Below are 126345 nucleotides of genomic sequence, written 5' to 3' on the forward strand. Positions count from 1 at the left end.
TGTACGTAATGTACTAAATAATACTCAATATTTGTTTTCGTTACCCAATGTTTGTGGTATGTATTGTACTTGCCTCATAGTGGATTTGTTGAAGCAATAATTTTTGGTATACTTCAGTGTCTTTTAGAAAAACTTTCTTGCAAATTTCAGGGCTCGATTTAGTGCTTTTAGCTATGGCACGAAACATTGCTATTTATAGACACCTCTTGTAAACAAGGATCAGCTTTGTGGCCAAGTTGCTATGGTTATATGGGTACTTTGTCACAGAAATATGTTCATCTGCACTGAAACCTCTGACTTTATGAGCACTGAAACCTGATGTTTTAACACACTACATCATTTTAAGTGATAGCTGACAGATTTGTCGCACATGGCTAAGCCTTCTGTCAACTTTAATAATCGAAACCGTGAATAAAAACAATCATGGATACTAGCAAAAGTAAACAATAGGCAAGCATTAAAGCATTATTTTTCTGAAGAAATCAAGTGAAGTAGCTGACAAAAGTGGTAAACAAAACTGATGGCCGGGTGATAAAAATACAGATGATAAATTGAAACATAAATTCGAGACAAACGCAAATCCAGCCACATGCAATGGTAAAGAAATTAAGACTTGCAAATTTAAAGAGGAATGGCAGAAAAACAGGGATTGGATACACTATGATGAGATTGAAAATAGCAAAAAAACATGTCAAAAGTATGATAAAACCGGAAGAAGTAATTCTTTAAGAAGTGGTTGCAAGTCTTGTGATAGAAATCCATCAAATTAGTGAGGCTCACCTCAAATCTGAAGCCCATGAACTAGCACAACTGTGCAAAAATACATCAGTTTTGCCATTGGAAAAGACAGTTCTTAAACATGTTAAAATGCAGGATAATCAAGTTGACACCATGAAGATTTTATTCATGGACAGCATACTGGATCGCAAAAGAAAAAAAACAAAAACATTTACATATTTCCCAAAAATGCTTGAACTTATTGAAATAATTGAATAGCATATTTCTTTCATTACGTATTGCAATAAGATTAGTGCAGATGGAATTTGGCTGGATCAACTAGGTTTTTGTCCCCCGTCGAGCGTTTAGCGCAAAGCGAGGGATATAGTATTAGGCTCCGTCCGTCCATCCGTCCGTACGAATTGGAATATCTTAAGAACCGTTCAATAGATTCTTTTCATATTTGGTAACTAGGTTCATCACACTATAAGAAAGGCCTAAGTCAAGTTTGGTGATCTTGACCTTCATTTCAGGTCACAAGGGGACTTTAACGTTTTACCTGCATGTAAAGCTATCTCAAGAACCGTTCACTGGATTTTCTTCATATTCAATACCAACCTTTATCCAGGGAAGGCGCAGGGCCCAGTCGATTTTGGTGACCTTCACATAATGTTCAAGGTCATGGCGACACTTTGAAGATTTCAGCATATCAACCTGCATGTTAAGCTATCTCAAGAACTGTTACCTGGATTTTCTTCATATTTAACACCAAGCTTTATCTAGGGAAGGCGCAGGGCCCAGTCGATTTTGGTGACCTTCACTTAATTTTCAAGGTCACAGACGCTTTGAAGATTTCAGCATGTTAAATTACATGTTAAGATAGCAAGATATCGCAAAAAATATTCACTGGATTTTCTTCATATTTGACACCAAGCTTCATTTGACACCGAGCCCAGTCAATTTTGGTGACCTTCACATAATTTTTAGGGTCACTGGGACACTTTGAAGATTTCAGCATGTTAACCTGTATTTTAAGAACGGTTCACTTGATTTTCTTCATAGACTTTCAAGACCTCCCTTGAATGTTTTTCAATAAGCAATTTCTTTAGTACTAGTTTGCATATTTCATACACTATGACATTCATGTCAAGGTCAAAGTCAGTGTTGAAAATATGTGTGTGTTTGAACAACTAAAGAGCAAGATATCAAGGGAGGTTGACTGGTCATGTTTTTGTTGACATTTAACTTCATCTTAAACTTGCATTACTTTATAAGTTTGATATGATAATTTGCAGCGGCAGGGGATTATGTCACCTTAGTGACAATGCTTGTTTATCTTAAGGTGCACCCGGTGCATGTAGGTGAACATCTCTAAATTGAGCCCTGAATTTTATTATCTACTTTGTGACTTTTTTCAATATATTATACGTAGATGATAGCTATAACTTATTTTTATCAATGGATAAAAAATTGGAACATTTAGCGTAGTACATCTTATTTTTAACATTTGCACAAGTGTTAGAAGATGTAAGTCAGCATTACAAATGTACTAGTTTCTATTATTTGTATTATATATTGTAATTTCACATAAACAGGTTAGTAAACAAGGCGTAAAAATGAAAAGTTCTATTAAGCTACAAAATTTTCAATTTTTTCTGCAATGTATCTTGAGTTTGTACTCTATCCTTCTTTCTCTCCACAGTTGATCGGATGATATGGTTTCCCCAGCCCCTTTGCCTTGTCCTGCCCCTTGTTTAGGAGGTGTAGGGGACTGTTATTATATATACCCTTAGGGTTTTTAGTATTACAGACTTATGGGTGGTTCATATTTAACACGCTCAACCAAACGCTGAAGATGACTAACTTGCTAGACTGTTTGAGGGATAATTCTGCCAACTGGGTGTACCACTTTAAACTGCTTACCTGTATACTCACTCAGTCAGCCATATATTTATTTCAATGTGGCATCCTAGGTGTTTCAAAGAATATCTTTCATAATACCACTCAGAGAATATTTATCGGCCCCTCGTTATATCCACCTCTACACATTGTATGTACACTTCTAAAGTTCCACTCTCCACTTCAGGAGTAGGCCATTCACATCATATTTCCATTCTGTCTGTACATATCATATTTAAATGTCTTTTATTATGACTATAAGGAAAACGAATCGTGTGTTTACGCTGCGTCTTCAGTTTAGATTTCCTATAGCTCCTGGCACTTATAATTCTGAATTGTAACCTCCAGTAGACTTTATACTCTAGGCGTTTATAACTTATCTGTCCCTACCTCCAGAATCATATATTTGCACCAATAACATTCAATGAATAAACGTTTTCATCTACATTATATTCTTTCCTCACAATCCATTCTCAAACCTCCCATTCCCATCTAAAGCATCCCATTTCAAATTCCCTGCCTACTTGTCACACCTGCCTGCCCCCCAGACCCTTTGCCCCAGCACTGTCCCTTCTGTGTCCCTCACCATCGCTGGTCAGTACATCGTGGACGACACCGACTCTGTTGACTCTGTTGAAGTTGATCTCGGTGATGAGATCATCCAGCCAACCCACTCCTTCCTGAAGGCCTTGCTATCCAGAGTGGCCAGCTTCTTCAGAAGAATCGAGTGTGTTTAAGGAGAAGGATGATTAGGCAGTGAAGTCGGAACTTCTATATCAAACAAAACATTTATGAAGCACATTAAGGACCCTTGAGGTATTTGTTGTGATATTTTGAAATACAAGAAATTGACCTTTATTTGTTTTCGTGTTTTCGTTATGTAAATAAAAACTTCATTCCAAAATCGTGTTGCGTTTTGATTTGTTCATATAGTTTTGTGTTTATCTGGACAAACAAACTGGTGATCAAACATGGAGTTCCTGAGCAACTGCTACACCTGTTGAGGCATGGACTCCTGAAGGTCCGGGTTAGAATGAATCTTCAGTAACCCATTCTTGTAAGAGGCGACTAACGGGATCCCCTGGTGGTCAGGCTCGCTGGTTTCGTTGATACGTCATCTGTTCCCAATTGCGCAGATCGATGCTCATGCTGTGGAATACTGGATTGTCTGGTCCAGACTCGATTATTTACGGGATGGCCTAAAAGTCGGGCCGGGCCGGGCCAAGGCGGGCCACATCTATTATTGGCTAATAAACCCATTAACAAAAACCATGCGTACAATTAATCAATGCTACATCCACTCATGATAATAATGATCAATCGGAAGCCACAAACGCGTACCATAATATCTTTATTACGAGTAAATCGGCTAAAACCCAGGAAGACGAGAAGCCTGTGAACTGGCTGACCGAGGTTACGTATAAAAGTGGAATCGTTAAACGAAACGGGATTTAATACGTATAAATACTTCAGCCAATTCCGATACACATTTCCGTCGGCCCGAAAATGATTTCACATCTATATCCAATCACATACCACTCCATAAATTCACTATTCATCGTATTTAAAGCCTGCCCACATTTAAATGATACGATCTCTTCCCAACACTCTCAACATTATCTCGGCCACAATTTTCCGCCCGGCTTGGCTCGAGCCGTCAAAAGCAGCTTAAACGTAACACACGTATCTTGAAATGTGTTTAATTCCATAGACTGGTATGATATCTACCTAAATATCGCTTTGTAATGTTATAAAATGCAACATGTAAAGAAAACTGCTCCGTTAAAGTGAAGCCCTTGTCTCACATTTTTCAACATAGCCTCAATCAAAAGTGTTTGGTCTCTGTTCAGCCAGACTTGGCCCGTGCTGTCAAAAACAACTTAAACCGCACACATGTATCCTGATTTGTGTTTATATCCATAGATTAGTATTATATCTACCTACATATCACTTCACGGAGTCTAGAAGCGTAGCATTTGAAGCAAGCACCTTGCTCAAAGTGAAGCCCTATTTTCTATACATTCTCAACAAAGACACAGTATCACAAGCTTTCGGTCCGGCTTGGCCCGGGCGCTCAAACGCACCTTAAACCTCACAGGTGTATCTTGAAATGTATTTAAATCCATAGATTGGTATTATATCTACCTAATTATCACTTTGTAACGTTATCAAATGCTACATGTAAAGATAACTGGTTCGTTAAAGTTAGCCCTTTTCTCTCTCCATTCTCAACAAAGCCTCAATCAAACGTGTTTAGTCTCTGTCCAGCCCGACTTTGCCCGTGATGTCAAAAACACCTTAAACCTCACACATGTATCTTAAAATGTGTTTATATCCATAGATTAGTGTTATATCTACCTACATATCACTTCACAGAGTCTCAAAGCGTAGTATTTGAAATAGAAACGTTGCTGAAAGTGAAGCTCTCTTTTCTACATATTCTCAACAAACAGTATCACAAGCGTTCAGTACGCCTTGGCCCGGGCTGTCAAAAACAACTTAAACCCCACACATGTATTCTGATTTGTATTTAATTCCATAGATTAGTATTATATCTACCTACATTTCACTTCACAGAGTCTCAAAGAATTCATATAAAAGATATTGTCACATGAAATAAAATTAATTTCAGGAAAACGGAAACCTAATTAAAAGAATATGGAACCTGAAGATTATTTACGTTTTGTTTGGTAAACTTACGGAAAACTTACATTTATAAGAGATTTGATGGTACAGTTAAAAGCTATTTACGCAGTGTAAATCAAATATAGTTTGCAACAACCACAAAAGTAGCGGATGATTTGGCCTATTTTCAGTGTACCATGGTTTCCCTTTTGGTTTTTGTGTGAACCATATCTTATCGATTTTATTCGTTTGATTAGTTTGTCATAGATACCTGTGGTGAGACAGACTTTGATCACGTTTTTGCAAACATCCGTTACCATAGCTATTTCACAGCAAGTCATATGTCTGCAAATTTGGTAGTTGCGAATGAGATTACATTCAGTCATTGAGGACAGCAGTGTTTATCCACAGTTATCTAGAATATCTATGATAAACATTAGCCACGTATATTGTGAATGTAGAGAGAAAAGGGCTTCACTAGTTATCTTTACATGTAGCATTTTGTAACATCACACATTGATATTTAGGTAGATATAATACTAATCTATGGAATTAACACAAATCAGGACATATGTGTGGGGTTTAATTTGTTTTTGAGAGCCCGGGCCAAACCGGACCGAAAGCATGACTGATACTGTGTGGCTGTTGAGAATGTATAGAAAAATATGGCTTCACTTTAAGCAACGTGTTTGCTTTAAATACAGCGCTTTGAGACGTACTAAGGTAGATAAAACTCTATTCTAGAGATATAGACAGAAATCAGGCTACATGTGTGAGGTTTAAGGTGTTTTGATAGCACGGGCCAAGACGGGCTGAACAGAGACTAAACACTTTTGATTGAGACTATATTGTGAATGGAGAGAGGAAAGGGCTTCACTTTAATGAACCAGTTATTTTTACATGTGGCATTTTGTAACATCATACATTGATATTTAGGTAGATATAATATTAATCTATGGATATAAACGCATTTCAAGATACACGTGTGAGGTTTTGTTTCTTTTTGAGAGCCCGGGCCAAGTCGGGCTGAACAGAGACTAAACACTTTTGATTGAGACTATATTGTGAATGGAGAGAGAAAAGGGCTTCACTTTAACGGAGCAGTTATCTTTACATGTGGCATTTTGTAACATCAAATATTGATATTTAGGTAGATATAATACTAATCTATGGAATTAAACACAAATCAGAATACATGTGTGATGTTTTAGTTGTTTTTGAGAGCCCGGGCCAAGGCGTACCGAACGCTTGTGATACTGTTTGTTGAGAATATGTAGAAAAGAGAGCTTCACTTTCAGCAACGTTTTTATTTCAAATACTACGCTTTGAGACTATAAAGACGTACTTAGGTAGATATAACTCTATTTTAGAGATATAAACAGAAACCAGGATACATGTGTGAGGTTTAAGGTGTTTTTGACAGCCCGGTCCAAGTCGGGCTCAAGAAAGACTAAACACTTTTGATTGAGACTATATTGTGAATGGAGAGAGGAAAGGGTTTCACTTTAACGAACCAGTTATCTTTACATGTGGCATGTTGTAACATCACACGGCGATATTTAGGTAGATATAACACTAATCTATGGATATAAACGCATTTCAAGATACATGTGTGAGGTTTAGGGTTTTTTTGACAGCACGGGCCAAGTCGGGCTGAACAGAGACTAAACACTTTTGATTGAGACTATATTGTGAATGGAGAGAGAAAAGGGCTTCACTTTAACGGAGCAGTTATCTTTACATGTGGCATTTTGTAACATCAAATATTGATATTTAGGTAGATATAATACTAATCTATGGAATTAAACACAAATCCAGGATACATGTGTGGGTTTTAAGTTGTTTTGAGAGCCGGGCCAAGTCGGGCTGAAATTTTGGCGGACCGAACGCTTGTGATACTGTTTGTTGAGAATATGTAGAAAATAGAGCTTCACTTTCAGCAACGGTTTTGCTTCAAATACTACGCTTTGAGACTCTGTGAAGTGATATTTAGGTAGATATATTACTAATCTGTGGATATAAACACATTTCAAGATACACGTGTGAGGTTTAAGTTGTTTTTGACAGCCCGGTCCAAGTCGGGCTCAAGAAAGACTAAACACTTTTGATTGAGACTATATTGTGAATGGAGAGAGAAAAGGGCTTCACTTTAACGGAGCAGTTATCTTTACATGTGGCATTTGTAACATCACACATTGATATTTAGGTAGATATAATACTAATCTATGGATTTAAACACAAATCAGAATACATGTGTGGGGTTTAAGTTGTTTTTGAGAGCCCGGGCCAAGGCGTACTGAACGCTTGTGATACTGTTTGTTGAGAATATGTAGAAAATAGAGCTTCACTTTCAGCAACGGTTTTGCTTCAAATACTACGCTTTGAGACTCTGTGAAGTGATATTTAGGTAGATATATTACTAATCTGTGGATATAAACACATTTCAAGATACACGTGTGAGGTTTAAGTTGTTTTTGACAGCACGGGCCGAGTCGGGCCGAACAGAGACTAAACACTTTTGATTGCGGATTTTGTTTTCCGAGGACATTATTTTCCTAGATCGTTGGGAATGGAGAGAGAAAGGGACTTCACTTTTACTTTACTTTATGAAGTGGTATTTAGGTAGATATAATACTATTTTGTGTTTCATGTGTATTAGTAAATATAAGCATATGCATACGCGCTGGCTATCGGATTTGGGCTGGTATTGCTTACAATGAAAACACATAAGAATTTTTGTGTTTGTGAATGCATACTTTGTTTGATCCTTTATAACATGTTACAAAAGTTTGTGATTTCAAATATTTCTTTTACTATACATAATCATGTCATATTTGCCGGTTGACATTCGCCGATATCCACGTCTCTTTAACATAAACATCCTGTGCTGATTCAGCCTGAGACAATAAAGGTTAATTAGGGAACCCCAATTTCTTAATTAAGGAAAGAAAAGCAGTCAAAACACTGTCACTTCCTGCCCAGGACCTCAGGATGTCACACGCTAAGAGAAGTAAGCAGCCTTCCCTCATAGACATATCAAGGAAAACACATAACAACAAGACGGTGTCTTTTCTACGGGAATCTCGGTATGTAGACTTTGTTGTTGTGTTGGTCTTTTCCCCATTAACTATACATTTTCAATCAAACTATGCATTTGTGAAGGCGGGAAGTGTATCGACCCAAATGTGTAGGTTTCGTTTTAATATTCTGCAATCCATTTTTAGTATTACCGGTGGCCCGGCCCGGCCCGGCCCGGCCCGACTTTTCTTGGCCCGACTTTTAGGCCATCCCATTATTTACAGACCGCCGCCATATAGCTGGAATATTGCTGAGTGCGGCGTATAAACTAAAATCACTCACTCACTGTTGAGGCATGCAGGTGCACCATGTAAACAGGTGTTGGATCAGGTTCAACCAGCCTTACTCTGGCGTTCCATCAGGATTCCAAACGTATCATCCACCCAGTGTTATCTGAGTAGATTACATGACCATTCTACTCGTGATGATCCCGGTTACAATTTGTGTTCAGTAACCCATACTTGTAAGAGGCACCAACGGGACCAGTGATCAAGCTCGCTGACTTGGTTGACAGGTGTCATCGTATCCCATTGTGTAGATCGATGATCATGCTGTCTTGAACAAATCGCCGCCATATTGCTGGAATATTGCTTTGTGCGGCGTTAAACAACAGACAAAGCATGACGATGTAATTGAGAAAGCAAACTCGGTATATCCATTGATAATCTCATGTCAGTAAAACGTAAACCCCATGCTTAAATATTTTATAATTTATGTATTTCCGTTTTAAAAATTGTTACGGTTGTAAAGGTTTTGTTTGTGTTACTTTTTTCTGACAACATACTCAATACCTCCAGCCTTTTTCAACAAATGACCAGCGACAAGCTTTAGTTTCAGTGCGGATTTAGAGTCCGACATAAACTGCCGTGGTAAAGAAGAAAACCCATTCATTTAAGAGCTGCACTACACTACAAGCATTATCTAAACGTTACTAGGGGCGGTGGGGTAGCCTGATGGTTAAAGCGTTCGCTCGTCACGCCGAAGACCCGGGTTCGATTCCCCACATGGGTACAATGTGTGAAGCTCATTTCTGGTGTCCCCCGCCCTGATATTGCTGGAATATTGTTACAAGCGGCGTAACACCAAACTCACTCACTAAACGTTACTAGTCTGTAAACAGTCATCCACAACACAACTTCCATAACCATATCCATAAACATTGTAGAACAACTTTTTTCGGCCAAGTATCGTGTAAATAGCGTTTGTAATGTTTTGGTTAGATCAAAGGTTCAAGGACAAAGTTTTGTTCGCCTGGTTACGCTGGGGATGACCAAACATCATACGGTCAGTGACATGGGTAATGATATAAAAGGTTATCTTCAAGTCCCGGTGCTGAATCTGTAGTACCACCTAATTCTTTATATCAAACCTCGGGAACAAAAACTGAGCACAGGTTGGCGTCACATCACCCTGTGGTGAGTTCCGTCCTTCAGGTGTGGCAGGAATGTATGCTCGTAGGTTCGAATGCGAGATTCCCCATGGTTACGTTTATAGGTTTGTTGGCACCATACTTGAGATGATGTGTTCCACTCAAGTGGTAAACGAGCAGTACCGGTAGAAGTTCGGGCTTTACTCCAACATAAAGCTGACACACAGCGGTACATGGTCTTCTGAAATATTAGGTGGGGCTAAACCAAATTCACCCCATCACTCCTAATGGGCAAAACCCGTGAAGATCTGGGTTGAAATTGGTATTCAGCAACCCATGCTAGTCGTAAGAGGCAACTGACGTGTTTGGGCCTTTAGGCTAGCTGACTTGGTTGACGCATGTCATCGTATTCTAAAAGCCTAGATCGATGCTCATACTGTTGATTACTGGATTGTCTGGTCCCGATTGGATTATTTACAGACCGACGCCTTATAGCTGTAATATTGCTGTGTGTGACGTTAAACAACCAACCAACCTAATGCATGGACAATGGCGGCCTACGGTAGATTCTTACAGTTTCCAAAATGAAACACTGGTTTCAAAAATCAACCAAACTGAAAACCGTATAATCATGTCCACCTTGAAAATCGACACAGTCATAACATACTTCCTAAAACAAAAGGAGGATCATGATATATACATTTCATGACTGTCTACATATCATGATAAGGGTAAATCTTGGAATCGTGGCTTAGAATATTGGATCGTTATGCAGGCAATCGACATGAATCCGAACCATTGCTTGTGATGCGTCACACTTGGCGACTGCGCACACATGACAGGTATAGAGGAAGTGTACCAGTGACTCAATTGCCAATTGTTTTGGGATTACAACTTACCTCTGATGTGTAACTGGTGAACGAACGCTCATGTTCTTGTTACATATTCTGAAAAAAACTGACTGAGTATGGTTTTACGCCGCTTTTAGCAATATCACGATGGGGGGACACCAGAATGGGCTGCACACATTGTATCCATGTGGAGAATCGAACCGGGTCATCGGCGTGACGAGCGAACGCTTTAACGACTTGGCTACCAAACACCCCTGTTCTGAAACAACGTCGATGCAACGTTAAATATTAACTCATTCATACATGGCCTCCCGAAGCTTCTCTCCATTACAAATTACAATGACATAAAAGTTTTTCCTTTGCAACATGGACATAATCGGGAGGGAAGTTTATCGAAATCACAAAGATAAACACACATTCCTGTCAGACATAATATGATGAATGAAAGAAGAAATTATGGAAACTGGAAATACGCAAAAATCAATGTACTTTTAATGTCCCTCGGGTGTCACACCATTTCTGATCTTTTGATGACTTAACTTAGTATTTCATCTCCTGCCGTTACTTTAGCTTTTATAATAACCTGTTGATACATAAAATTATATCTAAAAAAATGAACTTGTGCCTTACCGAAGATCAAGTAGACATTTAACAACTCTTTAATACCTTTGCCAAAGACGTCTGTGCCTTTATACATCGTGCCGATAGCAAAGAGAGCTGCACCAATGGTTGCTGTGAGGTGATTGCATTTCTTTACAGGGGAAGTAACTCTCATTGCCATTTATCAGTACAAACGATTCTGTAAAACTTTATGAAAATGGAGGGATATTCTCAAAAGTGTCAGGTCGAGAAAGGTATACGTATGTCAACTTTATTGGTGATCACATGTAATATACACGTTTTTACTTTGACAAGAAAATACAAGTGGTTTGTTTATGTTAACACGAGGGATTAACTACCTGAGCTAATACTGATCACAGCGAACTCTCTGTGGCACTTGCCCAGGACAGTCTCTCTGTATGTGATCCTCAAACTAAAGATTCTCTTTTATCAAATTCCTCTTTTGTATTCCCCACATATTTATTCGAAACATATAATCCACCGACCAACTATTTCCCCAGTCACGTTTTACGCAAATGGACATTTTTCTCATTCAAGATACAAACTGAGCTCAGTCTCTACAGCACTAAACTTGAAAACGCTAAAGTAAAGAGGAAGGGAACCAGTTCACGTCTTTTTTTTTGTAATCTCGCGCAACTGTTACTTCACGAGACTCTGTGTCGTCCTTGACGACGCTTGTCACTTTGATGTCAAATCGACGCCATTGTTGTTGCTACATTATTTCGCTGTTTTGAAAGCCTTATTTGATTACTCTTTTCTGCATTTCCTGAACCTGACACCATGAATGCGAGCGCTCATGTTGAAGGTACTATTCAAACTACTTTTCAGTTGTTTCAGTGCTGTAATATACGCCGAGGTAAAATGAGTCTGAGAGACTGGCGTATATAGGCCTACATAGATACCCGTCAAGTTTTCCATTTGGGCAACTGTGTCTACATCCCAAAGGTAGTAGTTGTAGTAGTAAACATCAGTTAGTACCTGTACAGGCAACTGCCTCAACAGTGACGATATATCACACTAGCATATTCTTCATAGGAATTGAAATTTCGGATTTTGTGTTGAGATAAATGGATCCAAAAATAGAAAAAAAAATAACAACATAAGGTAGGAGGTCGTACAATCACTTACGAAAATGGTTTAGGGTATCGTGTATAGACTGCCTTCGAGCTATGACGTTTCGGAGGCGCACATGTTCTTTGTTTGCCCATTCTCTTGATGACAGCTCCTTCACAACCTCTCCACAAAATTTGACGTTCAGTTTCAAACATCTCTGTCATCAGTTATTGCAAAAATCACAACAGTTCATAGCAGAGGGACTGGCAAATTATATTCGGCCTAATAATCTACACTACATGGACTCAACTGGGATTGTTTGTTTCGCAACACTAGCTGAAGTATGTTTCAATGCATGGATCCAGTCTAAAAATAATAATTTTACAATGAAATTATGACAAATGATATTGGTTTGTCTGATTGGATCTTTCAACTGTCCTATAAACACATCTGATGGACACACCCAGTTTTATACAGACAATTGTACCTGTTTTGGCGAATCATCTGGAACATCTTATGAACTAGAACGTAGCATACCAACAAAATAAAATCTGGACCATTTTACATAGTTACGCAATTTTCACTTCATTCTGTACATGTACTCATATCCTTCCTTCTCTCCACAGTTGATCGGATGATGTGGTTCCCCCTGCCTCTGTCCCCCTTGCCTTGTCCTGCCCCTTGTCCAGTAGGTGCAGGGGACTGTTGTTATATGTACCCTTAGTGTTTAGTAATGCATACTGGGTTTTTAGTATTATGGACTGATGATAAACACTGATACACCAGTGGAGGTGGACATCCTCAACCAAACACTAAAGCTTACATAGTTCCCAAACTAAAGGAAAACTAATGCATATTATCATGTAATCTAGACTTTGAGGGATAAGGTGTGTACCAGTATTGTTTACCTGTACACTCAGTCAGGGGAGTCATATATTTCTATGTATTTAAAAGAATTCCCTTCATAACTCATACTTCTTTCCAAACCAGCAAAGGGCCATTCACATCATATCACACATATCTAATTCTGAATTGTAACCTCCTCACTTCAGACCTACATACATTCTCTGTCCCTACGACCAGAATCATATATTTGCTTCAATAGCATTCAATGAGTTAAGAACGTTTACTTCTAGTCTACATATTATTCTTTCCTCACATTACATTCTCTCACAAACTTCCCTATCTATAGCACCCCACTTCAAAGTCCCTGACCATCCCTGCCCACTTGTCACACCTGCCCGTCCCCCCAGACCCTTCGCCCCAGCACTGTCCCTTCTGTGTCCCTCACCATCGCTGGTCAGTACATCGTGGATGACACCGACTTTGTTGAAGTCGATCTCGGTGATGAGGAGATCATCCAGCAAACCCACTCCTTCCTGAAGGCCTTGCTATCCAGAGTGGCCAGCTTCTTCAGAAGAATCAAGAGTGTGTTTAAGAAGAAGGATGATTAGGCAGTGAACTCGGAACTTATACATACAAAACATTCATGAATCATATTTAGGACTCTTGAGGCATTTGTTGTGATATTTGGAAATACAAAAAAATGACCTTTATTTGTTTTCGTGTTTTCTTTACGTAAATAAAATGCAATATTTATTCCAAAATCATGTTGCGTTTTTATTTGTTCGTGTTTTATGGCGTTATTCTGGACTAACGAACTTGTGATCTAACATGGAGTTTCTGAGCAGCTGCTACACCGGTGTGAGACACGCAGGTGCACCATGTAAACAGGTGTTGGATCGGGTTTAACGAACCTTACTCTGGAATGTCATTAGGATTCCAAAAATATCATCCATATTCTGGGTAGTTTTCGTGAACATTCCTCATAGAAGACTTTATTAGGATAATAGACATATAAAACTCACCGTGATATTGCTGGGATATTGATAAAGCGGCGAAAACCATACTCACTAGTCAGCGTGTGAATTGTAACCCCACATTGAACAGTATTTCTGTGGCGGGAAAACTCTGAATTGATACAGGTCTTACCCATCAATCTTCCAAAGGTTATAATGCTAAAGACCGAGAGTTTGTGAATCCGGGATTGAATTTTCCGATCATAGGTTTCTGGCATTCCTAAGAGACGCAGCTCTTCATAGGGTATAGACAACTCAGACCACTCAAACTTCACGTGGGATTCTTTATATGATATATCCTGACTACCAAGAATGCTTCGTCTTGTTCACATGTATCATATGATATATATCTGTCCACACTTTTTAATAGACGACAAGACCGCCTCCGTGGTGTAGTGGTTAGAGCGTCCGCCCGGAGAGCGGAAGGTCGCGGGTTCGATCCCCGACCGGGTCATACCAAAAGACGTTAAAATATGGTACCTGTTGGTCCCTGCCTGGCGCTCGGCATTAATGGGTACAACAAGGACTGGTCGGCTCAGTGTAATGTGTCTGAGTGGGGTATTCATGCTTCACTGCGGTATGGTATCTCAGTGGGCTAGCACTATAAAACCAGCTTCAGTCTGGGCTAGTACAAGCAGCCGCACATACACTTACACACACGCATGCACGTCGTCATATGAGCGAAATATTCTCAAGCACGACGTAAAACCCAATTTCACCTCACCTCACCGTAAGAGGCAACTGACGTGATCGGGTCTGCAGGCTAGCTGACTTGGTTGACGCGTGTCATCGTATTCTAAAAGCCTAGATCGATGCTCATGCTGTTGATTACTGGATTGTCTGGTCCCGATTGGATTATTTACAGACCGACGCCTTATAGCTGTAATATTGCTGTGTGTGACGTTAAACAACCAACCAACCTAATGCATGGACAATGGCGGCCTACGGTAGATTCTGACAGTTTCCAAAATGAAACACTGATTTAAAAAATCAACCAAACTGAAAACCGTATATCCATGTCCACCTTGAAAATCATCGACACAGTCATAACATAGTCCCTAAAACAAAAGGAGGATCATGAAATATACATTTCATGACTGTCTACATATCATGATAAGGGTAAATCTTGGAATCGTGGCTTAGAATATTGGATCGTTATGCAGGCAATCGACATGAATCCGAACCATTGCTTGTGATGCGTCACAACACTTGGCGACTGCGCACCCATGACAGGGTTAGAGGAAGTGTACCAGTGACTCAATTGCCAATTGTTTTGGGATTACAACTTACCTCTGATGTGTAACTGGTGAACTAACTCTCATGTTCTTGTTACATATTCTGAAAATCTGACTGAGTGTGGTTTTACGCCGCTTTTAGCAACATTCCAGCAATATCACGGTGGGGGACACCAGAAATGGGCCGCACACATTGTATCCATGTGGAGAATCGAACCGGGTCATCGGCGTGACGAGCGAACGCTTTAACGACTAGGCTACCACACACCCCTATTCTGAAACAACGTCGATGCAACGTTAAATATTAACTCATTCATACATGGCCTCCCGAAGCTTATCTCCATTACAAATTACAATGACATAAAAGTTCTTCCTTTGCAACATAGAGACCGCCTCCGTGGTGTAGTGGTTAGAGCCTCCGCCCGGAGTGCGGAAGGTCGCGGGTTCGATCCCCGACCGTGTCATACCAAAAGACGTTAAAATATGGTACTTGTTGGTCCCTGCCTGGCGCTCGGCATTAATGGGTACAACAAGGACTGGTCGGCTCGGAGTTAGTATAATGTGTCTGAGTGGGGTATTCATGCTTCACTGCGGCATGGTATCTCAGTGGGCTAGTACTATAAAACCAGCTTCAGTCTGGGCTAGTACAAGCAGCCGCACCTACACATACACACGCATGCACGTCGTCATATGAGCGAAATATTCTCAAGCACGACGTTAATCCCAATTCCACCACCACCACCTTTGCAACATAGACAAAATCGGGAGGGAAGTTTATCGAAATCAGAAAGATAAACACACATTCCTGTCAGACATAATATGATGAATGAAAGAAGAAATTATGGAAACTGGAAATACACAAAAATTAATGTACTTTTAATGTCCCTCGGGTGTCACACCATTTCTGATATTTTGATGACTTAACTTAGTATGTCCGACTTAATTCATCTCCTGCCGTCACTTTAGCTTTTATATAATAACCTGTTGATACATAAAATAATATCTAAAAAAATGAACTTGTGCCTTACCGAAGATCAAGTAGACATTTAACAACTCTTTAATACCTTTACCAAAGACGTCTTTGCCTTTATACATTGTGCCGATAGCAAAGAGAACTCCTTTAATGGTTGATGTGAGGTGATTGCATTTCTTTACAGGGGAAGTAACTCTCATTGCCATTTATCAGTACAGACGATTCTGTAGAACTTTATGAAAATGGAGGGATGTTCTCAAAAGTGTTAGGTCGAGAAAGGTATACGAATGTCAACTTTCTGGTCATCACATGTAATATACACATTTTTTTTACTTTGACAAGAAATACAAATGTTGGTGTTTTTTATGTTAACACGAGGGAGATTAACTAACTGAGCTAATACTGATCACAGCGAACTCTCTGTGGCACTGGCCCAGGACAGTCTCTCTGTATGTGATCCTCAAACTAAAGAGTCTCTTTTATCAAATTCTTCTTTTGTATTCCCCACATATTTATTCGAAACATATAATCCACCGACCAACTATTTCCCCAGTCACGCTTTACGCAAATGGACATTTTTCTCATTCAAGATACAAACTGAGCTCAGTCTCTACAGCACTAAACTTGAAAACGCTAAAGTAAAGAAGAAGGGAACCAGTTCACGTCTTTTTATCTTTTTTTTTGTAATCTCGCGCAACTGTTACTTCACGAGACTCTGTGTCGTCCTTGACGACGCTTGTCACTTTGATGTCAAATCGACGCCATTGTTGTTGCTACATTATTTCGCTGTTTTGAAAGCCTTATTTGATTACTCTTTTCTGCATTTCCTGAACCTGACACCATGAATGCGAGCGCTCATGTTGAAGGTACTATTCAAACTACTTTTCAGTTGTTTCAGTGCTGTAATATACGCCGAGGTAAAATGAGTCTGAGAGACTGGCGTATAGGCCTACATAGATACCCGTCAAGTTTTCCATTTGGGCAACTGTGTCTACATCCCAAAGGTAGTACTCAGTAGTAGTTGTAGTAGTAAACATCAGTTAGTACCTGTACAGGCAACTGCCTCAACAGTGACGATATATCACACTAGCATATTCTTCATAGGAATTGAAATTTCGGATTTTGTGTTGAGATAAATGGATCCAAAAATAGAAAAAAAATAACAACATAAGGTAGGAGGTCGTACAATCACTTACGAAAATGGTTTAGGGTATCGTGTATAGACTGCCTTCGAGCTATGACGTTTCGGAGGCGCACATGTTCTTTGTTTGCCCATTCTCTTGATGACAGCTCCTTCACAACCTCTCCACAAAATTTGACGTTCAGTTTCAAACATCTCTGTCATCAGTTATTGCAAATATTACAACAGTTCATAGCAGAGGGACTGGCAAATTATATTCGGCCTAACAATCTAGACTACATGGACTCAACAGTGATTGTTTGTTCCGCAACACTAGCTGAAGTATGTTTCAATGCATGGATCCAGTCTAAAAAAATCATTTTACAATGATAGAGACGCAGTTTACAAAGATTCGTTTATGTACGAGGTTAAATCGAAAAGGTCATAGATATTAGTTTGTCTGATTGGATGTTTCAACTGTCCTATAAACACATCTGATGGACACACCCAGTTTTATACAGACAATTGTACCTGTTTTGGCGAATCGTCTTGAACATCGCTGGACCAATGTTTCTACTAGAAGGTAGCATGCCAACAAAATAAATTCTGGACCATTTTACATAGTTACGCAATTTTCACTTCATTCTGTACATGAACTCATATCCTTCCTTCTCTCCACAGTTGATCGGATGATGTGGTTCCCCCTGCCTCTGTCCCCCTTGCCTTGTCCTGCCCCTTGTCCAGTAGGTGCAGGGGACTGTTGTTATATGTACCCTTAGTGTTTAGTAATGCATACTGGGTGTTTAGTATTATGGACTGATGATAAACACTGATACACCAGTGGAGGTGGACATCCTCAACCAAACACTAAAGCTTACAAGCAAAGGGCCATTCAGCCATTCACATCATATCACACATATCTAATTCTGAATTATAACCTCACTTCAGACCTACATACATTCTCTGTCCCTACTACCAGAATCATATATTTGCTTCAGTAGCATTCAATGAGTTAAGAACGTTTACTTCTAGTCTACATATTATTCTTTCCTCACATTCCATTCTCTCACAAACCTCCCTATCTATAGCACCCCACTTCAAAGTCCCTGACCATCCCTGCCCACTTGTCACACCTGCCCGTCCCCCAGACCCTTCGCCCCAGCACTGTCCCTTCTGTGTCCCTCACCATCGCTGGTCAGTACATCGTGGATGACACCGACTTTGTTGAAGTCGATCTCGGTGATGAGGAGATCATCCAGCAAACCCACTCCTTCCTGAAGGCCTTGCTATCCAGAGTGGCCAGCTTCTTCAGAAGAATCAAGAGTGTGTTTAAGAAGAAGGATGATTAGGCAGTGAACTCGGAACTTATACATACAAAACATTCATGAATCATATTTAGGACTCTTTGAGGCATTTGTTGTGATATTTGGAAATACAAAAAAATGACCTTTATTTGTTTTCGTGTTTTCTTTACGTAAATAAAATGCGATATTTATTCCAAAATCGTGTTGCGTTTTTATTTGTTCGTGTTTTATAGCAATATTCTGGACTAACGAACTGGTGATCTAACATGGAGTTTCTGAGCAGCTGCTACACCGGTGTGAGACACGCAGGTGCACCATGTAAACAGGTGTTGGATCGGGCTCAACGAACCTTACTCTGGAATGCCATAAGGATTCCAAACATATCATCCATATTCTGTATAGTTTTCGTGAACATTCCTCATAGAAGACTTAATTAGGATAATAGACATATAAAACTCACCGTGATATTGCTGGGATATTGATAAAGCGGCGAAACCCATACTCACTAGTCAGCGTGTGAATTGTAAACCCAACGTTGAACAGTATTTCTGTGGCGGGAAAACTCTGAATTGATACAGATCTTACACATCAATCTTCGAAACGTTATGGTGCTAAAAGACCGAGAGTTTGTGAATCCGGGATTGAATTTTCCGATCATAGGTTTCTGGCATTCCTAAGAGACGCAGCTCTTCATAGGGTATAGACGACTCAGACCACACAAACTTCACGTGGGGTTAATTATGTGATATATCCTGACTACCAAGAATGCTTCGTCTTGTTCACATGTATCATATGATATATATCTGTCCACACTTTTTAATAGACGACAAACGAAAAGCTTATGATTTTAGTCTGATATAAAACAACACCCACTCGCATCACTGCTGATGCCCGAAGGTGACTTACGGTAACAGGGTTTGCAAACTGAGTCATCAAAGTAAGGCTATTCAAAATGACAACCTCATAATCATATGTACCTTGGAAATCTTTGACGAAGTCAGTATATACAATCATACGCACAAACAACTACGTCTGTGAGCCCTAACCTAATTGACCGCCTCCGTGGTGTAGTGGTTAGAGCGTCCGCCCGGAGAGCGGAAAGTCGCGGGTTCGATCCCCGACTGCGTCATACCAAAAGACGTTAAAATATGGTACTTGTTGGTCCCTGCCTGGCGCTCGGCATTAATGGGTACAACAAGGACTGGACGGCTCGGAGTCAGTATAATGTGTCTGAGTGGGGTATTCATGCTTCACTGCGGCATGGTATCACAGTGGGCTAGCACTATAAAACCAGCTTCAGTCTGGGCTAGTACAAGCAGCCGCACATACACATACACACGCATGCACGTCGTCATATGAGCGAAATATTCTCAAGCACGACGTTAAACCCAATTCCACCACCACAACCTAACCTAATTATGAAGTCACCTCTTGTTGTTTAACGCCACATTCAGCAAATATTTTAGCTATGTTTTCTGCAAAATATCATATCCGGAGCAGAATATTCAGTGATAGACAGCATGAACATCGCAAGTGTCGAGGTAGGAAGACACGTACACAAAGTCAGCAAGCCTGACAATCGCCATTTACAACAAACATAAGTTGCTGCTGACCTGTATTCAAACCCGGAGTCCCAACGGGTCAGAGTGTTATTGCACAGTGGAGTCCATATGCAGTGGTACTTGACGTAAAAGAAAACGTATAAATAAATAATAAATACATTAATAACAGAAAATGTTCATAAAATCACAAACAGTGAATGATACTGCTGATCATGATGAGCGTAAATCTTGGATTAGAAAACATTACCCCCGGTTCCAGGCAGGTAAAGGGCATACCTCCAGGCAGTTGGTTGTTCGCGATTGTACCTCCAGAACGATTTTGAAAGGCACCAATAACTTCATTTCTGTTTAGGGTTTCCTACCTACATCTGACACACAGTTTGAAAACCAGTTTCATTTCCCTTGCTGTTGAGCTACCATCTTATACATGGCCGCCGTGCAGCGTAAAATGTCTCTAACAACTTAAAATAACATAGAAGCGTTTCGATCTGTAATATGACACATACATTCATTACGAGGGAATGTTTTTAAAATCAGAAACATTAACACACATTCCCATCTGAAATATCAGCTGTGAAAGTCGAAATAATGGATATGGGAAACAGGAAATGTATTATCATGTCTCGAGCCATTTTTACTTCGGATATCCTGAAGGGTTTTTTCTGATTCGATTTCACTCTCACCTTATTATATGGGTATTTATATTGCGCTATAGTCCATCCCACGTGCATGCTCAAAGCGTTTCTTTGTTTTTCCCTCGATCATTGGATGTCAATCTCAGCGGCACATCATATTATCAACTCCCTGGGGATCATACAACTCTTGCTGCCACTAGGCGCACCGAGTTAATGTGACTTTCCCATCCTTTCGAGGTACCCATTCACAGCCGGGTGGACTGGGACACATAGTCACAGTACTTTGTCCAAGTTTACTGCACGTTGCTGTACACGAAACAAGGTGTTTGCACGTATTCATGTGGCTACCATCTGGTAATTTACCAATGGATTCGTGGGTTATTTTACGTGCACAGGGTTGTGTACTGTACACTAGGGGTTGTGACAACACTGAAAGAGTCTGCACATAATGTTGACTCCAAGGTTTTTTACACCCGGTCACAGATGGGCTCGATCCCGGCACCTCCAAGCTCGCTGGATCACTAGCCTGGCGCTTTAGACAGCTCGCCCACCGTTGCCCCCGATTTACATTTAATTTCCAGAATTTGCCAAATCTGTTTTCTCTTGGAATATTGTAATATCATGTGAAGAACATCTAAATCTGGATGATGAAACGAGGAATTTTATTATTATCGTGGAGGTATTGCTCTGTATTTAAGACATATTTAAAAGTACTGTTAAAAGTGGAATTGGGGGGACTGTATTAAAGATGAATTCCAGGTCTGAATGTAAATATCTTTTAATCTTTGAGATAAAGCATTATAAAATGACTTTGGGCAGGTAATGTTTTGTGACAGAAATACATCACTAAAACCTGTGACCACAATGATTTTGTAAATTTCTAACATTCGTTACCCAATTTGATTGTCCGTTTGTGTCAAACAAACACATCATGTTATAATATTTCTTGGGAAATCTTGACACAGGCATATACAAGAGCTTTACCCAGTATTTGATAACTCTGATTATTCTTCCAATTCTATTATACATTTACAGTAACCTGCTGATACATATTACCTTAACAACTCGGGCATAACCAAAATCAAGTTGTGATTAACTTACGAGCGTGGAACAGAGAGAGCTCCTCGAACTGGCTATCACTGTGAGGAGCTTGCTTTACTTTACAGGGGAAGTAACTCTCATCGTCATTTTCCGATGCAGACGATTATAATGGACTCAAAAACGAACATACCATACGTCTGTGACGCAAGTCATCGGGCGTGATAGAGATTAGATTGTTGTTAGTTGTATTCTGTAGATTATCACCTGCAAATTAAAATACTATTGTAATGTATGTTCATTTTACGAGAGAAATTATGGCCCTTTTTACCCATTTACTCAGAAGCGATATTTGACCTCAGGAGGATGTAAACAACTTGGCAACTTCTCTTTATCGTCCTCGTCTGCGAATTTGTTATTGTGCTTGTATAAAGTCGTCTGCCATCTACTTTAGACTCATAATGTTACATGGGTTTCTGTGATATGTTAAGAGTAGTAGCCCAAGTAAATGTTTAACTGATGAGTTCGTCCTGCTTTGATTTTCAGGTTTTGATGACGCAGACACTCAAGATAGATGAAGTCGAACAGTTAATACCATAACTGATGAAGATGCCTCGCTACCTTGGCATAAACTATTGGCAGAGTGTAAGGAAATGTGTTTAGTCATGTAGAAAAAACTGAAACCTCCAGCATAAAATTGTTTATATATCCTCGAGTCATCTGTTTTCATCAACATCAATGAAGGCTACGTTGCATTGTTTGAAACTATATGTTATTGCATGAAAAAAGCATTTGCATTAACAATTACATTATTATCTTGGCATCAATGGAATACATGATTATTTTGATCAATGTATCAGGAGTAAAATTTGTGTGTAATTTGACATAAACATGCATATACAAAAGCCAATATATGGACTTAATTTATTATTAAAGTTCACAATGCAGGTATTGCTTGTATAAAAATAACAGTATTTGGTACCTCTTTGCTCAAGCTGTCACTCTATGGTTTGCCTGACCTAACCTAGACAATTCTGCCAGTGTGATATGGCTGGAATATTACTGAATGTTGTGTAGAACAATATTTCTTCACTCACCTTTTATATACTTTATGTAATTAACTATTTATCTAGTTTTATGTAACCTCATTTACAGACCCTCAAGCAGATGTTAAATCAAACATTGATGTTTTTTTAATACTTGAGTGTTCCCTAATTGAATTAAGTTCAAAGTCAACTTTATTTCAGGGAAAATAGGTTTGCCTAACTTCTTACAACACTTTTATCGAGACTTCATCACACTTCATCACTTACAGATGATAGAACAAAGACGAGAATTCTATTCTCGTGCACTGCTGCTAGTTCCACACCATCTGCATCAAGAGGATTCTGCCAAAGGATTCAAATCAGATCAGCAAGTATTAAATGAAGATCAATGGAAGATCTGCAGGGATACTGGTAACAATGAAATCTGTACATCTTTAAGCATTAGAAACTACAAGAACGAATGTATTGTAACATTTAGTGATTTAATGATGTATGTATATATTACAATATATTGAATAAGGATTCAACCATAAACAAATTTTAAGTTTTTAAGTAAGTTTTTTTCTGAAAACATCTGAATAAATAAGTGTATCTTTGTACTTGTGTCTCTCTGAAAAACATATTTGCTAACTATTTTCTTGAACTGCTATACAGGCCCTTTTGAAGACATCATTGTTACAGAAAGACTTGATATACTTAGACAGCTTAAAGAAGTCAATGGGAGTATTTCAGAAGCTGATGGAATGATTCCAGAAATGTATGACAGGTAAGTGAAGAAAAGAACTTTATGTTTTTTATTGTTACTGCCACCACCTGGGATTTGTCAGATACGATTTTGTAGAAATCATTTCTTGTTACATAAAATCAGATGTTCATAGTGGCCAGTGGGGTAGCTTAGTGATTTAAACATCTGCTTGTCATGCCAAAGAACCAGGTTCTAACCCTGCCCGTGATATAGCTGGTATATTGCTAAAAGTGGTGTAAAACCAGATGTACCTACTGCAGTTTTTTTATAATAGACCTTTCAGATTGTAGATTGAGATAGAATGTGTTTCAACTATGGAACAAATATATTCTTTACAATTACATTGTGTATCTGCCAGGAGAACAGAGATCCATTTGACTGATGACCATGTGGCTGAGATTGTCCCCAGCTCCAACCCTGAATCAATAGACAGCTTCCTCTCAGATGAACTTTTTTGAACCCTTTGACACATTTGATGATACAAAGGAAGCCTTTGAGAAGGAAGATTTATCTGAATATGGAGATGAAAAAGAGAAAGGTAAGTCATTAGTGATTTAACACGTTTACAGCCTATCATGAGTATACTCGTAGTATCAATTCTGGCCGAATTTGCTACTACGAGTTATCTCGTAGTGGCAAAATGGTATTTTGAAACAAGTTCCACATGTTGGCAAAATAGGCACAAGAAACAAACATTTGCTTCTTGTGCCTGTTTTGCCAACATGTGAAACCTGTTTCAAAATATCGGGCCCGACATTGATACTACGAGTATACTCGGGTGGCAGTCAACATGTTAGTAATCATTGAACATATTCACAGAAACATGGAAATGCCAGAGTATTCTCCAGTTTGAAGAATGCTTTGAAAAGATTGTGACTGGACTAATTCTGATATTTGTATGTTTATTTGCCTTTGTATGTGGATTATCACAAGCTTAATTACAAACCATAAGAAAGAATTACTAGATGCAGGCTTTGTATTGGACAAGTGACTGAAGATACAGTTTATGTACATATTCGATACTCAGTTATTAGTTGTATTAAATAGAATAGATCACAACATGGATGTTTGATAATAAGGAGTCAGTTAGTCTGAGAACAGTATTAGACATCTATTTATATTGTCACTAGTCTGAAAAATGATGAGAAAATGGAAGTCCACAAGGAAATCTCACTGATCCCAGCTGAATTTTACTTGTCTGAGACTGGCAGACTTCTGTTATTCCCAAACTGAGATATAATGGCCTCAAGAGATGTTCAGAAATATTTGCATGTATGAAGCCATGTTAAGGTCATGACATGTTGTGTTCAAATTTCTGATAAATTTGAAGATGTCCTGTCATTTCAGACAAACTTGAGGATGTACTTTTGTCAGATGGACTTAAGGACGCATGCAGCAATTTTCCCAAGCTGTCTACTCTCATCCATTGTCTACAGTCAAGATCAGTGAAAGATCCACTGGCTGATGAAGATGGCACAACATATTCTGAAGTTCTTATTTTTAAGTAAGTTACCACTCAAAACAAACAGAAGAAGATTTAGCTATAAATCTCTTGATACTTTTATTATAATTCAGCAAGGTGTGGACGTTTAACATATACATTGTACTTGGTCAAAGCATTTTTCAGTTCACTCACAATACAGTGTTTCAACAGATAAAAATAGATAGAATTATAAGTATCTTCATTTTGTATTTGGTTTATAGCTATTGGCTGCACTAAATTAACCATCAAATAAAAAAATGATAAGATTATGGTTAGACCTGTTTCCTGATGAAGAGACTCTTCATGATGAAACCATAATGCCCCAACCTTTAGATATCAGTACATTAGCACTTCTTCAGGGTTGCAGCAATGTCAGCTCATGCAGCAGGTTGATCTAAAACATCTCTATCCCAATGTGAATTCTCTAGTTCATTGTTTAGTGATAAAGGTATCATTGATATGATGTGAAAACAAGGCCTCCTCTGATTGTTTGTTGAATTAAATGTTCCACAAAGTATAAGTTTCTTCCCTAGAATGCAATAATACCACTGCTTTGTTTGGCTATTTATTTTGTTTGTTGTTTAACCTGACAATATTTCAGCCATATTGTCTGTAAATATTGGAGTTTTGACCAGACAATCCAGACATCATGAGCATCAGTTCTGCACAAATGGGATATGACATGCATCATCCAAGACAGTCAGCCTGACCACCCAATCCTGTTAGTTGCCTCTTATGACAAGCAAAGGTTGCTGAAGCCCAATTCTAACACGGATCTTCACAGGTGGTAATACTGCTGCAGCAGCATGCTCTTAAGAATACTCTTGCTTCCTGCAGGGAGGATAGTGTGAGTGTCAGATGTTCCTCTGCTTCTTAAAACTTTCTTGATATACTTGCATATTCATCTATTCAGAGAACATTTCAAGATGGAAGGAGAGGAGGCTAGTGTTCGACAGTCAACTGAGGAAATAACCACCCACCTGGAAGCATTTGAAAAATGCACATTTTCTGATCATAAAGTAAGAATGCGTAGTGTAGAGTGTAAAAGAATGATTTATTTATATACAATTCTGATAGATTAATGTAGTTAAGGACCACTAGTCTGTGCCCTGTTTATGATAGACAAGGATTTAACACGAATTTTGAACAAAGTGCCCTTGGCAGAAAAATGTTCTTTCAAAGTTAGATTTTTTATTATCCTTATTTTTGTATAGTCAGGGGTATTTAAGTACTTCATTAAAGGCAAATATGTGAACTAAACAATACCGCCTCTGAATGTATTTTCTTCCACATATCAGTGAAATACAATACAGGTGGTACATAACATAGTAGTTTTATGATCATTCATTCAATTTGGAAGATTTTACTTCTGACGTTTGCTTCAGAGATGGGCCAAATCCCAGCCTCTGAGCAGGTCCAGGAAAATCATGGAATAACTCATGTCAGGAATGGCCATGTATCTACAAAGGGCATAATTCTTTAGCAATGACTTACTATTCTGTAAATTTGTTGATCCTGATGAATATACTTAGAACAGTATCATCAATACTAACAGTTTCATTGAATTACATGTATACAAACAATATAATGTTTCAACATATTTTCATCGCTGTGGTAGTGTATTCAGTTTCAAAGAGAGTGGCTATATCAGTATATGGACCTAAGATTTTGCACTAAGCAAAAATAAATCCATTCAGAAAGTACTACAGTTTATACTGATTTAAATAGTCTTGAGGACCAATCATTTGATATTGTTTGCTGAACATCCTTGATATCAGAAAAGTGTATGTTGTGAAGTTGTTTTTAATTGTTAAGATCCTCGTTTCATCCAAATAAGTTATGTTTTAAGCAGTGACTGAAAATGTATTCCCACTGACCAACATCCTAGCTGTTCTACTCCATGAATATTGTGTGGTCCCTTGATGTTACCAGGCAGGGGAACTGGAAGATGTGATACTGCCTCCCTGCAAAAAGGGAGAGGAAGACAGAGTGAACGGCATGCTTGACATTCACTCTCATGTGAAGGCATGTGTTAGCAGTGAAGCTGAGGAACAGCGTGAAGACAAGCATGGTAACTATCAGTACATAAATATCACTCCATATATGTGGTAAAGGTTTGGTGCTGAGGTTAGTAGGCTGTGTAGACTGTACGCACTATTACTAAGTTTATATTAACACTTTTAAGTCAGTGTTGGATATGACACAAGATACTTGGCTCTGGCTATTTTCAGTCCTGCCAAGTTTGTTTCATGTGGAGACCATATATTGGAATATGCTGTGTTGCAGGTCTATGAAAATCCAATTTGAAGTTTATGATATATTCGTTCAGTTGTTGACCTAATTTAGAGAGACAATGTTTCAAAAACATTGCACATATATACAGCGTGAACTGGACTGGCCCTGACCCTGGACACCAAAGCCCACCAAAGCAAAAAAAGGGTCCAGTAATATGTTCATGTTCTCCACCCACATCATTTGCACATACACAATAAAATGGACATGCACACATGATTGGGCCTTTTGGTCACTTTCACTTATAATCCCAAAATTTTATTTTTACAGATGATTGGCATTTAGTTCCTGATTCATTTATTTCTGCTGCTGGAGTTGAGGAACCTGAAATTACAGGCATTTCTTCCCCAAGTGGTGTAGACTTTCTCACTCTCAATGATCCAGGTGAGATGTGCAAAACAAATTGTACTAAGGTCACATAGTGACAAAATATCCCAAATGTAGCAGGGTAGAGAGGGAAAGAAACCTTTCCAAATTTCCCACTAGACCACAGGACCACTGTGTGGACAATAATTACTGGTCCTGTCTGTACTTCACCGGTCCAAAATAACATTTGTAGATTTGGGGAAAAAATTCACTGCCCACCAGGACCACTGCAAACTTATCATTTAGTGGTCTTGACGAATTTTTACTAGCCTGGGACCACAAGACCAGCATAAATTTCGCACACTGGGCAGAGTTGCATCCCTTTGTTATGGCAACATTCACTGATCACGGGTTTGAATCCCAGATTTACCCTGATAATGATACTTGTTTTGTCAGGCTTGCAGGTTTCACAAAGAGTTAAAGGTCTAAGATCTGCATCATTTGGGGTGTTTGTCCAAATTGTTAAGCTTGTATGACATGGTACCATGACAAAAAACTCACCTAAATGTTACTCTTTATGTAGCTGAAGGTGAGGGGAAATACCCCACTCAGACACTTTATACTGACTCCGAGCCGACCAGTCCTTGTTGTACCCATTAATGTCAAGCGCCAGGCAGGGACCAACAAGTACCATATTTTAACATCTTTTGGTATGACATGGCCAGGGCCCGAACCCGCGACCTTCCACTCTCCGGGCGGACGCTCTAACCACTACACCATGGAGACGGTCTATGTAGTTGAAGATACCATAAAGTATTATGTATTCCCATTTCAGTATCTTTGCCATGTGGTACCAAAATGATTGTCTCACAGAAAAGGAAATGAAAACATTTACATACTATTATATCTCTGCATTCCTACTTTTAAAAGATTTCACTTTTCAGTAATAGTTTGAGTAATTTATCTTTGTCTGCTGTTTTAAGGAGTTTGATAAAGTTAAAACATATATATCATCAACATATCTCTGAATAAGCTGTTGAAAGTAAGGATGGCAAGCTGGAGAGGAAAGCCCTGCTGGAATCCCCCATACTTCCATGCAAGTCACCAGAGATACATGCCTGGAACCTTGCAAACCAACTCCAGGAACTCAAGCCGGCATCACCTGGCATCAACACAACTCAGTTTGTATACCAATCATACAGAGCAAGGGAGACAATCCTAGTATACTTTTTCCGGTCCTCCTTGGTTTGTCTTTTTCTAGTCATTATTTTGTATTGTTTTCACTGCATTTTTAAATAATGCATTAATGAATATGGTAACGTGAATGTTTGACAGTAGGAGTGACATAAAAAGTTCCTTGTTACAACCCTTATTATATATCATAAGTCAAATAACACTTAGCCTCAAGGACTTTGCTTAATTTCTCAACACTATTATTATATTTGAGATGGGACCTTTAATATGATTGTTAACATAATACTTACACTGCTTTTGTGAATTCAATTCTGTTTACTCTAGAGCATTCCTGCGTCAGTTTGAAAAAGAAGCCATCCTAACTAAGGTGTGGGAACATGAAAAATTCTTTGATGAAGTCCTAGCCTTGCGACTCCCTGGTATGTATTAAATTCTCAAACTTATGGTTAAAGTGTTGATAGATTAGGGCAGATTTATACAGGAGAGTAGGAAAGTCAGTATCAGAAACTTTTTGTTTTGCGGTTAACATTGAGTGAGTGAGTGAGTTTAGTTTTACGCCACTTTTAGCAATATTCCAGCAATATCACAGTTATTGAGGTTATGGAGGTATTGGTTTTAGGGTGTATCATTTTTTTACGATTACAAAAAATATATTCTGAAACACTGCGAAAACACATATTTTGTTATTTGTAATGATCTGGTAAAATTACTGCAAAATCAAATTGAGTTGTTCTGGGTATTTGGGCATGACATAATCAAAACACAACAGTATTGTCAAACTCATTCTTTCAAATTTTCATTGTGTGGTCTGTATAAGTTTCCAAAAAGGTCCAGGTTTATTTAATATTCAGAAACTTCGACTTCAAACAAGTCTTCACTGATCTATTTTCAGAACCTGTTGTAGCAGAGGAACATTTCCCTGATCATACTTCTATCCCAGACCTTGTGAGGAAGCTTCAGCTTGTGGAGGAGTCTGGCCTGGGCAGTGTGGAGCTGCAGCTGCGATGGGATCCGTGGTTGTCCTGCAGGGCTCTCATGACCAGGGTGATTCAGGTGGAACAGGCAGACTTCGGGGGTGGCACTAAAGCAACATCAGTGCTTAATGTGGATGAAGTATTTGTCAAGTCCACCCTAAATGAATTGTATGGTAAATAGTTGTAAAATATATTCTTTCTGAAAAATAACAATGTTATGTTTTTGTGTTCTATATTTTTGAAAATTTCTTGATTTGAGTCATCAGAATTATACCTTGTCAGAATGCTAAAAATATTATATGCTCTTTGCAGAGGTGTGTTAACACACTTTCTCAATACATGTATTTTATCAGTGTTGTTTAGTGTTTTATCCATGACAAGCTTGACAGTTTTTAAATTCTCCTTATTTGTAGTTCTATCTTTGAGACACCAGCACTAAATTAGTCAAATTACAAGTTACGCAGTTTAGCAGGTTTTATTGAGTTAGCTGAGATAATTATATGTGTTATGCATAAATTTCTACATATCACAGTTTATTCAACCCAGCCAAAACATTTCCTGTCACCTTTTAACAAAGATTCATTTTTCTCATATGTTCAAATGTATTAGTGGAAAAGGAGAACCAGCCCCTGACCACCAGCCTGAGTCATAATGTCCACAGTGAAAGGTCATTTTAGGTGGTATTCCTATATTTTATACCTTTTTCAGGCTATGTCTGTTTCAGGTTGAGTTCCATCACTGTGTATCTATAGTACTAAAAAAAAGTACTAATGTATTCGTATGTTAACATGTTTGTTATCAGCAAAATGTTTGTTGTGTTATTGCTAGTAGATGTAGACAATGATGCTGACATACAGACTGTGACTCTCCAAGAAGACACAGGAACAACACATACCCATCACAAAGGTGAGTAAACCTACAAGCATGATAGTTCAGAATTTATTTCTTGAATAGATTCTTCTGAAACATAATAGAAAATACAGAAAACTCCCAAGACAGAATTTTCTAATGGCATTATGGCCATATTCAAACTATTTTTGAACAATTTCATAAAGGGCTTTGTTAGTATTTATGAACATTCTATGTAAAGTTTGGAGATTCATTACAGAGGTTACAACATGTAGGGTACACAAGATGTTGCAGAGAAGGACAACTCTCATGGAGAAAGTGTTTATTAATCCAGTTTTTTTTACCAAGGAATTACATCTGTCCAAAGACATTTTTGTTCAACCAATGACTTGAAAAATATTAACCGGTTTAATTTCAAATCTGGCGACCACCTACTTGTCTAAAGAAGATGTGCAGTGCAAGTTTTAAATACAATATTTTCTTCTTTTTTTTCAAGAATTACAGCAAGTTTCAGATTTGAACTCAGAAACGTTTGTTCAACCAATAACTCGGTTCAAAAACATTGGTCAAAATGTTGTCAAAATTTGGGGACAACCTCATTATCTGAAGGAGAAGTGCGGTGCCAAGTTTGGTCACAATTTTATAATATTTGAAGGAGTTAATTCAATTTACAAATATTGAACTTAAAAAACCCTAAGGGAACTTTTGTTCAATCAATAACTTGAACACATTTGAAAAAATAGTTTTCAAATTTGGGGATTACCCATATATGTAGGAGAGGAGCAATGCAAAGTTGTATTTTGATATTTTTGAATTATTGATAATTATTACAAATTATATCTCTTGAAGTTGGGAGCTGTTGGGGGTTTTAGTGAGCCTTGCTCACATTTTTGGCTTGTTAGTTCATAAAAGAAGTCCCTATCATTATTAAATGTTGCAGAGGGCAAATCTAACATAGACAAGATGGAGGCACCATTAAACACCAGAGCAGATGGAATAAGTCTCAGCAAAGGCAACACACCAACAATAATTGACAAGATTTCAAGATCAGCAATAACAAATGATGGCAGTTTCACTGAGTTTAGTCCACTTGATGAATTTTTGATGATGAGAACTTCAACAATTACAAAACACTTTGGTAAATTTGATGTCACTTACTATTCCACTCTGTTTATTTCTGTATGTATGGTGTTTGTTTTTGTTTTTTGGTGTCACTGAAACAATATTCTAGGTATTGATAGCAGTGTGTAAATAATGAATTCTTGAACAGACAATACAGTGACTGACGTCATGAGCATCAATATTCATAACTGGGATACAGTAACATGCATCAGCCGTATCAGTGATTGCTTTTTAACCTGAATCTACAAGGGGGTCGTGTCAGTCAATTGTGTTGTAAGTACATATTCTGGAGTTTGTTGTGCTTTTAATCAGCGAAAAAAGATGTTCCCATAAACTGGATGATTATAGCAATAACAGTTTTTTTAATGACATAAATGATGAAGTTTAAACAAAGGATGTCGGTTTGTTTCCATTCTAGACAACATGCAGACTAACAAAGCTTCAGTCTCCAAACAGTCAGGTGAACTCGACAAGGAAATAAGACAGAGGGTTGAAACAGTGCCTCAAATGGCTCTTTGCAAAACAGTTGATGTTCAGTTGTCAGGTTTGAGTTTTTACTTTAGTTTGTATGGGTTGTTTTGATAAATTAGGACAGGCAAAGTGGTTTTGTTTTTTTCCTCTGTCCACAATATTTCTTTATTGTATTACAAATGAGTGTTATGAGATCTTGAGCAAACAAACCAAGGGACCATAGTGTGACTTGAATTCATGCTTCACATTGTCACTATCAGGGCTTTTGTAATCCTAGCTCTTTCACTAGTTGAAGTCTGTGTCACCATAGCACAGAGCACTGTAACGGAAGCAAGTATTCCCATGTGATCACCTCTCCAACACTACTGTTGCATCATGAGCCATGGTACATCAGGCAACTAAATGAATAGCACTACTGGCAAACAAGGATAAGTTGGACCAGCGCAGAGAACACATTTACGAGAAGTAGGCGGTGCACAGCAATGAGCAAACCCATTTGGTTTGTGAAAGGTAGAGCAGATGTACGACTCTAGTGCACGTGCATTGCATGACAATGAAATTGATTCCGTGAGTAGCTGCACACGCCTTGCTCATAAGACTCTTACGTCAGTGTAGCAAGTCGCACCACACTTGATCGCGGACAACCTGGGGCCCATTCACTAACAATGGCAAGCGCCAATGGGCAGCATTCATACGTGTTAATACGGGTCAATTGTCAGGTCTGTACTCAACTTATCCTTGTTTGCCAGTAAGGTGATCGTAACACCCATACCTGAACATAGTCTTACAACAGCCTTAGTGCTTCAACCTCTTTTTTATCACTTTATTTCTTTTTGATGGGTACATAATTGTTGCATTTGTGGTACATATAAATATACAAAGTATGGACATGGGAGGTAGATACCTCTATGTTGAAGAAGGACCTAGTCTCTTGTGTTATGAGAATACAAACACCAGGAACCAACAACATCCTGATATGTGAATCCTAGCTAATACAGTTTCATCCACCAGCAGTTGGTTCACTGCCCGTCTATTTTGTCTACCTGATCGGTGTATGTTTCAGGACCACACATGCAGGTGTTTCATGCTTTACATTCCTTTGCTCGCCCATATATGGATGTGTTGAAGCAGGCAGGCGAGATTCCCCACCATGCCTCCTTGTTCAGTCTCAAGCTAGAATTGACTCGCTTCCTGGTGAAGGAGAAGGAGAAGGAACAGCAAGATAGACAAACAGGTATTTAGAAATAAACCATGAGGGAGAGTTTTTTTATTATCAAATAAAACACTGCAGGAATATTATAAGCTATGAGGGGTGGCAACACTGCAGGTAGACCCTGATCTTATTTGAGATAGCGTCATTATTTACAGATGATGACCTCACACTCATTGCAATAAAGAAGTTGACTATCCATAGAAGTTCTAAAATGCCTCTCAAAGAAGTTAGATGATGACCTGTGTAAAACAAATCTGGCATGTAAGATTGTTATCTCCTGAAATTTCTCAAATGTAATTCATGAAGTATTTCAGAAAACAAGAGACACATAAAACCAACAGGTATCTCAATATAACATTCACATGGAAGACAAAGATATATAAATGTTATGTTCACATGAAACAAACCAGTACAACATCTGGACACTATCAGGCATCATGCAAGTCTTTATAACCTTCCTGCCAAGAAAGACCTCTTCATACTACAATTAGCACAGTACTGTAAGCCTTATTTAATCTCTACCTTTATGTAGCATGTGGAACAAGTATCAATGAAGACCAGATTAAGACATGGATTTAACTTCTATTTCTTTCAGACAATGTTTTGTACAGTTGCAAGTATTTTTACCTCAAAATTGATAAATCAATGTTTACACTGAATAGTTGTGTCCATAATTAATCCTGTTCCGATTACAACGAAGACTTGGACAACTGTTTTTCATTGTGTGCGACCAAATCCTTACCACTGAAACTTGACACTTACATTGAACTGTTTAGAGGTAAGATGAATGGAAGGAGGTTCTGTGAAGGCAGGTCCCTCGCCTATTTTCAGACAGTGGTGATGTGTACAAGTCTGCTGTGGTTGTCTATGCTGTAGTTGGAGCTGTAGACCTCCTGATTCACTGCTGCCTTGAGTCTGCCATAAGCCACCTCAGTGCTGTACATGAGAAGTACCACCCAACTCTTGGAGGTAGAGTTCAGACAAGATGAAGTCAACATGCTTGTGTTGTATACTCTATGACGTGGTCATGTTTTTAAAATCTTGAAACTTAACTGTGTAAACGTAAGTTTGAGAAATCATAATATATGACTTAGTCTGAATCATGCTGGAACAGAATATCTTTTTCTTGACTTTGGACTACAGTTGAACCCCGTTTTTCTGCAAATTTTGGTTACACTTGGAAATCGTCCGGATAGCGATGCGTCCGGTTAACTGGATCAAACAGGCAAAACTTATTGACGATGCATATTGACGAAATGTTATATACAGTACAATTACAATGTAGTTAATCCTAATCCTAATTAACATGTTTTTGTTACTGATGAGATGTTGTCACAAGTGACATGCGTCCCTAGTGTTTTGATGGGTAATTAATCAATTCACATCAAACACCTGTCGGGAGCGAATAACAGTGAATAGACTTAGTCATGCGGTAAACATACACATCCACATGCACACAGATCTTTCCATCCGGATAACAGAATCATTTATCAATGGAAATCTATGGGAATGGTTTTAATAATTCTCCGTCCAGGTCAAAAAGCATGGGGTCCAATGAAGCGAGTACAATTACTGAAGGTAAGTTTCGTTTCACCTAAAAATCGTCTGGAAGACGGGGTTTCCGGATAGACGGGGTCTGAGTAAACGGGGTTCGACTGTAGTTGCAAACTCACAGACGAGTGTATTCAGAATAAAATGAGCATACAGGGTCATCGTGTAAAGTACCATCATTTTAAGCAAATACATGTCTTATGATTCAGCTAAACAAAACAGTTGAATTAGAACTAAGTTGTTCTAATTCAACTCAGGACATTCAAACACTTAGTTATTGAATCCTTATACATATTTTGATATATATGAATACATTACACATTTTATGGATATAGATGTTTATTTCATTTTGTCATTGTTCCTCTATATCAAAGTAACAATTCTCTGAGTTGCAGGCTCTTTGGAGAGTATCAGGAAGGAGTTATTTCAGTTCAAGGTTTCATTTGACCAAAACAATGTACTTCATCCCAAAGTGGGCATTCTCTGTAAGAACATTGAGGAGACTGTGAAGAGTTCCCCAGGAAATGGTAAAGGAAACAAGGTGAGGTGGTATCAATGATGTTACCAGTGTTTTGTATAAAATGCCCTTGGGAGCATTTCACAGTGGTGGGGCCAGAAACTCACATTTTGGGGCGTGGGGTGTGTGTCCCATTGTCCTATGTCATCAGTGACACTGAATCAGAATCTTCATGAGGGATAAATTAGTATTGATTCGAAATTGGGTTTCTCAGCAAAGACTGTATGTACATGCACTAATATGTAAATGTTGGCCAATGGGTGGCAGGATTCACCAAAATTCTTTTCTTGAAATATTGTTGAAAATCCTAATGGTGAAGAAAAAGTTTGTGCATGTGTGTATGTGTGTTAGTTGGGGCAAGTAGACGGGTTGGCTGGGGAGGAGGTCTTCACCTGAGGGCCAGTTATGTCTTGAATTACGGTGATAATTCTGCAGTTGTAGACATGTTATGTCTCCAATTTGCAGGTGCTTGTTGTTACAAAGCGTAATCTTCCCAGCCTCATGTGTTACCTAGAGAAGGCGCTTTCTGTGTGTGCAGATATTTGCCCTTGCTTCACAAAGACATTAGAGGAAGACACATTCTTACAGTAAGTAAAATGTAGATACTGTATGACATAAAATGATAATGTACCAATGAATCTAATAGACTATTTCAAACAGTACAATACGCTCAGCTAATTGATGCAAAAGTACTTTCAAACAGCTTTGGTACAGACTCATGAGCCATTACACTGCATCAACTTTTGCAAAGTTGGTGAAAGAATATAAAGCAAGCTTATGGTTAATATTCACCTATTTCATGAAACAAAATTCATACTCATAACTATATGTAATGATGTTGTAAAGTATTTACTTCTTTTCTCCCAAAACCTGAATTACAAATTATAACATATATGAAGATCCAGGGGAGAATTGGTCTTCAGTAATCCATGCTTGTCTTATGAGCCGACTAATGGGACGGGTGGGCAGACTTGCTGACTTGGTTGATGCATGTCATTGTATCCCAGTTGCATAGATCAATTTTCACAATGCCAGTCACTGGATGTCTGGTCCAAACTCAGTGATTTAAAGACCTCTGTAATGTAGGTGGAATACTACTGAGTGTGGCTTTCAACAACCTTCAAATAGTATACATTTTAAACAAGTATTTTATCCCTTCCTATTATACATGAGTGACTTCATATTTTTGTCATACACATATATATTGCTGTTTCAGAGCGGAAAATCATAACTGTGTCATCTTAAATGAATCTGTTTTAAACAAGCATACCAAATGGGACATGTTTGGTCTTGTGATTGAGTTCGAGACAGAAAGTAACTCATCAGCATGTAGGAATTGTCAGGACATTGGTGTCAGCTACCTTGGCTTAAAGGGGGATATGCAGGACATGAAGACTGAAGGTGAGCTGGTGGTCCAGGGTTTGATTTTACACTAATGTGCACATTGACCGATCTTTTCACTGGAGACCACTCCTTGTTAATTTTTGTTGCAGCTGAGTCACTATTTCACTATTGAATTTGATTCTACACTAATGCAGACAGACAGTAACTGATCTTCTCACTTGGCATTATTCGTTCTTCAGCTCTGTTGTGTCCAGTCACCATTTCTCTATTGGGCTTTGATTCTACACTACAGAAAATGAGTGATCTCACTGGGAACTGTTCGGTCTTTAGCCTTGTTGCCAACTTATCATCATTTTAGCCATCAAAACAACAATAAGTAGTTAAAGAAATTGAATACATTTACCAGCATTTACATTAGCCACCTAAACAACAATCATGGAGCATAAGATATATACAGTATTTTCCATTGTTTACTTTTGAAAGGATGTTGTTCTGAAAAGTCTTTTCTTACTGTTTGAACTTTGTAGTTTATTTAAGATCATGTTTCTCTTTGCCTTTTAGAGACGCAGGAAGTACATTCCTTGCAAATGAAGAAATCTGATATCAAAGTGACAGTGATTGGCTCTGTGAACCTTACAAGTCAGAAGAATTTACTTCAGCTTTTAGAATCAAGGTTCAGTGATTGTATATGTATGAGCATTTTTCTAAATTATAGGCGTGATACTGAAAACAAGTAGTATGTTGATTACCTCTTGACCCTTGTTTTTAGAAAACTACTATTCAATATGCTGAGTGTTGTAACTAGTATTAAGCAGGAAGCAAGACAATTGCAAACCCAAGTCAACAGAGTCAAGACAGTTATCACCAGGATTAACACAAGTAACAGACAACATATACTGTTTGACAGAATGAGCTCACATCAACTTTACTATAATGGTATTATAATTAACGAAAAGTATTGTCAGTTATAGCAGAAATATTATGGCCACTTGGACCCCCCTTAATTTCTAACGCTTCTGTTCCACTGCAGACACAACATTGCTGTCATAGAGAGAGAAAACTCGGACAGTGACAGTAGACCCTGTGTGGATGTGATCGTGGATGAGAGACACTGTGTTGTGCTATACTCCCTGATGGACTTCACTGATGAGTGGCAGGTGGAGAAACTGTCCAGGAAGCTGGTAGTTCTCGGCCTACAGTTTACATACTGCTGGGTCATCTTCTACTCCACAGATTCAAAATCAAAAGGGTAACTCTGTCCTCTTTGTACATACATGTGGCAGATCCAACCTCCAGGGTTGGATAGGTTGGTGATATTGAATGCAGAGTTTCTTTAACAGTGCCTCCACATTAGAAAGCAACAAATGAAAAGTGAACTCTAACTGCCCTCATCTCTGTAAAAGATCCAAAGAAACATTTTTATTGGAAATTAGTTCTCTCTTTCTCTTCTTGTTCTGAATGGAAAACAAACTTTTGTTCATCAAATACAATCAAAGGTAAACTATATAAATTAAGAGAGTTGTTCTCGCCCAGAAGACACCTGTAACATGGGGAAAATTTACTCATTTTCAGCTTTGTGTCACAAACGTCTAATGAGGGGATTCCTCTGGCTTTACTGGGTTTTAAACAGGCATCCTGCATGATAAGCAAATTCAAGAAGCATGGGCAACTCCATGACCTTTTTTAATCTGCATGAATTTGTAGTGGAATTTATGCACATTCATGGACCAAACAATCCTTTTGCCTCCAGAAGTGCTATGAATACGCATGAATTTCACTGAAAATACCTGTGGTTTGACTCTAATTTTGTGCTTGTTGTTTCACAGCTACCTGCTGCCAAATGCTGTTGTTGCAAATATCTGTAAGCTTGAGGCAGCGCTGGCAAATCTGAATAGCAACACTGACAGGTTTCAAATCATATACAAAGTAAGCCTTTCAATTTTGTGAAGTCAGCTTTTATCAGTATTACTTGTTAATATCATAAATAAAAAACCAAATACGTGTGCTCGTGGATCAATTCCCATATGAAGCTGACATGCTGTGATATAACTTGAATACTGTTCAATGAGGAGTAAAACCCAGCTCACTCACTCACTTCTAACGGCCTAGTTATTTATCCATCGTCCAGTTATAAGATGAGACTAGTTACAGAGCGTATTATTTAGCTGTCTATGTATAGCATCTAAAGCTGATACATAAAGGAGGTATTGTCAGAGTGGTCTTGGATTTCTCACAGGTACTGATAGCCTACAACCTGATACAGCTGGCAGCTGCAGTGAGATTATGCTGTGACAAGTGTGTTGAGATGTCCACAGTGTGGACTAAACAACAGTGGACAAGGCCCTGGATCTCAGGGGATGCATCAAGGGTCAGTATATACAGTCATCTCTTGTAAGGTACCACAAAAACATTCTGTATTTTGTGTATCACGTTTTATGTTTATACTTTTGTGCAAAACGTACTGAACATACCTGACTTGCTTATTGCTTGTCTTCTTCTTGCGAACATAGTGGAACACGTGTATCTCCCAATTGAAGTTCCCTTCAATTAAAAATCACTAATTAGCACTCACCACGAGTTACCTCCCTTATACAAGCGGAACGCAGAGCGAGCCACCTCAACCCATGTGCCTCACTCTCTCCTTCTTAAGCCCAGTGAGCTGGGCGTGAGAGCACCTGTGTCTCCGACACACTATATCCTTTATTTATATTTAGTTTAGTACCTCTTATATTCATTTATAGAGGTGTAACTAGTATCCTTATTCAACTTGCATTGATTATTAGTCGTGTTTCTGCTGTTTTATTCACGGTTAGCGTGTTTGTTCAACAGTTTCGTTAATGAGAATCTGCACAGGTTGTAAACTCGTTATTCGCTACCGATCCACATTTAAAATGCCCTAGTTGCATTACTCCATGTTCTATTGTTTCTCGTTGTAAATTATGTATTAATTTACCAATTTCTGCCTTTGATAAATATTTATGTTCCGTTTTGAGGCGGAAGGCAGATAAATCTAGGAAACAATCTTCAGTCATGGCTAATAGATCGAGTCAGATATATCCTGGGTTACCTTGAGGGGGATAAGCGTGGGGCGCAGTCCGCTATATCCTAGAAGCGACCTGCATCCCAGGGCGTTCCTTCATCACAGTCTAAGACTAGAAGAGCTTCCACGTCGTCTCAGCGTGCGCTCCGAACCCCAGGTCTACAGCCGTCAAAGGGAAATCCACGAAGGCTACTAAAAACTTTGCTTCTGATATTCAGAATTATGTTTATATGATGATGACATTCCGATTATCATTCCAGATGTACGTCATAAGAAGTGACTAGTATCGGCTACCGTCACTTCAGCGCAGATCAACATGCAACCAGAGATGCCTACGCTGACGCCGGAGATTATAACTGAGGGTCCCGTCACTATCACAGAGAGGACACCCTCAGCGCCAGCGCAGACCATCTCAGGCGACCTGGTCAACCAAATCATGAGACTGATGGAGGACCGTTACGGTTTACAGAGGCCCCAGAGCCACGGGCCCCAGAGCCCAACCCATAATAAGTCATACAGGGCCCCAGAGCCCGCCTTGGCTTCGCGTAGGGCCCCAGAGCCCACAAACGCGCCTCCGCGAAGGGCAACCCAGCCCGTAGCGAACACTTCGCTAAGGAAGTCCCAGGCCGCCTCCGCGAAGGAGCTAGAGCCTCACTAGTTGCGAGGGACATCGCGGAGAAGGAGCACGCTTCGCCGAGCCCACACCCTGTAGAACACAGAGGTCGTTCGCGAAGCAAGCGCTCATATATTGAGGGACATCGCGGAGAAGGAGCGCTTCGCCGAGCCCACACCCTGTAGAACACAGAGGTCGTTCGCGAAGCAAGCGCTCATATATTGATCGGACTCTAGACGCCGGCTAAGGAAGTCCCAGGCGCCTCAGCGAAGAGCTAGAGCCTCACCAGTTGCGAGGGACATCGCGGAGAAGGGCGCGCCGCCGAGCCCACACCCTGTAGAACACAGAGGTGGATTCGCGAAGCAAGCTCATATATTGATCGGACTCTGACTTCGATACTTTCGCCAAAGGTCGCGAAGGCTAAGTGGCTCAAGTCTACTTCACCCAGAAGATCTAGAAGGGATGCCGAGATCTTAGCGAAGTCCCGGCGTTCAGCCGAGGAAGTCTCCTCAAGGTCTCCATATACTAGCCACTTTCGTCATATATAGCCACTTTCGTCAGTCCGTTCAAGACACATCGCATGAGTTGTCTATCAACTGTATGCCATATGCGTCTACAAGCCTCTGCGAAGACAATTGCACAGGCTATTTACAACACAGAGCGTCGGCTGTATTATTTTATCAACAGATGAAGAGCCTAATTAAGGATCTTCAAGCCGACTACCTACATCAAAGGGCATCAGCGGCGTTTAGTAGACCTTCACAGGAATCAACATTTCATTATAGATTGCTAGGTATGCAATCCCGGACTACGATCACGATTATCTACATGCGTGACCATTACGCAGATCTGCAGACAATTCAATAGCGAAATTGAACAGCAGCCTTGTTACAGCGAGTAAAACTCATAATCGTCAACAATTTCCTGAGAAGAAATATGTACAACAAGTTCAGCTTTAACAGTCTACAAGCTGACAACTTGCAAGTTTTATTGAACCTTATATAAGGAAGTCTGAATTATCTTCAAGACTGAAGTTACTTTCACGACAGCCTGGAAAATAACCTACCCAGCATTAATATTACAGGCGAGGTATTTGGCGGAGGTTTCGTGGCGTTTACCATTAACCCTCGAAACCGTGGTCACTTTCGGGTAACCGGGAAGCTCACGGGGAAGACCGGCGATTGTTCTAATATCAGCGTCGGCACTATATTATACAAGGTTCCTTTTCCTGCTACACGGTGACATCACAAGCGGGTACTCTACAGAATCAAAATGCCTTGTTCTGATTGGACCGAGATGGACAACGCCCTCGCGCAGAGGTCGATCATAGTTCACAGTTCAAGACATAGGTTGCAAGTGACAACAATATATCAGTGAGCGAGCAAGCCTCCTTACAGTCCAGCTAATCTGAACCTTCATGATTGGGCTGCCTTCTTGAGTTAGAGACCTCCCCTGTCAAGTAAGGGCGAGGGCACACGGCAGTCAGGGCGTTTTTTACATAAAGTTCAGCGATGGCAGTCACCCTTGGTTGTGCACCTACATCGTCAAAAGGACCCATGGCGAATTTACCTCGACGGACGGGATACAAGTGGATCCAAATCCATAGCGTCTCAGACTACAGTTGAATTCATCATCAAGCTACTAACACAACTAGATGGTTAGTAAACCTACTTAAGTTGGACCTAGAACCTTCGCAAGATCTGCTAATTCTAGGTTTTGATTTATAGCGGTAGCAGAATCGTATAATTGTACCCGGAGGACCATGGATCAAGATCAACAGTCATTTCCACAAGCCTTACTATCTCGCTACCACTACGACAGTGGCAGAGCCTGTTGGGGTTTCGCACTTCAGCTCAAGACATGACAGGCAGAGGCAGACTACAATTACATCCGTTACAAGTCATCATCAATTCGCATCTAGGCGAATCTCTACCGTTCAATTTACGGTTCAGGTCAAACCTCATCTACTATGGTGGACCAAGAGATCGAATGTTTGAATAAGTCTCGTTAATAGAGCTGGAATCGATAACACTTCTCTCGTAGATGTGTCACTACAAGGTTTGGGGAGCCCATCTTGCCAACAGGGCGGCATCAGGGCTATGAGCAATCAAGAGAGCAAATTACACATAAATCTGCTAGAGATGCAAGCAGTAATAAACGCCTTAATGCACTGGAGCAACTTACTACAGTATACCCAGTGGATGATTCACACAGTCAATTCGACAGTGGCGTTTTATGTGAACAAACTAAGCTCAACCAGGTCCCGAACCTATCGACTCTATGTTTTCAATTGTTCGATTTAATCGACAATCTCAACATACATGTCAGAGCATATCACATTCCAGGAGCAAAGAATGTGATAGCAGGCGCTCTCTCTCGGCCACACATACCATCGCCGACAGAATGAATGCTCCATACAGAGATATTCACTCAAATTATCAAGGAAATAGGAACTACACTAATAGACCTATTTGCCACTTTCGATTCAACAAACAACTGACAACATTAAGTATCGCCAGTTCCAGACCCACTAGCATTGGCAACAGAGGCACTAAGCATATCGTGGGAAGGACTCAGCGTGCGGCTTTTCCGCCACCAGCGTTAATCTCACAAGTTTACTCAAAATCAGTCAAGCGCCAGAGCCTCCATCTGAATTTGGTGGTGGCCTACTGACCAGCGAGCGTGGTTTCCAACTCTTATTCAAGAAATCGGACAACCAATACTACATCTTACAGAGTGCTTTCGAATCTGTTAATACATCCGCACACCAAACAAAGCATACGGAAAGCCAGAAATATTCCAACTTCGCGTATGGATTGTATCAAGGCGTGTCTGAATAACAAGTTATTCAGCCAGGCGACAAAAGCAGTCTAGCTTGCCCTGCGTAACTCAACTTGCAACTTATCACGATGACAAATGGCACAGTTTTGTCAATTATGCTGCAAAGGAAGGATTTACAGCTAGATATGCTACTCATCCTCAAGTGGCTGACTACTTATGTTATCTACGTCAGACTAAGATTTTAAAAGGCTCAACTTGTCCACCTATCTTGCAGCAATAGCTCTGTCATAACTGAGAGCGGCGTCAAGTTAACCTAAACCCAGTTACTTTCGCCTTGCTCTGAGCTTTCGATTGGAGGATTAAAGCGGAAGTTTCACGCTCCAACTTGGGATCTGAATATAGTGCTCCAACACCTCACAAGTGAGGTTTATGAACAACGCTTTGATGATATACTTGGACCCCATGATACGATGAATCTATCACGATGGCCAGTAAGAGCACTGAAAATATATCTCCACCGAGCCAAACAGGAGGGAAAAATTCAAGAGATTTATTTCCTCTATCAACAAGCTACGCATGAACTGAAGTCTCGCGTACTACTATCTCCTTTTGGATCAGAACTGTCATACTACGTGCCTACAAGACTGCAGGACTCGACCCTCCAAGAGCTTCTAATCCTCATGATATTAGAGCGCTAACATCTACACTTGCTCTACGACAAGTGCTATTGAAATACCATAATGGAGGGTTAATTCTGGAGATCCGATATGGTGTTTGCCAACCACTATCTGAGAGATATCACCACCGAGGACGTCTCAGGTATCCACCAATTCGGTCCCATGGTCCTCGCACAACAGTTGACAGTTCCTCGGAGAAGATAAGTCAATCTTACAGATTTCTACTTATCTTATAACAGTACTAAATAGCTACATGCTATATATATTTTGCTTAAGTTCTTTTATTATCTTAAGCTCAGTACTATGGTTATTATATCATACAATATATAAGCTAACAACTCTACGGAGTTTGTTATTATATATTTAGCTTAAGTTAATCATATCTTAAGCTCAGTACTATGGTTACATTATAAATGTATTAGCTAACAAACTCTACAGAGTTTGTGCTATTATATATGTAGCTTAAGTTAATTATATCTTAAGCACAGTACTATACTCATATCATAAAAATATATTAGCTAACAAACTCTACAGAGTTTTTGCTATTATATATTTAGCTTAAGAGTTTTGCATTATGGTTTATTATATATGCTAACAAAGTTTATTCATATCTTAAGCTCATAGTACTATGTTTATATCATATAAGTATATTAGCTAACAAACTCTAAAGAGTTTTTGCTATTATATATTTAGCTTAAGTTTCATCATATCTTAAGCATTATGGTTACATTATAAAATGTAATAGCTAACAGACTCTACGGAGTTTTTGGCTATTTAGGTAGCTTAAGTTAATTATATCTTAAGCACAGTACTATACTCATATCATAAAATATATTAGCTAACAAACTCTCGAAGTTTTGCTATTATATATATAGCTTAAGTTTTATTCATATCTTAAGCTTAGTACTATGTTTACTTCATAAAAGTATATTAGCTAATAAACTCTAAGGAGTTTTTGCTATTATATATTTAGCTTAAGTTTAATCATATCTTAAGCTCAGTACTATGTTATATCATAAAAGTATTTTAGCTAACAAACTCTAAGGAGTTTATGCTATCATATTATCAAGCTTAAGTCTATTAGTCTTAAGCATTGTATTAATGTTATATATACTTTTATCATAATAAGTAAATTGTAATAACCTTTATATGGCAGCTGAAAAGTTAGCAGCAGGAATTCATCAGTTCAGTGCCTTTATGCAGTTCCCATAGGGTTATTACAATCATCACAGTTCAAATCACTAATTATTAAAATCCAAAGTATTATATATTCCCACCTCCTTTTCCGTCGGATTCTACAAGCAATAAGCATGAGTCAGGATAAGGAAAAATATGTAATTTTTAGAGTAAAATTGATATTTTATACTTATCCTGACTCATGAGCTCTCCCTCCCATCCTCCCCACATAACACTTTGGATTTCCCTGGAAATTCAAGTGTTGGGCTCAGTATATGAGGAGAGAGTGAGGCACATGGGTTGAGGTGGCGCCCTCGTTCCCGAGCTTGTGTAAGGGAGGTAACTAGTGGTGAGTGCTAATTAGTGATTTTTTAATTGAAGGGAACTTCAATTGGGAGATACACGTGTTCCACTATGTTCGCAAAAAGAAGAAGACAAGCAATAAGCATGAGTCAGGATAAGTATAAAATATCAATTTTACTCTAAAAATTACATTTTTGTTTTGTTTCTGGGTACATATTTTGAGTTTGAATCATTCTGTGAACTGTGTGATTTAAAAGATGAATAACAGAATTTGAGTGCCTTGAGCATTAACTAGTTGTGTGGATATCTGTGCTATATAAATATCCTATAATGAAAAAAAGAAATAATAATTTGAGGTAGTGTTGCCAATCACAAAACATTAAGTTGAAATTGTACTTTCTCATTTTTCTGTTTAGTCAGTTGTATTAAATGTGTAGTTTGTATGTTCATGTGAGTAGACTTAAAGTCCTTGCCTCTAGACACATCCATCCTTTTGTGACAATTCATTACAATGTCCACAAAAACTTGTACATTGTTTCAGGAAGAGAAGTTTCTTACCAGCCTGCAATGTTTGAACTCTTTCAGGTATGTTGGTTTTTCTGTTGTATCTTTAACATAATTAAAAGATTAATATTTAAATAAATATTGAAGTTTCATAGTATGTTATACCAGTGGTATTTATCTATGCAAACAATATTTCTGGTCTTGATTTATCTCAGAGAATTCCTCAAATACAGATCCATTAATGAATTAGTCTGTGTTTCAGTGCCCAGCTGTTGTTGTCCAGGACAAGCCTGGTCTCCCTCCTCTCATGCACACTGCCTCAACTCAGGCAGATAGCTCCTGAACTCCCAGAAAAAGTGCATCTGGTATGGAATAGCTTACATGATGTGTTCAATGGTAAATGAGAATATTTAAACAGTGTGTGTCATTAACTTGCTAGAAATACAAAGAGAAAGCTATATTCTTCTGAAGAGTCTGATAATGTGTTCAAAACGTAACACAACATAATAAGTATGTTAAAAATCTTTTTTTGAAAACCTGAATTTAGGGTTGGAAATGGCTGTCCGAGTGAGTGTCATGCTAACTGAAATAACGAATAGTGGAACCAATACTTCCTGTGAAGTTCTAAATCATCATGATGTTAAACACAAAAAACCTGTAGACAATACCTGTATCATTGCGGCCAGTTTAATATTTTGTAATGGAACATTTTCCAGATGTTTTACAAAATGATCAACTGTGACACTGGATTACACTTGAGATCAGATGACACAGTAAAACTGGATTTGCAACTGATAGCACAGCCAACCTCGGCCCCATATAGGCAAACTGACAATAGCTGCCCTGATTCCATGGCACCTGACCATCTCCATCAGGGTTCAAGAAATGGTTACCAAAGCTTGAAAGAGATTCAGATCCCAAGGTTCTCTGAGGATTTCCTACCAAAGCAGCTGAAATCCAAGGGTTGTTCCACACAATCTGTACCCATATTTCAACAAAATGGTATCTCAGGGGACCCAGATTTCAGTCTGGTAGATGAATACCCAACCCAGTCATTTCTCAGCCAAGATACAAATGAGACCCCTGGAAATTCACAGGGCTACACTAAACCAAATGAATATGTTCTGGCCAAGATTGAAGGTATGACTGAAAATGAAGCAAGGCAGTTTGAAGAAACTGTAACTCCTGATTTTGATCTATTAGGAGATGCGGACGTACAGAGATTAACAGCTAGATCTTCCAAAGAGCTTAATGTTATCAATCAACCAAACCAGCCCGATGTCTTCAGGCCAATGAAGATGCGGTCATCGGCTGACATGTATGTAAATGGAGACCAAGTTGTCCTGTCTGGCTGTACCAGAACAGTAGCAAACAAAAAGCCAAGTTTTAGTTCAGTCTTACGTGAGAAAATGAATTCAAAGAATAGATTCTTGCAGGAGTTCTGTCAGAGTAATCCATTTGATGAAGTTTATCAAAATCAACAACGTCCATCCACCACACTGATCTCTGAGAGCCATGAAAGTGATTACTTTCCAGAAAAATCCATTAGGGAAAGCTATCTCGGTCCGAGTTATGTTGATGATTCTCCCCAGGATATACCTAAAATACATGGGTTACCAAGAACTGATGCAGGAGTAAATCACACCTATGTTGATCTTGGAAGGTCCATGCTGCCAAGGTGTCATGAACGCCGCCCTCCTCTACATGCATCTAATGATGGCCGATGGCCTGACTTGACAAACAGGTCATCATCAATGAAAAAATCCCTCCTTGGCCGACCAGCTTTCAGTGAAAACTTTCAGAGTTCTCTGCTAAAGCCTCCTGTACAGAGAGTCAGCATTGGACTAGCTCAGCCATTGAGGAGAGATACTCAACAGGAACAAGTACAGAGAGGTAAGTACATGTAGAAATATCCTCAACTGTAAGCTTGGATTCATCAACAAACATAGAAGTAAGGGCTGCTTTTAAAAACTATTTATATCTTCTAAATGTGTTGACACACACTTTAAGCTTGCTCAGTCCTCTCTTTTAGATGTGACCTTTGTCGAGAGTTACAAAATGTACTTATGCAAGTATCAACCAAACTGTTGGTAGTTGCATTTTGCAAGTCCTAAGACTTCATAATTGTTATAGGTAGCTAATTCAAAGACAAATATGACAGTAAATGTCTTTGTTGTTAATTTATTGGTTTGAGTATTAAAACCATGTAATGCAACATAAGCAGTTTTGAAGACACCCAAAATTAATTGTTTAAAATCAATGCTGATTTAGGGTGCTGATTGATTATAAGGTTATATCATGTTTGATATAATGTCTTAATGTTACAATGTGTTAATAGTTTTATGCTGCAATGAGTAATATCCCATCTCTTACCATTGTGGCATGTTAAAAATGAGGGACAGGCAAACCAGACAGAAAGAATGAGCCAATGAAATCTTGGTACAATCCTCAGCAAAGTCACATGTCTTGACCACGCTATATAATTTAGTCACCTGTTACAAACAGCCAAAGGGTGCTCAGGTTCTGATCTAACCTGGGTCACCAGTCATGTTGCATTGCCAATCAAGAGTGTAGGGACCTTTGTTCCAAGGTCCACAAGAGGTTAATGTTCTAGTGGAGATGTCTTCATATTCTGGGCACTGTTCAGCAGCACAAGCTACTACAAGATGGATGAACTATGACTCTCCTCCAATGGACATGGAACCAGATTCTCCATATCATGGGGCCACCACTCACAAGGAACAACCTTACACTTACAGACATCAGGTACTGCAGTTCATTTCAGTGGAGAAATCAGTATAGGTATTTAGATATGTGGCCTTAAACTGAAATCATTATGTTAATAACCTATTCCTAGTAGAGCAGATAAAGCATGCCTGTAGTTATAATGTTAGACCTGGCAGGTTGTGGATCTTTGTTTATTTCGGCACAAATCCCTGCTTTGCAAGGCAGGCTATTTCTTAATGGCTCCAGTGGTATGCTGGTAATATCATGCAACTGACCCAAGATTGCTCTTTCCATATTGCACCCTTGTGGGTCTTGAACCAAGGACCATTGTATAAAAGTCTTATGTAAGTTTTATTTGACTGAAACCGTACTGTTATTCCAGAAGCATCAACAGTCATCCAGAATGTTCCAAGCAGACAAAGAGCAAGGTATTAGATTCCATAACAAGAAATAACACTTTACACTGAAATGCCTTCATCATCTTTCATGCAAGTCGGATTGACCAAACCCACAGTTAAATCATGTGTATGTATGGTTGTGTAAAACACACCATTGTAACCTTATCCAAACTACCCTTGTGGCTTGATGTTTAATGCCAGACTCAGCAATATTCCAGGCACTAATTGAATCTAGACTAGACAATCTAATGATCAAGAGTGTGAGCAACAATCCACTCTGTCAGCTGCAAGGATGTTCTGTCAAACAAATCACCAAGCCTGACTACCAAATTCCTTTGGTAACCTCTTACAAGCAGCATAGTTTGCCTACAGAAATCTTTTGGGACCTATTCTAAATCAGTGTCCCTATGAGAAAACCATGTGGAGATTCTGGGATGGGAATTCCTCAGCAACATATAGATGTCACAAGAGCCAACTATTAATTATATTTAAGTTAAATGTGTTATCTCTGTGAAGTGTTCTTCATGCTGCCGACCACTGGTTCAACACACACTAAATTATTTACAGGCCGTTGTGATAGCTGGAATATAGTTTACACCTAAAACAACATTCATGCCCTCCACCATCGCTGTTTATCTTCTTAACTTAAAGGGTACAGCTTGTCTGAAATTTTTTCTTGTAATGTTAAATAACATATTACATGTTACAAGCTGTGAAAAAAAGACTGACAAGAATTATGTGTATTTCAGGTGAAGATGTCAACTGTCTCTTTGAAGACTTTCCAAACAAGAGAAAAAAGCTAACCTACAAACCCCTGCCTGGTCGAAGTCGGGGACAAACTGTGCTGGCATTCAGATGATGTGTTGTAGGAACGGAATGATTATTGAAAGTTTGGAATTGTTCCTAAATAGTTTTGGCCTTGCAAATTACATCTTATGAATACAAAAGATGCAAGTGACTAATGGTCTTGGTGTATATCCAACATTCAAAACCATATTGGCATAATGTTCTTGTGTTTATATCATTTATGAGTGGCAGTTTTGTGGTCAATCAGCTGGTGCAGACTGAACATGGGACTTTACCATGTGGTCAGTTAGATGTTTCAGGTTTGACTTGATAGTCTTTGTTGCATTCTTGCATACTGTGAGAAATAAAGTGATTCTCTACAATCTAAAGCAGACCAGAAGTGAATGATTCTTCAATGTATTATCAGTGCTCAGCACTTGTCCACTTTGCCTATGCTTGATGGGCTCAATATGTCCCAAAGATAGACTTGAGCTGATGTTCATAAAAACACACAACATCCCTTTCAATTGGGATATCAGAACACCACCATGTGTAAGATCTGACAAAACACTATGGTATGTTGACAATGTATGACATGTTTGTCTCTGTTCTTATACCTTGATGGCATGGACCTTTTCTCATAAAAAATATTTGAGCTGGTTTTTGCCAACTGTTGTGTAAATTAGTGTTCCGTTGTTGAAGCGAGTGAGTGAGTTTAGTTTTACGCCGCACTCAGCAATATTCCAGCTATATGGTGGCGGTCTGTAAATAATCGAGTCTGCACCAGACAATCCAGTGATCAACAGCATGAGCATCGACCTGCGCAAATGGGAACCGATGGCATGTGTCAACCAAGCCAGTGAGCCTGACAACCCGGTCCATTAGTCGCCTCTTATGACAAGCATGGGTTACTGAAGGTTCATTCTACCCCGGACCTTCAAGAGTTTCCATCGTTAAAGAATTGCTTGTTAATGGACATACAGTCGAGCACCATTGTGTCGAACTCTGATAACGGTTGTCTCGATATAACATCTCGGTCCCAGCAAAATCCTTCATAATTTATCATTACTCAAGCTCTTTTAACTCAATACGGATGTCTCGATATCTCAGATTTCTTGATATAATTTCATGGTTCCAACAAGCAAAACAAGTGTTTGCCACTGATATGGCAATGTCCCCACCGCTAAAGAATGGAATATTTATAACATATTTACTACTTTTTAATTTTTGGTCACATACAAGATGCCTGAAATGACTGGTGTCTGCATAATCACCCAATGTAGGCTGAAGACATTGGGTGCAATATTTGTATGAGATATCACGTTTGAAAAGTGGTTCAAGTTTCATGGTGACCTTGAAGATAAGGTCAAGGTTTATCCCCATGAGTAATCCCCAGATGTAGGCTCTCAACAAATTTGAAGACATTGGGTACAACAGTGCATGAGATATCACATTAACAACAGTTTGAAAGGTGTTGTGGTGACCTTGAAGACAAGGTCAAGGTCACCCAAATCGCCTGGTGTCTGGGTAATCCCCCAGTGTCGGCTGTAACCAAATTTGAAGACATTGGGTACAACAGTTCATGAGATATCACTTTAACAAGAGTTTGAAAAGTGGTCAAAGTGTCGTTGTGACCTTGAAGATAATGTCAAGGTCACCCAAATTGACTGGTGTCTGGGTAATCCCTCAATGTAGGCTGTCAGCAAATTTGAAGACATTGGGTACAACAGTTCATGAGATATCACGTTAACAAGAATCGGGACGTACGGACGCCACTTAATACATAGTCATGGGCAGATTTTCATGGGCAAGTATCCCTCTGAACTTAGGTTGTTTCCACACGTTTACACGCCATGCGGCATGAATCAAAGGGAGTGTAAACTAACTAGGGCTAATTGAGTTGAAGGTGTCACTTGTTTGTTATTTAATTAGGATTAATTATGAAGGAATTAATTAGGAAGTACTCACTGTTACGACTATACACTGCTGATAACGGATTATAGTTTCGAATCAAAACATACAGAGAAGCGTTTTGTTTTCTTTCATAGTGGTATGTGATAATATGCCCTGGCCGGATGTCTCAAAGTTTGGATAACTCGATATTTTTTTCTTGGTCCCATGGATATCGAGACAACGGTGCTCGACTGTATATCATTTCAAAAGAACAATAAACATCAGCAACAGAGGTGATATTTTTAAAGACATTTATTTACAGTCTGTACATGTAAGGACACATCAGTCCATCCCCACCAAGTGGTAATGAGTCACTGACATTCATTCAACCAGTTGGTTTGTGAATGTCCAACAATGTCTTTTGTTTGGGAAACGTCACGAGTGATCAACTGCACCATATGATAGTGTCCTCACAAGAAGAACTTCCTCCTGCTCGTGTCCATTTCATGGCGCTGAAAAAATAAAGTGATAAAAGGTACAAGACATTACTTTGTGGGATATGCACCATCTAAACTGTTACAATACAGACATTATTCATGCCCTTAGAATGTAATATATATTAAAAGTACATTTGAATTGACCTTGCCATGTTTAGAGCTGTTCATATTTTTGTGCTCGTTTAAATATTTTTACTGTGAACTTAGTCGTCAACAAAAAAGAGCTTAATATTTTGTATTCAAAAGAACAAGTACCTTATGTATCCATTCGTATTCCCCATATTTGGAGTCAAATGTTCCTTTCTGAAGTGATCTCAGCTTTAGAGTGAATCTTGGACCTAATTCACGAAGTCCAACTTTCTTTGAATTTCTGAATTCATATCTGAAAGTATAAGAACATCATTATAGCATGCATGGAAAAAAGTCTCAAAGCCACTTTTCTACACATATTTAAACTGTGATACGGTGATCATCCTAAAAAGTAAATACACTGGACCAGACAAACTGCTGACTATTTGTGTGAACACATACCTTGTACACCACTGTCAGTGCCCTATAACAAAATCAAACAAGTCAAAGTTGTTTGCTTTTTTTGATGATAAATCATAATGATTTAAGATTACATTTCTGTTCAACATTTGTTTGTAGTTAACACCACACTCAGCATGCACAGCAACATTTCAGCTGTCTGTAAATAATCAGGACCAACTATCTATCCAACTGGGATATGGTGACATGCATAAAAGACCACTCAATCCCATTATTAGGGACAAACATGGGTTGCCGAAGACCAATTCAATCTGGATCTTCATGGGGTTTAGGTTCAATGAAGAAAGAACAGTCTGATATGAATAGCAAAATGCAATTTCATTCTAAGAATAATACTTTGTAATAGTGGGGATGGGAACAAAAACATATGGTATGGTGGACTAACACATGAACAAAAAGTGGTAACAATCAAAGTTCTCCATCTCTCTAGGACTTCCTCCCTCATCCAATGTGATATAGCTGAAACACTATTCAAAGAAAGACTGCCAAATTGTCAGTAGTTCGATCCTCTGACCACATCATACCTAAGGAGAGTACTTGTTACCCTGCCTTGCATTTGCATTTAGAGGACAAAACAAGGACCGGTTGGCTTAAAGTCAGTGTGTATAATTTGCATGAGTCATGTATCCTTGTTAAAACTGTGGCACTGTAACCTAGTGGGTGGCTCTATAAAACTGGCATAAACTCTGACTGATGTAAGCAGCCATAGAAGCATGCGCATTAACATCTATAGATTGGCAACAATCTTGAAAGGGTTGTTAACGCCCATTTCATCCCACCTTACCAGTTCAAACTAACTTAAAGATCACATATACTCTATATACTCACATATACAAATACATAAATCACTAACTGGCATCGTTATAAATGAAACCCAGTCATTAAAACTACTCACTTCGGTCTTTAATTAACTTAAATCGACCTTTTTGACAACAGTGCACAATTTTCACCCGCGAACAAAATTTCAACCAATCAGAGCGGGGCGTCTCTGTGACGTCATATGAGGAATAGATATGAGGGCCGATGCAGAATTCATCTACATTTCAGGGGGTAAATTATCTTGTTTACAGGTTTGTATAAACCAGAAATCGTGACAACTGTTGTGGAAAATGAAAGCTATATGTTCTCACAATCTACTGTCATTTAATTTTGTCTCCTGCTTTGCCTAGTTTCCGAGTTACAACTTGTTTTCATAGACGATTCTGTCAAAATCGCTTGGTGTCGTTACGCCTTATTTGTATACCGGTAATGACTGATCCAAATTGATTCCATTTCTGTGGGGTTTTTACCTCGATATTTAATCATGTCATGTAAAAATCTGTTTGTATTCTCAAAACAGTGTCGGCCCATAAGTTTTCACATGCAATACAGCAATTAATACTCCCTTGTTGTAACCCGTGTTAGGTGGTATAAACCTACACATGTTATTTGTTATCATTCACTTGATGGTCAATTAATGAATTTATAACAGGTATAATTAGTGGTAACACACCTAGATTACCCGACAAAGGTTCCCGTTTGGCATTTCTTGTGTCTGGAGTAAATATTCAACATTATAAACATCGATCAAAGGATTAACCGATAACACGCTGATTGATTAATTACTTTAATTTTACACAGCGGATTTGTCAAAAGGTAGTGTTTATGTATGTAGATTTACTAATCTATACTGAATACACTCTGTCGTGTCGGTGTCTGCGTAAAAACAACGTCCTTCTTTCAAAGGATTAACCGGCAATACATTGAGCTAACTAAATTACTGTTTTTAAAGAAAGGCGGACATTATGCAATTAGTTGCCAGGTGTGCTATCTTGGGTGACCAATGAGACTATACACCAATGTGAAATACCTGAAAAGATTTATCACTTTTTCGTATATTAAACTGTTAAAAGACACATCACTTGGAACAGCTGCAGATGAATGGCATATCACTCGTTTTTGTGGATATTGATGGATACATTCCTCGAACAAGGTAATAGCATGACATTGTTCCTATAACTTTAATCTGTTTTAATTTTAATATTTGCAGTTTGTTTTTATTCATTTGTGCATTCAACAGAATCATTGTTTTCGCTGTGAAGAGTAATGAGACAGACAACATACACAGGGTGTGTGTGCGAATTATGAATAAAACTATAAAATGTCTGATATTACAATTCTGTTATGAATTCACTATAAGTAATGCTTTTTATTTAGTTTCAAAATGCATACAAGTTTAACTAATTAGGATTATAAGACCAAATATAAACGATACATTGATACATCTACATACTGGTGAGTGGATGTATTGTGAATGTAGCAAGTAATTTATCGATCAGTATTGTGATTCTACCTGCAGAAGTCCTTGACTTGATGTAAGGTGTTCACAACCAGGTGTGTCTGTCCTCGTTGAACTTTTATGTAAAATCATACGACTGCCGATCCCTCGTCCTTAACTTGACAGGGGAGGTTACTGTGAAGAAGGCAGTCTAATCATGAATGTTCAGGTTTAACTGGACTGTAATGAGGCTTGCTCGTTCACTGATATATAGTTGTCACTTTGTGACGTAAAGTCTTGAACTGTGAATTGAGATCGACCTCTGTGTGAGGTCGTTGTCCCATAACAGTCCAATCAGAACAAGGCATTTTGATTCACATATAATACCCGCTTGCTGTGATGGCTACGCAGTGTATGGAAAAACCCACCTTGAATAAATTCTTGTCGTCGTTGATATTGGCAAGCATAAACGTCGGTTCTTTCACCAATAGCTTCCGGGAGTTATCCGAAAGTGACCACGTGTTTCGAGGTTAATGGTAATCGCGCAGAAAGCCTCCGGGCGCGAAATATCTCGCTCTGTAATTTTTATGCTGGGTAAGGTTATTTTCCTGGATTTGTCGTGAGAAAGTAATTTCAGTTTTGATAATTCCGACTTCCTTATATATAAGGGTATAAACAACTTGCAAGTTGTGAGCTACAGAGCTGCATACATGAATATCGTCATAATTGTAGAATTAACGTTGGGCTTGTTGTACATATTTCTTCTCAGAAACTTTGACGATTAAGAGTTGCTACTCGCTGTAACAAGGCTGCTGTTCAATTTCGATATTGGGAGACAAATGTCTGCAGGTCGCGCGTAATGGTCACGCATGTAGATAATCGTATCGTCGTCCGGGATTGTATATTGCAATTTTATACGGAATGGTTGATTTCTGTGAGAATCTATGAGATGCCTAGACACATCACTTGGAACAGCTGCAGATGAATGGCATATCACTCGTTTTTTGTGGATATTGATGATACATTCCTCGAACAAGGTAATAGCATGACATTGTTCCTATAACTTTAATCTGTTTTAATTTTAATATTTGCAGTTTGTTTTATTCATTTGTCGTAGCATTCAACAGAATCATTGTTTTACCGCAGATATGAAGGCTGTGAAGAGTAATGAGACAGACAACATACACTAGGGTGTGTGTGTGTACGGCTCGGGGAATTATGATTCACATATAAAACTATAAAATGTCTAGATATTACAATTCTGTTATGAATTCACTATAAGTATCAGCAGATCGTCTGCTTTTTATTTAGTTTCAAAATGCATACAAGTTTAAACTAATTAGGATTATAAGACCAAATATAAAGACGTGCATTGACTAGTATCTACATACTGGTGAGTGGATGTTAACCGTGAATGTAGCAAGTAATTTATCGATCAGGACCTCGCTTCCGTGGAGGAAATCGTTATGTGATAAGTTGTGTCATGCAAAATCCCTTTGGTTATGATTCAAATACATATTTAACTACTGAGTAGAAAGTAGTTTTGATTTTCTAACTTGATGAAAACAAACCATAATCTCATTAATTCTAACAGACTTTAGCCCGTCACTTTTACGATTTTTAAAAATGGCGCCAAGACTGTCGCCAACATCGCCAGTCTGAGGATAAATGCTATTTAGGTTTGTTTTCACACGAGTTACAAAATCAAAACTACTTTCTACTGGTAGTAAAATATGTATTTGATTGATGGCCAATAGGATTTTGCATGACATAGCTTATAACATAACAATTGCTCTCGTGGCAGCGAGGTGGGTGTCAATATAATACTACTTACAATATTATTGTTACTTCGACCACAACCTCACTTCTGAGGAAGAAATCGTTATGTTACAAGTTGTGTCATGGAAAATCTTTATGGTCATCAATCATATACATATTTTACTACAACTAGTAAAGTAGTTTTGATTCTTTAACTTCCGTGAAGCGATCTGAACACAAGTAAGATATCGTTTCAGGCTTCCACAACTAAAGCCAAGACTCACAAACATAACCCATTTAGCAACTAACTGCGGGGTCCTGTGGAAACCTGTGCATGGTGACACCATCGCCCGACCCCTAGGAGCAATTGACGACAAAGCAACGATTCGGCATGTCGTCATTGATGTCGAGAAATCATCAAAATGATGAGCGTGCTACACACTTTCTATACAACTAACTGAAAATCGTTCCTCATATGACGTCACTGCAGTGCTCTGGCGACAGAGTTACGTAACCTGTCTGTGGTTTCGTTGGCGGCGAGAGTGAAGCAGGCGACTTTTTGGCAACTTTTAATCACTCGGTATTAATTAACCACAAGTTTTTTAAGAATGAATTTGGTGTTCGCATAAGTCTAACCACAAATCTTTCATATGTAATAGTTAAAAGAGTAAAAAAAAACCCAAAGTTTATTTGTTCTTTAAGGAGTCTATCAATCCGATATGCTTACTGTATAAAGTTAGTGGAAGCAATAAATACATGCATGTAAGCTTCATTAGGGCTTCAGTACATTTAGCCATGTTATTCCAACCAACCCTGCAACTCTCGGTGAACTCAGCCACAGCATACATTCAGTATGTAAAATGACTTTACAGGAATATAAGCATCTAGGCACAAGCATGTAGGTCATCGCAAAACGTGCAGTATCTTGAATATCATCACCTGTGATGCCTGAAGAATATGAAGTCTCTCTGGTTGTGGAAGGTGGCCACACGCCGCCCTTGGAACTCTGGGTCATGTGGGAAGAGGGAGGCCAGGAGACGACCCACAGTGTGGCCTAGTCGTGTGTTGAAGTTGTTTAGCATCACCTCTGGGTGGTGGTCAGTCACACGGCCTAATTTCTACAAATACCATCAGTAAAAATCAGTAGACTATAAAGTGTAAATGAAGCAATTTAAAACGAAGTTCATAAAGTTGTACAAATTTCTTTGAAAAAATATTCAATAATTCACATGTGGATCACAAAATTCTTATGTTCTAGTAGCCAGTGAAAGTTTTCTCTGAACAACTTTCTCATTATTCTGGACATATTAACAACACCAGGAGAAGTCTAACAAATATTGGTAAATATCATCTCAATGAATGCTAATACTGACGACATGAAACAGGGTAGATACCTTTACTTGCTAATATTTAAACCATGTTGCCATGGAAACAAGTATTAACATCTCTGAATTTGTTTTCTGATTCCTTTGACAAAGAAATTGAAAATTGGGACAAATGGGTCTGAAGACCCTTTTGTGAAAACATAAGGCTTCTGATGGCTAAACATGTTGGTTTCAGGAACATTGATGTCTCCTCAATAAGACTGACCTTGATATCTGTTGTCAGTCTAACACTAGACATCTTGAAATGTGCTGTGGGTCCATCCGGTAGATGAGAGATTACTAAACCATCCCACACAGTCAAGGTAAAATATCAAATACCACTATCAACACGCAATAACATTACTGTAACACCAGGTTACTCTCAGCATGAATTATGGTGGGGGAGTTATTGTCCAAGCAGGTATGAAAATGCGATGCTCGGTTACATATCTATTTTTCTGTGACATTACCATTGATCAAACAGATCAAATTGTTTCAAATGGTAGATAGGTCATCAAGGCAAAAATTACAAATAACCCTTATATTGTTGCTGATGTAACCCTTGAGCACTGGTTTCCACTGAAGTTGTAGTGTTACATTTTTAACAGATATGACATTGCTATAATGGACATCAATCCAAGCACTATTTTCAATTTGTGAAACGAAGCCTTCCATTCCTCACCAAAGAGATAACTGATTATTCTATTGTTCAATTTTCACTTAAAAATGAAAAGCTCATTCATAATCATGATAATGATTTATCCTGACAAAGAGTTCTTTTCAACACGTCCACTGATCAAGGATACTGGGTTCCTTTCTGTCTTCATTAATGACCAGAATATCTGTGAAATCTTTGGCAAGTGCTTGAGGGATTACTTTCTTCAGATCTAGTGCCCGTCGTTTGTAAATCTCAATGTTCGGAATAACTTTCTTCAACTCTTTGCACAGCTTTCTTGTTCTCTGGAAACAAATATTGTACATATTTAGAATACAACACAAAAAATGCAATATTCAGTTTGATCTGTGTCAGTGTAAACAAGCAATTAGGCCTTCTGGTTTTAACCATTTGTTAACTGACACAGGCCATGAACATGTTGAAAGCAATATATGATGACATCTTTGAGAAATTTCACATACAATTCTACAACCAGCATGTTCTGAATCAGTGATTGAAAATATTTCTTAACTTACAGTGGTGGGTCTGTCAGTTGTTGTGAGGAGAATCTTGGGTGTTGTCTTTCTATTGAAGTATGAGGACATCTCATCTTGAGACTCATCTTTCATAACCTACAACAGGATTACAATGATCAAGGAATCTTTTATGTTCTCTTGACCTTTCAGAACTCAGCTGTCTCTTGATAGTTAAGTACATGTACAAAAGCAAAATACCAGACCATATTCTTTCAAAACTAAATAATTATAAGGTTGGTAATATAATACAAGATCAAAGGATGGTGTTGCATACAGTCATAAACACAAATAACCAATTACATTGTTTAACTATAAATACTTAACAATGAAATAATCAGATCATGATCATATTAAAATTAATAATATTAATAAATATTTGAAGCAATTGACGGCTTAAACATGATACGGTAAAATGATGTTTAACTGGAAACTTGGCATTGAGAATATAAAAACCAACCTCTTCATCCTGGGTGTTGACCATTGTCTCGTCAAATACACGCATACTCTCGATTGTCTTTGGCACCTTTTTGGGAGGAGCCTAGACAAATATTAAGGAGACTAAATGAATACATCATCCACAATATCTAACCTGGTTCAAACGAGAATTTAGCAATTTTATGACTACATTTGTGAAAAATGTTAATAAACATGATATGGAACTCTTATTCCAATAAAATTTAAACACCTTTTGAGGATGACAACAAAGCATGGGAATGACACCGTGTAGAAAAAGAAGTAAAATGTAAAAAAAAAATGGTTGCAGTCTCATTTGGAAATTGGATCCTGTTATGTTATAAATCACAATAAAATAGTTAATTGATGTTGTCATATTGTTAAACTCACCTCTTCACCCATTGCTTCAGCCTCTTGTTTCTCTCGCTTCTTCTCTTTCAGCTTTTCCTGGAAATCATGAAATGCTGATTTACAAATTTGAGTGGTATATTTATTAACAGTTCATTCGATTCCCCTTATCGAGATTAAATGTCTCGGAAAAAATCCCATCGATTCTGCTACTTTTTTTTAAACTCGAAACCTGATTCAACTATAGCTACTTCACGTTCATACGCCTCGTTTTAGGCATATGTTATTAATAATTTGAAAATAAAATATACATTTATTAATTTGGTTCCATTAATTTAATTGGCTGGCACGATCTGAAATCTTACCAATGTCTCGGCATGACATGGATTTTTGGGTTGGGATCTGTTACGCCAATCAATTCTTGAGAGAAAAAAAACCCATTCCAGTCTCCAGGGCCCACTTGCACAGAACGATCTTAGAGCTACAATTATTGTAAATCCTTAAGATCGCGATCTTAGGCTTCGGGTACAATCGCCATCCACTTGCACAAAGCAATTGTAGGCTAAGATAATTGTAAGTTAGAATCAGAGCTAAGATCATTGTAGTCTGTGACAAAATGGCGTTCAAGTTAGTGTCTGTTTCACGCAGATAATCAGCTTTACTTTTGGAGACTGCTTTTATATTGTATAAAACTGTGTGGTTCAACTCAACACTTCAACAACACGGAGAATGCACAACCGATTTAACGTCAGAAACATCGTTATTTGCCGTAGTGAACCACATACCTATCGAGACAATATCATAAAGTACTGTTCCCGCCTGGTTCAGTTTTTTCATGCAAGATGGGATTGATTTCCCTTGAAATACCAGATCTATCGTTTTATGCAAATGAAACGAAAATTCTTACTACATACTTTACGTTTCTCAGCTTTCATTTTACGATATAACTCAGATCGTATCTGTTTGTTCTTAACACGTGAGATGTTGGGTCGAGGAATCGTCTGTATTTCTTGTTTTTCATCTTTACTTTCTTCAGCTCGAGTCACGTTTTTCCTTCTCGACGCCATCTTTGAAAACCAAACATATAAAGTGTGGACTAGGATGGTTTCCGGTGTTCCTTAAACGAAAAACGAGTTACGATGTGTGATGAAAGTTAGACTAACCATATTATCCTCGAAATTTAATTTACGCATATTAAAAACACCACAAAAAACAAACTCAACATATCCATAGTTTGACAACAAGGCCATTCGTCATCCATTCGTGTCATTTCGGGGCAAATCGAGCGGAACTGGGCGAGTGTTGACTAAAACAGTTTGAAACACCCGTAAAATATAACTTTTCACCACCAGTGGCCCGGCAGGTTTCTGTATTACAATGATAATCGAGAATAATGAATCGATGTGCAAGTCTCACATCCTTTCTTAAAAAAATCCCCCAAATCTGGATAAAACGCGAGAAACTGTAAACTCGCCGACATGAGGTTGATGTATATGTCGTATTACACAAAGCATTATCCACTCCGACGACGGGGTAGCCTAGTGGTTAAAGCGTTCGCTCGTCACGTCGAAGGTCCAGGTTCGATTCCCCACATGGGCACACCGTGTGAAGCCCATTTATGGTGTGCCCCACCGTGAAATCGCTGGAATGTTGCTAAAAGCGGCGTAATATCATACTCACTCCACTGCGACAACATGGTTGAAACACGATTATAATTAACACCTTCGAGGTCAATCGTTAATGTTATGAAATTTTCTGAAAATGAAATACATGCTTATTCATTTGCAAAGCGGTAAACATTCCGTAGAAGACAGATATAATACATGTGATTTCCTCCAAGTCTGTATTCTTTTCCGTGAGAATGTTCCCGATAGTCATTCTCATGATGTTCATAAACAACACTTTAACAATGGGTTAATGATAGACGTCTTCAGATAATGGGACGTTCGTACACAATGCTAGTGCATGCATCCATCGTTGTAATACACATTCTGACAAACATGCTCTTATATTGATAAAAATACACCTATATAAACTCTAACACCGAAACGAACGCTCGCTTCAGCGACTCTAAGCCCTGATAGTCTTTCAAATATGGTTTCAAAGCTTAATGTTTTCAGTAATGATCAAAGCATTTGACACATAATTTCTGCATTTGTCGTCTGCTGTGAGAATATTGCTATCCAGGTCATAACGTATATAACTGTAAACACTTCGATGAGTTGCTTTGTCACATTTTCTCAAGGACGTATATATACTGATGGAAAGAAGTATGGGAACACATAGCATTGCAGAACAATATTCCAGTTATATCACGGGTGTCTGCTTGATGTGGGAGGAAAGCCCGAAGTGATGCAAGGTTTGGACGTTTTCCACTTCGGCGAAGCCAACGAGAACGCGTATACATGCTGCTGTCAGTCTCAGACACGTAAAACGTAATCGGGGTAAATCTGGATTTCGAACTCACGATCATTGGCTTCTGGCACATCCATGGGAGGCAACTATGAACACATTTTTTCTCGCTTTAAACGAGCTGGGGACCCATGCAAGTATATCGAGAAAGAGTGTGATAATGTTGTTTAGAACCAATACAAGTGGTGTAATATCTTGCGTGTTCCTGATAATACGTGTGTGCGTGCGTGCGTGCGTGCGTGTGTGTGTGTGTGTGTGAAGAAAGGTATGAAGTTCAGAGCAGTGGACAGTGGTACATATGCAAAGTAATTCACCAAATAATGACACAACACGAACTAATTTCCCTCCTATGCTTTTCAACGTTATCTTCAGGTAGAGAATATACTGTTTGCAGGAATATTTGTCCTGAGCACTATGTGTATAAAGAATCTGATTAATATGTATAATTTGAATGTTAGTAATGTTCAATGTATTTATTATCTTCTTTCAAATATCCTATTGACAAAAACTCCAACCCCGAAAAGAAAATAGGCTATTTTTGGTTACCATTACCTCCTTACATTTTCTTGTGTTGGATACGAATAATAATAATAATTCTGTTCTCGTAATTTGGGGCCATATTTTATTTTCAAATTGGGGAGGGTTCGAAGCTGAGAACATGCCCCCAATTCAAAGCCCCCAACACGCACATTTGCTCGGAGTATCGAGGGTTGAGCCGAAAGTCAGGACGGTATTTCTAAAATATAACGGAAGAGGAATTATGTTCCGTGACACGCCTTATCGTTGGAAGGCTTATGGAATGTTTTGCTTTGTCCCAGTCGTCTAAGGTATTGTATGAATGCCCGGGTCGCGTCAGCTGCAAACACAGTATTTGTACTACGACGTCGATTAACCGATGGCCATCGCAAAAACCCTGTTCTCCAAATATAAAACACAATACAAATTGAAAGAATTATTTCACTTGAAATATGAAGGAAGTTCGTCTAATGTTTAACATTGTTGAATTTGCAAACACTTCCCGTCAGCGCTTCACTTTACAAACATGCAACACGGACCAAATTCACGAAATATATGTCCGTGACATTTTAAAAGAAATGTCCGTAATGCTACAAATGTTTAAAACGTCGTCAGTTTAATGTCGGCGCGTGTGTGGATATTGGTATTATTTTTACAACCCAACAGGTGAGGTGAGGTGAAATTGGGTTTTACGTCGTGCTTGAGAATATTTCGCTCATATAACGACGTGCATGCATGTGTATGTATGTGCGGCTGCTTCTACTAGCCCAGACTTAAGCTGGTTTTATAGTGCTAGCTCACTAAGATACCATGCCGCTGTGAAGCATGAATACCCCACTCAGACACATTATATTGACTCCGAGCCGACCAGTCCTTGTTGTACCCATTAATGCCGAGCGCCAGGCAGGGACCAACAAGTACCATATATTTTAACGTCTTTTTGGTATGACGCGGTCGGGGATCGAACCCGCGACCTTCCGCTCTCCGGGAGGACGATCTAACCTCTACACCACGGAGGCGGTCCTGGACCCAACAGAGTGAATGATTGAGTTTAGTAGTTTTACGCCGCTTTTAGCAATATTCCAGCAATATTACGACAGGAGACACCAGAAATGGGCCACTGTGTCCATGTGGGGAATCAAACCCGGGCCTTTGGCGTGATGAGGAAACGCTTTAACCACTAGGCTACCCCACTGGCCCTGACCCAATAGAAGTAAAAGACCACCCGATTCTTTAATCCGAAAGTTAATCTGTCATGCTATGTCAGATTAATTGTAGCAATATGAAAGAATCGAGAATTCGTTTGCTTCTTTCAAGTAGTTTACACATATATTATGTTACAAACATACCATGCAACCATTTGTCATTTACAGATTACAAATGATTCCTGTCAACACGAACAACACTTTTAAACATTGGATATTGCAGATGTGTATGTTTGAAACACGTGTAATCATAGCTGTGCACGTGACTTTAAAACTTATAATGTGTATAAATAGAAATCAACTACACCCAAACAAAAACTTAAGTGCGTCAGACACCTATCATTATGTACTTGTGGAAAGAAAGGAAAAATATTTTTCAAATGGTAATCTTTGCAAGTGTATGAAACGTATTGGCTTTCAATAGGAACACAGACATCGCCCGAAGCTTACAATTGCTGAGGCGGAACTAACTACAACTGCCTGAAACATGTCACGCCTGAACTGGCCGATATCAATTTGTGTGTCTTGGTCCAAGCACGAGAGAGTGTGAGGCTGAAGAGGCTCACGAGGGGTGGGGTAAGGTACCAACACGTGTGATAAACTGCATTTTATCTTGACGTCGTAAGAAACTTATATTTGTTGCCAGGCTTGGACTTGACTTACCTTCTTACAAAATTTAAATGAACTCTAAATATATAACTGACTATTTTCACATAGGATCCAGCTTGCAATATGTGAGTATCGTTTTATGCCGCTGTTTTAGCAATATTCACGGACAACGCCAAACCAAATGGGCTTAACATACCGGGCAAACGTTTTAATTTAAGATACTAGGTTAGACCAACGCCAAATATCAGCCATAATAAACTCAAGTTTCTCCACCCGTGAAGAACCGGGTTAGAACTGACCTTCAGCAACCGCGTGTCGTAAGAGGCGACTACCGGGATCGGGTGGTCAGACTCACTGACTTGGTTGACACATGTCATCGTATCCCAATTGCGTAGATCGATGCTCATGCTGTTTATCACTGGATTGTCTGGTCCAGACTCGATTATCTACAGCCCGCCTTCATATAGCTGGAATATATTGCTGAGTGCGAGGTAAAACTAAACCCACTCACCCAGTTTCTCCAGTAAAATATGCAGGCCTAGGATTATCAACGCATTGTCCGTTAACTCAATGGAATAACAATGTAAACATATTTATACGGATATTTGATTATGTTAAGCATATCATTGGTGGAGATAAGTCACAATAACTGGCGATTGTGATGATTTAAACTCTTTCAAAGTTCGAGCTGCTCCAGCGGAGGAGTCAATGCGGTCATTAACACTATGACGTACGTATACGAATTGCACATAGTGTTTCATGAGGCTGTCCGTCAACCACTTTTGGTACTTTGGTACTCGTTATTCGGGTTGGTAAGGGACTGGGTAGGGGGGAGAGGGTAGTCTGTCTCACAGTCCCTGAACCACATTATTTTCCCTACTGCCTAGCCCTCTCTGCAGTGTTAAAGCCCTAAATGAAGCAAGTCTAGATTTCCTCAGGTTCTGAATCTCTGGTCTTTCTAGGGCTCCTTTTTCTAGGGCTAATGTTAAAGCCCTAAATGAAGCAAGTCTAGATTTCCTCAGGTTCTGAATCTCTGGTCTTTCTAGGGCTCCTTTTCAATATAAATGGGCTTGTTTGTTACTATCAAAATTATATAAGCATTAGTTTTGGGAAGGGGGTGTTATTTGTGATGAAATTGTACCTTGCTTTTAATTCTGTTCGTTTGGTTTTAAACATATTTCATTGACATAAATGGACAATGGTTTTGGGCAGAAGTTGTAATTCTGCACAAAGATTGAACGCTTTAACCCCAACGCCCCAGCAATCACGCCAATCCGGACATTCAGTGAATGATCGTGAGTTGGGGTAAGAGCTGGTTTCAGTAGAAAGTTATGGTATATCATTGGTGTGTTTGTATGTGAGAGGAAATCCCGATGTAACGCGGGCGGAGTCTTTTCCAATTTGATGAAACCTAAGAACTCGGGTAGGCCTATATTGTAGCGAAGGCTCTCATCATCAAAAACAGCTATGTTAGAGAGGAAAGAGTTCCTTACGTACCCCCCGCCTATTTTATAAGGTACTTTTCATTACTTGTGTACCTCTGTATTTTTTTTAAAAAAATAGGTGAGGGGCACGCAAGGAACTCTTACCATTAGAGAGATCTGCACTGAGCCTTTGACGATCGTCAGGATATACGGCATTGGAAAACAACTGATCAGAGATAGCCTAGGGGTTCGAAGCGGATCCTGGCACCAAGGAAGATACGCACTGTACGGCCCACTAAACCACAGGTCCACCCATGGCGCTCCCCTCATTCAACTTCTTTATCAACACAATCAGAATTCAGCACAATTATAGACCTGTCGTATTGGGGCGTCCATGTAGACCCCCACAACCCATGTTTTTGTGACCTGAGATGTGATTATGTGTGACCCGTAAGGGTTGACAAGATGTCGTCTGCTGTGACCTCCAGACGACAGGTGACAAGTGCCCTCTCGGACTCCTCATTACCTGGACAATTCGCCGGCTTCGCTCCAAACAAAACACAGGTATGTCGACTTCATACGTTTGTCAAACTAACAACCCTTCTAATATTACCGACATTACACTAGGGAGAAGTTACAATTCCTGCAACGTCCAAGACAGGTGTGATATGGCCCAGCGTTATAGGTTTTTCGTGGGGTGGGTGGAAGGGAGTTGGGTGGGGTGGTTATGACTTTTGGAAAATTTGATTTGATTTATTTGATCAATGATATTAGCAGTAACCATGAAAGAGGACATCATGTAGAATGTTTTTGAGCTTAGTGACTTCAAAGATTAATGATATCTCTGGTAAATGTACCTATCTAAGATAGTATCTTATGAACAGAAACATCATTAATGATGACATTTTGAATATAGCTTGGACTATATGTAACACATGTATATATCTAGTATAACCCTATGTGTTGTTGCCAAATCCACTCATTCATTCAGTGTTTATTATCAAATATTTTGTGTAAGTTAGTAATGCTAATTTTCATTTGACGTAGAGAAGTTTCCATAAACACAGAAATACCAAATTATTATGGAAGTGAAATATGAGCTGGAGCATTATGAACAGACAATGCATTCTACAAAGTGGGAAGTGGAATCCTGATTGGCCTGGGTGGCTCAGTGGGTAAGGTAACTGATGCCTCACTATGAGAGTTTGGGTTCAAATCCTAGACTCCACCCAAAAAAGATCAGAATTTGAACTGTAATAAGAAAGTGTAATCCTAAGTATAAAATATGACATAAAAGCAGTAAGTTCTATAAGTTTTGATAACTTATTGATTTTCCCATGTCATGCATTCTTTTGTCCCCACATACCCTTACAGCACTATCACGTGAATAGTCTCAGTTTAGTTGTCATTCCTACCTGCCTGATTAGTCATTCCCTTTGAACATTCAGTGATTCACTGTGTTGGAGTAATTGCTCTGGTTACAGGTATTCATGAGTCAATATAATCCGACAGCAATGCCTCTTGCAACAATGGCTACAGTAGACCTCAACAAGAAATCACATTCATAATTACCTTCTCAAGAATTACTTATTACTATTATATGATAGAATCTATGAGTGGTTTGTCTGACTCTAGCAAGTGTTTTGTTTCTCAGGTAATTGTGATTTTATTATTTATGGGTATTATTACCAAAGAGGTAATAAAACTAAGCTTGTATTCCGTGTTTCTTTATGGGTGCAAATATCTTTAAACTTGTTCTTTAATATTTTAAGACCAATTTTATTTCTTGTTTTATGGATTTTTGTCAGGAGGCAGGAGGGAAAATGTTGTTTTTTTTAAATCACCAGTCAAAGCAAAAACCCAAAAGAGATTCCATGTTAACTCTTTTGGTTTGTTCATATCAACTAAAAATAAGTGAGTTAGTGACTTCAAGAGTATTTTGCTTATATCACATTAACATAAGGATTTTATTTTTTGAGCAGGGAAATTAATTTATATGTTTGTTCTTATTCTTGAAAAAATAAAAGAAGAAATAAAATTGGTCTGGCCTTACTGAAGATTGAATACTTTCTTTACCAGTCAAGAGAAGAACACATGTCTTTTTCAAATGGCTGAAGTGAATCTGTCATTGCTGGGTACTGCAACACACACACACACACACACACACACACACACACACACACACACACACACACACACACACACACACACACACAGACACACACACACACAGGAACACACACACACTTGTGAGAGACATATTCAGAGAGAGAGAGAGACACTATGACATACAGAGTCAAATGACACACACAGACACACACACACAGACACACACACACTTTTTGATGGGTTAGGGTTTAGGTCAAGGGTTAGGTTTAGGCTTAGGGTTAGGTTTAAGATTAAGCTTTCTATAAAAAATCCCATCTATTCTTAGGCATAGAATGATAAGTAAAGGGGGTTACCAGTGGAAATCTTTCCAAGTATTTAGAGGCTAATTCTTTTTCTCCAGAGAAATAATGAGATTTTTGGCTTTTCCCCTTGTTCCAAACAGTCATTGACATATTACAATGTAACAATTTCAGTTCTTCTTTTTTGTAAAATCTGCACATTTAATAGTGGTCTGTAGTTGACCTCAGGTCATCCTTGATCCTTTCCTATATTACCCAAAGTCTGAAAGACAAGAAATAATATGAGATGAAACAGTTGTAGCATGAATCAATTTATGGATTCAAATGCATGGAGTGTAAAGCAACAATCAGAATCTAACAGAAATAGTACATATTTCTTCTCTTTATATTTGCTCAACTTCGTCTTTGAATAAGGTTTCATCAAATGCATTTTATTTTTTGAGACTCAAGCCTATAAAGAGAACACAGTTTTATCTGTTGAGAAAAATAGTTTATACACAAACATGTCACTGTAAGATTTGTGAAACATCCTGCCCTTTAAATAGGTTTACATTCAAACTGAACTGCCCCAAACAACTTGATGCAAAACAGAATATAAACATATGAGGCACACAGTGTTCTATTTCAACCTTCACAAACTTGTGGGTTAGCAAAACATATGTGAACCAAAATAAAAGCTATGCCTCAAGAGGTAACATCGGTCAGGTAAACAACATTAGGATCATTTACACTTTAAGGTTAATATATTTTTCATGAAAACATCACATCACATTAAATGAAAGACAGTTTCTATTCAGAGGCCCTTGATCTGTGTTCAAGCCAAGTTGGTAATATGTTCGGTTTTTATACAAACACCATGGTTAAGATGACTGAAAGAGGTTTCAAATTGCCCTTAACATATATAAAATTGGCACGAGGATTAGCTATTGAACAGGAATCCATGAGACTGAGCATTACATTTTACTATGCAGGATGCCCTTTAATAAGGACAGTTTGACTGCTATTCGAAAGTATCTGTTCCTTTGACAAGTTAATATGATAGTATTACCATAATAAAAGATAATGTTACCTTAACCATCTTTCAAAAGACATGCCAGGTATGTGAAACAGATCAAAAAGGACACATTGGATATATTAAGAATAATAACATGAGATTTCACCAGATGGTCCTGTCTCAACAAAAGGATGAGACATTTTATGGGCTGTGGCCTTATTTGCTACATGAGGCTGCAAAATAAGCTATTATTCAAATTTGGGCTAAACCCTTTAATTTTCTCTCCATTTGTTCTGTACAATAACCACGGGCAATTATGATATTTAGCTATTTCCTATACCTTCGAGGTGCACTGTAGTGTGAAAGTTCTTCTGACAACTGGTTGTTCATATTTCCAAAGGATTATGTTATTAAGGTTTGTGAAGAAACCCATATGCTTGAGGATGATGCTTTTCATATTGTGTTCCTGAGTGGTTGACTTAAGTGGTTCTTAAGTTGTTTTTCTGTCACTCAAGTCACTATGTAGAAAATTCAAGTTTGAAGGTCGAAATCAGAAACCCCTTGTGCATACAAAGTAGACACAATTTTGTAAAACAACTTCTTTATTTTTGTGTAATAGCAATGTTTCTTGATCCTTGTGCCATTGTCAATATATCAGTGTACTCTACTACATTTCAGTTTGTTGATCAACGGCACACTGAACAATATTCTAGCTCTATGACTGTGGCAGTCTGTACAGAACAGAAAAGAATTCTAGTCTCGTAAATCATACAGAATGTTATAGAGAGCATACAATCGTTTATGATACAAAAACATACAAGTGGAAGTATTGGTTTAGAAATGACTAAGAACAGTTTTAGCAAACAGTGATAGTTTCAATAAGATTGGGGTATAATCTGATTTTAATTAGTGAGACAAATTTGTCCATATGTGGATTTTTGCAAAAATAAGAGGGAAGTATCTTCTTACGTTCATCATTAAGATGTGTACATGATAAAATAGCATTCAATTCGTCACAAATAACATTATTTTTACGAATTGTACATGTTCTGTTATATAGATTAATATTAACCCATTGTCTGTAAATATTCGAGTCTGGACCAAACAGTCCTGAAACTGACATCATTAACATCGATCTACATATTTAAGACAGTCCAGTGATCAATAGCCTAAACATTGATCTACGCAATTGGGATTCGATGCCATGTGTCAACCAAATCAGCGAGCCTGACCATCCTAACCAGTAAATCTCATCATACGACAAGCATGGGTTGCAGAAGACCAATTCTAACCCAGACCTGTACGAGTTATGTACATTATTAAAAAAAAAGTGTTATCAATAGTGATAAACCTCTATATTGCTTGTAATATATAATATCAAAAATTCAAGAATGAATAATGAAAATGTATGTTTGCAAGAAGTATTTTATACAAGGTGCAAAATTTGGTTTATGAATACATTTTGGTATTCCTAGTAATATTTTGGCAATGATACGCTAAAAGTCATGAAGGGACATTAAAGTACAGTCGAGCACCGTTCTCTCGATATTCATGGGACCAAGAAAAAATATCGAGTTATCCGAACTTTGAGACATCCGACCAGGGCATATCATCATATATCACAATGAAAGAAAACAAAACAAAAGTTAGGTTTTATGTATATGCATTTGTATATACATTTTTGATCACAGGGATCGCAATCACACACGATACAACTCAAGTTACAGTGACCATCTTGAATGATACAAAAGTTGGATTTATTCAACAATCGAAACAACTCAACAATCACATGCTAGTCACTTGATTACACAAAACCCTCATTGGATTCTCAGTATGTTTTGATTCGAAACTATAATCCGTTATCAGTAGTGTTTAGACGTAACTGTGGGTACTTCCTAATTAATTCCTTCTTAATTAATCCTAATTAAATAACAAACAAGCATCACCTTCAACTCAGTTAGCCCTAATTAGTTCACACTACCGCATCCCTTTGATTCACGCCGCATCGTGTGTAAACGTGTGGAAACAACCTCAGTTCAGAGGGATACTTGGTCATGAAAGGTAGGTGAATATCAAGTTTTTTTGCAAATATCGAGTTAAAAGGGTAATATTGCTTGTTGGGACCATGAAATTATATCAAGATATCCGAAATATCGAGACATCCGTATCGAGTTAAAAGAGCTTGAATAATGATAAATTATGAAGGATTTTTAAGAAAGTAACTTGTGATAATATATATTATTTGATGACAGTGATTAATGTTCTTTAATAAAGGAAATATTTGCAAGTGATGAAAACACAAACATACTTAAAGCTTGTGTGCTTAATGCTTCATGAATTCTTTCTTATTATCTATTGCTCATGTTGAAATGAGGCTTAACACCTAATTCAGGATTATTGCACTTATATAGCAGTTTTGCAATTATAATGCTGACCCGAGAAGTTCTGGGTTAGAATTGGTCTTCAGCAACCCATACCTGTTGTAAGAGGCTACTTATAAATATACAGGATTAGGTGGTCAGGCTCGCTGACTTGGTTGACACATGTCATTGTATCCCAATTGAGTAGATCGATGCTCATGCTATTGATGACTGGATTGTCTAGTGCAGACTTGATTATTTATAAACCATTGCCATATAGCTGGAATATTGCTGAGTGTGGTGTTAAACAACAAACTTATAATTAACTTAGCTTCAAACTGATTTATTGTGCTAGCCTAATGGTACCCAATGTCACAGTTGAACATGAATATCCCACTCAGGCATGTAATACACAGTCTTGACCTACATTTTCTTTTTTAATCCCCTTAATGACAAGCACAGGGTAACAACAAGTACCAGATTTTAACATCTTTATAGGTATGATGCATGCAGTAATCAAACCACCAGCCTTCTCCCAGGGCAGATGCTGTATCAGTGTTTGCCATGATGTAGAAAACCTGCGTATTTGACACACAAATTATCTCAAATACGCAGTGAATTTAGAAGCTTGCGTCATTGTTAACGCAATGCTGCTGGGCCCTTAGTTCAGATAATCTTAACCAAATCTTTGCCTGTTAACTGCTCAGTGCTGATTAAATACCTGACCTGCCTTACCTGTTGTTTTTTTCGTCATTAAACAATCACAGCTTGATGAAAGTTCCAAACTGAAGTTGACTCCCAAAACATGTCCATGACTCCCTGTCATGACACCAGGGAGTCATGATGACTCCTAAATTTTTATGCCATGGGCAAACACTGCTATGTTCTCTGATCCCTGATGTTGAAATAGACCGCCTCCGTGGTGTAGTGATTAGAGCGTCCGACCGGAGAGCGGAAGGTCGCGGGTTCGATCCCCAGCCGCGTCATACCAAAAGATGTTAAAATATGGTACTTGTTGGTCCCTGCCTGGCGTTCGGCATTAATGGGTACAACAAGGACTGGTGGGCTCGGAGTCAGCATAATGTGTCTGAGTGGGGTATTCAATGTTCACTGTGGCATGGTATCTCAGTGGGCTAGCACTATAAAACCAGCTTCAGTCTGTGCTAGTACAAGCAGCCGCACATACACATACACACGCATGCACGTCGTCATATGAGCGAAATATTCTCAAGCACGACGTTAAACCCAAATTCACCTCACCTCACCTCATGTTGAAATAATTTTCACCAGGTTTGAACAATTAGATCAACCATTCTTGTCAGCTAACTGAAACTGCATAGAATACACCTGAACATAATTACAAGCACCTTGTGACACTTTTATAAAGAATCCCTGTTATGTGAAAACAGATCCCTAAATGTGGCGTTTAACCTGTACAACTGTCAATTGAAACTAAAACATGAAACATGACCTTCAGAGAATAGATTCGTAGTACTATTTTTAAACATCCCACTGGCTAATGTGCTGCAATGTATAAACACCAAGGAACCTGTGTCATGTTGAAAATGAAATGTCACTGTGAGGAGCTCATGGAATCCTTGTGTACACACAAAGCAGTGATGTCACATGTAATTGAGTGATGTGTGTGGTAAGCTCAAATTAAACATCATTTACATAGTACATACAGAAGGTGTTGAAGTGAATATGTGGAATATGCTTGTAAGAAACCATGGAAGACATTCTGTGAATCTGGTCATGGACCCTTGTGGCAAGGTAAAGGTAATTATAAGTTTTATGAGTTGTTTTCTGATATCAGGGCGGCAGATATGACTGTTATATCATAGCAGCCAATCTGGGCCATGAAAACCCATCTTTGATAGAAAAAACTCTAAGTGATATGGGTTGTGGAAACCAAATACAGTAATCCAGGTCATGCTGATCCTTGTTTTAATCAGCTGTAGTTTAATTATTTTCTCCAGAAAATTCAGTTTGTCATAGAAAAATGAATATAATTCTGACCAATTATGATAAGACTGTGAGGCTACCCAGATGTGGCTGCATTCCAGGTTTTTATCTTGACATACAAGACCAGAGTTCCAGGGGACCCCATCAGTAAATTCTATGGGTCCTTGGTTGTTTACTACCCTTTACTGACAGCACCACATTATCTTGTAAATGATTGTTAAAGTGATTATTTATATAAACTACATTATATATATATTTCTATTACAAGTGAAATGTTTTTCTCTCAATATTTGTGACTTAAATCAGTTTAAGACAACGTATAAAAGATTCACCAGTTACAGAATGTGAAGAGCCAGTGTCCTTGCTATTTCCAACAATTACTTCATGTATTGATATGAACTGTGTGTTCATGTTATTTTGCCAGGTGTCGTCATGTAAAGCACTAATTGCACCCTCCTGTTCCACAGCCTACACCAGCTGGTGTACATATCTTTGTCTGATACATAACAAACTCCTCACTACACTGCACAAGTAGGTCGTGTATGGTCACGCTGCATTGCTTATATGCAACAGGAAAGGAAGCTGTTTTATATATTTTTACAAATTATTAAATGCCATATTTGAAGTGAATGCTGTTTTTTTCAGCTCTTCATGTAAGGCGTTGTAAAGATTATCCAAGGTTTGTAATCCTGTTTGCTGTGAAATATATGTGTAGTTCATTATTTTAGCAATTGTATCCTTTTAACGAATTGAGGGACAAAAAAACATTTGTTCATGAAAATAAGAACAATGGTCTTCCTAGAATTGCTAAAATTGTTCTCTGTGGTGTGACAGTCACATTGGAAATGAACTCAACAGCAACTGAATAGGTTTACAAATTATAATAATAACTGAATAAGAATGAGTTTGATGAAAATATGGACAAAGTTCCATTTTTATACTTTTCTTGAAATGAGATTATTCTTATTCATACTTAAACATACAAATATCTGCCCATAGATAAATTTGCAAAGCATTTTGATTATTTCTAAATTGCAAGATTATGCAAACATTATCTTAATGTATGTTAAACGTCTGCCAAGCACCTGTCAGTGTATTCTATTGGTTTTGCCATAAATCAATTATTAATATCTATTTCATATGAAGAATTCTGTCTTTATTGTCGCAAATAATGTATGTTTCACCCATTTTACCCTATCCCTGATGTACTCTTTCGCCATATATGTAGCCATAGAGAGACTTTCAATTTAACCTTTTTATACAGGGCTTTCAATGAGATTTTGAACTTTGCTGGTTTATATCAATATTTTGTTACATGAATGGAGGCCATGGTTTGTTAAACACTTTTTATCAAAAGATTTCAAAGGAAGTAATTCATTTATTCAGTTACATCCTTCAGAAATGTTGAACATAAATTGTTATGCCAGTAAAGATTTGAATTGCTGTAAACGAGTGTTTGCTTTAATAGTAATTGACATGACGAAAAAAACCACCATGGGAACCTTTCGACAAACCTTTTCAGAAATCTGAAAATGGAAATTTTATTACGCTTTGATTGTGAATAAGATAACTTTGTCACTTGTCAGGGGCTGGCGTATTTTGTAAGCGAGTGAAGCAGAAAATGATTGTAATCTCTTCCTGATTGGATGACAGGGCAGTTACTCAATTTCTGATTGGCTGAAACTGACATCAGTATGTTGAAATTAACGAGAGCTGAAAGAAATGATGCGAGACTTGTTATGAGCTTTAGTCATTGAAAAAGTTGAATCAGCCAAGCGAGTCCAAGTTTAATTTCGATGTCAACTAGTTGTGGTAACCTACATTGCATCATGGCTTAGCAATAGCAGGTTCTTGCGTGTACTGAAAATTGAGCTGATGTGGAAAGGGGTAATAGAATTCAATTTCTGTGAGACTGGAGCAGTTTTCAAGGTAGGGGAGAACTTTGATATGACTGGTACATGAAATACAAGTAGAAAAGGTGTGATTGTATTGTTCCATTATAGAATTTTATTCTACCCTGTGTAGAAATTCATTATATCATTTATGTAGTATCGTATACTGATGCACTTACTTTTTCCTAGTTCAGAAATATTATCATGTGGGTTTTTTAATTATGCTATGATTTTGTAACTTATTCATGGTAAGAGGCGGTGGGGTAACTTAGTGGTTAAAGCATTGGCTTGTCACTCCGAAAACCCGGGTTCGATTCCCTACATGGGTACATTGTGTGAAGCCAATTTCTGGTGTCCCTGTCATGATATTGCTGGAATACTGCTAAAATAATTTGCTTAAAGAATGTGGTAAGAATGTATATCATCTGTTTGCTGAAGTATCTTAAATTTTTAATGATTTCATGAGACTCAAGGGTGTACAGGCATGAAGGATTCTTGTTGGTACCATAACTTCAATTTCCTATTGAACCTGTGAAGACTGGGGTTAGAATTGGTCTTCAGTAACCCATGATTGTTGACTGAGTGGTCAGGCTTGCTGACTTGGTTGACACATGTCATTGTATCCCAATTGCGTAGAATGATGCTCATGCTGTTGATCACTAGATTGTTATGTCCAGACTCGATCATTTACACACTGCCGCCATATAGATGGAATAATGCTGAGTGCTGCGTTAAACAACCAAACCAACCAATCCTATTGCTTTCAGTGTAGGGTGGTATTTTGTTAAATTGTGTAGCTCACCCTCAAGTTATGTAGTTTCTTGTGCAGGGTATATTGCACATGCATGTGGGCCATGCTATCCAGTACACATTTAGACAGTAATGACAGTGACATGAAATGTACATAATAAATATATGTAATAATGGTTTTAAATAAGCATGCAAGAATGGTAATTTAGAGATTATGTTCCACAGTAACACACATCAGTGAACACGATCGCTAACTGAATCTGGACCTATCATCATATATGGAAGTACATTCAGGACAGAACATGTCTAAAATTGAAAGAAAATGAGAAAATTATCTGGAAAGTTTAGAAATAATCTGCAATGAGTCAGAAGTAACAAATGATTTCTTTGGGATTACACATTATCAGTAAAGTACAGATTCTGGAATTTGAACCCACACCCTCAGAGTCAGACGCCTAATCGCCAACACACAAAGTCAGCTGCCTAACCAACTCAGCCACTGCAGCTATAAATTGAAAACATAATTAATTTGAGTATGACAGGTTCACATCAGCCACAGCCTTCACATATACTTTAAACCTGGGTGGGTATGGGAGGCTTCACACTTTGTACAAAAGGGGGCCATCACACCCAGTTACACTTGTACCCATGTACACTATCAAATCCAGCCTTTTATACCCAGAAAACCTATCTGCCTCAAAGGATCAGAAAGGAAACTGTTCGGTTTGAAACACCTGGGTCATGAGTCAACAGGAATTCCTTTGGCTGCTTAAAAAATAACTGATTCATTACCTGGTGACATTTATGTCACCCCCTGTGTTAGATTGAACACATCAGAATGTTAACTATGCCAGCTTTATGTGTCTAAATCACTGAAACCATCATGCCAAAACCTGAAATGGTTGGATGTAAGCAATACACTGCAGCTGCAGGCTACAACATGGAATGACGTGGGCACGCCGCTGAACAAGATCAATAACAAACTCAGTCATGTGTCTCCTAGATCGCAGGTTGTGATAAGGTTGTGTTTGAAGTACCAGTAGTTAGAGCTTGTCCCAGGATCATCATCATCAGCAGCAGCAGCATCATCATCATCAGCATCATCAGCATCATCAGCATCATCAGCATCATCACTAAGGTTTATACATGTATAATGGTTAGAGTGATAATGGTAATGTTATTATAATGATTATAAGCCATTGTGTGTAATGATGATAATGTTATTTATAATGATAAAAACACACATTGATTTTGATTAGATGATGATGTTGATGATTGTTGATGATGATTAAGTCATTGGTGATGATGATGATGATATGATGATGATGATGATGATGATGATATAAGAGTGATAGTAAGTCATTGGTTATGATGATGATGATGATGATATAAGAGTGATAGTAAGTCATTGGTTATGATGATGATGATGATATAAGAGTGATAGTAAGTCATTGGTTATGATCATGATGATGATGATGATGATGATGATGATGATGATGATTGGTTATGATGATGATGATGATATGATGATGAGTGATAGTAAGTCATTGGTTGATGATGATGATGATATAATGAGATGATGATAGTAAGTCATGATGATATGATGATTATGTGATGATGATGATGATGATGATGATGATGATGATGATATATGATGAGATATGATAGATTAGTCATTGGTTATGATGATGATGATGATGATGATGATGATGATATAATGATGAGATAAGAGTGATAGTTAGTCATTGGTTATGATGATGATGATGATGATGATGATGATGATATAAGAGTGATAGTAAGTCATTGGTTATGATGATGATGGAGGATTTGAACCATGTTACAGATTTCCTGGTTTGTTTATGGAGTGTCTTGAGCATTCAATTTCATAATTTCCATTTTGTAAGGCTTCCTTTGATATGAAAGATGTAAACTTCGTCAAATTATATTTGAGGACTTGAATGTTCAGTTCATATATGAAATCATGAAGATAACTTTATCTTCCCCAGTAACATATTTCGCAGAATGAAAATTTTCATTTTTTTAGTTGAGATTTTGAAAGTTCCCACAGAGATATCAGATGCCTTAGGTTTGGTACAAACGTGTTAACAGATTTTAATGATGGAATTTGATACTCTATGTTCCCACCTCCTTTGTGATTTAAGTGAAATGGATGTTGGGAGGTGGAGGTCTCAGGGATAGATTTATATCATGACTTTTCGTGAGCTTTCAATCAGGAGGTGAAGACACTCTGGTGAATAGTCAGGTAAGCCTGTTAGTTTCACAGGAACTCGTCAGTAGAACAGGTAGATATTTACCTGAGATAACCTTGGACTAACTTTTGAACTTTCATCATTAAAGGTGTGTGTTGGTATTTATAAGAATAAGCCTGGGAGATATGATCAGTGGTCGGCATGTTTGTAGATAGATTCTGAGGTAATTAGGGAAAATGAATGGGTTTTGGGAGTTCAAGCATATCTAAGTGAACAAGATGGTGGATGTAGATAGCAGCATGAAATCTGAACATTGTTAAAAACATTAAATCCTGGAAACGTGATAAATGATTCAAAAGTATGAACATGGAAGAAAAAGTATGTTTTTGTCATGAATACACAATGCCAATTAGTAAGTGGTTAAAAGTCACATATGTTATATTTGGGATTACTCTTTCTCAGTAAAGTACAGATTTGTTTTCATATCAGTAAAGTTTAATACCTTTCTCATTCTGTACATTGCCAAACCACATCACAATGGGAACTAATACAAGATAGAAAACACAGGGAGACACTTCAAACTTCGGACAATAAAATAGGTAAAATTGAGTCGAGTGGTGGCAGGCAGGAGGGGCCGATATCTCCATGCTGAGTTACCTGGTTTACAAACCTGATTCTAGTACTTTTGTTGGGTTGAGTCTAGTGGTGTTCCGATTAATTGAAATAATCGAAGATTGATCGCAGTGACCAGACAACCAAGCAATCGATCACATTTTCTCATAATCAAACATAAACGATTTTGGAACTACTGTTTTAGTCTTTGAAACACTTGACAGTGGACCATATCTTAGAAGTTGTCAGGGCCTGAAAACATGTTTAATTCTTAGAAAACTCACTTCACTTACTGACAAGTCATGACTGAATATTTCTCTAAGACTCCAGGAAGTTTATGTTCATGATATATTAGTCATCACTTTAAAGTAGCAAGTTGCATCATGTTATACTTTTCTGCAATAACAACCTGGATAGGAAAATCTGAAAAATGACGCTATCCAATTTTTTTCGATGATTGTTCGTTGATAATGAAGCAATCATCAATTGTGAGATTTCAACCAATTCCAAACACAAGTTGAGTCCCATCCAGGTGCCTGACTTAAGGGTGTGGGTTCGAATCCCAGATGGGACTCAACTCAACAAAAGTATTAGAATGTGTATTTTACTGAGAAAGTGTAATCCCAAATATAACAGATGTTATATGTATTTGTTAAAGGTAAATTAATAATTGTGTAATATTTAATTAACTAGACTTGTACATGAACATCATGACAGTTTCAAAGATTACAAAGTCAATGTATATAAGTTATAAATGCTATGTGTATGTAGAATAGAATAGAATAGAATAGAATAATACTTTAATGCCTTTTCAGGAATTTGTGTTACATCAGCAGAGCTACTGACACATTAGAGAGATACCAAACATATTTACATAAATTCTTTGATTTAGGTATCTTCACATTTGTTTAAGAGAGACATGTAATGTATATCAATTATAAATGTTAATATCATGTTTTGGACAGTCATATACCTGCTTTTATCCAAACAGGATGCACACCGTGATATTTAATTTAATTGATATTTATTTATTTAAATTTAAAGCCCTTACAGATATAATTTATTGAAATGAATACAGATATAAGATTAGATCTAGACATATGTACTTCCCCAATTTGTCAACATTTAAGAAAATATTTAATAGTAGAAATTCAAAAGAAATAAGAAATCTATCCAAATTTGCTAGTATTAGATAAACTTATTGGGAAAATTGTTAAATCTGTACTATCTCAATTTGTCCATTCTGTACACAACAAATCATTTAATAGCTCTAAATTTATGGTGTTATTATGTTTCATTTTGAACTGTTCTACCTGTCATTTTGTCATGTTTGTTTATATGTATTTAAATGAATTATGTTTGACTTTCTCTTGTGGAACTTGAACCTTACAACTGAGTGAAAAAGGGGAAACTTAAAACAATTTTCAGAAATGGAAAGAATGAATTAAATCTTCATTGATTAAGAACACTGTTATACTTTCCTGAAGTGTTCATACTCTGGCAGTTTTTCATAAAGCTATTATTGCCACCCCAGGGATGGTAATTCTGAAAAAGAGCAATATCTCAAAAGCATCAAAAGGCCTGCCAACCCACTCTGCCATCTCAAAGAGGATCTGATAATTACAATGGTAATGAGCATGTACTAAAGTATTTTAAAATTCCATCGTTACAACAAAGGTATGAAAAAACCTAAAGACACATGATCATACCTGCGTATCACCCCGCTTCACTCATACCCATCCATCCATTAATATAGAGTAGCTCCCAGCCCCAGGTAGCTAGTACCTTGACAAACACCATGGATCTGTTTACTGACCAAACACTGGTAATAAAATCACCATCAAAGTGGTCAATGTTGTGCCTAGTCATTCCAGTGGTGCATTGTTTCCGTGGAGTTCATAAATTTTCACAGTTGATTCACAAAATCTGAGCAAATTTACCTTCAGTCAAAGGGGGGCTGGTTTATACAGTCGTGATATGTTAGCACATGTATAAACTTTGCAAGGACAATGGGCTCTGTTATTATCATGAATACACTTGATATAGTATTTGAAGCGGAAATCCTTTATTTATCAAATTGTGGTTTTATTTCCTGCAGAGTTCAAATGCCATTGTCGCTGATCACTGAGCAATAAACTCTGTGAGAGAATAATAAAGGAAGAAGTATTGGTGATGTTTGACAGCGGGGGATTGTGGGATTTTCTCTGGAATTTCATTAACATTTATATGTGATTCCACTGACTGTTATCTTCAAGGTATATATTTTCTGAAGGTGTCTGAGTCGGGGCTGGCTTTGTCTCCCATTCCTTTTGAATAACTTTGTTGACAAAGTGAGAAAGAAAAATATATTGTTTACTATGTTTTATGTGCCATAGCCTCAGAGACACATATTGTATTACAGGTGTCACTATAAATGTCAAAGAAAGCCATGTTTGTGGTGTTTGGGATTAACAGACTCTTTGGGACAACTTGTATTCTCATTTCAATTACAGCCACTGTTTTAAAAGAGACAAATCAAATTGTGAAATGTCCTCCAGAATCTTCAGGGGCAAGGAAGCTAAAACTTCGGCATTTTGTAAGCAATACAATGAAACAAGTCAGGTGGATCTAAAATTTTGATATAGAATATGATCACATAATACCCAAATAACAAAGACACTTTTCAGAGGATGCAGTTTACATGTTAGGGGACACAATAAGTGTATTTGGGGTGGATCCACTAGTGCAAAGCACTAGATATGTAAGACCATCATGTATATCCTCCAAGACTTCTACAGACAAAAACAACAAACTACATGAACCATTGCACCGCTAATACCCTGCTTGTTACCTTGATAATGGTTTGGTTTATTGTGTCACAAAACTTCAGTATGTGAGATCACTGATTTTGATCAGACAAATAATACAAGGACATTGTCATATAGTTTGATCAACTTTTGATGCTACATTTTAGATATCACTGCCACATTTGGAAAACAAAATAGGACATTAGGATATTTTGATCAGAAATATGTCAGTGTCCTAGAAAATATAGTGAAAAGCAGGAGATGACACAATTATTACTTGTGTGTGTTCTTATTGCTGATCATTGACTCCAAATACTGACTAAAGACATAAATTTAAGTCTATTAATCTTTCCAAGTTAATACCCAAATGTAGTCTCGCTGGGGAGGGTTGCAATGATAGTTGATACCAGAGACCATATAATAGATTGTATGGTCTCTGTTGATACATTCGAATATCAGTCTCCCTTTATGCACAGTTTTATTAAACTCAGATCCTTACTCTGACAGGATGTGTATACATCCTAGGATTTTGATGCCGAGCTGCAGTGTATCACAGTAAAGCATCTGATGTTAATATGACTACTTATACCATAGCTTCCTTCCTAATTGCTGCTGCATCAAAGTCTAGTTGAGGAATCTTCATCTTGTGACTTGATTAAGTAATGAACCAAGTAATGAACCTGTCCAAACATCTCATGTATATATATCACCCAAAATTACTTCTCATGTATCTCTTGCTTGACAACGACATTAGAATCTATGTCAAAACGTTGCCTATACAGAATAAAGAAGTTGTATATCCATAAAAATAGTCCTCATCCTTCCCTTAATGAACCAAGGCTTTGAAAGGTGTTATGCTCTTTGCTGTTGCATTGCTGCAGTGCTTTACAATGGAATATTTCTAGGATCTGATGACCAAAATTATTTCCATAAAGTCCCATGGTGGTTTCTTTTATTGCTTTGTCTGCTTAACAGTTGTTGTTTTAATGGATGAAGACCTTGGGCCTTCCTGTGAGCAATGTTAGTGGTGTCAGGAAGATATGATATATTCTGTTTGGGATGTTGGTAAGGCATGAAATCGACATCATACTATACTGATGGTGCTTCCTACTTGTGAAAAGACCCACATCTGAACAATTTTACTGTGTAACATGGAAACTGTAATACAAAATATCAGTAATGAATATGAAATGTGATGTGCATTAACATCTATCAGGGGCGTAGCTTCCATTATGAAAAAAAGCCCGGGCTTACACATTATTGTTGCTAAAAAGGTTGGGCTAGCCTTCAATACTATCTAAATATGAAGTTTTGCAACTTATCGGGCTGACACGAAAAAATTGGCTTGCTACGCGCCTGTCTATGCTCATTTATGTTATGTAATAATGCATATTTTTGTGAACCCTGAAAAATATAGTCTACATTTTGATGTGACTTCCTCTTGTCCAGATTGTGCAAGACACAGGTCTACATGTTTGATTTAAAGATGTAATTGCACTAAGTCCCAGTTGGGTACTAATGGAAAATCAATTGTTCACTCGGGCCCAACAAATACACTGTGGCGAATTCAATGTGTTTTAAGAATATAGTAATGAAAAGGAATATTTATTCATGAATACTTTGTGGTTAATATCTAAGAATTAAATAACAACCATGTAATTGCTGAAGGTCAAACAATTAAATGATATTTTCTATAAAACAATAAAGCAACACATCCCGAACTATGCTGCATGTAGCCCAATGACAGTGTCATTAGGGGCCCACTTCAAAATGACAAAAATTATGGCTTGGATATATTCCATTTTTAGTATTTCACTTAGATACACAACAAACTAGCTCCAAGTAAAAACACACTCTCAAACATATTGTTCATGCATTGCTGAATTCATATATTGTTCAGTTCTAGTGACCATGAACAATGAAGTGATTTCTTGAAGGGATACGGTTCATTTCACCGAATATGCAAGTGAATTGTAACAGGCCTGTTGTTCACAGTCCTGTGTATGAACCTGTACATTATCTGTGAAACAAAGCTCTGGGATCATATTGACTTTGTCCCCTTTCACGTCATGTGAAACATCAACTGCTGGAAATTCAGTGAAAAATTGTTGGCCTTGGGTTTTTCTCACCTAAAAATGAATTTAATTTGACAGATGATTGAAAGATATTACTCCACTTTCAAGAACGACAGCTATCAGGCATAGCATATTGATAAAGCCAATACCACAGGTGTTCTTAATGTCTGAATTATTACACAGGGAGGAAAAACATTGAAGGCTTTTGTCAGTTATCATACATTTGACCCAAACAAATATGGGACATACTTCTTACAATATCAAAAACATTGCATGAGAGGGTTATCTGCTTCATTCATTTTCAGCAGTTCGTAGGCGCTCACAGTTACCTTCCTTCTGTACAAGTTGATATTTATCAAATCAAAGGACGCACTTCAAATACCATGAATACATAAAGAGGCATGAAAATCAGTAAGTCAGTTTTGGGGACATAATTTAAAAAAAATGATGCCTGTTCTATATTCAGTTACATACGCCCTCCAATATAGGCTGCTAGATCTAAAGATATATTAGTAAAAGAATGGACATGATTTTATGAAATACATGCAATGGCATTTGTCATTACAGTGCTGATACCCAATTTAGGGTCCAAAACATTTGATGTGAAATATATCACATTTTGAAAATTCTAGTTTCCTAAGGAATGCCATGATGAGCTGTAGTGCACTTTCTTCCTCGTAAAAGAAAAAAACAGAAATAGAGCTGTTATTTATTAACTGGAACTTTAAGTCCGATTTTGTCAGATGAAAAATTTAAGACCTGTTAACACCAGCGTGAATTAATATTTTGACCCAACATAAACCTTTATACCTTTCTTTAAGTTCTTTAATCAGATCCATAACTTCCCACCTGGCCTTTGACAAATGTGTGATCTTTCAGTGTCAACCATTCAGAAAGCAAGTGTCAACATAGTCACTTATGTGAAGTTACTTAACTCAAGTAATGGGTTCTTTTCAGTCTAGCGTGTTCCCTTGACAAGATCATCTCTTGTTTAACATGTCTATTGTCACGGAACAAAACCATGTGAATATTATCCATCTAACAATGCAGGAAGCTTTGTTGTGATAACTTGACAATTTTCAACTCAACTTGATATGAACATGACAGGTTAAGAGTTATTGTTGTAATGGTTTGGGTGAATGTTATGGTACAAATTCTTATCAAAAAGACAGGAAATATGGCTTTATCTTTAGGATTGAAATTCAGTTTATGGGTCATGTGTCTCCTAAATCACCATGTTCCATTGGTGATATCATACAGAATGTCATATGTTTCATTGAGTCATAATGATGCCGTGATAATCTTCAACATTCTTGAGAGATTGAATTACACCAACAGATTAAGTAGGATAAATGTTTGATCATGGTGTAGATACTTGAAATGTATCAGAGGATATGACATGTCTCTAAAGTAAAAAACATTTGGCTCAGTGTACGTTCTAATAGTTCAGGCCCCGATTTCTCGAAACAAACGTAAGTCTGAGTTTTGACTTAAGTTAGAGTTTTTACTCAAATTTGAGAAAATGCATTTCCAGAATGAACTGAAATGGATATTAAACTCAAACATAGTAGAAAATTGGAGTTTGGTGGATAGATTACTTATAGTTATTTGGGCTTTTTTATTTTAAAAATGCAGTTGAGTTAAAAACTCAGCTGTTTCAAATTGTCAAACTCAGTTTGAAATTTGAGTAAAAACTTAAGTTTGTTTCGAGAAATCGGGCCAGATGTAGGCAAACATCCTTTTGTGAATGCAGGAGTTTTTCCTTTCATTGTAAAAGTATAAAAAGCTTTTGAATTATATCTTGTTCTTTAAATGTAAATGTGAGTATAATATACTTTTTAACAGATGCGAGTCATTATCTCACTGGCAGCATTGTTCTTAAACTTTTGTTAGGTGGTAAAAACCCTTCTTGAGAGTGGCAGCTTTGAAATTTGGAAGTACAATGCCGATAAATTTAATGCATAACAACTTCTTTTATTTTGTGAGTGTGACATTTTGATACAGGGTCTTGGATTGTTGTCAAGCAGGACAATGCTACAAGAACCTGTATCGAAATATGGCACTCACAAAATAAAAGAAGTTGTTATCCATAAAATGTGTCAGCATTGGCAAAATCTCTCTTGATAAGAAAATGCTTCAAGAAAATGCTTTTAGAAAACATACATGACATTTTAATTTCTTTTGTCATTTTTAAACTTTGGCAGAAATATGGATAAACCCCATGTGTAAATGAAAGAATGTTATCACCAAAGTTTTAGTTAGTAAATCAACTGTTTGTGACAAGTGTATGCTGCAAAGACAGCCATGAAACTCAATTGGTTGAAGATGATGAAAGAGCTCTAGGCAGGTTATACAAGGTTAGCATGTCATATACACTTGTAAAATTCAGTATGATATTGTGTGACTTAATAATGACAATCTCACCTAAGAAATCCCATTACCAGGTAGATAATCCAATTAACCAGGTAAGCTAATTAATTAATCTTCCAACCACAATGCAGTAAAACAACAGCCAATCTAAATAAACTGTTCCAGGGAGCAGATGTTTACATTATTCATCTACCAAGTACATTTAGCTCAACCATGGCATGTAGGAAATTGTCAATGACAGTGCTGTCAATCAAACACATCACACCTGATGACATTCACATAGCAGGTGCCCTAATTAGGCTGTTGTTCTTCACAGTGCTTGAACGATGTGGCAGTGTCAGCAATGGCTCTTTTGCATCATTGTAGGACCAGTTAAGTGGTGTGTATACATAGCTAATAGAGTTGTTGATAGGTTGTCAACACACATTTATAGATGCTGTTGACAGCCGAGTTGTAGGAAGCTGTAGAGGGCAGAAAAAACTGATGGGAAAGTCGTGCTTGTCAGTGTTGCGGAGTGGTTGATGGATGAAACTCCTGATTTGGATACCGTGTGTACATGAACACTTGACGGTGTGTGGAACTACCTTTCAAACATTTTCAGTATGTGTTGAACAGGTTTGACAATCATTGTAAGTATGCTGACGGTGTTATCCAGTCCACATTTGTAATTATTTCATCAACAGTTTGTGTATATGTATAGGATCCACATATTGAGTACAAGGAAGAGGTTTGAGATTGTTTTGGTGTAATTTGACAGTTTTATCTTAATGTTCAATATTTATAACAGTTTTTGGCCAGGTAGGTGTATGTCCTTTGATAGTTTTCCTCAGTTAGGATTACATTATTATAGTTGTTCTCACATGTTAAGTGTTCTGTACTTTAGAATTATTTTCCACATTTTTTCAGTCTAATGTGAATATTTTCCCCATATTTTCAGTCTTTGTTAAACCTTTTAGGTACATTTTCTAGTTGTGTTTAGTCATATGAATACATAGTGTGTTTAAGAAAGTGGTCATGCGTGACTTATGTTATATTTCTGATTACACTTTCACAGTAAAGTACAAATATTCTTGTACTTTTTGGAGTTGAGTCCCATCCAGAATTCAAACCCACACTTTTCTTGAATCATTCACATGTTCGAGCATATACATGACTGTCTTGTATTACCATTTGTTGATCATATTCACACTCACACATATATACTGTGTAGTTCAGATGTCTGGCTCTGCTTCCTCAAAATGAATGGCAGAGCCATGACTGTCATAGGTCTATGATGAGGTATTGGAGTTAGGTGAGGTGAAATTGGGTTTAACGTCGTGCTTGAGAATATTTCGCTCTTATGACGACGTGCATGCGAGTGTATGTGTATGTGCGGCTGCTTGTACTAGCCCAGACTTAAGCTGGTTTTATAGTACTAGCTCACTGAGATATCATGCCGCAGTGAAGCATGAATACCCCACTCAGACACAGTATACAGACTCCGAGCCGACCAGTCCTAGTTGTACCCATTAATGCCGAGCGCCAGGCAGGAACCAACAAGTACCATATTTTAACGTCTTTTGGTATGACACGGTCGGGGATCGCACCTGCGACCTTCCGCTCTCCGGGCGGACGCTCTAACCACTACACCACGGAGGCGGCCTATTGGAGTTAAGATCATCTTAGCGTAACAATTGCGTCATGGAACTGGGCCGTGATAGCCCATCTGACACTCAGATATATCATGTCTGGTTCAGATTTGGAATCTCTGCCCACTGACACTAAACAGTGGCAATGCCGTGACTATCGTAAGCCTGCTAAAAATATTGGAGTTACGAACTTCTTAGCGCAACAATTGCTTTTTGCAATGGGGCTCTGATTGCAAATCTGAACTTCAGCCAAACAGCTCAGTAACTCGATACCTTGTTGACGGATAATACCTGTGTTGAAAACGTACTGTAAGAATTCAGATGTCTTATTTGATTAGACAATAATCTATGGAATGCCAGCTTCATCATCTCACATTGTGCTTGTATGGACCCAAAGATTTGATAAATTCTGTCAACACTACCCATTGTCCAAAATAGATTTGTCAGCCATAATCAGATTTATACATTTTAGTGCCCTCTGTATTTTATAACATTACGGCACACTTTAGAACCTATGCCTGACCTGCACCGTTGTTTAATGACTGGCAGCAAGGTCAAATCGTAAAGCCACTTGTATGGCTAGTGTGTGTTAGACCTTGACGAGGATTTAATGGTTTTGTAAGTATCACATACAGTTGTTCGAATACACATTGAAAATCAGTAATGAGAAAATCCCTATTGTTAAGATCTTGGCAGGGCGAAATGCTTTTGTTTGCTGATGGTATCTTGCTTTGGAATCAGATTAAAAATTCCAGAGCTTGTCAATCTTAAGAAATAAAAGTCTTTAGAAATGATATCTTTGACAAAAGTACAAATTGTTTGGATTGTATCAAAAGTGTTACAAACAGGAACTACACCTTTTAAACTTCATTTGAAACTTGAATGTTTTGCAACTTCAAGGCTTGCTTGATGCGAAAAGAAAAATTGGATTGTCGAAATGTCAAATATTTCTCATTGTTTTAAGGTTACGTCTCAACCTTTACAGGAATTAAGCAACACAAGATTTCTGGATAAGGTTAAAAGAATATAACTGAAGCTTGTTCTAACTTGAAGTAATAGAATGTAATTATTTGGATCATTCATGACCAATGTAGGGCTAACTTTGAAATACCAACACAAGTTTTGAATTTGATAGTGTAATGTATATTTGTGTCAGATTTAGAGTAAAGAATATCATGGTATTCTGTCCCAGTTGATACATTAGTATCTCTGGCATTGTCATCTAAATTGATAAATTTCACTAATAAGACATGTGTAGTTAAATAGTTCATTTTAAGTAAGTTACACCTGGCAGTGATGCAAGCTGCACTAACCGAGTATGTAAATGATTCCTTCACACCTGTCAAAACCATTATGCCTTTGATCTCCTCTAACGAACATTGGGTGATTTACAAACATTGCTTGCGTGAGAAGATATCTTGATACAAAGGACGATTGTTTTTCCCTGGATAGAATTTCAGTATTGTTGAGCAGAAAGTCTACATTTCACAAAATTGCCTGACAGGTAGACATTTCACAGGTGCGTTCGCTGCATTGGACAATGTTTACAATACATGCTACCAAGGCATTAGCTTGGTGTCCTTCAGTAAGAAGACGGAGCGAGCTTGGCGTGTTGCCCTTTCACCACGTTGACAGTGCTTCCCAATTCGACCTGTGGTCCACGCGTACAGGCAGGGTATTATGTGGCTCTGGTTAGGGATGTAGCTGTGTCACCTGCAACACTAAGGTGTAAATACTTCTGTGGTGTTTGTCGGATGGGAGCTGTGTGTTTTGTCAATTACCAAGTGATGGATATTTAGGTGAGCTTCGCTTCATCATTATTGTCATTGAAATGTTACTGTACATACATACCCTGAAGATAAAATAGTAACAATGCATGATCTTTTCATTATTACAGTAGGTTGCATATTCCTGTTTGTATTGCAGCAATTATAACCCGTCTATGAGCGTATCAGGTAAACCTTGTTAATTAGGACCCTGTTAATCTAAACCCTTTACGTTCTGGACACATGCTAATGTATCTCAGTGTCCTGAAGGTATAAATAGTAGCAATGCATGTTCAAATCAATATTACAGTAGCGAGCATATTCCTGTTTGTATTGCAGTGCATCTAATTGTTACCTGTATATATGATTGTATCAGATAAATCTTGTTAATAAGGACCCTGTTAATCTAAACACTCTTTATTTTGAACATGTTAATTCATATCAGTGTCCGTAAGATAAAATAGCAGCTGTTCATGTTCTTATCAATATTGCACTATATCCAAATATTACCTGTCTACAAGCATATCAGTTAAACCTTATCAATTAGGACCTTGTTAATCTAAACACTTTACATTCTGAACAAATATCGATGAATATTCCCAAGATATGATAGTAGCTCTTATTAATATTGCACTATATCCAAGAATTACCTGGATGTTAATGTATCAGGTAAACCTCGTTAATTAAGAAGCTGTTAATCTATGCACTTGGTGACAGTTGTTGTAACAAAAAGAAATGAACAAATATTCCATGGTGCTGAATGAAAGCATACCAGGTTGGAAACCAGGTTGTCTGGATTAACAAGGGGCCTCTGCACGTAAATGTATTTTTATCCCATTATTAGTATATTGATGCTCCTGTTGAAGTATACTACACACAATTTAAAGAACATCCAATTCTTTCTTATTACTACAATGGGGTGTTCCTTCACTTCATTTGAGTAGTATACATATAAATCTTGATCTACTATAATGATTGTTTAGTCTGTGTAAATATTAGTTACACAAGTACTTTTATTGAAATAAGACATATTGTTGATTATCCCTAAAATTAGGACCCCTAAACCTTTACTGGCTAAAATTAAGACAAAAGAAGAATTCTTCATGCTTAAGCTTTGTTTAGACATAATCCCAGTGCTAATTTCAGAGTGTGTTTCCATCAGTTTTCATCATGATTTATTTCAGACAACCAGTGTTAGGGTTTGTTTCACAAGGTGATCCTGGCATTGTCATAAGTCACATAGTTGAATATGGACTCACGACAGTTGTAGCACTAGGAGTGCTTCAACTGTAGTAGGACTCTGCCTCAGCCCACAAAGTAATCTTTAAACGCTTCAACTACCTTAAATGTTTGGTAGAGTGTGGCATCCTAGCGCTGAAATTGGTTTGTGCAAGTTGCCCAGGTTTCACAAAATTCTTCTTATCCATTCATTTAGCATTCCTGGTGAGCCAAGCAGAGCATGGTATTTGAGCACCTCTGAAACCTATGTGATGTCTCATCAGGAAGGGGGCAGTAGGTAGTCCAGCAGTTAAAACATTGGCTTATCTTACTTAACAACCAAGGTTTAATTCCAAATGATGGTGAAATGTGGGAAGCCCATTTTAGGTGTGGTCTGACCATGAAACAGCTGGAATATTGCTAAAAATGGTGCTAAACCCTCACACTCACCATGTCTTCAGAAATAAATCACCACATTTGACCCTGTCAGTTGTTATTCAAAGGTGTCCAAATAAAAATTTACTTTTAATTTCTAACAATAGGAATGGTGTTTTGATCTGAAATATTCTATAAGGCGGAGACTCTCTGTTGAGTGTCAAGATCCCTGGTGAAGGATGGCCCTGTTTAATCAACATCAGGCATGTGTTACACCTGATGGAACAAACCCAACAGGTAAAAATTACTGTGATATTTTGGTATTGTTCAATGACAGGCGAAACTGAGCTGGCCAACCTTTATTGAGGACTCGGAATATCTTCCTGTGTTTTTGTTTGAATAAGGGAAAGGAAAAAATGTGAAACATGAATCCTAAGGCCCGAACAAACTGACACCTGATTCACAGGAATTACTTCCGCCGAATTTATATTGAATTGTTTCGATATTACAAACAACAAATATAGTTTTTGTGACCCATATGCTGGGGTTGACATAAGGAGTTGTGTGTAGCAGACTCGTTTGAGACTGTAACTTACTTGGGGCGGTGGGGTAGCCTAGTGGTTAAAGCGTTTGCTCGTCACGCCGAAAACCCGGGTTCGATTCCCCACATGGGCACAATGTGTTAAGTCCATTTCTGGTGTCCCCCGCCGTGATATTGCTGGAAAATTGCTAAAAGCGGAGTAAAACTAAACTCACTCACTCACTCACTGTAACATACTATAGGAGGGCGTGTGTCCTGTATTTCAGGAGGTTGTTCTTTGTAATGACCCTGCAAGTGCACATGGCCAGATTGGGCTGTAATACATGGACATTTTGATTTAGCCCAGAGGGGTTAACCTCTGGTTCGGGATTTTGCTTTGCACCATGTTTGTTTCCTACATGGTGTGAATGACATGCCCCTCTTTGCAGATGATATGGATTGGAATCCATATTACCCTTAAAGGGGTCGCTAAATAAATATGACTCAACTTTTGATAAGGATATTTTATCCATCAATGATACACAAAACCGATTCATATAATAAGTCAAATGTAAATATAACCAATGCAGCCCATGTCTAGATTACCGCAGTTTTACCACATCTGAAACTGAAGAGGGTCTCTGGGAACCTGTTTATGATATTTTATGAACATAATTTAGAAACTGTTGTTTTTTCTTTAAAATATGTTCATTTCAGCGGCTAGATATTAGTCTAATAATCAATGATACTGCTAATAGGGCTGATTTACAAAATGACAAACAAAAGGTCAAATAAGTTCTCAAAATATTGTGCTTCTTAAAAAATTCCCCATTCCATAAATCTTTAAGTCTTTTAAGATCCACTCATTTAGATCCCTCATATAGTTACAGCCTCCGAGAACACCGATGGCCCTGGATGATGTGGGTGACGAAGGCATGGGTGGTCGTCATTGTTAGTCTTCTTGTTACCCATCACAGCGCCCTCTACCTCCCAAATTGTGACTTTATTGCTGCAATGAAATTAGATCAGAATCAGTATCATCTTTCATAAATCTTTCATAAATATATTTTTTATATCTGAATATAGTTAAGTCTGGGTTAGGAATTTCATTGTCGGTGTGTTGATGAAATCAAAGGTAAATCTTCATTTACCAACCTCTGGAAAGGTGGAGTGTTAGATTTAGTGTTTGTGGTCGACATATTTATGACATTTTCTTTAAAAAGTTAGCCATAAACTACAAATGATTTTAGGTTCTTATTAAGGTTTGATGGCATTCTTGATGTGGATGACTGCAGAACAATTGAGAACAATTTTACACTGATAGAGGCAGATGTGTTGAAGTGGACCAAGTTAATTAAGCATGGTTGAGAGTGCTGTAAATGTATTGATAGGCTTAACTTTTGGTTTGTTCCTGTTTTGAATTTTTGTTGTGTTCGTTTTGCTGTGGCCATTTTGATTATATACATACGGATGATTAAAAATTTTGTGGAAAAATTTTTTATTGTAAGTTTATTTAATAGAGAAAAGAATTTTATACTGTTTTCATGAATCGTGGCAAACGTTTTTCGTTTCTATTGTATGTTTGTGTGTGGTTGATATGTATGTGATGACCAGTTGCAAGTATGTACAGAAGTGTGACACTCATTAACATAGTTTGTACATATATATAGAGTTATGATTAACCCCTTTACACTTACTATCTATCAACCCGTGAAGATACGGCATAGAATTGATCTTCAGTAACCCATGCTTGTCGAAAGAGGAGACTAACAGGATCGGATGGTCAGGCTCACTGACTGGGTTGACACATGTCATCGTGCTCAAACTGTTGATCACTGGATTGTCTGGTCCAGACTCGATTATTTACAGACCGCCACCATATAGCTAGAATATTGCTGAGTGCGGCGTAAAACTAAACTCACTCACTCACTCACTCAACTAGCTGTCAAGAAATGGACAAGTATTTGTTTCTCATTTGAAACTTGGAAAGCAGTGATAGAACTAGATATGCATGTCCAATGTTGTAGAATGTCTGCTTACATGTGCAATGTTGTAGAATGTCTGCTTACATGTGAAAGTCGACACTGTATGGCTCCTCTATAGCTGTATTTGTGACAGGTTTTGTTTTTTGTTTGTTTGTTTATTAAAGCTGCACTCAACAATATTTCAGGTATATGGCAACAGTCTATAAATAACTAAGTCTGGACCAGACAATCCAGTGATCAACAACATGAGCATCTATCTACGCTGTTGGTATACGATGACATGCGTCAACAAAGTTAGCTCCTGACCACCCGATCTCGTTAGTTGCCTCTTTCGACAACCATGGGTTACTGAAGGTGGTTGTATGATGTGTAATTAATACTTCTAAACACAAAAATTGTCACTTTGTTTATCATTTTCAAAGTAATACTTCTCTTCTGAGGAATAAAATGAAAATTAATTCTGTGCATGCTATAGTAAGTGAGTGAGTTGGGTTTTACGTCGCTTTTAGCAATGTTCCAGCAAAGCACGGTGGGGGACACCAGAAATGGGCTTCACACATTGTACTCAAGTGGGGAATCGAACCTTGGCCTTTGGCATGACGAGCGAATACCCTTAACCTCTGGGCTTTCCCTACCTCCCCGTGCATGCTATGATGGGGGTTAGTAATATTTGGTCTTGGGCAATAACTGGTTGTCGAACAGCAGGGAAGTAATTCACACCAAGTGATATTCACTGCAAGCTTTGAAATGAAGAAAAATACGTTTTGAATACCAACACCATACACCAGGTCTGTGTAACTACTGAGCTGACAGCTACTGGCTGTTTTCCTCTCAGGTTTTCAAGGTGAAACTGACAACACATTCATTTAACCTGTCACTGCTATTCTCTGGGCATGAATAGAACAGGGTGTTACAAGAATATGTTATTACAGTGAGCTGATGTAACTGAGATTTGTATTGAAATAGATGTGTGTTGTGTACAACTTTGTTCAGTAAGGTCATACTGACATTTGGTGTTTAAGAATTATTTGGATGGTTTATTTTGTTGTGTAGTTTTGATTACTCTTAAAGGAGGACTCCTTTTTTGAGATATGGACTGGCATGCCACATGACTGTCTCCATTGCACGTGAAGGGAGTGAGTGAGTGATTATAGCTTTATGCCACTTTTAGTGATATTCCAGCAATAGCACACCTGGGACACCAGAAATGGACTTGAACCCTGGCCTTCTGCACAAGTGAACACTTTAACTACTGGGCTACCCCAATAACCCTACTGAATAAGTCTGAAGGGTAGTGTCTTGCATGATTGTGTGTCTTCGTACTTTGAGTGTGTGGAACCATTAGGCTACCCCATCTCCCTACCCCATCCTACCCCATCACCCTACCCCATCGCCCTGCCCCATCACCCTACCCCATCTGCCCCATCATCCATCATCCACCCTACCCCATCACCCTACCCCATCATCCCCGCTTAAAAAGATGGAAAATGGCATTAACTCACTAGCCAAGTCCTATGCTAAAGGCCTCATAAATGATGGTAAAATTTCAGACTGTTTAGGGGTTCCCTTTTGTGTATTTACTACATGCTGTATTTACTGGTTAATCCATCCCTGCCTTATTATAATGTTTAGGATGAATAGGAAAAATTCTCGATGTGGGTGGTTGGAAAACCAGGTGAACTTCTTCCCCATATTAATGGTGTCCATTACTGCCAACGCCTTATCAGTCTTTCTTCAACCTTCATTCAAAGGGGGTGGAAAACACATGACAATAAGTGTTTAGGAAATCCCTTTGTTGTAACATGTGTCACCCCCTCACTTACCGCAGCCAGCCCTCCTCCCATACCATTACCGCTTGCCATGCTGCCTGGGGCTGGCATGTTACCTGTGTGGGGGATAGACATCAAAGGGGATAGGAGATCTATTACCTGTAATTACAGCTGAGAAGCAGGCTTATCTCTTTGGATCAGATTAGGAATGTCTGTTTGTGGTTTCAGGGTGCTGTGCTTTAGATTTATGAATTTTTATTTAAAAAAAAATTATTGTTGAGATTTGTTTGAGATTAGAATTGAAAACATGGGTCTTAGTCTTCAGTCATGGGTGCTGTGATAAAGATTTATGAATTTTAAAAAACATTGAAATAATTGAAATAATTATTGGTAAGACTTAAACTGGCTTAGAATTGAAAAACAGTAAAATTTTATGCTTAGACCATTGATAATGGGTGCTGTGAAATTGGTTCAGGAAATAAAAATTAACCTAAACTGAATAATTATTGTTAAGATTTGTTGTGCTGATATAACCTTTTTGGCAGAAAGTGTTTGACAAAATTTCTTATGAAATATCATAAATGGTGCTGGCATACTTTTGTATAGTCAGTGGCTAAAATTCTGGGTGTCTTATATTTCAATCATGTGTTGTAATGTAAATTATATAGTTAAAATTTTTATGTATAATCCTATTGAATTTAATTATGATTTATGTTGCCGGAGGATTGAAAAGAGTCAGTCTGTATTATATGATTATACCATGGGCCATTCCAGAATTACGACAGGTTTAGAGTAATGAGATAATCTCTTTGTTATAAGCTTAAGCTCATGATCATTGTGAAAGTGTGCTTGCATTTCAACATTCTCCCACACCTTCTTCATAACTTTACGTGTATTGATCTGTTAGAGAATTTGATCAGTGTATAGGTAGTGAATGCTTTGTTGCCATGTTTTACCAGATTTGTCGAGATCTATATGTTGGTTTCATATTCTTAACCAATGGCCTATGTTTGTTCTCAGTAAACACTTTATTGGATCAGTCGGGATGGGTTGAATAATGTGTTTTGCTGTTTAGTAATATCCCATCAATTTCACGGCAGGGGACACCAGAAATGAGCTTCACATATTGTACCCATGTGGGGAATCGAACCCAGGTCTTCGTGTGACAAGCGAACACCTGAACCACTAGGCTGTCCTATTGCCCCTTTTGGATTAGTCTGACAGGTAGCATCTTGGATGATTGTCTTCATTCTTTGTGTGGGATTGCATAGTCAGAATCTTCCAATCAAATTTCCTCTCTTATGAATATGGAACAGGTTTGTTGCTTTAATTACAGGTGAAGATAACTGAAGTGTGTTGTATGGTATGGTTCAAGTATACTCTTGGGTACTCATCCCACAGAAATAGATATATGACCTATATAGTTGATCGACATTTTTTATACACAATACGGTAACTAACTTCCTGTATGTTGAGTGTTTTGGTGACATGTCACGTAACATGCTTGTTCAGAAACAAGGAGACAAATAATCAACAACAATTGTTTCTTTTCTTTGAGAGACATTTTAGAAGTTGTGAATGTGAAGGAAAACCAATGTTCTATGGATAGTCAACGTCTTAATGCAATGAGTGTGACGTTTCGGTGTAGGTACTAACATCATCATCATCATCACTTGCTTGATAACGGTGTTTGTACCTACACCGAAATGTCGCATTCATTGCATTAAAGACGTTGACTATCCATAGAACTTGGTTTTCCTTCAACAACTGAGTCATAGGTGAGGTATGTATCCAAAGTTGGTTATCATGATTTCTGAAAGAGCAATATTACTAGATGTGATATTTCCGCTAACCTCCACCACTTATGTACAGCCTGGGGCTTGTGGCTGTGAACATTTCTTTCATTCCTTTATAATCTAGTATTTCCATACCCTCTAATAACACCTGGGTTTGTTCACACCTGCGGAAATACAACACACCTTGAAACAACACATAAAACAAAAGAATGCTTAAGTTTTGAAATTTGATATGCTTCAATAAATCTTGAAATCTCCTTGATCGATTTGTGAAAACAAATCGAGAACATCACCTTTCAATGGCCATTTTAATTATACCCTGACTAATCTAAACCAACTCTTTAATCCAGCCCAGAGGGCATGAGGACTGTGATCAATCAGAGATAGGTGTTTTAAAGTAGTCATCAAATCCTTCACCCTCCTCAGGGGCTAAATGAAACATTGTCTCAAAATACCCGTGAACGAGTGCCCTGTAGTTTAAGATGTTTGTGTACAATTTTGAGATTCCAGATGAGTGGTCAGTGTGGTTGTGTCCAGTGGTATTGATTACAGGCAGGGGGTGTACATATCAAGTTGACCGGTGGATAACTGATGTGTTGATACGGATTATATACACTCGTCTCTGATCATCATGGTGCTGTGGATAAATGGGGGTTGTATCAAAGGTTTGAGTTTCTGTTTTCACTTTCTGGAATATGTTAGTTGTGTTTGATTTTTATTAAGATTGAACAGAAGAAATTTGATTTTCAGCTGTTCTCATTATGAACCGAAGGAGAAATAAGAGCTATTTCAACTTCTGGAGTTGTTCTATGATTTTGGCATGTTATGTCACCTAAATCCAAATTCTCCAATATTTGACATCTGTCAGTTTTATGTGATATTCTTTTTGTATTTTCTTAGTGGCAGCAGTTTTGTCAAAATTCAAAATTATTCTTTCCAGTCATGTTCTTTAAAAATGCAGAACAGCAAGAACTTTAGAGTCAGTAATGGTCTGCTCAGTTCTAGAACCACAAAATGTTCATGTGGTTAACATCAAGAAATCAGTTTTATGTCTACTTACATATTTAAGTTAATGCATACATTATTGAGTGTGGAAATATTTTATTCAGGTTTTGATTTGTTTCTGTTCTCAAGAATATATAGATTCAATATTAGAAGAACAGCTTGACTGAAATCACACCTGCACTCAATGGAAATATCACCTGAGTTATATTGACACGTCCTTCAAGTTGTGGTCACTCATCGGGTCCAGTTAAGCACACCCTACTGTTACCTCGGCTCTAATCAGGCTTGTTCTCCACAATGCCACTCTAGCCAGGCAAGGACTGGCCAGGCATTTCATTAAGTAGTGGTGTACATTTCATGAGGGTTCATAGACAATACGGTGGATTTCACTTGAACTACTGAGGCAATCATGTGGAAGTACCCCCTTAACAACTGTGGGTAGAGTATTCTCCAAAACAGTCGATCTGTATGGTTTCATTTAGAGATGTAGTGAGTGAGTGAATATGGTTTAAAACTGATCTGAACTGAATTTCAGTTGCAATATGTCAGTTGATGTTGGAGATGCAGATCATGAATGTTTACAAGGTTTGAAAGACTTTAGCATGGATGTTGTGTTGACAAAACAATGGTCATCATCTGTGCAATTCTTGGACTCAAGGGGCTGTGGGGTAGCCTAGTGCTTAAAGCGTTCACTCGTCATGACGAAGACCCTTGTTTGATTCCCCACATGGGTACAATGTTTGAAGCCCATTTCTGGTGTCCCCCGCCGATATTGCTGGAATATTGCTAAAAGCAGCACAAAACCAAACTCACTCACTCACTCTTGGACTCAAACTAGCAGATCCAGGCATAAGGGAAACAACTCTGTAGAGAGAGACAGGAAGTTTGATGAGGTGATATTTGATGTCTCTGTTACACTTGACACTCAGGATAGTGCTTACAGTGGTCAGTTGATTGGTGAATATCACACGCTGTGTGAGAGTAGATCTGCTTGTGACTGATCCGGTGTGTGAGTGAGGGGATGAATGAGAGCATGGATGAGGGAGAGAGCAATGAATGAAGGATGGAGCTTGCAATAAGAGTGGGTGAGTGAATAGTTAGTGCTGCCTTTAGTGATGCTCCAACAATATCATGGCAGGGAACACCAGCAATGGGCTTCACACATTGTACCAATGATGGGGAAAATTTGAAGTGAGTGGGTAGAGAGTGTTAGGTGGATAGATGGATAGAAAAATAAAATGAGTGAGTGAGTGAGTAAAGACAAGTGAAGTCACATTGGCGGATCCAGAGGGGGGGTTCAGGGGGTTCGAACCCCCCCTTTTGAAAATGACTTAAGACCACATTGAAGATTTTTTTTTGCGTTGGCGGAGCCAATGGGGATTCAGGGGGTTCGAACCCTCAAAATTCCTGGATCCGCCCATGAGTCATCACAGCCTTCACATAATTAGACATGCACCAGACAAGTGAGTGAGTAAGTGAGTTTAGTGTTATGCCGCTTCAACAATATTTCAGCAATATCATGCAGGGGACACCAGAAATGGGCTTCACACATTGTACCCAAGTGGGGAATCGAACACTTGAGTCTTCGGCGTGACGAGCGAACACTTTAACATTAGGCTACCCCACCGTCCCTGCGCCAGACAAACCAGTGATGGATACCATGGCAACAGAGACATGATGACCACACCCAGTAACCACCCATTATTCTAACGATAGACCTGGCCTCATTTCACTAAACGATCTTAGCGCTGCAATGATTGTAACCCAATGATAAAGTATGGGAGTTATGATCATGGTACTAAGATCACTGTGCGGAACAGAGCCCAGAATCTCAAAAGAGTTGTCTCATGACAGGGAGCAGATACTGACACCAACCATACCCTGAAACCTGAGCTAGTGCTAAGAGGCTGTAGGATACTTAATACATACCTGTTCTCAGTCAGTATACTTATCCGTGGAATGATAAATCTTGACACTGGTCAGTAGATTAACACTTGATACTGATGACAGAGTTAAGTGTGTTGACATCTCCTTTGACTACTTTGGACAGTAGGCTTAATGGTAGGCTAAGCCCATGGATGTAAGGAAGCTAGGCTGTTGAAGGGATATTTGTATATTTTTAAGATTATCATTTTTCAACTATTAATTATTACCTTAGAGATTTGTGCAAGTCTAGCTTAATGGCTGACAGACTACATACTTGTACACATTGTTTCAGTAGCAGGTCATCCACAGTCATTGGCTACAATGAGTGTTTCAAACCGATGAATTACTTATAATCTCTCAGCAATATTTCATACATTTTCTGATATTTCTGACAAGTATCTGTCATGAGATTAATTTGATACTTCTAAATTTATGCATCTACCTGATGNCCAAATTTATGGTTTTAGGTTTACGAGTATGTTTGTTTACTTACGTATAGACTGAAGGAAAGGTCGAAGTCTGGAACTGAATATCTAATAATTAGTTATAGTTTGCTAGACAGATGATGATGCTACGATAGATTAGCATATATTACAGTTATTTATTTACAGAGCATTTAATATTAGGTTGTTAAGACAAAATGAATGAATGAAATGAATAATAACCAGGAAATATACAATGATACTTTTTCATACTCAATCAGAGGTACAAATAAGCTGCGTATCTGCGTAAATTACGCAAATATTTATGTGAAAACTCAAATCTTATTAAGTCTATTGTGTACAAGTAAGCTTGACTTTTTGTAAATACCAAAAAAATTTGATCTTACATGCGTACATAAAAAAATGTCGAATCAGAGCTTGCGAACCGGTGCATAGATAAAATAACTGAGGTATATTGAGAGGTTCTATTTCAGGACATGAACTTGACAACTTGCAATCTTTCTTATTATTTCTCATATTACAGATCAAATATATATAACATTTAAACTTTATTATATTTTTACAATTAATGGAAGATGGCAAAATACCCAATTGAGTTTGAATGAGGTGGGTACAAGTTATTTGGTTACGTAAAGTAAAATTAGGATACCCAATTGAGATGAATACATAATTTAATGACCCAAAAAGTTTTCTGTAGATCTGCTCAATGCAAGAGAGTTCCATTTGAAACTGACTTATTTTACTGACAGGTTCAATGTTAAGTTACTTTTGTTATTCATTGTTTAATTCTGAGTTTTATTTTTTTGAACTGGTAGTATTTGGTGGAGGTTTACAGTGTAAAACTTAATGTTCACTGTTTGCAACTTGGAAAAGTAAAATTTACCCCCACAAATCCATTTACCTTGAATCCATATGAACCCATTGATGACTGATCTATTTGTATTATATTTGTATGATATATTTCGTCGATTTAAGTAGGTGAACTATATTTCATGGAAAACATCTGAGACTAGTGTTCCACATGAGCAAAGGTATCCTTTGTGCATTTAAGGTTCAATGTAGAACAATTTTTTATGGATAACAACTTCTTTATTTCGTGAGTGCGACGTTTCGATACAGATTCTTGTACCATTGTCAAGCAGGTGTCGTCACTCTTGCTTGACAACGGTACAAGAATCTGTATTTTATCCATAAAAAATAATTGTTCTATATTGTACGTCTCAACTTCTAAAATGTCACTCAAACAAGTTAAGGTTCAATGGTTTTGAAGCTTTTTGTTAAAAAGGCTTCTGGAAAAGTAGAGTTCACAATAATGTAATTTAGAAGATCCCTGTTAAAAAGAACATGTCAAGACAGGTCATTTACTTTTTGACTTTTAGGATTGCATGGTTGCATCCAATTTTGATTTAATAGAACACGAAAATCAGGGTCCACAAAGCTTATAATAAAATTCCCATTTCCCACTGTTGTGTGACCCAGAAACCAGTGGTGTGAAGAGTCCTGTAAGGTCTCTGCTTGATTAATGCAAGGTTTTGCCTTTCAGTTGAGTGAATATGTAGGATCTTTAACTCTGTGGCCTACACCCAGAGTCATATACATCTCCACCCCTGTCACACCCCTTCTCTCATACACAGTGTGTCCCTGACTAGTAAGAAGTCATCAGCACCACTAAATGTTAAGTTTGCAGTGGTCCTGGTGGCCAGTGAATTTTATATTGATAGTTAAGTAAATCTACTAATGTTATTTTGGACCAGTGAAGTACAGCCAGGATCAATAATTATTGTCCACTCACTGGTCCTGTGGTCTAGTGGGAAATTTTGAAAGGTTTCTTTCCCTGCATACATGGACCTCTCAGAGCCAGGGTACATCTCTACCCCTTCACACCCATCCTCTCATACATTCACCCCATGCTTGTCCTCCACCCTTAACTTGGGTACATTTCCACCCTTGTGAGGTGAGGTGAGGTGAGGTGAGGTGAGGTGAGGTGAGGTGAGGTGAAATTGGGTTTAACGTCGTGCTTGAGAATATTTCTCTCATATGACGATGTGCATGCGTGTGTATGTGTATGTGCGGCTGCTTGTACTAGCCCAGACTTAAGCTGGTTTTATAGTGCTAGCCCACTGAGATACCATGCCACATTGAAGCATGAATATCCCACTCAGACACATTATACTGACTTCGAGCCGACCAGTCCTTGTTGAGCGCCAGGCAGGGACCAACAAGTACCATATTTTAACGTCTTTGGTATGACGCGGTCGGGGATCGAACCCGCGACCTTCCGCTCTCCGGGCAGACGCTCTAACCACTACGCCACGGAGGCGTCTCCACCCTTGTAACACACCCATCTCACTTCAGAACCCAAGTAGGGGCGGTAGGGTAGCCTATTGGTTAAAGCGTTCGCTCGTCACACCAAAGACACGGGTTTGATTCCCCACATGGGTACAATGTGGGAAGCCCATTTCTGGTGCCCCCCGCCGTGATATTGTTGGAATATTGCTAAAAGCGGCATAAAACCCAACTCACTCACTCACTCAGAACCCTAGCCACAACACACACAACACTGCCCTCATCCCTTGCTCTCAAATCCTTCCCATTTTAGAACTCTCTTCTTACATCTTCATGAATCCCTTTTGTATCTCTTCTTACCCTAGTTTTCACTCTATCATAATTCCCAGATACCAGAGTCTATTTCAGCCCTGAGATCCTTAAAACCCAATCCCAGGCAGTAATCACCCCCTTCCTAGTACCACTGCAGTGCTTCTGATATTAATATCTATCACCACTGATCAAATGTCCACCCAAACAGCACCCATTCCTCCATTTCCTGAAAATACCTAAATTATACACCTCTAATACCATAGCTATTTTGAGAGACAAAATCCTACATTTCACCCCTGGGGGCCAAGTAGTCCTAATTCCCCCATACAGTGTGATTAAACTCAGATATAAATCCAGGCTGTTGCTCTAAGTGGTGAAAAGCTGGACCTTCCCCAATCCCTCCCTCATTCCTCCATCCCTCACCCTGGTTGCCAGCTTTGTAACCCAGATACCCCCCAGACCTCCATTGTAAAACCCCTGATACCCCCAGTCAGGCTAGAGACTGTCTCTTGATCCCTTACACCAAGCCTCAAAGCCTGTGTTGTCAGCTTAGGTTCTTCAATATCTTCATGTTGCTACTGCTTCAGGCGAAATGATAAACAAAAGGCTTGTCTATCCCTCTACTTTTTTCTGAGCATTGTATACAAAATACACATCATGTTGCTTTGCAGCCAAATAAAAAAATGTTCAGTATGTTTAAAAATATCTGGTTTGCACTCACTTACATACACTTGTGAACCCATCTGACAACCTGAACCCAGAGTATGAAATAAGGCCCCTCCGAGACACGCACGCACGCACGCACACACACACACACACACACACACACACCGAGACTCAGGCTAGATTTCTGCGAGACAGTCAAATTTTACAGCCAGCCAGCCTGATGGACGGGTGATAAAAATTTCAGATAATGTGTCCACTGGCACTGTCTATTTGGTATTACCAGCCCAGATGTTTGACTGGGGTTTTGGCTTATTTCATACACTGCTGAACCCACATATCATTTTGGATTTTTCCATTTGCATGTATTTCACATAATTAATTTGTTGACACTTTATTTGTGTGAAACTACTTCAGTTACTTTTTAATCTTTAATTCAAACATCTAAACTGAACTAAAAATTGACACAACCTGACAGGCAATTTTCCTGTTCTGTATTCAAGGTAATGAAAACAAGTTCTCTTAAAATATAGAGAAAAATCTAGTAAGGAAATTATCACACACAATTTTTATCTCTACACATTCTTGCTGCAAAGCTTTTCACTGATATCAAACAGATTAAAGATAATAGTGTTATGGAATTTGTGTGGTTATCAGGCGCTTCCTCCTTCAGGTCAATATGTGTTCCCTTCCCAGCTGTCTCAGTAAATACTTCTATCATCGTTAAATCACAAGCTTCTACTCATGATGAACTCATGATAAATGTCAAGATAAAGTCCCAGCAAATTTTATCAGTGGACAACATTAATCGACTCAAGTATACCAAGTCCAGTGATAAATCTCCACGCTTGTGATTTTATTATATCTTTGCGATTCATGTTATGTTGCTTGTCAATTTATCACAATTAAGGTCACGAGTGTCTTTCAAAGATGAATGTAAGTCGAACCTTGGGGTCGAGCGTTGGCGAGGGACCTACTTATTTTCAGTTAAAATCGGCCTTGTTTCATTCAGGTATGTGTTGGTCTTTTTATACCAAGGTTTACTCAACGTGCTTGTTTTTCTGGATTTTTGTATCGGTTCGCAGCATCTGATTATTTTCAGCTTGGGCAAGGTTTTGTTGTTGAACTAGGGACTATTTATATAAGTGGGGGAGGTAATGGGCAAGGGATACGTGAGGAACAAGGAGAAACTTTGCGGCCAGGGCCTGACAGGCTTTAGTTGTTGTTTACGCTGCGGAACAGGAGGTATCACCATTCAGTCTGTGACAGTTGAAATGTTTGTGCCCTCCATCCAAGCTGGAATTTCACAGGAGCTGACTTTTGGAGGTTTTCCTTAAACATTCATGGTGATTTGGTTGGATGTTTCATTCATTTGTACATGAAATCCTTTCTCTTTTTCAATCAACAAAACTGTTTGTGTGTATACTGAAGGAAACTAATAAGGGAACACGTGCAAGTACAAGTGTTGATTTATTCATTTCCAGATTTTCACCCACAGTGCAATACAAAGCTTGCGAAGAAAACTGGAAAAGAATATAGGAACACTTGTACTTTCATGTATTCCAATATTTTTTCCATTAGTATATTTACAATATCAACTTTTATGTAATGTTATTTCAAGTAATGTTACTTCAGGGTTAAAAGGGGCGGTGGGGTAGCCTAATGGTTAAAGCGTCTGCTCGACATGCTGAAGACCCGGGTTCGATTCCCCACGTGGGTGCAATGTGTGAAGCCCATTTCTGGTGTCCCCTGCCGTGATATTGCTGGAATATTGCTAAAAGCAGCGTAAAACCATACTCACTCACTCACTCAGGGTTAAAAGATTTCTTTGTCAAGGAACACAATTCAACAATTTTAACAAACACTTTTCACAAAATTATTATCATGATGCTTAGTTGTTCAAAAGTTTGTCTAACATGTTAGATCTATAATGTATACTTACATCACTGAGTACCTGTTTGAATAGGATGTAATGTTATAGGTTTCTGTAAAACATCAGTACTGGTACACTGGACAGTTTATGAGTGGGTGACTCTCACGTTGTTTATGACACGCAGACAAGAGACAGCATGTTTAGCGTCCACAGCGACAGAAAAACCATCATATCCCAGTTTATTTGTTTGTTGTCAGTGTTCTCAGGTACATTCATTTAATCTGAAGTGTTGTGCTCCTTTTGGTGTCAGATACTGTTTATCCCTACACCATATCAATGTCTGACCTTATTTATTGCTGTGAGAAAAGGCAAAGACTTACAAATCTCATGCTGTAGTAAATTATCATTGTTTGTTTGTTGTTTGAAGCCAGCTATATGTTGGTGGTCTGTAAATAATCAAGTCTGGACCAGATGATCAACAACATGAGCTAAATCTATGCAATTGGGATACGATGACATGTGTCAACCAAGTCAGTGAGCCTGACCACCCGATCCTGTTAGTCGCCTCTTATGACAAGCATGGGTTGCTGAAGACCAATTCTAACCCATATCTTCATGGGTTTAGTAAATTTTGAGGATGCTTTAAAGTGACAGTTAGATGGTTCAGTGGATATAGTCTTTGCTCATTTCAGACAATGATGGTTTGATTCTGCAAGTGAACATGTACTATACCCAGACCCAGTATCCCCGTGGGGTCAAGTGTTACGAAGGTAGCTGGGGACCTATATTCCTTCCAAGAATATCCAAGGTTTATTCTCATGATTCATAAGATTTATTCCATTGCACCAGTTCCTCTTCAACAACAAATCAACATTTCCAAAGGTACATATAGTTTCAGTAAATACATAATCACACGTCCAGGATTGAAGATATATCTCAATCCCTTGTTGTATGGCATGTGGCATTCTTGAAGAATAAGTCAGGTCGGTGTGAAATAGCGAATGTGAGAAGATCTAAGCATATTTGTCCATTGAGAGTGACACATTTATTGCAACAAGCAATGTAGGTAAAGTATGATTGACAGTTGTATTGTCCGACTCTCACTATATGATTGATTGTCTCTATTGGATGATCATTATTGGATATTGATGACTTACTGTTCCCTGATGATGGATTAGTACATACATGTGTTATGTCTACATGCCACAAGTGAGAGATGTGGGATAATAGAGGGTCAGTAAGTGGGTATGTTTTGATGTTTATCATTTTAACGTTTAAATGTTTAGCATTTTAACATTTGTGCAATGAACTGAGTTTTTAATGTGCTCCATGTCATTGACTGTAAAAATATTTAGGTTAGTGTTCTATGTTTTGCTTCAAACTCTCACCTTTTGCATTGGATCACATTTTGCTTTGAACATCAACTATTAACATGAACATACTTTCAGTGAAAGGGACACTATTTGGCTGAGAGTTTTTGACGTCTAAGCAATTGAAATTCTTTGTTTGGTGAATGGTGTCAATGAAGACCTTGTTCCTGATGGGAATTGAACCTGGAATTTTCTGCATGTCTTGGAATTATGTCGAGGGATAACTCTTGGAGATATCCAGCAAGAGGGGCAACTCTGGGAGTAAGTCAGAGATGAGGGAGATGTTGTTTGCACTTGAGTCTCCTGGCTGGCTCACTGTACACTACTCAATGGAAGTTAAGGGCCATGTGATTCTTTCAAACTGCTGTCATGTCATGACAGATTAACCATCAGAATATGAAAGCTTGTTCGTTACGTTTTCTAGTTGTATAAGTTTAACCCAGTTTATGCCAGATCATATTCAAATTCATTATATCTTATCTATATCTTACATGTCAATACTTTGCTTCAGATAGACCTGCAGACAAAGCTATTGCTGCAGTTGGTGTGTTTTAATAATTATTCAACATGTGTTGAGAGTGATGGGAATATTTTATTACTTCTTTTCACAACAAAGATCAACAGTGTTTCGAAATTAGTATGTTCATGTCGGTAACAATATAAAAGATCCCAAGATATGAAATGGAATATGGGACAAACGTGTACCAAAAATGCTATTGAATTAAATCCTAAATGCCATTCTTTTGTGCATCCAACATTCGTCTCACTGAAATGAATAACTTTTTATACTGACTGACATAGAGTCTGTGAAGCTCATGTATAGAGTATATTGAACACACATGAATGGTGTACACAATTGTCCAGGGTGTCCAAATACCACACGGCAAGTACCAGGTCATGTATTCAATGTCCATCATATGTACATAGAAGGTTGCTTGTAGGGACTATATCGGCGCTATATTCAGAGTCGAAGGTCATCGGGGGCTGTGATAACACTCATTATCATAAACAGGTCACATCATTCATATATTGATGTATGTATTGATAAGTCTCAGTCGGAGGTATGTGGCTGTGGAACTCTCCTCTCTGTGTTAGGAGGGGCAAGCTTGGATGTAAGTAGAATCTTTGTGTAACTGTATGATGAATGGCATGAATGTTAGAGAATTATTGTTTTTGTTGCGATTGAAGAAAATCCTAAATGCTTTAGAGTGGGTTAGTTCAGTAGGGCTGGGACGATACACTATGTCACGATACAATACATATCGCGATATTTTACCTGAAATACAATGTGTATCACGATACATACACCTTGAAAGAATGACACGGTATCAAGATTTAAAATGATGTATTTCAAGGTATTTGTGTTTAACAATAACACTATTGTAATAAACAAACAAGTAACTCCATCAATTGTGTATTTTTCTCTAAATAAGTACTGTAACATGTTTAAGATAATACTGTTTTGAAAAAAAGTTGTGTATCATTTTGTATCAATACACCAGTCCACGATACGATAGCTGTATCAAACTTAAATGTATCGCAATGCATCGATGTATCGGTGAATCGTCCCAGCCCTATAGTTCAGACACTGCTTTCAGCAATATCTGTATCATTGCAAGGGACACCAATATTGGCTTAACATATTGTATCAGTTTTAGGAATTGAAGCATTTTGATTTTTACAATTCAACTACCCCAAATAACTTTGCAATGCCCACAGTTTTTTTAAATCAACAAAAATGTGATAGTCCACGACTGGTAATTCTGATGAAGCAGTGATGGTGGGTGAATTTCTATTGTCAGTAACTACTTTTACCATTGGGTAGATTGCAGCTGATAATTTGGCAGACAAATGAACATGTGAAAGGAGTAAGAATATACCGGTACTTCAAACGTCGTTTCCCTCAAAATAATGAAGTTGACATCCATAAAGACTTGCCTTCATGTGTATCACTACTAAATGCTGTTCAAAGGCTCTATGTGAAAGATATTTCTAACCCTGATGAAATCTTGCTTTATGGCTAAAAGGAATTTAAATGATTCTGGTGACACTCTTGTTATTTTTCGACAGTACAATAGCTGTAAATATATGAAAGATTGGTAAAAGGAGTGTGGATGCAAGACAGAATTCCAGCATTCCATTTCTTGATAACTGTAAAGTGTTGTGGAATTTAAAGAATGTCCCACATAACACCTGTGAAAGGATCAACAGTCAGAGAGCACTATCAACAATCAGATTTGACCGTTGATTTTTCTGTTTGACTGGTAGCTGACCACAGTGGGCAGTTTCACGTCCACTTCCATTGTACATTTGAGGCAGTGGCATGTTTTGAGAGTAGTTGCAGTTCCTGATTTGCTGATATCCACTTCCTCTCTCACTTGCTTTGAGAAAAGATTAATGTGTTCTAGTGCCAGTATTCAGATTTGTTTATTACTCCATAAACCACCTACCTGTGAAGATACAGGTTAAAATTGGTCTTCTGCAACAGGTGCTTGTCATAAGAGGTGATTTAGGTTAGCTGACTTGGTTGATGCATGTCAAAGGTGCAAAGATGAATATTCATGACATCAATCACTGGATTGTCATTATGCAATATACATTGAAATGATCAATGATTCTCACCAGAGGGCGAGTCACATAACTTAAGTAGTCTGTTTTCTCTTGGATTAGACCCGTGAAGATCCTGGTTAGAATTGATCTTTAGTAACCCATGCTTGTCGTAAGAGGCGACTAACGGGATCAGATGGTCAGGCTCGCTGACTTGGTTGACACATGTCAGTTCTCAATTGTAGATTGATGCTCATGCTGTTGATCACTGGATTATCTGATTCAGACTCAATTATTTACAGACCGCTGCCATATAGCTGAAATATTGCTGAGTGCGGCGTAAAACTAAACTCACTCCCTCTCTTGGATTAAGTAGGATAATGTCGGGTCTGTATTTTTTTGAAATCAGACCTACTACTCTTTAGAAGGATCTAGATCAGATTCATGAATTTAAATCTGTTTTACTATTGACAGTTTTAACACTATTATAATATATTTTCAAATTTCAAGATATTCTGCTGACAAAGGAGTTCATGCTGTACGACAGTATTGGGAAAAGGTTAATTATATACTTTTCCTAAATTTTTACCTGTGCTCTTTGAAACATGAAACGATATGGAAATCCAATTTATTTCACAAAATAGTCAAAGTAGAAATTAATTAGAATAGTTAAAGCTGAAACAGAAATATTGACTTTCCATTAAAATGTTTCGCTCACAATGAACAAGCCCTTTTTTCACAAGTTGACAGTAACAACCATGGTATTATACCCTCTGTGACCCTGTGTCACATGACCAGGTCTGGTTGGTCAGTGTCGGAATGTCTCCCGATTCAGGGAAGGGATCCCAAGCACGCTCTGCTGAGCACTTGGAGTCTTATTGCCTGAATATTGAGTTAGCCACAGTAGGCTTAAAGGGCCTTACAAGGGAGTACGTGAAATTTCAGTGTTCCGCGCAGAGGATTATTTCGTTCGAGGATTTGGATTTATGCGGACAGTGAATGTGTGATGGTTCTACCTTCATGAAATATGTTAGTTCTCAGCAGGGGAGAAACTATATTCAGTCTGTTCTGTGAATGTGCACTCTTGTTTGGTGAACTTCGTGGTGTTTCAACGATCAGAGTTTGTCAGGTAACCTTGTCTTTAACAATGGATAGGCTTTGAGGTTTTGAAAAATATTGACACAGGCTTTTCTCTTTTCTTTGATTTGATATTATGTTGCATTTGAAATTTTTAATATCGTATTTATTTTGAATGTTTATTCAATAAAGTCTGTCAGCATCAGCACAGCGAGTGAATGAATTGTGTGTTACATTGGCTAGCAGTATTCCATCAATATGATGGTGTACAGAGAAATCAGCTTCACTCAGTCTAATCAGGAACCAACTTCAAAAGGCAGAGTACATGTATATTCTATTATCAGACTTGGTGAAGTACCTATCATCAGAGACCATATAATACATCTATGCATATGTTAAATTTTTATGACAGAATTAATTTTACAGGGAGTAGTTAATTTAACATGATTTTACTTTTCCAGCATATATTATTCATGAAACTTTTTGTATATGAAAAATAAACATAAAGATTGTCCATGTAAAGGACCATACATTTTTAACAGACATATGTGCTGGATCAGATGTTTCTGATGTAGTAATGTACTGGGAGAAAAAAAGACTCCCCCCTTATGCTTGTCATATTGAAGGGTGACACTCCCATGTCTGTTTATATTTTTTATGACTGCATCTTGAAAAGACTGCAAGAAAACTTTTTATTTTTCTTTACAGTGTCTGTTGTTACATGAATCTCCACAAATATTTGTGTCTTTTTTATTACCTTCTCCTACCGTATCATTTTGTTGACCCTTTCCTGAGTCCCCCCAGCAGTTGAAATACATTACAGATCCCTATCTAAATAAACTGTATTAGGTAAAATATTAGCTTAGAAGATTTATAGAAATTTCCGGATTATCGAGGCAAATTAGATTGGTAACAAGCTGAAATCGTCCGGGAGGCGAGACATCCGGATTATCAGGGTCCGGACTAACGGGGCTTCACTGTACAGACTTTTTGAAAACCTTAAATGAATACTATTGCAGCATGAAACTTAATATGAGACTGCTGTTAAAAAAACAACCAATATTCCCAAGTTTAAGTATCAACAATCTTGTTGACAGTTCCCGCTGACAGATATGTATGCATTTGATGATTGATGAGTTAATATGGATATCATTGATGGATTCATTAGGTGGAAAAAGAGAAACACACAGACCAACAACCCTGACCAAGTTGTTACCATTGTATGTACGTAGCCTGTCAATCAGCCCTCATTGTCAACGTGTACTCATCTGTCATGGAGCGTAGTGGACAGTAGGCCGTCTCTCATTTCAGCTGCACATACTACTGCTTGAAGCATATGTACACTAGGAGCAGGTAACGAGGCATGGGATTGCTCATATTTCTCATTTACTTGTCATTGAACCAGCACATTTTTGATAGGCATGTGATAAATAGCACCAGGCATGTGATAAATGGCACCAGCTGACGACTAAGCTGCTCGTCTATTTCTCATTGACTATGGTCTATTTCTCATTGACTATCGTCTATTTCTCATTGACTATCCGTTGCTGTTTATGAACCATCAACATCGGTTGAATAGATATGGCTGCAAAAGAAATGTAGTGGAATTCTTTTGTGTGATCTGGGTTCAGTATCTGACACTTGTTTGGGTGTTTTTGAGACAAGGACAATGGATGGTGGTTCTATTGTGGGAGGATTTCTTAGCAGCTGAAGTGCAAGTGTGTTGTTTCAGATATCAGTGTTCTGTTTGATGGCATCTCAGTAAGTGCTTTTTTCTGCATTTTTGGTTTCTTTTCATCTGGCTTGGTTGAAAATGCAGTTGTCTTCTTCGTAGAAATCGAAACAGACTGTCTTTTGAAATGGTCAATATCATTTGTGTTTAAGCTTAACATTTTCTGATGTTTATGAACTTCATATCTATTATATACATGAGAGAAACAAATAAAGGAAATCACAGGAAAATGCCAAGCGTTCCTTTATTATTTTCCAGTTTCATCACCACAGCGCTATTCAAAGCTGGTGATGAAACTGGAAAATATTAAAGGAACGCTTGCATTTTCCTGTGATCCTTTATTTGTTTCTCTCAGTATGTATTCCATTAATGAGGTGGGTTTTTAATTGTTTCTATTTCTTATATCAATGACATGAAAGTTCTGTTCCCTAGATATATACTGGTAGATATTCCCTGATCTCATACATTTCAGAATAATGGCTAATCATGCCCAAGCTTCTGAAGCTGTTGATATTTTTCAGAGATACATTTTACAGAAAACCTGACTGTGTACATGTTCCACTCTCTTACATCAAATGTTCATCTGCAGAACAAATAGGATCAACATTTACTTGAGTCTTCATTACATCTCTAGTGATTAGATTAAATTATACTTAATAAGACAACATGGAGTTTCATAATGGTCTTTCAAATATTTAAATATTATGTTGACAGTCTTGTTTATGCTCAAACATAATGTGAACAACAAAGTATGTATTTATTCTTTGAAATCATATCCCATTGTAGTGAATAGATCCGTCAGGAATCTACACTGAAATAGTTCACATCTTAAAAGGTACATGAATCAAATATCCCAATGACACTATCCAGACATGTTTTCAGTTCATATCTCTGACCTAAATATTACTCAACACAGAAGTATGTGATTAAACATAGGTTGTATGAACTTTAAACACATCCTTTCAACAATAGCTACTCTAAACATGCCCTTTTGTAAGTTTCACTTGTACAAGAACACATAATTTGAAGAAAAAAATCCATACATTTCTGCCCTTAGATGGTATATTGTATGTCATCAGCTCTAAAGGCTTTTAGTGTTTGCACATATAATGTTACTCTTTAGGAGATCAGTGAAGGATAACCTTGAGTGTTTTTAATACTTTCACTCGACCCCACCTGAGAGAGCATTTAAATATACAGTATGAGTCAGCATGGATAAGGCTGTATAATAATCGTGGCTTACACCCTCAGCAACATGAATACTGCGTGATAGCGTGTACTGAACAAAATACATTCCTAATTTGGATTAATACTTTCATTATTTTCTGTCCGCAGTTGTAACGACTAATCCGGCCTGAGGGAACAAACACAGTGGTATTGTGCAAACGAGGTACAGCCTGCTCTCTGATGTGGAAGAAAAAGCTTGAGTTAATCCCGATTGGCCGATAATAACCTCGTCAGCGGACACATTGACGGGATTAGATACTTTCTGAGACGGATAGCCTGGACCAAGTCTATGCTTGTATGGCTGGATTGTATGAACAGTGTTTGAAATGCATGTGAGATGACAAGCAGAAATCGCTGGCTGGTCTTTGAACCTGTTGACGTCTGCTTGTGATTTTTTGCTGCTGCCTTGAGAAGATGCTTTGCTATGAAAGAAGTAGGTGTTTAAATATGTGTGATGAAGGCTGAACAACTTCTTTCATGTTAGGATTTACAACTAATCATCTCCTCTTCAAGGATTTACAATAGTCTGGAGTCAAGATATGTCAGGACCAAAGACGTCTGCTCCTCAAGAGCTTGGCTAAGAGGAGACGTGCACTGTTGAAACCTGAATGTGTGAATAAGGACTGACCGCAGTGTGGACATGGGTCACTTTGATCTTTGGGAAACATGTGCAATGTCATCACAAGGATTTCATGTCAATTGAACATGTTAATCAGAGGTCTAAAAAGATATATTCTGTTTGATTTTGAATTTAGATCTTTGCTGTTTGATGCTTGAACTAATTGGAGATATTTCCAAATCTCACTCATCCTCATGTCTCCTGTGAAATTACACTTTATGGAGAAAAAGTCTTAAGCCTGCAATCCAAGGAGGAATCACAAGTGGATTAACGTCCCGTCAAACTTAAGGCCTCTACGTAAGCGGAAAATGGTGACCTTCATATAACTCGAGAGATGTCAAGAAGAATGTAAAAGTGGGATTAGTGTCCTTCAACTTTGACCCTGAACAAGAAGATCTGATCTGTTTCGACAAATCACTAAAAATGGGAAACAAATGTCTTACAGGGTGCTTTGTGTTTTACATTGTGCTGTCTCTCCTGACACACTTGGCAGAGCTGGTTACGAACACAATGCTGGCTTACTTTCTGTGGATCAGTGTCACAACACAGGAGAGCTGGTTCAGTCTTGTAATGGGGATACTACTGATACCCCTTGTGCTTGTACAGTTACTCTCAGCCATATTGCTCCTCAACAGAAGAGGAGATAGTCTAACCACCTGTGAAGCTATCATTATGGCATTTCTTCATATCATTCAAATGGGATTTATATGGAGACATTTTACCGTGTTGAGAGAAAGGGATGTTCTGGTGAAAAAAGCGGAAATGGCTGAATTGTTTTTGTTACGATTGACTTTTGCTTTTGCATCAGGATTTCCATTGATGTTGGTACAATGCTACCTTGTCCTGGAGAACATATCGTTCCCCGCTTACTGGATACTGTACCTAGCAGCAGGATCCACTCTAGTTTCGACAACGTGGGCCTTGGGGAGTTTTCGTAGACAGCATGAAACCTGTGACACTGAAAATATTGTTCTAACCTGGCCAGGATCCATTTTTCGACTTTTGTGGCGTGCAGGTGAAATTGCAGCCAGAATAATATCCCTGTCACTTTTCGCGACATTGTATTCACAGTGGTTGTTTTTAGTGATCGGACTCCATTGGGTGACAATGCTTGTTTGTGTGTGTACATCCGTCTTCAGTGCAATCAATGAATCAAATGGCAGCAAAGTTTACACGATATCATTCCGTGTCCTTGTTGCTTATATGTACATCTTTGCCTTCATCAACTTCAGCAATCAGAGCTCCATGTTCCGATATGTGATGTTTTACATCATTATGTTCCTGGAGAATGCCACTCTCTGTCTCATCTGGATGGTTCAAGATGCAGCAGGAGAAGAAGGGTATCGGTATCTCCTTGTCTTCATCACAGCATCATGCTTCTTTGTTGCTATCGTCTCCCTAACAATCTACTACAGGTTCTTCCATACGTCAGCATCTCTGATGTACCCTCAGACGCCAAGACACTGGTCTGTGTGAAGGACAGCTGCATCAACTGTAAGCTAAGTCTGTGTGTTAAACATAAACTGAAATTACAAAGACCATTCAGTGCTGGTTGGTACAGCCAGTACAATGATGCTATATATAATGGTCACTATTACAAGAACCTACTCCAGGACAGCTTGCTAGATTCTGCTTCAGAAATTGATGTGAAGTCTATTGGAACAGTTCGATCAGGTTTCTACAAGCCGGGAACAATATCAGAAGAATCCAACACATCTTTCATTAGAGATCCCGATCATTTGGATGTTGAGAAGAGGTCTGTGGTGAGTTTCCAGTCTGTAGGAATGTACATGCACAGACGATACATCAGTGCAGATGAGGACATCCTTGATGATGACGATGCTAGTTCTATCCCAGCATCACTGAGTCCAAGGCGACATGATGACCACATGCTGAGTGAGTCCAGTCTCTCCGTTGGAAGTCCAAGATGGATACCTCCTCCAGGCCGATCGGCCAGCCAGACATGCCTCCTCACAGACACCTGGGACAGTATTTCTCAACTGAATTCTGATGACCATCACCCATATCCCAATCTTCCATCCTGTAGGTCGCTTCTCAGAGATGACCATAACTGGTATTCCGATGGATATACTACTGACAATACGCTTGTGTGGTCCAAACTTCCTGTGACAGATCTCAGCAGGCACAGACCTGTTGTAAGTGATAGTGAAAGTGAATATTACTGCCGTTGTCCCAAAACTACTCAGAAGAAAATGGCAGGCGTTCATTCTCAACGATCCAAGGTAAACAGACAGGAGAGTTTATCAGAATCTGTAAAGGAGAAGTACATGAACTGGTTCAGGAGGCCCACTGCCCTCCACACACCAAATGCTTCAGAGGAGGAGAGATCTGTTCAGGGTAAATGTAAATCACGCAAACACGGAAAGAGGGCTCCTGCTTGGACACTGGCCAGCACAGACAAACTTGTGACGGAAAGTTTCGAAAAATGGAATAAAAGGATTGGAGCTGTCCCAAGTCCGAACCCTGATGGGAAACATCAAGCTCCATTGTTTGATATTTGTGATCAGATTGTACAGGAAAGCCTCAACGAGGCTCAACTCAAGAAAGAGGCAAGTGTCAAACCTACCTATCACAATATGGGCAGCACAATGGCCAATACTGGCCCTCAACAAGGACAATTCGTGAAGGCCAAAAACAAAGGCCGTCGTGAAGCAAGACGTGTGTGCCAGGTGACGGACAGTGAATCTGAGACTCAGTCTTGTGTCAGACCTCATAGGACCCGAAAGACATCTCATTCCCCTTCTTCTAAAATAAGTGTATCAGACTGTTCTGTGACTGGAAGTAAACCTCAGAGTGACCACCTCAGTACTGTGGATCCCCATAAAAAGACAATCATCATTCAATCACAGACACAAGTTGGTGTTATGAATATTCGTGCAATGCAAAATGACAAATCAAAATCGAGCACCGATTCCGGTGTAGGTCAGCCTGACTATGAAAACGACTATGTTCCCATGATGAGTCTTTTGAAATGTCCATCAAGGAGCAAAAAGGAAAACATATACGAGAATCAGGCATATATTGGTGATAGTGATGAAGTCTTTCTGGACAATATAGTGAAAGTGACCAATGATAGATACAGACGTCAAGGAAAACCGATGAGTGATGAGGTATTTGTGGACAATGTTTTGAAAATAACCCCAGAGGCACCTTGGTATGTGTGCAGTGAATCAGAAGACAGTGCACTACCGCAAGAAACATTTAGTTCCAGTAATTGTGGGATGACCAACTCGGACAATGAAAGTGATGATAGTTTAGAGCTCATCATTTGAATGTGGCACAATTTTGATGTATGATATTAAGTGTGACAAGATGCAAGACAATGTTTGTATGGAGAAATATATGAAAATATGTAATTTGGAGGAAATCTTACAGCCAAGATTTTCCAAAATTCCAAGTTTTTCCTACAACAAATCCATTTATTTTTGTCAAATACATGTTTTTTTTACCAAAGTCAAAAAGCCTTAAACCTGCCTTGGGTTGTCCGAAAAATGCATTTACTCAGATTTTTCATTTTGAAAAATTAAAGTCAGAAACTGTGTGAATGAGTTATTATATGTGTGATATGGGTGATATTTAGTATTTAATATGTACATCTGTTTAGCATAAACACAATCTGTACATTGTGTACATATGTGTACATATGCACAGAGCTCTAGGAAATATATTCTAACATGATGTGCAACATCTCTTAGTATACTGATGGTCTTAAAGAAACAGACACATGAACATATTTGTACATTTCCGAGTTTGAAAATCAGGAAATTCATCTAATTTATAATCATTTTAACTGCAACTTCATCATTCATATCTGAATCTAGGATCTATGTTCAAACTTCATTGTAAAAGAACAAATATTTTTTTACACCATCAAGTAAGATATGAAGCAAACAGAAGTCAGGTTTAGAAATATTCTCTACAAGTCATTACTTTGTATGCACAGCGAGAAGTTCATTTTCATGTTTACTGCATTTGTTAATTATTCACAGTTTTGAAATTGTTCTATTTATGTTTCTATGCTGTTAATGATGCAATTGTACAGGTGTATCAGTGTAGAGATTGTCTACCTGTTCTGTTACTGCTGTTTGTGTCGGAAGCTGATTATGTTGATTATACGTCTCAGGTTTTGTACCAAGATGATATTGGAATTTACTAATTGATTAGTTCATGTTTATGTATGCTGTGAAACAGTAGGAGCATCAGGCCAGACCATTTATTTTCTTGTTTTACAGGTACAACTTTCCTAGATTTTGAAAAAGTAATAATTTCTACAACAAATTCTGATTGATTGATACTGGAAAAATTTACCATACTTTACCATGTTTGTTAAAACTTTATTTAAAGAATTGTTTGTAAAGGAAATTTTCAAATCATCCCAACAGATCCTTTATATTTATCACATATATATTTCATTTTTTATAGTGATCAAAACCATAAAACAAGAACAGGAATTAGTCTGGCCTCAGAAAACAAATAGAACAGATGCATTAAAACTTAAAATTTACTATGGTTATAAGATAACATTTTCCAGCAATCACGAGAAAGATGCACCTATCCTTCAAGCTACTTTATACATTGTCTGTATTGTTGTTTTTGAAGTTTGTGAATTAAATCAATAAGAATTTGATATTTCACAATAAATTATTCACAGAATATTAAAATAACGATTTCATTTCATCCCAGTCACACACAAAAAGCATACTTGTTTTCATATGTTTGTATGTTTTAAAAATGGCAGATTTCCTTAAGATCTTACTTCATAATGTAAAAAGAGAGCATATAGACTTCACGGTGTGATGACAAAAAGGATGGAGAGTCCTGTTGTAAGCTAAGCACAAGTAGATGACAACGACTCGTGAACCAGTCAGATTAAAACATTACTTAACCCACTAATACAGGCTCAGATTGACCCGGTACTGACAGGTGAGAATACCAATAAGGTCATTGTTTATCACTCATAAAGCAAACTGAAGGTGATGTCTCCATGTCACAATCTCTCCATCACTGCTGACCTCGTGATCCTTGTGAACTCTCACCTCTTCAGGTCAGGTCTTAAGTTTGATTTTATATATAAGTGTTATCATTAGATTTATTCCCTTTTCATGATTTGTGAACTCTCTGAATAAACAATCATAATGAAACCCTTTATGGGAGATTTTCTCATTTTCTTTGAACAAGGTTGAAAAATTCATTGCTAAATGAAAATGTTTTGATTTTAAAATTGCAAACTGTTTTGTATATTTGACTTGAGTGTAGGATATTTCAAGCTTATGTAAAATATTATCTTCCTATTCATATAATTAATTGTTGATTTTCTTTTCTCGGAATCAGTAACCATATTGCTATTCTCTCTTGATAGGTCAGGATTGTTAGATACATTAGGCAGTAATCTGTAATATTTAAATAGATACAATATTTTCAATGATATATTGACCATGCAAATTTGTTGGGAATGTCAGGAGAAGCCTAAACACAAGGGGCAAAGTAGATCCTATATAAGATAATTTAGACACGAACTGTAATCACATATCTATCTAAGTCTAGTTAGTATAGTTTTTATTGGTAGACACGACCATGGTTTGAGGCTATGAAATATAGATGACCTGTCAGCTGAACTTTGGAGCCATGTGACATGCAGTTTATCTGAATCTGATACCTACTGAGGTATGTAATTGATAGGTAACAGAGAGGTCAGTCAAATGGGATCAGTGATAGGATGTTTGTCTTAAGCATATTACAGATGGATATTACAGCTTGGCAAAAACATTCCTTGTTTAACTGATTTTCTTGGGGTAGAGCATGAACAAATACATATGAGTTGATTTAAAAACTCAAATGTTTTAATGTTTTATTTACTAAGAATTATAAAATTCTTTTAACAACAAAGGGTTTGAGGATAAGCCTCAACATTTTGTGGATATAAAATACATATGGCCTACTGGTCTCAGCATTGTCTTGTGTAAACATTTGAAATATTCAAAAATGAACTATGTTTCATCCTAAACTGAAAACCCTCAAGGAATACAGTTTTGTCACTGCAAACTAAAATTATGATGTGTAAAATTAACAACAATGTCAAAACCTCCATTCATTGAACGGAGTCTTATTTTGTGGCAGGTGAACTGTGAGTAATACCTGAGGTGATTAACAATGGTAGAAACCTTGATATTTACTATGATAAAGGAGTAAGATCATATATTTCAAACTCACATCAAACTCAAACAAATGTTCTCAGATCAGAGACATGCATGTTAACTAAATTGAGCAATGTAGTCACTTTGACCAAAATTCATCAGAAGCATATTTCAGGAGAAGAACTTGGAAGTCCATAAACCACAAGTTTTGTTTAAACAAGGTGGCTGTATTTAACAGCCTGCTGATGAAATGTGGATTTATTGTTTTGTGCAATGTTACTGTTTGTGTTGTATTCTGTTATTTTTGTATTATGATTGTTATATACTGATATTATTTCCTATAAGCACCTGGCTTCTTGTGCACACAAGTAATGTGGAATTTGTGAACACCATGAAGAAGCATGATTAAAAGAATGAAATACACTACAGTCTTGTGTCAGTATGTTGTTGGGTTAGTGGATGGATGGGGGCAGTGGGGTGGCCTAGTGGTTAAAGCGTTCGCTTGTCATGCAGAAGACCTAGGTTCAATTCCCCACATGGGTACAATCTATGAAGCCCATTTCTGGTGTCCCCAGCCGTGATATTGGTGGACTATTGCTAAAGGCAGTGTAAAACCCAACTCACTCACTCACTAGTGGATATATGGTTAGGTGGGTTGGGTGGATGACTAAGTAAGTGAGTGAGTGAGGGAGTGACTGTTTAATAGTAGTCAACTATATTACATATGGTATATCAGGGCAGGCTGATATAATCGGGTCAAACTGGTGGTTGATACTATGAACACAATATGTCACCATCACGGTAGGATGACATCCAACTGACCAAGCAGTACTTGCACAAAGCGATCTAAGCGCTACGATGGTCAATGGTCATAACTCCAAACTGTACCATTGACTTAAGGTCGTCGTAGTGCTAAGAACCACTTGTGCAAGTGGGCCCAAGTTACCAAGCATGACTACACGATCCATTTTAGTGTGTCTTCAGACTAGTGTAAGTTACTGTAAGCCTAGTATCACAATAATTAACATTTGCTGATGTAGCGGAACATTAATACCCAGATAAGAGAGTGCACAAGGATAAACCCTGCTTGAAAAACAGTATTTCACTGATATCACAAATGCCACACTTGACAATATTCAAGCTATATCAGGCTATCTAGTTGCATTATATCAGCATATAATAACTAAATCTCTGCCAGACAAACCAGTGGTTGATGTAAAGAGCACCATCCATGACTGTCAGGTATGATGACTCGCATTTATCCAAATCACAGTGTTCAGCTGCCATATACATTTGTATTGCAAGCATTGGTGACTTTTGTAACCTGAAATCACCACAGGAACTGAGGACCTGTAACAAGCAGATTTTCTATTTTGTTCTGTGAGAGTTTAAGATGAGAAAATCATGAATTGTAGGGTCGGTGGGGTAGCCTAGTGGTTAAAGCGTTCGTTCGTCATGCTAAAGATCTGGGTGTGGAGCCCATTTCTGGTGTCCCTCAGCCTTGATATTGCTGGAATATTGCTAAAAGCGGCGTAAAACTAAACTCTCTCATGAATTGTGAGTGAGCCTACTCCAGTCTTTTTATTATTGTTTTTGTTTAATATTCAAAAATTGGAGTCCCACCAGTATGTGCAGTTTTAGCACAAGGTGAATGGGCGACCATTCATTAGTCTGACAAGGGTGCTAATTAGTGTGATGGACCATAATTCCTAATGTGTTTAAGCCCCTTTTCTATTCATTTCATTTTCTATTTATAACCCCTACAGTACCTGGAAGGTAACTTTCTGACTAACGAGATAGATCTGTTTCATATCACCTGATGTTAGTCTGGGCAGTGAGCTACCATACAGCCATCAAGGAGATTAAGACAAATTAGGATATTTTGTCCGATAATTCTGTAACCATGTAAACTAGAGTTTGAAATTGATTTAATTTTCCATTTTTCAGTTATTTTGACAATCAAATGATCAGAATTCATTCTTTTTTCACTACATGTTTGCGGTAAAAAATGTTATGCCTTTAATGAAGGCTTAGAGGACGTTAGTGTGAGTGAATGAGTTGGCTTTAACACTACTGTGACCAGTATGCCAGTTATGTCGAGGATTGTCACTTTGATGTGGGAGGAACCATAAAACAATGCAGGTCTCAGATATTTACCATTTGGGTGAAATCCACAAGCATGGGTTTGGAGGTGACAAACCTAGAAACAGAACTGGGGCAAACTTGGATTCAAACCCACAACTCATAAATTTGTGTGAAAGATGTAACAGAGGAAACGAAAGAACAATTATAAATTTGGATCATTTTATGTTTATTTAGTTACTTTAATGCATCCAAACCAAACAATTTATGCACTTCTTGACAATTGGTTTGGATATTTAAATAAATATGAAGCGTAGTGTCATAATTTTGAATTATTTTTTAAACTGATCTTTGTTATGCTTTAAATATAAACAATTAACAGCAGGGAATGGGTGATTCCATACCTTTGAGTTGTATGGGTGTTGGCCTTGTTCTAAATGTGTCTTGTTCATGTTGAACAATGGTGATTAGTTAGTATGAGCTGCAGGCATAAATACACTTACACTGCTGTAAGACATTAAGAGGATTACACCAGACAATCAAGTCGTTAGACCAGCAATGCTTTGCACCTGTACGTTACCTAAAGGCAATACACTGATGGCAAAGATTACTGAACGATATGGTATAATTGATATTTTATGTTAAAGTTATTTGTTGATTGGGTATTCATTGTTCATAAGCTATGCAACTGTGTTTCATGATGAATTTGCACTACCTTTTTATAAATTGTTTTTTCATTGTTTCCTGCACAAGATGTGTTGGTTTTGCATAACTATTTCCATAACTTATTTTGTGGCATTTTAGAAGTTGAATATACAATATAGTACAATATAGACAACCTTTATGTATAACAACTTCTTTATTTTGTCAGTGCAACATTTCGATACAGATTCTTGTACCCTTGTCAAGCAGGACCCATGAGTAGACAAAACACAAGACACCTAAATAGACAAAGCCAATGATTAAACATAAACCTTGATGAAACAGAACCTATGAGTAGACAAAACACAAGACACATAAATAGACAAAACCAATGATTAAACATAAACCATGATGAGACAGAACCCATGAGTAGACAAAACACAAGACACATAAATAGACAAAACCAATGATTCAACATAAACCATGATGAGACAGAACCCATGAGTAGACAAAACACAAGACACATAAATAGACAAAACCAATGATTCAACATAAACCATGATGAGACAGAACCCATGAGTAGACAAAACACAAGACACATAAATAGACAAAACCAATGATTAAACATAAACCATGATGAAACAGAACCTATGAGTAGACATAAAAACACAAGACACATAAAGTAGACAAAACCAATGATTCAACATAAACCATGATGAGACAGAGCCCATGAGTAGACAAAACACAAGACACATAAATAGACAAAACCAATGATTCAACATAAACCATGATGAAACAGAACCCATGAAACAAAACACAAGACACATAAATAGACAAAACCAATGATTCAACATAAACCATGATGAGACAGAACCCATGAGTAGACAAAACACAAGACACATAAATAGACAAAACCAATGATTCAACATAAACCATGATGAAACAGAGCCCATGAGTAGACAAAACACAAGACACATAAATAGACAAAACCAATGATTCAACATAAACCATGATGAAACAGAACCCATGAGTAGACAAAACACAAGACACATAAATAGACAAAACCAATGATGCAACATAAACCATGATGAAACAGAACCCATGAGTAGACAAAACACAAGACACATAAATAGACAAAACCAATGATTAAACATAAACCATGATGAAACAGAACCCATGAGTAGACAAAACACAAGACACATAAATAGACAAAACCAATGATTAAACATAAACCATGATGAAACAGAACCCATGAGTAGACAAAACACAAGACACATAAATAGACAAAACCAATGATTAAACATAAACCATGATGAGACAGAAATGAGTAGACAAAACACAAGATAAATAGACAAAACCAATGAACATAAACCATGATGAAACAGAACCCATGAGTAGACAAAACACAAGACACATAAATAGACAAAACCAATGATTCAACATAAACCATGATGAAACAGAACCCATGAGTAGACAAAACACAAGACACATAAATAGACAAAACCAATGATTCAACATAAACCATGATGAGAACCCATGAGTAGACAAAACACAAGACACATAAATGACAAAACCAATGATTCAAGCATAAACCATGATGAAACAGAACATGAGTAGACAAAAACACAAGACATAAATAGACAAAACCAACATAAACAAGACACATAAATAGACAAAACCAATGATTAAACATAAACCACGATGAAACAGAACCCATGAGTAGACAAAACACAAGACACATAAATAGACAAAACCAATGATTAAACATAAACCATGATGAAACAGAACCCATGAGTAGACAAAACACAAGACACATAAATAGACAAAACCAATGATTAAACATAAACCATGATGAGACAGAACCCATGAGTAGACAAAACACAAGACACATAAATAGACAAAACCAATGATGCAACATAAACCATGATGAGAAACAACCATAAACCATAAATAGACAAAACCAATGAACCCATGATGAGACAGAGTAGACAAAACACAAGACACATAAATAGACAAAACCAATGATTCAACATAAACCATGATGAGACAGAACCCATGAGTAGACAAAACACAAGACACATAAATAGACAAAACCAATGATTCAACATAAACCATGATGAGACAGAACCCATGAGTAGACAAAACACAAGACACATAAATAGACAAAACCAATGATTCAACATAAACCATGATGAGAACAGAACCCATAAATGATTAAACATAAACCAGTAGACAAAACACAAGACACATAAATAGACAAAACCAATGATTAAAACGTGAAACATAAACCATGATGAAACAGAACCCATGAGTAGACAAAACACAAGACACATAAATAGACAAAACCGATGATTAAACATAAACCATGATGAGACAGAAC

The 126345-nt window shown here is 37.9% G+C and overlaps 4 protein-coding genes across 6 annotated transcripts in view; 3 read left to right on the forward strand and 1 right to left on the reverse strand.

Annotated features, from left to right (window-relative positions):
- LOC124277357 overlaps positions 1–2577 on the forward strand; it is a 7046-nt gene extending 4469 nt beyond the window's left edge. Inside the window, exon 2 of the mRNA XM_046713019.1 lies at positions 2420–2577. The gene's annotated coding sequence lies outside the window, so the exon portion shown is untranslated. The remainder of the gene's footprint in view (positions 1–2419) is intronic.
- A 20686-nt stretch (positions 2578–23263) lies between these two features.
- Positions 23264–50448, forward strand: LOC124277358 (protein shortage in chiasmata 1 ortholog-like). 2 transcript variants are annotated; one of them, XM_046713020.1, is made up of 28 exons: positions 23264–23396; positions 23640–23751; positions 24089–24268; positions 25078–25234; positions 26127–26232; positions 27146–27284; positions 27776–27889; positions 28845–28992; positions 29330–29424; positions 29898–30152; positions 30808–30885; positions 31769–31966; positions 32369–32494; positions 33485–33655; positions 34466–34603; positions 35581–35726; positions 36168–36289; positions 36919–37103; positions 37608–37719; positions 38077–38295; positions 38873–38972; positions 39283–39414; positions 46178–46221; positions 46403–46505; positions 46857–48033; positions 48788–48906; positions 49250–49295; positions 50015–50448. In XM_046713020.1, exons 3-28 carry the CDS (start codon positions 24175–24177, stop codon positions 50122–50124), a joined length of 4434 nt encoding a protein of 1477 aa, XP_046568976.1. In that variant the 5' UTR covers positions 23264–23396; positions 23640–23751; positions 24089–24174; the 3' UTR covers positions 50125–50448. The 2 variants fall into 2 exon arrangements, with proteins under 2 accessions (XP_046568976.1, XP_046568978.1); XM_046713022.1 differs by having other exon boundaries at positions 48788–48942; positions 50015–50054.
- A 1800-nt stretch (positions 50449–52248) lies between these two features.
- LOC124277359 (ribosome production factor 1-like) lies at positions 52249–62253 on the reverse strand. Of its 2 annotated transcripts, none has more exons than XM_046713023.1 (10): positions 62042–62253; positions 61276–61478; positions 60404–60460; positions 60018–60098; positions 59561–59656; positions 59176–59329; positions 58596–58678; positions 57945–58123; positions 52697–52823; positions 52249–52456 (listed from the first exon to the last, which is right to left on the reverse strand). In XM_046713023.1, exons 1-10 carry the CDS (start codon positions 62055–62057, stop codon positions 52415–52417), a joined length of 1038 nt encoding a protein of 345 aa, XP_046568979.1. In that variant the 5' UTR covers positions 62058–62253; the 3' UTR covers positions 52249–52414. The 2 variants fall into 2 exon arrangements, with proteins under 2 accessions (XP_046568979.1, XP_046568980.1); XM_046713024.1 differs by having other exon boundaries at positions 61276–61428; positions 62042–62247.
- A 4652-nt stretch (positions 62254–66905) lies between these two features.
- On the forward strand, positions 66906–121664 carry LOC124277360. Its single transcript, XM_046713025.1, is given in 3 exon segments — positions 66906–67091; positions 114576–116511; positions 116514–121664. Coding segments are annotated over 2 exon segments (2868 nt in total). The 5' UTR covers positions 66906–67091; positions 114576–115509; the 3' UTR covers positions 118380–121664.
- The last annotated feature ends 4681 nt before the right edge of the window (positions 121665–126345 follow it).

This window comes from Haliotis rubra, unplaced genomic scaffold, assembly GCF_003918875.1.
Source record: "Haliotis rubra isolate DU_JTF1 unplaced genomic scaffold, ASM391887v1 Scf220, whole genome shotgun sequence".
Taxonomy (NCBI): Eukaryota; Metazoa; Mollusca; class Gastropoda; order Lepetellida; family Haliotidae; genus Haliotis; species Haliotis rubra.

Excerpts from the sequence above, each read along its gene's own strand:
- LOC124277358 (XM_046713020.1), top strand. The coding sequence starts at position 24,175 with ATGAACTTTTTTGAACCCTTTGACACATTTGATGATACAAAGGAAGCC. Across the intron at positions 26,233-27,145 it reads GCACATTTTCTGATCATAAA|GCAGGGGAACTGGAAGATGT; the intron begins GTAAGAATGCGT and ends TGATGTTACCAG. Across the intron at positions 33,656-34,465 it reads ACAGCAAGATAGACAAACAG|ACAGTGGTGATGTGTACAAG; the intron begins GTATTTAGAAAT and ends GCCTATTTTCAG.
- LOC124277359 (XM_046713023.1), bottom strand. Across the intron at positions 60,099-60,403 it reads CTGAAGCAATGGGTGAAGAG|GCTCCTCCCAAAAAGGTGCC; the intron begins GTGAGTTTAACA and ends ATATTTGTCTAG. Across the intron at positions 59,657-60,017 it reads TCAACACCCAGGATGAAGAG|GTTATGAAAGATGAGTCTCA; the intron begins GTTGGTTTTTAT and ends ATCCTGTTGTAG.